The following is a 144,179-nucleotide window of genomic DNA, read 5'->3' on the forward strand; positions in this document are numbered from 1 at the left end:
GCTTAAAGAGGTGTGTAACATTGCTTTATTTAATTTTATACCACATCAGTGGTGACAAAAGGACACACACTCCTCTGTGCTTTTTTCGCTTTTCATTTATAGAGAATGCCCTTGGCTGAGGGCCATACATATGGCTTTCAATAAGGTGAAGATCCAAATCAAAATAGAAATGGTAGAAACACAAAATCTATATTTTTCAGTGATCATCTCTGTCCATACCTGTCCACATGCACAAAGCTAAGAATATAAAGGAGCTTATATTTGATGGAGGAGTGGACCAAGATCCCTGTACATGCTATAGCCATTGCAGTGAACACTGAAGTGTGTCTGGTGGCTTATTGTGGCCCAAGACCTTACTAATAAACTTGTTTTCATTTCTAAGTTAGTTAGAGAAGAAGCCAACATGTGGTTAGTCTATTTGGGACCTAAGAAAAGCCTCCTGGGTGACACTGCCTCATGAAATTGATTGATAATATACCAAGAGTATGCAAAGCTTTATCAGGAATATTGTTAAGAATGTAAAATCTAAAATTAGCTTTGATTTGTTTAATACTTTTTTGCACACTGCATGATTCCATGTGTGTTACTTCATAATATAAACATCTTAATTATTATTCTAAAAAATTGTGGAAATAAAAAATGAAGAAAACACTTCTATGATCAGATGTGTCCATATGTTTGGACTGATATTAGAAATTATTACTAGTGTCTATAAGTCATGTGTATTATCCCATAATTTTAATGTTATTGCCAGACTAGGCTTCTGGTAGTAAGATAAACAGACAAGATCTAACATCAGGGGAGAGAGAAGAGGAAAACAAGTCCTTTTATCTTTAAGGTTATTCCAAGTGGTCCTGACGCGCAGGTCAGCATTGTCGTCTCAAACTGTCCTCACACACTCCTGGGTCCTACATGTTACATGATTTACAGTAACAGTAGCCAGGAGGAAACAACCAGGTTGAATTAAATCCAGACTCAAAGACGCAAAGTGGGGACTATGTAGCTTGCCAGTGTCTTATTCTCCTGCTGATTCTGATTCTGCATGCTGATTCTGTATCTGGATGTGGGTGGCTCTTCTGCCTGTCTAAAAGGGCTGACCTTTGCTCCTCCCATACCCCCCAATCCTTTGCAGCTGTTGGTGAGGTCCCATCTGTCACTGACCTCATGGGGGCAGGGTTTTCAATTTCACATGATTAACCTGAAAGATACAAGCATTCTCTGTGTATCACAGGGCACAATTTCATTTTTCATTTTACACACACACACACACACACACACGGGATGAACATACAAAACTACATTGAGAGACCCTGACTAAAGGGTTGTGTTTGTAAAAAACATACAAACTAAATAAAACCACAGATGACTGTATCTTTCAGATGAGCAAAATAACGTTTTCTGGTTTTGCATGTTTGCCTGTTTTAATTTGGGGCATCACCTGAAAGTCACTTCAGGAATGGTTATTGGGTATGTCCAAAAAAATGTGCATTACATTTGTTTATGCCAGTTGAAGACAAAATTATACCATCAGCTAGATTTTAATACTGAGAATGCTGGCAATTGATGGTTGCACTATGCCCCCAGGATGCAGTGGATTAAGTCAAGTCATTTAAAAATCACAAATCACAATGATCACAAATTTTCTTGAAATAATAACTTGGTAACACAATGGGTACCTTCCTAAAACATTCAAAGCTTTGCATAAATATTTTCTAAAACAATACTGGAGGATTTATGTAAGGCTTATGTCAAAACCCAAATCAAATGAGATCATATGAGATGACAAAGGTTATTATGAAGTACATGAACTTTTCTTTACATGAAAGAGAGAAGAAAGAAGAAAGCTTAAGTGCCATTCTGGTTCAGCTGCTTGAGGCTGTTGCATCTGTATTTTTTTCTTTATCTTATCTCAAAAGTTATTATTTTGTCTTTACTAACAACACATTCATGAAGTACCAGGTTTCCATAGGAGGGATTTAATGCGCTTCTGCTGAAGTGCTGATGGTTTAAAACTATTATGAAGCATGTTTCCAAAACAGCTGCATTTATTTATGGTCACTGGCGTCACTACCTGTTTTCAAATTGTTTTGCCAGGAGTTTCTTGCCTGCGTCGGTGTCTTAACTATACTGTTTCTTTCTTTTTTAAATCAATAATTTTGTGCTATCGTTTTCATCTGTTGTATTTTTCACATTCTCTTCTACCATATTTTAATTTTTCTTTCTCTCGAAGAGCACTTTTGTATTTTGTCAAGACAGCGAGCGAAGGCCATCCACACCAGATCCAAGACGTCTAAAATAATATCAACAAATCTTCGACTAAGGTGCGTTAAACAACATGTCTAACATTCAGCTTGTTCAGCTTGTTCAGTGTGTTGAGTGTCGTTAGTAATAGCTTTATTTGTGATAAATGCATTTTAGTTAGCTCTCTGACGGAGAAGATTGCAGCATTAGAGGTGCGCATCCAGTCTCTAGAGAGAGCTAGCGAGAGTGAGAGCAGCGTAGTTTCTGTAGGGGAAAATCTGGATGCCTTAGGTGGAGTTAGTAATCCCCCAACTCCGCCATTAGAGCCCTCACAGAGGGGCGAATGGGTGACGACTCTGCGGCATAATCGCAAAGCCAAAGCTAACACTAAGGCTCACCAATAGGAGCACCACTCCTCTCCGCTTCACATGTCCAACAGGTTTGCTCTCCTCAGTGAGGCACCCACTGAGAAACCTGAAAGACATCTGGTTATAGGTGACTCTATCTTACGGCACGTGAAATTAGCCAGGCCTTTAGTGGCACCAGCAGCTTTAGTTAGGTGTATACCGGGAGCCAGGGCGCCGGACATAGCAGGTAATCTTAGGCAAGCACAGGATTTCAAAGATAGTTATTCATGTAGGAGCTAATGATATACGCCTTCGTCAGTCTGAGGTTACTAAGAGTAACATGGTAGAGGTGTGTAAATTAGCGAAGGCGATGTCCAATGCTGTAATATGCTCTGGCCCCGTTCCAACGCAGCGTGGCGATGTAGCTTACAGCAGGTTATGGTTGCTGAACTGCTGGATGTCCAGGTGGTGCTCTGAAAACAATGTGGGCTTTATAGATAATTGGACTATCTTTGAGGGCAAGGCTGGCCTGTTAGGGCGGGACGGTGTCCATCCCACTCGGGAAGGTGCTGTACTCATTTCTTGCAGCATAGCACATAGTCTCAGAACAGGCCTAGTTAATCGGTGATAATCCAGAGCCATGGCCAGGGAGCAGACAAGCAGGCTAAACCGACCGTCTGCTAGCTGCACTGCACTTAGGTTCCACCGTATTGAGACTGTGTCTGTTCCCTGAGCTAAACAAAATTATAGACATACTCAGACAGTTTTTTTAGTAACCTAATTAACATAAAAATAAATCAAACCGAATGCATAGCCAGCACCGTTGATCTGAAGCTAGGACTGTTGAATATTAGATCTCTTACGTCTAAAGCGATTATTGTTATTGAAACCATTACTGATCCGGAGTTTGATGTGCTGTGTTTAACAGAAACGTGAATTAAACCAAACGACTTTGTAGCATTAAATGAAGCTAGTCCTCCCGGGTACAGTTACATACATCAGCCCCGTCTAACTGGCAAAGGACGAGGCGTCGCAGTCATCTATAATGATAATCTAGGCATCACACAAAAATCTAGTCATAAGTTCAACACATTTGAAGTTCTTTATACTAACATAACATACGTAGCCACTAAAAATAAGTCTACCCAGGTGATTCCAGTAATTATTATTTACAGACCCCCAGGGCCATATTCAGAATTCCTATGTGAATTTGTGGATTTCATCTCTAACCTGGTTGTTTCTTTAGACAAAGCATTAATTGTTGGATACTTTAATATTCATTTTGATAATCCAGAAGACCCTCTAAGAACAGCAGTTGTGTCCATTCTTGATTCAGTAGGGGTTTATCAGAATGTAATAGGACCCACTCATAGTGGTGGTCACACTCTTGATTTAATACTAACATTCTGATTAAATATAGAAAATATAGTCTCATTTCCACAGTCTGAAGCTATGTCAGATCATTACCTCATCTCATTTAAAATGTGTCTTAATCATAATATATGCACCTTGCCACGTCACCATGTCAAACGTACTTTCACATCAACAACTGCACAGAGTTTTATCAGTAATCTCCCAGATTTATCAACTATGATTGGATCACCGTCTGATCCCAAAGAACTTGACCAGGCAACTGAATGCTAAGAATCAACATTCTGCAACTTGCTAGATAAGGTAGCTCCACTTAAAAGAAAAATAATTAGGGAGAAAAAGCTAGCACCCTGGTATAGCGATCACACAAACTTTAAAACAGACCACTCGAAAACTAGAACGTAAATGGCGTCAAACTGAATCGGTAGTATTTCAAATAGCATGGAAGGAGAGCCTTTTGAGCTATAAGAAAGCTCTTAGTGCTGCTAGATCAATGTATCTCTCCACCCTAATTGAAGATAACAGAAATAATCCTAGATTCTTATTTAATACTGTAGCAAAATTAACTAGGAATAAGACCACAATAGAAACACGCACACAATCATTATATAGCAGCAATGACTTCATGAATTTTTTCAATGGTAAAATTGAAAATATCAGACAAGAAATTCAGACTATTAATTTAAAACCGGACAGTTTTATAACTAACCTTGTAGATGATAATATAATAATATCAGATCAACAATTACAATGTTTTACTCCCCTTGAAGAGACTGAACTAATTTCACTAATTTCATCATCAAAATCATCAACCTGTATACTAGATCCTTTACCTACTTGTTTCCTCAAACAGATAATTCCTGAAACAATCAAACCTCTTTTAAAGATAATCAATTCTTCCCTTAGCATTGGCTATGTACTTAAATCTTTTAAATTAGCAGTTATCAAGCCCTTGATTAAAAAACCTGACCTTGCCCCTGTCAGCTGTCCAACTATAGGCCAATATCAAACCTCCCCTTTATCTCCAAGGTCCTAGAAAAGGTTGTAGCACAGCAGCTGTGCTCATACTTACATAGGAATAACATTCATGAAATGTATCAGTCAGGATTTAGGCCTCATCATAGCACAGAGACAGCACTGGTAAAAGTTGTAAATGACTTACTACTGGCCTCTGATCAGGGTTGTGTCTCCTTGCTGGTGCTGCTTGACCTTGGTGGAGCTTTTGATACCATTGATCATGCTATTCTCCTCGATAGACTGGAAAATGTAGTAGGCATTAAGGGAACGGCCCTTTCCTGGCTCAGGTCTTATTTGACTGATCGTTATCAGTTTGTAAACGTAAATGGTGACTTCTCTTCTGATACTAAGGTAAAGTTTGGTGTTCCACCAGGTTCTGTTTTAGGCCCATTGCTCTTTTCTCTATATATGCTACCTCTGGGCAAAATTATCCGTAAACATGGTATTAGCTTCCACTGTTACGCTGATGACACACAGTTGTATGTTTCAACAAAGCCAGATGACAGACACCAGCTTAATAAAGTTGAGGAATGTGTAAAAGACATTAGAAACTGGTAGCTTATTAACTTTCTCTTACTTAATTCTGACAAGACAGAAGTACTTGTACTAGGACCACATGCAGCTAGAACTAAGCTTTCTGATTACATAATAACTCTGAATGGCCTTTCTTTTTCATCATGTGCAGCAGTAAAAGACCTTGGTGTGATTATCGACTCTAGTCTTTCTTTTGAAGCTCATTTAGATAATATCACTAGGTTTGCTTTCTTTCAACTCAGAAATATTGCTGAAATAAGAAATATATTGTCACTACACGATGCAGAAAAATGAGTTCATGCTTTTGTTCCCTCTAGGTTGGATTATTGTAATGCCTTACTGTCTGGATGCTCCAGTAGGTGCATAAACAAGCTCCAGTTAGTCCAGAATGCAGCAGCAAGAATCCTTACTAGAATCAGAAGATATGACCACATCACCCCTATCTTATCCACAATGCATTGGCTCCCAATCAAATTTTGTATTGATTATAAAATACTACTATTGACCTATAAAGCACTAAATGTCTCGCGCCACAGTACCTGAGTGAATTTTTGGTCTTTTATGATCCGCCACACCTACTCAGATCAAAAGGTCCAGGCTATTTGTTGGTACCTCGAATAGTGTGTGCTACAGCTGGGGGTATAGCTTTCTCTTACATTTCTCTTGAATTTATGAAGCCCATATGAAGGTCAAATGAATGATTTCAGTGCCCTCAAACTAAAGTGGTTAAAGTAGGTGCATAAGTATGCATAAAAGCATATGGACACCTGACCATAACTCCCATATGAGGGTCTTCCCCAAACTGTTGCTACAAAGCCCATGATTGTCTAGAATGTCTTTGTATGCTGTAACATTAAGATTTCCCTTCACTGGAACTAAGGGGATGAAACATGTTCCAGCATGACAATGCGCCTGTACACAAAGCGAGCTCCATGAAGACATGGTTTGCCAAGGCTGGTGTGGAAGAACAAGTGTCAGCGTCTTCTTCACCTCACATCAGTGCCTGACTAATGCTCTTGTGGATGAATGTGCACAAATCCCCACAGCCATGCTCCAAAATCTAGTGGAAAGCTTCTCAGAAGAGCAAAGGAGACTGACCATATTAATACATAGTTTTGGAATGGGATGTTCAACAGGCATATATGGGTGTGATGGTCAGGTGTCCGCACACTCTCGGCCATATAGTGCAGCTCTGTTATGACGCACTGTGTGTAATCTGTACAATCCTCTCGAAGGGTCATGATATTAGTAAAAACAAACTAATAGCAAGATAAGATTAATTTTAATGACAGTAAATCAATCAGTTGACCCATAGTGATAGCTGAGGGTTTCTCACTCGTCTCTCTCATGTAAAGACAACATGGCAACCACTAATTAGAACCACTAATGTCACCTCATGAGTTTGACATAAGCTCCAGCATTGCTCTAGAAATGATTTATGCAATAATCATGAATGAGTTAGGAAAATAAAGTTACTAGTAACTTCCTAGTAACTTTCACTGTGTATGTGTATGAAAGCCCAGCTCACTTCATGATTCTAGTAGTGAGGCAGCAATGAATGTGTGAGGTGTCAGAAAAAGCCAAGGAACCCAGAGGCCCGTGGGTGGTTGTGAAATGCCAGAAGAGATGCTGTGATGACGCACAGAGGCTCAAGACATGAGGAAACCCCACTCACAGATAAACTGCTGTATGTGGCATGATACTTGCTGTTGCTATGGATGCATGCACTGTCACACATTTCTTGGCTCGCTCAGACTTGCCATCACACAGAGTCACCTGGTTAATATGCTTTATCTCTAACACACCTCAAACTGGGTGTGTCTGCTTTTTGTTTCCTTAAAGGATATGAAGGTGGCAATATCTGTTAAACATTCTGTACACCTTACATTCAGGTCTATAAGGAGTGTCACAAGTTATCACAAACTTATTTTAGGGATGATGAAATTAGCTATTTTATTTACATTTACAGTTATTAATCTGGCAGACACTGAAGCAGAATTACAATCTAATCATAATCTGTTAAAGCAGCTGACAGTTTTAACAACAAAAATCAAATCAGTTGTAGAAAGAACAGCAGGGTTGGAGGAAGTGCCAGGACAAACACTACTCACACTGAAGTCAGACTATAAACATGTTCTTGTATGTTCCCTCTATCCCTCCCCCTTTACTAGGAACACCAATATTTCCCAAGACTATCAAGAAGTTTCAAAGGACTATCAAAAAACAGCTAGTATACCAATCATTTTATACATTTTATCCATAAGGTGCAATGGAATATAACTTGTTCCATGCATTTGAAATCAGAGCTATAAAGATTTCTATATTCAATAGTCTTTTCTACACTTCCACACTTTTCTTCTACACTTTTGTCATAATATTTCTCAATACTCTGTAGTTATAAAAGGTGATTTTGTAACTGTGAGGTACTGGATTACAGTACAGCTTTTACTTATTGAAAAATTTAGTCACAAAATTTCCTCAAAACCTGTTCAGAAACCCTTTCAACTGCTTCAAATGTAATCACCTAGCCAAGATCATATGATTGTGACAGCTAGATAAGCCTACTATGTAATTTACCTTAATTTACACAGTACATTTTATGTCAAAGAACACACAAAAAAACAAAAATTTGAAAAGCAAATGAATGCAGTTGTTAGAATAAGCTTCTTTCAGCTCAGAACAATCACAGAAATCAAACCATTTCTCTCTTCACATGACCCAGAGAAAGGCGTTCATGCTTTTATTTCATCCCAGCTGGACTATTATAATGCGTTGTATGTTGGTATCAGCTAGTCATTGGTTGCATGTATGCAACTAGTTCAAAATGCTGCAGCTTGCCTACTTTCTGGTATAAAGAAGAGAGATCATATTAGCACACTTTTAGCTTCACGTCACTGGCTTCCAGTTAAATTTTGGATTGAGTATACGTTTTTACTGTTTATTTTTAAAGCCCTGGACTGGCCCCACTCTTACACTGCAGACATGCTTTTTATACATACTGCATCTAGACCTTTAAGGTCCACCTCAGAGCTACTGCTGACTATTCCTCGATCTCAGCTAAAACAGAAAGATGACCATGCATTTGCTGCTTGTGCACGAGGCTCTAGAACAGTCTACCGGCAGAGATCACACATGCTTCTTCTGTGTCCATTTTAAATCAAAGCTCAAAACATATTTTTATTCCTTTTTTATAGCTTTGGAGAATAGTTGAATCCATATTATACACCGATTGCCATAACATTAAAACCACTGACAGGTGAAGTGAATAACATTGAATATCTCATTACAATGGCACCTGTCAAGGGGTGGGATATATTAGGCAGCAAGTGAACAGAGTGTTTTAATGTTATGGCTGATCGGTCTATTTGTGTTTATGATTAGAGTGTTATATGTGCTGTATGTATGTTTGCAAATTTTATTGTCTAATGCAGTCAAGAGCAGTAACTGGTGGAAAATTCTATATTGCACTTTGTGCAGCACTTTAGTCAGTGGACATTGTTTTGAATGTGCTTTATAAATAAAATTGACTGACTGACTGACTTACTTATTACTTGCTTACTTACCAAAATACACCAGCAACTACATGTAACCGTTATGATATTTATGAGCACTGACTTCCTGCATCAAAACCATCAAAAAAGCAAAACAGGTTTTGTTTTGTCTGAAGACTCTTGTGGTTGTGGTTCACTTTATAAAAAATGTTGACATTTGACACATACCTAAGTGGGTGTGACTGACACAACAAGCAGATCTAAACAATATCTGGCTCAACTGTTTGCGTCAGAAGGCTGTGGAGTTAACTCAGATGCAGCACTTCTCTGGAGTTTAAGTTACTTATGTCATCGCCCACTCTAGAGTGCATGTCAGCGTAATCAGTAACACACTATAATATAGACCACTGTCAGAGATGAAGTTTAAGTCACATTATTTTAAAAATGTATTAAAACTTGTACATTTTTTAATTGTTTACCAGTATTGTTGGCAGATTTTATTAAGATTAATTTATCAAAAACAAATACAAACCTGTAAAACATACTCCAGACAGAATTTACGACTGGCAAAAGACAGGCATAAGAGAAAAAACTAGCACCCTGGTATAAGGCATGCACATTCTAACAGACTACTGAAAAGTTTGAATGTATCAAACTAAATTAGTAGTATTCCAAATTGCATATAAGGAGAGCCTTCTTAACTATAGAAAAGCTCTTCAATATGCTAGATCAGCATATTTCTCCACCTTAATAGAAGATAACAAAAACTTTTTTTTTTTTTTTTTTTTGATTTCTTCCACGGTGGCGAATCTTTTTGTCTAATGCAAAAGTCTTATTCAGTCTTATTTTTAATTTCTTATTCAGTCTTATTTTTAATTTCGGGGAAAAAAAGAAGTCGCAAGGAGCGAGATCTGGCGAATACTGTGAAGCGATAACCACATTCTTTCTGGTTAAAAACGTCTCCAGGTTACGTATGTAACCATGGTTCCCCGAGGGAACGAGACGCTGCGTCACGAAACGCTATGGGAACTCCCCCGCGTGACCGCGCTCTGAATCACGTGTCTAATCCGTCCAATGGATGGGCGAGACGTCACGGGCGGGGTGACGTAGCGACCCGGAAGCATAAAAGCCCGAGCGGCGAGCCCCGCGTTAGCTTACTGGAAAATGAAGCAAGCGCCGCAGGGACGCCGGAAGTGTGGCACCGAGACGCAGCGTCTCGTTCCCTCGGGGAACCATGGTTACATACGTAACCTGGAGACGTTCCCCTTCAGGAACTCGAGCTGCGTCACGAAACGCTATGGGAACGAGTATACCCACGCCGCCAGACTTACAAGTCCCTGCCTCCAGGAGGAGGCAAGCCTAAGGCACAAGGACAGAGGAGCCGGGAGTGGCTCGGGTATCTAGGTCATAAAACCTGGCAAAGGTCAGGGGCATGGACCATCCCGCCGCGTTGCAGATGTCCTGTAAGGACACACCTGCCAGAAAGGCCTTAGAGGCCGCCACCGCTCGGGTAGAGTGAGCCTTGACCCCCAGGGGACTGGGGAGACCAGAGGACTCGAAAGCCAGAGAAATGGATTCTACAATCCACCGGCTGAGGGTCTGCTTAGAAGCAGGAAAACCCCTCTTAGGGGGACCAAAGCAAACAAGCAACTGGTCCGCCTTTCTCCACAGGGCAGTTCTGTGGATGTATGCGTCCAGTGCTCGCACTGGACACGTAGAATTGAGCTTCCGATGGTCGGGCTCCCTAAAGGGAGGAGGACAGAAAGCCTGCAGCACAACCGGCCGTGGTGCCGAGGAGGGGACTTTCGGTACGTACCCCGCTCGGGGGTACAAGAATGCTTTGGCCAAACCAGGCGCAAAGTCTAAAAAGGAAGGGGCCACCGAGAGGGCCTGAAGATCCCCCACTCTCCTAAGAGAGGAAATTGCCAAGAGAAAGGCAGTTTTCAACGTCAGAAGACGGTCCGAAATCTCCTCTATGGGCTCGAAGGGGGGTTTGCAGAGAGCCTCTAAAACCACGGCCAGGTCCCACGAGGGGACCCGAGATCGAGCTGGAGGTCTGATCCTCAGCGCACCGCGGAGGAAACGTGTCACCCAGGGGTGCCTGCCCACTGACTGGCCATCGAGAGGGGCGTGGCAGGCCGCAATAGCCGCCACGTACACCTTCAGGGTGGAGTGGGTCAGTCCCGCGGAGAGGTGGGCCTGCAAGAACTCCAGCACTGTACCAACTGGGCAGTGAACAGGGTCAAGCCGGCGGTCTCTGCACCAGGAAGTGAAAAGTTTCCACTTCAGGGCGTACAGTTTCCTCGTAGAGGGAGCTCTGTACTGGAGGATGGTCTCCACAACCTCGGTTGAGAGACCGGAAGCGTGGAGTTGTGCCCCCTCAGAGGCCACACCCACAGCTTCCACAGCTCCGGGCGGGGGTGAAGATGGCCCCCCGCCTGTGAGAGGAGATCCCTCCTGATCGGAATCTCCCATGGGGAGCCGTCTAGGAGGGAAATCAGGCCCAAGAACCATACTCGGCCCGGCCAGAACGGGGCTACTAACAGTAGATGAATTCCGTCCCGGCGCACTCTCTCCAGAACTCCCGGGAGCAGAGCAACCGGAGGAAAGGCGTACAGACGCAGCCTCGGCCACGGCTGTACCATGGCATCCAGTCCAAGAGGAGCTGGATGAATCAGAGAGAACCAAAGGGGACAGTGCGACGTCTCCTCTCCGAACCGCCATCTGCTCCAATCAACCATCAACCAAGCTAATATCAACCAGTTGTCGATATAATTCAGTATGCGGATGCCCCGGAGTCGCATAGGAGCCAGAGCAGCAAAAGCGAAACTCAGGAACTTCCTGTGTTGAGGAAGGATGGAAATATGGAAATATGCATCTCTTAGGTCGATCGTGACAAACCAGTCCTCGGAGCTGATCTGAGACACGAGCTGTGCTACCGTGAGCATCCTGAACTTGGTGCCCTGGAGCGGCAAACCGACAGGGAACAACCGAACTAGCTGCTCCCAAGGCCTCAAAAGAGGCCTTGAGCCTCCCAGACCCGCTATGTTCCCGGGCGAGAACTGGGAGAAACGCTCGCCGGCGACCGCTGCGCCCTGAAGCACCATAGGTGGCAGGGTTGGCAGATCGACCTCCCGAGGGCACTGAGGCGAGACAGGCACCGTATAATGAGGTGTACACTGTCCCGCCCCAGAGGGGCCCGCCCTTGGAAGCCCTGGGCCCAAGGCGTCAGGGCTTCTTAGCCACGGCCCTCCTCGACAAAAGAACGGTCCTCAGATCCGTCTTCGTGCCAGAAGGACCGGGCCCAGAGCGCCGTCGAGACTCCCGGTCCCGCCACGGGGGAGCACTGTTTCTGTGCCTCCCCCGCCCAGCAGCCCCACGAGCCAGAGAGCAGCGAGGGAGAAACCGCTGGAACACCGCCGCCTGCGTACGAGCCTGATGGTACCTGTCAACGACAGAGCTAACAGCGTCACCGAACAGACCAGAGGGCGTCCATAAGAACGACCCTGTCCCTCTCCTTCATGTCGGACAGGGTCAGCCAGAGGTGTCTCTCCGCCGCGGCCGATAGCACGGGCGGTCTCCTTGGTGGCGCGGAGAGAAAGATCAGCGGCCCGCCTGAGCTCTGTCACGTGCTCAGACGGCATCTCCCCGAGCTCATCCAGCTCTTTGAGCAGGTCGGCCTGGTACACCTGTAACACCGCCATGGTGTGCAGACACGCACCAGCCTGACCCGCTGCCGTGTACGCCTTGCCCACCAGCGCTGAGGTGGTCCGCAGCGGCTTGGTGGGCAGCGCCGGAGCCTTCAGGAACGATGCCGCACCAGGGGACAGATAGCTAGCTAGCGTCTGTTCAACCCTGGCCACCCTGTAGCCAGTATGGTCCAGCCCCGCCAAGTTAGCATAGTAAGAGGAGGCGGGACTGAATAAACGGGCTGAAAAAGGCCTCCTCCATGACCTTGACACCTCAGTGTGGAGGTCGGGGAAAAAAGGCAGGCTCTGGCGTGGAGGTGGCGGTGGCGGTTTACTGCACAGGAAGCGCTCACCTAGCTTTGACCCCTGCGGTTCAACCCGTGTTTCAGCGGGCCAGTCAATGCTAAGTTTAGCAACGGCCCGCGAAACCACCTCCAGCAGCTCCTCATATTGAGGAGACTGCGGCAAATCAGAGTCGGCGCCCTCCACGTCAACCTCCTCGGAAGAAGACAGGCGGAGCGCCGGGCCCGCTCCCCAGGGGGAAGAAACCGCAGAGCGGGCTTCCGAACCCAGAGAGCGGACAGTGGATCTGGTGGGTGAGGAAGGAGAAAGGGACTCGCCCGTCTCCATTCCCTCCACCAAATCCATCTGCGAGCCCCACGAGCGCAACCGCCACTCTGCCTCGGCAGAAGTGGGGCTGGCACCGCGAGGCACGTGAGTGAAGGCTCCCTCCTCAAAGAGAGCCTTCCAGGAGCGAAGCGCGCGCAGCGGCAAACGCTCGCAATGCGAGCAGCCGGCTCCCTCGAGAGCCGACTCTGCGTGCTCCGCCCCCAAGCAGACAACGCAAAGACTGTGTGTATCCCCGCCTGTAATATAACGCGGGCAGGGAGGAACACATAGCCTAAAATGCTGTCCGCTCTCGCCCTTATGCTTGGTTTTGTCCTTGGCCTTAGGCATGCCTTAGACAACACAAAAAGACAAACAATGGACAAACAATATAACACAGAGCGCTTGCTGAATGACAGAAAGCTAGCGTGGCGCTTGCCACTCGGGCTTTTATGCTTCCGGGTCGCTACGTCACCCCGCTGAAGGCGTTCCCATAGCGTTTTGGCGCAGCTCGAGTTCCTGAAGGGGAACCTCCCCTTTATCTCCAAGATCCTAGAAACAATTGTAGCACAGCAGTTAGGCTCATACTTGCATAGGAACAACATTCATAAAATCTTTTAGTCAGGATTTAGGCCTCATCACAGCACTGAGACAGCGATGGTTAAAGTGGTAAATGACCTACTACTGGCCTCTGATCAGAGTAGTGTCTCCTTAGTGCAGCTTTTGATACCATAAATCATAATATTCTTCTAAATAGACTAGAAAATTTTGTTGGACACAAGGGAATGGCTCTCTCCTTCTTATTTGATTTTTGTGAAGTCACAGAGATCACAGTTTTTCCCAGTTTTGATGTTTAATGTGAACATTAACCAAAGCTCTTGACCTGTATCTGTATGTTTTTATGCAATGTGCTGCTGCTACATGATTTGCTAGTTAGATAACTGCATAAATTAGCAGGTGTACAGGTGTTCCTATTGGACAGGTATTCCTATTGTGGACAGTGCGGGTATGACAATATATTACCATATATTGGATTGAATAATATATAAACAGTATATTACAAATACATGCTACCATACACAGACTGTAGCCGCTTTTCATATATGGGAGAATTTATGGAGTATACTTTTTTCATAATTCACATAGTATGGTTTATACAGTTAAAATGTATAAATATAACATACAAAACATATACACATTTTTTTCCATTATTTCATAATTTGAGGAAAATTGACTAAGCCAAAGGAAAAAGCCATACATTTGACCACATTTATTTTTAAATTATTAAATAACTTCAATATAAATGAACATCATACTTCAACATAAACAAACCTCATACTGTAGCAGTTCTCAGTATTTGTATACCTAATGAATGCTGTAAGTGTTACCCCTTGCTCTGCCTAGGAAGGGTACAATATTTAAAGCATTGAAAGTTTGAACTTTCTCTTGGCTAGCATTTACATCTCTTCAAGATAAGAGTACTAGGCTACAGTATTTCAATGCATGCAGCATTAAGCCCGTGCATCACACTGACTGATCTGGGAACAGAAGCCTTTAACTTTGCTTGCAAAACTCGTATTGTTGATGACTTTTTGATGGAAGAGGTAAGAGGAGAATGGGCCAGCCACAGAAGTGGAACCCACTGTGGTCTTCTGCCGTTGTAGTCCATTCACTGTGTTATGGGTTCTACAGTCACAGTATTGTTAGAGTCACTGAATGAGATTTTTCCACATTATGATGTGCAGTGTGAATATTAACTAAGTCTTTTGGCCTGGATCTGCCTGAATTTATGCATTGCCCTGCTGCCATCTGATTGGATATTTGCATGAATATGGGTGTTCCTAATAAAGTGGTCAATGAGTGTATATTTCTGTTCTGTATAGGATGACATAGTACATTGTGGCTTCTGGTTATCTGACAATGTAGTGAATTAGCCTCACAGATTTGACACTTTGGACTCTCTGTTAGTACATTCAACCCCTGTACCCATCCATCCTTGATTGACAGAAATCCATCAAATGGTGTACTAAGCAACTGAAGCAGTCACTATAGTGGCACTTATTATTGTCATTAGGTTAGCAAGCAGGACTGTCCACTCATACACTTTGTTTGGCTCAGTCTCTGTTCAAGAGGATGTTGCTTATTTAGATAAAGGTTCTACTTCTATTAACTTCATCACTGAGCTTGGCTTTTTTGTTCTCATCACTAGAAGTATTCCCTGATACTTCTGATATATTTGTAATATTTATCACAACTTTTAACTGTTCCTGTTTTTTGTAGATTGATAAAATGTCACTACTTAACCTTACAGAGAAATTCTTAACCTGAAAATAAAATTAATTTGCCTGCCTGACTATTAAGTGTGAGCAGAATGTTACTTGTCACATTTTCCTCCAACTGATACTCATCTGTTCCTGAATGTAAGGTATTTGAAATATGTGCCTTAACCACACGCTAGCATTTCACTCTATCAACTGGAAACACCATTGGTAATATCTAGAGCTAGAAATTAATTTCCTTGGCACAGATCTTACTAGAAGAATAAAAAAGTAATTAAATACTGTTTCTAATTATCTAGTATTGATTACATCATGAAATCCCCCTAGAAAAACACACACAAGTCCTATTATTAAGCACCTATTTGTTGTTCTTCCCTCTATAATAAAACATACTACACAGCATGAGAGAGGGCATTAACTTTACTTATAGCTAGCCCAGTTGCAGAACCTCTCTTGCCCACACACCACAAGAAAGTATTCAGACTCCTTCGTGTTTTTAACATTTTATGTTGCAGCCTTATGCTGAAATGCTTTAAATTATTATTTTTTTCACATCAATCTACACTCCATACCCCATAATGACAAAGCAAAAACCAGATTTCTGATAACTTTGCAAATTTATTAACAAGAAAAAAATTGAAATATCACATTATTCAGTATTCAGACCACTTTGGCATACTCTTGTAGTAAATTCAACTGATTGGGCAGGATTTGGGAAGGCACACACCTGTCTATATAAGGTCTAACAGCTGAAAATGCACATCAGAGCAAAAGCCAAGCCATGAGGTCAAAGGAAGGGCCTGCAGAGCTCAGAGACAGGATCGTGTTGAGGCACAGATCTGGAACTAAGGGTCCTAAACATGTTTCAGCATGACAATACCCCTGTGCACAAAGCAAGGAACATAAAGACATGGTTTGCCAAGGTTGGAGTGGAAGAACTCAAGTGGCCTGCACATAACCCTGACCTCAACCCCATGCAACACCTTTGGGATGAACTGGAATGCTGACTGTAATACAGACCTCCTCGCCCAACATCAGTGCCTGACTTCACTAATGCTCTTGTGGCTGAATGAGCAAATCCCCAAAGCCACACACCAAAATCTGGAGGAAAGCCTTCCCAGAAGAGTGGAGGATATTATAATAGCAAAGGGAGGAAAACATCTGGAATGGGCTGTTTAAAAAGCACAAGTCAGTGTGATGGTCAGGTGTCCACAAAATTTTGGCCATAATAGTGTACCTATATGCATGTAATCACACACCACATTGTACATCTGCAGAGCAACATGTTAAATACAGTCATCAAAGTGCAGCCAATATACATCAAACTTTATGTGACTATAAATAAAACTTGTGTGTTCAGTTGTGTGTACAGAGCATGCATTGGAGTAGGTCATGTATTGGGGTTACACTGCAAGCCAGTGAGGTTAATTTGTGTAAGCTTTATGAGTGGTAGTTGCAACTTGACCTCATTTCTAAAGCATTCCACTGGAAACTGAATATAAACATCCATGTGCAGGTTTATTTACAGCCTGTCTGATACAATAGTTGTTTGTGTACCATTTCCCGCCCACATAAGAGTTTTTACCAGTGCACTTTCTTCTGGGTAGTCAGCTTCCTGTTGACTTCTGTGGTTGTGCAGTATGATCAGCATTGAAGCAGCATTCTTAAAATAGCAGTGTTATATTTTTCCAACCACTATCATTTCCATCAATACTAATCAACTTAGAGTGTTAGGTGATATGAGGTTGACAACTTGACATTTGGCTGTTAGGATCCATTTTAATGAGCATTATTGATCACAAGATATATATATATATATATATATATGTGTGTGTGTGTATGTGCGTGTGTGTGTGTGTGTGTGTGTGTGTGTGTGTGTGTGTGTGTGTATCTGTTAAAGATAACCTGAAGAGAATGATGGATGTGATTCTTTTGACATCAACACCTATGAGTCTATTTTAGCTACAACACCAAAGATTCGAAAGTGTGTGCTGTCAGCTTACAGGAACACACGGCAAATGAATATAACAGTGTCATTCCCTAAGTAGGACTTCAAAGGTCTCTACAGGAACAAGGAGGCTGAGAAGCAATCTACAATGAGTGGTTTAACATCACCCGAATGAGACATGAGACAAATCAAAAGCTTGCATACATTAGAATTTCCTACCCTTTGATAAGCATCTCGTTCCATGACTCTGAATGACTGTTTCATGATACATGATATGAAAGCTATCACTCGGTTCCATAACCACCTATTATTTTTTCAATCTGTGTTGCTATGGACATTATATATGCCAAAGTCTGACTATGAATGACTGGCAGTATGTACAGGCAATATTGCAACATGTTCTCACAGGAGTGAGTGAGGTTTTGCTTTATTTGTTTTATTGCACAACAAGGTAGAATTTAAGGGTTCACAGCTTCCTAAAAGGTCCCTAATTCGAGCCCTTTCTGATAGGGAAAATTTGTTATTGCATTCTACATACAACCTATAATAGTTTCCACACAGCAACAAATGAAAGACCATTAAGGGTTCTAGATGTTTTTTCTAAGAATGTAAGAAAAGGCTGATAGCTATGAATTGTTTATCGTGAAACTGTGTTGTATTTTGTTGTTGTATAACTTGGATGATCTACTGATGACAGAAGATTTGAATGATATGTGATAGCAGACACCAAAACAAACCAAGTACTGGGCTCAGCGATGTAAAGTCAACTGTCATTGAACAGCATATGTCGCTGTAACCTTCAATTAAGTACATGAATGTGTGAATTGTTGTGTGAATATTTTTTTTCTGAAAAGAGGAAATGCTGAAATAACATCATTATCATTATTACAAGTGCATTTGTATGGCTTGGATGGAAAGCTGTAAACGGTTGAACACTGGCAAGTAGGAGGTATTGCGCAATACACCCATTGTAGTTCAGCCCCCTACTGAGAGCACACCAAAGTGTTTATAGACTTTCATGAAATACATAACGGTATTTGCCTTTTTATGCTCATTTTTGAGGTTATGCAACCTTTTATCTGTATAGGCAAGTGATACACTGTTGTCAATAAAAATTGGCCTGAAGTTACCTGATGGGACCTATAGTGTGCAGGCTAATAAACAGCATGTTGCACTGAAAACTTCCCCATGTTTTAATACCATTTTAATGCAAGTAAATAATAAATAGTATATTTTAGCTGCCATGTTAATGGTCTAGCATGCTAATTTGCTACCAGTAGAAAGTATGGAGTGACATCAGTGGTATATAGGTGAAGCAATTGTCTAAGTAAAATTTAAATGGTCTTCTGAAGTATTTAATAGTTTATTGCTCTTGTATACATTTCTAGCAGTTTCTTGCTGTCTTTTGAGTAAGTGCAGCTATTTTTCTATAGTTATGTGGAGTCAATATCTCAGACCTCCTAGTAGTCAAACACGTCTAATTAATACTAAACTAGTAAAGTATTGGAATGGCTCCCTAAGGACAAATAGTAAAACAAAAACAATAAGGATGTGTTAAAACTGTATTGGAATGCAGCCATTGATACAAATATTATCTTAACATGTTCATATGGACAGTGAGTCTTATACTGGTGCTTTTTATTCACTTAATTCTCACCAGGCTTTTCATTCTCAAATAACCTGTCTGATGTCTATTCAAGGTGTGGGGCTTTTTAACTCGTATCAGGTATGGCCAAAATTTCATCTGATCAACAAAGGCTAAAGTCCCAAATGAACAAAAATAAATATGAAACACAATATGTCACTGACAATAAACAGGATCTAATATTAGCACTAGCCCTGTAGACTGAGACAGACTATCATTATGTTTCATAGAATTTCACACAAGCTAGACATTCCAGGCTCTAATTTACAGTTTGATGTCTCACTTTAAATTACATGAATGTGGGGGTGTCATGCTTTAATCACATGGTTCTGATCATCCTTCTCACAAAGATATTTGGAATGTTGTGTAATTCAGCTTGAAGCCTGGCTCAGAACAGCATTCAGTGGAATGAAGCCAGTAATTACAAAAGAGGAAGAAAAAGGGAAGCAGAGGGAGTGTATGACATCAGCCCTGGATTCTAGTGTAATTAAAAGGCAGGAGGTCGCCTGAGAGCTCTGGGAAACACTGTTTGTGTTGAAATGGGGGCTTTTCTATTTCCTGACTGCTCAAGTCTTCCCATCAGAGACCCTTGTTCTAGCTTTTCTTCTATGTTTTTGGGCCAAAAATGTTTACAAGGGTTGTGTTTAATGCTAGGGCCTCAGTGAATATAACAGTTCCACAGCTTTCTATAGACAGAATACAGTACAATGAGTCAGGGATTTGAGAGACTAAAATAATCTCAAAATAAGTAAAAACATTTAACACTTTACTCTAGTGATTAGGGTCTTAAATCTAGTGAAGCTGCAGAATCAAGACATACAACACATAACATATGACTGGGATCCTCCTGCATCCACCAATAAACCAAGGAGGGGCAGGATCAAGGAGAACTGAAAGATAAAACACAGTGTTTTACCATACATTCTTTACTTAAGCCTGCTGCTCTGTGTTTGTCTGTATTAATTCAAGTCTTAGGTCTTGGTAAGCCCAGGGATATTAGTTGTCCTTGGCTAAGCACAGATGTTGTGGAACCACTCCAGCGAGATGAAACATGGCTTTAACGGGTGGCACCCGCAGCAAGATGGTCGCTCGGCACTTAGCTCCTGATTAAAACCTCCATTTGTGTAGGTATATTTTCATATTAAGGAAAGACAAACTGTGTTCCGCAGCAGAACAATTCTCCTAGTAAGAATGGCAACTGGCAAAAAAAATTGATGTCTCCTCAAAAATCTACAGCTGGCTGCACACATCTCAAAACTCTGGACAATGTTACCTAACCATGAAAATGTTACCTAAATGGATCCCCGACCTTTCAGCGCACTCACACCCGATTGAGATTGATAGAGCCCATCAAATTTATTCAAACTCCAACTCATCCAAACCACGAATGTTGGTATTTCTGCTTCTCCGCTATCCAGAAAGGCAAGCCATCCTTCAAGGAGCACGAAAAGCAAAGCCCACTCTGCCCGAAGGAGTGAGTCTAGAATTCTATGCGGATTACAGTCATGAGATGAAGGCGTTTTCGTCCGTTAGGTCAAAGCTTCACCAGAAAGGCACTGAAACATTCCTGATCTACGCAGCATCATTGAGAGTTACTTACAAGGGTCAGAAATATTTGTTTGAATCACTGGAGTATGCTGAAAAATAGACGGAGGGACTGGATGGCTCAGCGGTACAGGCCGCCCATAGATAATTAGAGCTCCACTTTCAGGAGGCCATGGAGGACACCAAATAAAGGAACTTATTAGTGTCTTTGTTAGCAAGCTTGATATATACATGGTCAAAAGGTGTTTTCAGTGCGCTCTCATGCTTCAATCCACCAAAGTGATGTGGTAACTATATTTTATTTTTATGTAACTACCTTCTAATTTCAATTCTCTTTTGACGAATTTTTTTTTGGCTTGCTTGTTTTATACGGTTATGCGAAGGGTTCTTGGTTAACTTCTGTTTTTCTTTGTCTGCTTGCCTGTGTAAGATGAGCAATAGTTCTGAAAGTCTAAATTTTGTTGCCGTAAAATATTCTATGTATGGAAGCCTATGTACTTTAGATGGCTCTTCTGTGTTTGATTATATTAATTTCAAGTTTTCGCTTTTCTTGGCTGACAATTTCATAGGGGGCTAATGGGGTGAGTAGTGTTTAGACATTGCATTGCAATCGCTACAGACATTTGCTAAAGGGGGGGAGGTGGGGGAGGGTGGGGGCGCTTAGGCGCATAAAATACTCAGGACCATTACATTCCCTGGTTTTGTTTACAACTTTGAAAAAGTCAATGGCAAGCTCATTAACATGCATAAAAACACTGTATGTTAACCTGCATGTGCTCTGCAGCCAAAGATTATGGTTAGACTAAAAACACTTACTCTTAATGTAAGGTGATTAAACTCTCCTCTCAAACGTGCACAGGTTCTAGACCTGCTGCATAGGAAAAAGATTGATGTAGTGTTTCCACAAGGACATCCAAAGATTGCAAAAAAGGTATTACTTTCCCATAGTATCATCATGTTGTAATTCAAAGAAGAAAGGGGTGGTAATTTTATTTAAGCGTGACTCTAACTTCATTACTGAGGATACAGGATATTATTGGATCCTGATATGGATGCAGTGCTCGACACTGTTTTGGATCGCTCTAACCTGTCAGTGTCAGTGGTCAGTCATCTAAAGCACTGAGACTGTTTACTAATGATTTAGATGTGTGGGATGCATGGCGGATACAGAATCCAACAGCTAAGGAATATACCTATTTTTCCCCATGCCACAAATCATTCTCAAGAATTGATTATATCTTACTTTCATCAACGCTACTTTCAGGATTAATCAATGCTGAGTTTCTACCACAAAGTGTTTCCTATCATAATGCTATACGGATGCATCTTCGGGTTAATATATTTCGTAAACTGTTTAATTTAATACTCTTTTGCTACAAAATGAGGATTTCGTATCTCAACTGAGAGTAGAATTGATATATTTTGGGCTTCTATCAAGGGGTTTTTAAGGAACAGCACCATCTCCTTTTCTGCTAGATTAAAAAAGACTTATCTTGAACAAGTGTCAGTCTTAGAGAGAAGGTGTGAGGAACTAGAAAGGGAACTTGGTTATAAATTTTCCAAAGAAACAGAACAGAAATTAAATGTTGAAAGGGCTGCACTTAACGATTTATTACGACAAAGAGCAGAGTACTTAATGCATATTACTAAACATAGATACTACATAGATGGAAGCAGGCCAAGCCGACTTCTGGCACTTACACTGAAACATCACGAGAGACGATTTAACATTCAGGCAATTAAAAATCCTAAAAATGGTATCATTGGACACCCCACAGACATCAGTGAAACATTCATGGTATTTTTTGAAAAACTATATACTTCAGAAACACAACCCTGCACAAACCAGTTAAAAAGGATTTTTAACCAACTGAACCAAATTTTCAAGGGAAGAAGCTGATCAGTTCGACTCTGAAATCACTTTGGAAGAACTGCACAATGCATGTGCAAATAAAGGAAAGTCCCTGGGAATTTATGGCCTCCTGGTCGATCTATATTTAGCACTATGGGATATACTAGGCCCCATTTGGCTATGCACTATAAATGTGGCCATAGCTAAAGGCCATTTTTACAAAGATCTTAATATTGTTCTAATTACGGTCCTCCCTAAACCTAGCAAAGATCATTCAGATTGCTTTAACTATAGGCCAATTTCCTTGATCAATGAGGATATAAAACTCTACGCTAAAGTCATTGCAAGACATCTACAATCGGTGATTACAAAGTTTAATCAACCTGGATCAAACAGGATTTGTTACAGGTCATTTGGCTTCAGACAATGTTCACCAAGTGTTGCATGTCACTGCAGAATCCGGAAAAATGAAAATACCCAGTGGCCTTTTATTTGTTGATGCCAAAAAAGCTTCTGACTGGTTGGAATGGAGCTATTTATGGTACACTTTGAAAGAGTTAATTTTGGTGAACAGTTCATTAGAATGATACAAGTTCTTTACACTAATCCCATGGCCAGAGTGTCCACCGGTGGACTGATTTCGGATACTTTGAATATTTATAGAGGTACTAGACAAGGATGCCCACTTTCCCCTCTCATGTTTAATTTATCAATAGAACCCCTGGCACAGTTCAGTAGACAGAGTAAGCTTATCATCCTAATCCATTTCGGTTCACTCCATATCTTTATATGCAGATGATACTCCGTTATTTTTATCTGACTTGCAACGTTCCCTACCTAATGCCCTCAACATTATGTCAACATTTAAAATTAATATCTTGCCCCAAATTAACTTTATTTGTTCTATGCTCCCTCTCCCCCCACCAGCAAATTATTGGAAAAGGTTAGATTCTTTACCGATAAAATATATATGGAATGGAAAACGTCCCCGCATCAAGTGGTCTATACTTCAACAAAGTAAAATGAAAGGTGGATGGGGTGCCCTAATTTTAAATGGTACCATTGGTCCTTCATTCTGCTCTCAGTTGTGAAATGGTTTGATCCTTGTGCACAACCTTCATGGAAACAAATAGAAAAAGAGCTAATTTCTCCAATTCGTTTACAAGATTTTTTTTATTTTCTGGCCTCTCCTATAGGAAGTGCTCATTACATTATGGGCCTATACTATTGTACATACTCCAGATATTTAAAAAGATAGAAGCTTCTTTCACAACTAAAACTACATGTCATACTCTCACACCTATTTGGTACATTTTAAATTTACTTTCCGGTGGACAACCTTTTGTGCAGCCATCTTGGGCAATAAAGGGTATTATGATGCTAAATGATATAAAATGAGCGGAATCAATCCTAGATTTTCAAGAATTAATTAAAAGATTTAATATTTCCCACAATACTTTATTTCTTTATTTCAAACTACACGCAGCTTTAAAAGCCCATAAGGTACCTTGGGGCACAAACATTCAGACTCATGCGGTAGTGAAATGGAATCTCAATGCACCAACCAAAGGAACTGTTTCTTATCTTTATGTTTATCTCACAGATCATAACACAGATGTTTTCCCTAAGGCAAAGGTATGGTTATTGGATCTGGGTCCTCCAAATAGAAATATTAACGGGGAAACAGTGTGAGACAATACATTCCATACATCTAAGAATCCTAACCATTAGTTCATCCATTTTAAAATTATCCACAGAGCATATTTAACCACACAAATATGACACGTTATGGGCTTATCACCCCACCCTTACTGTAATTTTTGTGGGCCAGGGAACCTGGGCACATTGATGCATATGCTTTGGGAATGTCCAGATATACAAAAATTTTGGGATAGGGTGCTAGATGTTCTGTATAATGTCATAAGGATACGTCTTCCTAAAGATCCTGCTCTTTTATTGCTGAATGATAATTCAGGGAGTACTAATTTGTTGAATAATCCTTTTCTTATGTCTTTTGTATGCTTTTTTTTTTTTTTTTACAAAATAAAACACTGAATTCCAAAAAAAAGAAGAAACTTGGCTTTAAAAGCTTGGAGGAAGGACACTGACAGTTTCATGTCATGTTTCCTCTTCTTTTTTTTTTTTTTTTTTGGAAAGCTGCTACTAACTGACAGTGAAGCACAAAGGATGTGTCTTATCTTCTCTGAAATTAATGACTGGATGAATCTTATTAAAGGACTTGGTTGGTTTAAGGGAACATCTTTAGAGACATTCTTTCTTTGGTTATTTAAAATGTATTTGGAGGATTTGTAGAATTTAAAGTGAGATATATGTGTGCATCTGAAATATGGTACTCAGACCCAACTGGTTGTCACATATTTTCCCTGCATTTCTCCCTTCCTCTCTCTCTTTGTCTCCACCTGCACATTAGTTTACAATAATTATGGCCCTGCAACTTCAGATCCTCTGCTATGTTCCTATCAAAGATTCTGCAATTGGAAACTCAATTACATCTAACATTTCACTCTGATGCTACAAAAAGGATTCAATTACAGTGGTAGCTATGGGGAAATGGCTATGAGTTGGCAGTTATAGGTGGAGGGACTACAAGATTCTGCATCCCAGGTATACATTAATATTTTCATTATAAACCACTCAGTGGGTAACATTTATATTCAACTGTTCAACCTCATTTCCATCTGCTTGAATAAAGGCAGGATGTGATCTTCCATCCATAGAAAGGTGTTTGTAGACAAGGAGGGAAAGCATTTTTTTTTGTTTTGTTTTGTTTTGTTTTGTTTTGCTCAGTGGGTATTCCGGGTAGAGAAATTTATATTACATACACAACCTACATGTTACGTACATTCATATTCTAACCTTTTAAATGAGAATTTTGGTAGGCGAATCTGGTCCTATGTCACCAATGAAGATCAACTCCTGTGCAAAGTCACTCATCTCATTACAATGTTTTTCTACCTTTTAGTTCCCTCTTTGTAGCATATTAAAAGACACCCTTATCATCAGTTTAGTAGTATGTACACTTCAATTCAATTCAATTATTTATTTGTATAGCACTTTTGACAATATTGATTGTCACAGAGCAGCTTTATAGAAATCCAGATGTAGATTTAGATTCTCAACAGTGACAAGAAAAAACTCCCTGAGATGACAGGAGGAAAAAATCTTGTGAGGAACCAGAATCAAAAGGGAATCCATCCTTTTCTGGTACATCCTTATCAGGATGACAGAAACATATAGCTAGGAGCCTTTTGTTACTGTTTATAAAGCACTTGTTCAAAAGCATGACTCATCTGTCCATGGATACTTTTTGGTTTTACAACACAATGTTGCCCCCAGCTGGAGAAGCCAAGCTTTTCCGTAAGCACTGTGGCAAAATTTACTGTAAATGATTATATAGAAGTGTCACAGTAAAAATGCAACATGATAATGTGAGTATCACATGATAAAACCTGGAATTAAGGTCTCTGTTGTCAGTCAATCATCACAGTGAATAAACTGGTATCTAAATAAAAGACTGCTGGAGTGTGCGTGTTACAGAAGTGTAAAATGTCTGAGCTTGTGTGGGGATTTCTGTGTGGTAAGGTGATGCAATAGCACCTGGTCATAATAGATGCACAATATATTGGTATCAATGACAGAGGCATTTAAGACATAAATGCAGCAACATCTAACTTCTCTCACCAATTTTACCACAAATATTCTCTATTGCATATCATCCAAATAAGCTTTTTATCTAAAGAAGAACAAAGACCAGAAATATTCCTGATATTTGACATCAGGATTCATACACACAACTTTTTATAAGATAACTGTTTTGTGGACATTCTCAGTGGTTTTCTGTAGCCATTTTGACACAGATGATATCATAGAATCATGGCATATTGCAAAAATCTCACATGACCCATCACTGGAGGTCAATGATGACAAAACCCTAGTCTGAATGGCTTTAAGGACGCAGCTGGAGGGAATGTGTCATTATTTCACAATACACTGATACAGTCATTAAGGAAATCACTGCACCGACTCAGTTCCCTGTTCCATTACACACACTTTCCTTTCTCTCTGATCAGCTGAGGTTTGCTTTGTCACACACACACACACACACATTTTATTTTGAGAGAGCACACAAGGAGTCAACTGATGGTTTGATGGGCAAAACATGGTCTGATAAAAGAGAGGTGGCAACAACAACGCACTGTGCTGACTTTATAAATATCGCCTAATAACAAGAACAACAAAAAATACACACTGATGACTGTTATATCTGTAGAGACGACTCGTACTCAAGCTTATGTTTCTTTTATTCAACCTTCGCACCACACTGAACAGACAGAGTCAAAAAACATTCTAGTTCCCTGTTATCCAAAACCTTTAAAGGAACAGTCATTCATCCTATCTTTCATCAATGTATTGAACACACTGCCTTAACTAGAACATTAGATTATAAGTGTTTCTAGGTATATAACATTTCCCCTCCCCTCCCCGTGAGTGTGAAAAGATAAGATGTTATCCTGAAAGTGTACAGGCTGGCAGTGCTGCAGCTGGTGGCAGGGATGTTGACTGTGGAGTCACAGGAAGCTGTGGTGGAGGCAGAGGGCATGGAGAACTGAGCAGAGAGCAAGGGAGCACAGCATACTGGATGTGATCCACACCAGAAGGGCACAGTACTTTCCTAAGCCAATTCCTGTTGGCATACCAAAGGGAACCATCAGACAGCTGGAATGTAACTGGACCTAACTGCCTTTGTAACTGCTGTGGCTGTGACCAGAAAGTGTGGAGTTTGTTTTTTCAGTGTGGTTGATGAACCCGCACCCAGTCCAGTGGAAAGATTCTGGGACTCTGGGCCTTTTTCTTTGCAATATATCTGTACTGTGCTTTGAGTTGTTGTCTGCACACCCTGGTTTTTATCACAGGGCTTCCACAGCGAGAAGTAGGAGGGCAAATTCTGTGCAGGGGTAACTCCAGCTCTTGCCCCAGCATCAGTTTTCCTGGTGATACCCCAGTGGTAGCATGCTGAGCTGCCCTGCAGTGTACCAGAGTTTGAGACAAGGCCTCATTGAAAGAGCCACCTTGAGCCAGGTGGGCTCTCAGACTATTTTTAGCAACTGATTAAATCTCTCAACACCCCCACTTGACTGTGGATGATAGTAGGCTGTTCATATGAGTTTTAGCCCTTTGCTTTGGATGAAGCTGGTAAACTCAGCAGACACTAATTGAGGGCTGTTGTTGGCCATCAAGGGTACTTGGCAGGCCCCAGCAGGCAAAGAGCAATTCCAAAAAGTCAATGATGGAACTGGACGTAACAGAGCCCACAGGAGCAACCTCTGGCCACATTATGGAGTTCACTGCAGATATCCAGTTGAACATGGTCCCAAGGTTGAGTAGGCCAAGGCACAGACTGCAGTGGTGATGGGGGCAATGGGCCAGTTTTCCTGCTTATAAGACATGGAGTACAGTTCCGAACAAGCTGCTTAATGTCTTTGTCCAGCCCTGGCCACCATACGAGATCCCTACAACACTGCTTCGATTTAACTATGCCGAGATGGCCCTCCTGTGCCATGGCCAGCACCAGTTCATGTTTCACTCTGGCGTATGGCTGGACATCTGGTGGGACTTGAACTGGCCAGCCATTGAGGATGATCGCGGACAGCAGAGAGAGTGGCATCAGCAGCTGACTCTTCTGTGAGTTCCTCCAAGGACACAGAGGCCATAAGGTGTGCATGCACAAGATGGATGAGGTCCTCATCCTCAACCACATGACATTGTGAACTTTATTGTTAGGTTATACTGCTGGAGGCGGTAAGTCCAGCAATACATGCGTAGGGGGTTGTGGCCGGACCCAGATGTGGACATAAGTGCGGGGAGGGCTTGGTGGTTGTTTTAAGGGTGAATTTTTGGCCATAAAGGTAGGCATGCCAAAGCTCACAGGCCCATACACAAGCCAGAGCCTCCCTCTCTCCAGCTGAATACTTCTGTTCTGTCAGTCTGAATGCACGAGAAGCAAAAACCACAGGCCATTCAATGCCATTCTGGAGTTGTGAAAAAACAGCTCCAGCAGCCATAGCTGAAGCATCACAAGTGACCAGTGTTGAGCAGTCAAGACTAAAGTGGGCCAGGACAGGGGGACTCATCAACAGCTACATGAGTGTGTGCACGGCTTCAGGAAAGGCTGAAGACCATGTCCAGGGGGCATCCTTTTTAGTAGCTGTCAGAGAGAGCATGTAATAGCAGGATACTGAGGCAGGAAACGTATGTAGTATGTTGTCATCCCCAGAAACGAGGCAGCTTACGCCGCAGATGAAGGCTCTGGCACCTGATGGATAGACATCATTGGAATGCAAGGGCGAAAGACCCTTGGCTGAAACATGAAAGCCAAGAAAATCAACCTCTGTCACTGCAAATAAGCATTTCTCTACATTAAGTGTCAGATTATGTTGACTGAGAGGAGCAAAAGTGGCCCTTAAGCTCTGTTCATGAGTCACTGCATTGGACAATGACATCAGCAACGTAGACAGCAATGCCAAGGATGCCAGCCAAGATGGTGGACGTGATTTTTTGGAAACAGCTAGTGGCAGAGCTGAGTCCAAAGGGCATCCTGGTCCAACATGCAGGACAAATGCAGTAAGGTTTCTGCTGTCTGGATGGAGGGGAACCTGAAGATAACCGTGGCTTAGGTCAAATTTAGATGAGCCATGAAAGTGTGTGGTCAGATCTTTGATTGTTGGCAGAAGGTAGCGATCAGGAATTACTGCTTTGTTGACAACCCCGTAAGTCCACACAGACTCTCAGACTGCCAAATTTTTTCTTAGCTGCAGTCAAATAAGACACCCATGGGGAGGCATTTACAGGTTCAAAGTTCTGCAGTGACTTGTTAACGCAATGCCAGCGGAATGTGGCAAAGTGGCTGAATTATTGGTTTCACTGTGGGGTCCAAGAGAGGTTGGTGTGTGAATGCTACTAAGCACCCAAGGCCATCAGTGTCAGCCATTCTCGACAGCAGGAAGAACTGACTGTAATGCGGCGCTTAACAGGAAATGGGAATTGGGGAAGAGCCTTGTTCTCATACCGGACAGGCGCATGTATGAGACCAATAATGTCAATTGCCAAACTTCCATATCCAAAGAAATTCAGAGTGGGCAGTTGGAGGGGCAAATGTGGCAGGAAGCATTCCTATGTGGTGATGTGTAGTGAGACTTTAGCCCCTGTGTCCAGTAAGAGGGGAATACAAGTGCTGTTAACAGCACACGTAGAAAAAAGCTGTTGAATTAGCGATGATTGAATGAATGATAGCAGGGGTTGCAGCATTAGCACATGGGTTTCGTTGTGTAGGAGATTCAACTGGAGCAGACCGACACCATTTTGCAAAGTGGTTAACAATGTTGGCATGTTTGCCCCCGTGCCGGACAGTCAGGGGCATGTGACGAGAGTCTAGTGGAGCCACAATTTTCACATCGGCGCTGAACTTGAGGGTGTATATTGTATGTCAGCACTTGAAGATGTGTCTGCCTCAGAGTCAAAAAAAATAAATAAATTCTAGTGTCAGCGTCACTCCCTGTTATCCAAAACCTTTAAAGGAAGAGTCATTCATCCTATCTTTTATCAATGTAATGAAAACATTGCCTTAACTAGAATATTAGATTCTAAGTGTTTAAGTATGCAACAGACTGGCCACTTACTAAAAACAATAATGTATTATAGTAAAGTACTCATCCACTCCTTTAGCTAGCCAGCATTACATGTATGCCATCATGGCCGTTAAAATGGTTGACAGTGACATCGACAAACTGTTGAACGTCCAGGCAGAGACCCACTGATTTGTTCCACTCAGTAGGATGCGTAACATTTTTTGAAATACTGGTATCTAGTCTTACTAACTTTCACCATCTACTGTTAGGAATGCATAGGAAATGCATTTATTTAATTCAGTCTGTTGAAGCAGGGAGATGCTTATTAAGATGTTTCATTAAAAAAAAAAAAACACCATTAATGCACATAAATCCATCAATGCATCATTTAACCATAGTTGTAGAGTGTTTCATGTGTTTCATCCATTCATGCACCCACTAAATCCTCTCATTGTTCCTTTCTCCACTTATTGTATTTTAGAACTGTCCCAATCATCCTAAACCTAGCCATCCCAGATCACCAAACCATATAGGAAAATAATTCTTGAAAATAATTCCATTATAAACATACATATATGACTGGAACTAACTTTTATGCTTATTTTGCAGTAGTTCAGTTTTGCAACTTTCAGCTTCCCCATCCGTCAATAACACGCATGACAAAGTTTCCAAAAGTAGAAAAACTGTTAGAATTAGCACAAGATGGCGACAAATTGCGTTCACTCAGGTGAGCTTTAACGCTTAGTCAGCTGTTCTGTGAGAAATCTGTTTTATTTTGTATCTAAACTGAAAAGCAAATCCCCCCACACGTTATTCATATAAACCTCGCTATCATTTTGATTACAACGACAAACTGTAACCCAAAGAAAAGGCTACCTGTAAACTTTATATATTGTTTTTAGCCAGCAGGTGTCTCAGGAGTTCACCAACACACAGCTGTGTGTTTTTACCAGCGGTAAGTCTAAAAATACTACAAGTCAAAATAATCAGATTTGCCCACAGGTTTAGCAAATGCCCATACTTTTAATAACAAAAGTATCAAGAAGGCTCAGATGAAACGCTCCGTACATTGCCCTAAAACATGCCCGTGTTGATCGACTGTTTCGGATATCCTCTAATCGTCCCTGAATCCTGAGCAGTGCCATGTGATCGAGCTGGGAAAGCGGACTGGCTTTTTAAACCGGAGAAGAGCTGAGGTCTAATCTGAGAGTCACGGGCGTCAATAAGCAAGAGCAAATTCAAACAAAGTCGCGACTTGAAAAATGCAAGCGTACAGCTCGACGGTTTCAAAATAGCCACATGGACAGAAAAAAGTCGTGTCGTCGAAGGCGAGGAAGGAAAACTGCTGTGTATTCGTGGTGCAGAGGAAAGCGCTGATTTATGAATAGCAGTAGGGGAGCTTTAAGCTCTTCACTATCCGACAAACGGAGCGGAAAACTTTGGTAGAAAAACTTTTGATGCTTCGCTTCGATTGTGAATTGGGGACATTGCATCTGTGTTAATCTGAGATAGAATTAAAACGTTTGAAAACAATATTATTTTCAGACGAAATTAATAATTATTGATTTGGTTCGGTACCAATTCAGATGTAGCCTCTGAAACTGTAGACTGTACAAAGCGTGTCTTTTCTTCTTTCATTCTGATTGGGTCGATAAAAAAACTAAGAAGACGAAAAGGATGGGAAACTTCTAGTTAACGTTCGGACATGGTGAAAGCTACCTCCTGGTTTGGTTTGTAAATTACACACATCAACAAAATCGCGTTTTTGATGTTACATATCCGTGCTGCGTTATCAACCGGATGGTCACACGTAGCCTAGCTAACTGCTAGCTACATTACTTCTCCATGGTAAATAAACTCCAGCCGGTGTTGACGTCAGTTAAGTCGGCGTTGGTTCATTTCTGTAGAAAACGCTTTTAAAACCAGCTTGTCCCGTGGATGGAGTCTCTGTCGGGAATTTACCGTGGGGGTGTATCCGGCATGGAGACGGACTCGATGACCGGAGACGTGGACTCCGTGCAGGGAGTCTCTTTTCCTGTAGATCCGGTGCTCGACGGCATTTTGATGGACTCCCTTTGCCAGCAACAAGGATGGATGCGCGTATATGGTAAGTTTTATATATGCTTACCTCAGCGTTACAAACCCAGTCAGTGTTTTCTAACAATCCCCTGATTTATTTTTGACCTCTTCACCTCACGGCCCGTGAAGCTTGAATACGAGGCATGACGTATGCCCCAAAGAGCTGAAAATAAATAAGGCAACAAAAATGTTAAGTCTTAATTATGACAAATCGAATTTATATAAATGCTAGCTGGCTAGTCACCATATTGCTGAAAGTGAAGTACACAGTAGAGTAAACAAAGCAACATGTTAGCGTAACGCCTTTCCTCGCTGTGAAGATTATCAAAAGACCTCTGTTATGGCTTTTTTTTTAAGATTTCTAGTTTAATACTTTAATGTTTAATACATATTAATATATATTATGCCCTGTTAGAATTCAGTCGGTTTATTACGTTTTAAAAGGATCTCTTCATGTCATATGGGTTCATGTGAAGAGATCTTGTAATATAACATGGCCTGTGGCTTCATTGTAACTGTTCACATCTGTGCTAAGTCTGTAGTGTCATAATCTGATCTCTTGTCTGCTTCCAGATCATATGCCATTAATGTTCTTGGCTGGCCTATGATGTGTGTAATGTGATTAAGAAAGACATGTGCTGGAGGGGCTGACCATCAGTGGGCTTTGACAGCGTTCAAATCTGGGGATTATTGATTCATTTTTATTGACGTGACACCTAGAGGGTTGGATCTGTCAGTCTCTTTACACGGGATTTATCTTCTCACATGTTTGATAATCCTGAAAAAAAAAGAGCCAGGCCTCATGTTATTATGCAACAATCCCACTTTTTTTCCACAATTTCCAATTTGTTCCTGATATCAGAGCTCTTAATATCAGCTGATACCTGGCACTGATCCAATACTGACATCCTCACACTAAACAAGCCTGTTGTTTGCAAGCATTTGTTGCCAAATATTGTGAAACATCAGAAGCAGGTTCTGTCCTATGCTAAACGTAAGATCTGTGTTGTCAATCAACACCAGGCGCATTCACAGCTTAAAATACTGGGCATGTTAAATCTGCTCTGATGCTGATCCAGGATTTAAAGCTGGTATCACCCCCAATGTCTATACATTGTACTAAGTGTACAATGTTTTGAATAATATTCCGTGACTATAGTGTGTAATGTGGTGCAAGTGTGGGTCAGTGTTGGTTGTGTGTCAGGTATTTGTAGTCCCATTGTCACTGAAGTTGTATTATGAAAGTCGTATTACTTAAAAATCATCTAGTTCTGTCTACCTGTAGACACCCTCAGTCCTCAGTGTTTCATTTCATCTCCTAAACCTATATATTGGAGGAAAGAAGGCAGGGTTCAAGGTATCATCTGGAAAATAATGGTCTTAATATTATTTTTATGTTTTGGAGACATTTTCAGTAAGTCCAGATGTGTTTTGCCTTCCCTTTTTTTTGAAGACTGGCTTTATGTTAACTTGCTTCCTAATATCACATAATACTTCTGTCTGTCTTTTCAGATCCATTGTGTTATGACAATGGTCTTATCCCTCTCTTTTGCAGTTTTACCAGTGCTGATTGAAACTGGTGCAGCACTGAGACAAGGATGAGTCATAGCCAGATGATACCAGTGATTACAACCTCTTCCATGTTTGCTTGGTTTTAGTTGCTATGAATTCTACTCAGTGAGAGGACCCAGGAAAAGTTGTGTTTTGTTGGGAAAAAATGTTCATAAAGGAATCCAGATAAATGAAAGATGATTATATAGAATGTATTGTTCTTGGGGGATATGTGAATGTCATGGAATGTCTGCTTCTATTTATTCTTATTTTGTGTTCCTGAGAAACTGAGAGAACAGCTTCATTTGAGTAGACAGCAAAAGAATCCTTTCGTAGGATTCTGTGTTTTTCTTATTCAAAAATGTTTGGTTTTAGGCATAGGCTAGGTCTTTGTTTCTGTGGGCGTCTGATTGCAAATGGAGAGATGCGTTGAAATGCTTCCTCCCACAAAGCTCTTTACAGACCTGGTAAATCAGTGTACCTGATTTGTCAATGGAAAACAAAAGGTGATAAGTTCAAAAGCGTGCTCAAAAGCCTACTGTCCAACTTAGGATGTTTTCTATTTCTTGGCACATTCCCAGTCCTAGTTGTTTTATAAAGATGGGCCAGTTGTCTTCTAATGAATGAAGGTGAATGCCTCTCTCTGTCCAAAGCTAGAGGAGTCTTATTGCTGTAATTACAACATCATTGCTCGGATGTGTTTGGTCTTACTGAGGGGGGGGTTTGGGGTTGGGATCGGGATCTGATGTAAACAGCCCATTCTGTGAATAACCTCAGTGGGCAGGCACCAATGGGCTCGTCACTGCGTTCCAGAACTGAAATAACTCAATATGGCCCGTACTGCTGTTCTCTCTCTCTTCTTTTCCTCTTTTGTATATCTCCTTCCTCATGTAGGAAAAGCATGGCCCACCTCTTGGCTCATCTTGTCAACATGACTCATGTGAAGTTATATGGACATTCAAGAGGAATGTCTTTTTTCCATGCTTGGGATTGTCTTGTTGATCTTAACTTGATTCATTATTTGCCACTGTTGCTAAAAAAATGTTGCGTGCTTCTACATGAAAATGCTATTAAAACACTGTTAGGATTGAAAGTAAAGATTCTGTGGGAAATTCTGTTAGAAAGTACATTTTTATTTGGAAAACATGATGCTTATTCACCAGTATCATATCTTTTTTCAGGCTATTAAAAACCATATGGATTAGGTTCCTTAGCCAACACGAAGTTTCGTACTACATGCTATTGAATGGCACATTATTCTGGCAAAGCTTATTAAAGGTGAATAAGAAAAGAGAGGCATTTTTAGGATGTTTTCTAGTTCTTGGCACATTCCCAGTCCTAGTTGTTTTATAAGGATAGGCCAGTTGTCTTCTAGTGGGTGAAGGTGAATGCCTCTCTCTGTCCAAAGCTACAACAGTCTACTGTATTTACGTCATTGCTCAGATGTGTTTAGTCTTATTGAGGAAGCTAAGAGAGCAATGAGGAAGGAAAGTTGGTTTCAGTACTACAGTGAATAGTGGGCTTATGTAAAACTCCTGCCCTGTCCACTCTCAAGATGTGTGTGTCCCTGCTGTTCCCCCACCTTCTTCCCATCATCCTGTATTGCAGCTCTCTCGCTCTTCCTGTGCTCTTTTGTATATCTCCTTCCTCACTTACGAAAAGCATGGCCCACCCCTTGGCTCATCTTATCAACATGACTCATGTGAAGTCATATGGACATTCAAGAGGAGTGTCTTTTTTCCATGCTTGAAATTGTTATGTTGCTCTTAACTTGATTCATTAGTTTCCACTATTGCTAGAAATTTGTTGAGTGCTTCCACATGAAAATGCCATGTTAGGGTTGAACATAAAGATTCTGTGGTAAATTATGTTAGAAAGTGCATATTTATTTGGAAAACATGATCCTTATTCACCAGTATCATATCTTTTTTTTTCAGGCTATTGAAAATCAAATAGATTAGGTTCCTTAGCCAGAAGTTTTGCACTACATGCTATTGAATGGCATACTATTCTGGCAAAGCTTATTAAAAGTTAATAAGAAAAGAATAAGGGTGGCATGGCAGTAGGTGGATTGGCTACACTAAATTGCCCACAGATGTAAATAAGTGTGTGAATGTGTTTGGGATTGGCACCCGATCCACGATGACTCTAACCAGGATTAAGCATTAAGCAGTTACTAAAGATGAATGATGAATGAATGAAAAAAAGGATGAGGCAAGGGTTTATCTTTTTGTGTTTCTCTGCTTTGTAGTAGACAGTTATTGATGCAGATTATCTGTGATCTCTGCTCCACTGACCACTGAATTCAATTTATCAAGGAACTGCAAGGCTTATATTCATTTTGGTCTTGGACGATTTGAAGTCAGCTGATGTTCTACAAAGGCTTATTGGTGAAAAGGCTTCGAGCACCAGTCATTTGCCTGGAGTTTGCCTCATTGTAGTCACAAGAACTTCACATGGTCTCAAACAAAGTTTAGACCTGCTTCTTCTCCCAAGTCCAGTCTCAAAAGTGTCTTTGTTTACTTTTATAATGTTCAACAGAGTGTGGTAGGATGTAGGCTAGATTACTTTTAAGATACCTACAGTAGCCTACTGAGCACTTTATTCAATTTATCAAGGAAACGTGAGGCCTTTGCTGAGTTGTGTTGAAGAGAGAGTCATCTGCAGTGAAAAACACACATTTGTCCACTATCCACATGCATTGTCTATACTTTTTGCTTTGACACAAGCAGCTTCATAGGATTAAAAAGAGTGGCCCAGTTTTTCAGGCGATACCTGGGTACACAAGAAATCATCCTCTATTTTCCTCTTTTCAATCCCAATTCCTGATCTTTTATGATGCTTTGTCTGTCTGGTGTACTTACAGTAAAGAAATGATTAAGGTCAAGGGTTAGATTAAGAGTCATATTAATATTTTAGTGTATGCATCTCTGCAGAATTTTTCTACCCATAATTACAATGGATATAGACCTTGCATTTATTATTTCCAACTGCCTGGACACCAGTTTCTTGGCTTTCAGATTAGATTCAGAAAACATTCATGTTGTTCTGCTTGAGGATGTTTGCATGAGGCAGCTCTCTGGAAGCTCATATAGCCCCATAAGGCCACCATTGCTGCCATCTTTGTCACTTGGACATTAATTCCTAATGGGGCATGTCTCAGAGCAAACATCATACTTCTGTTTGCTATTGATTAGCTTATTTCACCAGCACAACTAGCACATTGCATGCTTCCTGCCTGCTTTCAACAAGCAAGCCACCAGCTTTATCCCGCAAGCCCCTAAAGACCAATACTTACACACTGAATAATTCTAGATTGATTGGCTTAATTGGTTTATCTGTAAAAACACCCCTAAAGCTCAATGACTTCTTGTTACTCATTTCACCTAAAGTACAGCTGTGCCTGGGGATTTGCATTTATGAATCTCTGTAATGTGATCACACCAATTAAATTACAATGTTTCTCAGCTTGTGGCATATGCAGCTTGCACTCTGAAATGTGGTTATAGTTTATTATAAGTTATTCAAGCTTAGTATTCTCTGCATAGTCTTCAGCGTTAAATATTTGCGTGCCCCAAGTTAAAGTAAAATTTGTGGCTGATTACAGATCATAGAAAGTGGAATATTTTGTAGGTGGGCACTGCATGCAAAGATGCCGTCCACAATCATCAAGTCTTCACATGGCCCGAATCTGAGTGTCTTATTAGCAGTTCTTTCAGAGTGATGATCAAATGCTGCACTCGACTTGGCTCGAAAATGGGAACTTGGATTTGCATCCTTTTTACCTCTGTGCATACAAGCTACAAAGTGGGGAAAAACATAAATGCTTCCTTGTTCATCTATATGTTAGTAACTACCTAGTCAACTAACTGTAACGAGTGATGTAAACTGTATAGTCAGTGATTTAGCAAGCCTGTATACAGTCAGGTCCATAAATATTTGGACAATGACGCAATTTTTGTAATTTTGCTTCTGTACACCACACCAATAGATTTGAAATGAAACGATCAAGATGTGCTTGATGTTTAGACTTTCAGCTTTAATTCAAGGGGTTTAACAAAAATGTTGCATTAACCGTTTGGAATTACAGCCATTTCTTTCCAGAGGCCTTCCATTTTCACAGGTTCAAAAGTAATTGCATGTTTGACTGATAAGCACTTCCATGGCCAGGTGTGGCCTGTTTCCTCCTTATTTCATGACAAATTAAGGAGATAAAAGGTCTGGAGTTGATTCCAAACGATAAATTTGCATTTGGTAGCTGTTTGTGGGAACTCTCAATACATACTCTCAGCAATAACATTAAAACCACCTGCCTAACATTGTATAGGTCCCCCTTGTGCTGCCAAAACAGCTCTGACCCATCGAGGCATGGATTCTACAAGACCTCTGAAGGTGTGCTGTTGCTGTGGCACCAAGACGTTAGCAGCAGATCCTTTAAGTCCTGTAAGTTGCGAGGTGGGGCCTCCATGGATCGGACTGGTTTGTCTGTCGCCCTGTCGCTGGTTCACCAGTTGTCCTTCCTTGGACCACTTTTGGTATGTACTAACCACTGCATACCAGGAACACCCCACAAGACCTGCCATTTTGGAGATGCTCTGACCCAGTCATTCCTAACCCTTGTCAAATTCGCTCAGATCCTTACACTTGCCCATTTTTCCTGCTTCCAACACATCAACTTCGAGAACTGACTGTTCACCTGCTGCTAAATCTATCTCACCACTTGACAGGTGCCATTGTAACGAAATAATCAATGTTACGCACATCGTCTGTCATTGGTTTTAATGTTATGGCTGATCTAAAGCTAATGCTTATATAAAGTACAAATCATTTAAAGATAAGAAGTGCTACTTTGTTTACTGCTGACGCTTTGCGCAGCCATGTTGATTCGAAGTAACTTGCTGAACTTGCTGATACCAGTACTGCTGGCAGTTGATTATATCACAATATATAGGTTTGCTATACCATACGTAGAAATGGTATGTAGTCGTGTATTGTGATATGGTATGTTACTGCTCTACATTACTAAAACACCCCTTTAACATCTGCAGCTGCACTTCTAGGTGCCTCCTGCCACCTCTCCTTTGTTCTACGTCCTTCCTTCTTTTAATGTAGGAGAATATAATGCTACAAGTGTAAAGCCTGATTGTCAGCATTGTTTATGAGCTGAATTCACACATTTTATTTTAAAATGTGACACAAAGTGTGTTTTTCGTGTTCCCATGTGCTATTTGCTTTATGCATGTAGTTAAATACACAAAGTAGTGCAAAGTGTCAGTAGGTTGCACTTGCAGATGTAGACCGCTGCCAAATTACAGCAAAATGGAAGGATAGAGACGGTACTACTTATAGAAAGGGGATCACATATGGGGAGCTGTACTGTAATGGCTTGGGACTGCGATTGCTGTAGTGGCTTTGGGGCTGCAGTTGCCACGAGCAGCTTCGTACTCAGGACTCCATCAGTGGACAGTGGATAGATTTTAACCAGCCGGACTGTGATGAATTTATTGGTTGCACAATTGCACTATTTGTCCATATAGTACACAATAATAGAAGGGATTTATTTATAATCGCACTATCCTTTGCACCCAGTTGAGGATGGGTTCCCTTTTGAACCTGAGGTTTCTTCCTCATATCATCTCGGGGAGTTTTTCCTTGCCACCGTCGCCACTGGCTTGCTCATTAGGGATAAATTCACAGTGATAAATTCAAATATTTACAATATATTTTTGTGAATCCATTTATTTCTGTAAAGCTGCTTTGTGACAATGTCCATTGTTAAAAGTGCTATACAAATAAAATTGAATTGAATTGAATTGAATTATAGGTCAGTGTATGTGTGCGTGTGCATGTGTGAGTGTGTGCATTTGTGTGTGGCTTGTCTCCACTTGTCTAATGCTATAAAGCAGTAGGCAGCATTGTGCAAAGGAGATCTGGTTTGATTACTTGATTGAGTGCCTTGTGGGGTCAAGTGATTGCTTTCTTTTTGGAGCTTTCATTTTGATTGGTTGTAGGTACATCTTACTAAGAAATCTTTCTTAGAGGTGATCACTGGCACCAGTACAATATGCTTACTGTTGTGGTGCCTTTGTATAAACAGAATGAAAAGAAGAAAAAGACAGGCCATCTAGAGGCTGTGTACAGGTTCACTAGGTAACCATGTGGTGAAATTATTTCACTGTTTAATTTTCTAATTGTGAGAGTCACGCCATGTGCTCAAACAGGAAACATCTCACTGTTGTGGTGAAGTGAAGGTCACATACCTCGCTGAACCTCTGGTGCCCTCTTGTCTGTTATCAGGGGCGTGCAGTTAACAGATTTAGAACAGAAGTCTGAAGGAGCATTCATACACAGACACACTCTTGTCCCACACATCCTTTTCCCATCGCATTCTGACGCCGTGACAGGAGAGGCAATACAAAACACAAAGGCTCATCAGCCGCTTTCAGGAAAAATGAAGGCCCTTCCTTCAATTCCCCTCAGAATGTCTGTCTCTTATAATGATGAAGCTATTTTATATGATCTAGTGCTGTTTTGCACTCCATCGGACTCCTCTTCATTAGGAAATGTGGAACCCGCTAGTATTTTTAAGCAGATATTTTGTATAAAACCTGTTTGCTTTGCTCTGGCTGTGATAGGAAATGGAGAGTTTAGTGTGTCCCTCTTTTTGCCTCTGTGTAGGCCTGATGGCCTCTGCATTGGTGGGGGTGGCAGGATTTCCCTTGGTGGAGCTACGAATCAAGAGTTTTAATCTCTTGAGTTGGTTAAAAATACACTCCCACATAATTTTGGGGAGGAGATTTGCCCTTATTAATGGGAAAAACACATGGTGCAATTGGGTCACGTTTTAGTTTTTGTTCCGTGTCCAGACATGTAATTGGTAACAGGTCATCTTAGTTACAGTGGTGACTGCATGTGGGTTTTGGTTATTGCATGTGGGTTTGGATCAGAAAACCCTCAGAAAATCTCTCACCTAAGAGATGAATTTCTTAACCTGATTAGATACACAAATTTTAATTCTCTTCTATTGCTGATTTGGCCAGCCTTAGCATAGCTTTTGTCCTCCTAATGCAGTCTTTAGATTTTTCTACTTCACCTGACTTCCAGGACCTGTTTATAGTGAGGAGTCATTTACAACTTGCCTGTTGTTAGAGCTCAACTAAGAGGGTTTTATTTCTCAACTGGAACTAATACAGTGTGGAAATTTAATTCTGTTAGTGCTGGATTGGCCAGCCTTAGCCTAGCTTTTAGCCTTTTAAATGCAACTTTTAACTCTGCCTCATGTGTTCTCTCTCTCTGTCTGTGTCTGTCTCTGTTCTCACTGTCTCTCTCTCTCGCCAGGCTGACAGGACCTGTTTATAGTGAGGTGCTGTTTATGCCCTTACTCCCCTTGGCTTCCTGCACAGAGCATAGCAATGCTGAAAGCAGATGCTGGCACAGTGGCCTCAGTGCAAGCACAGTCAATGTGTCGTTTTTCTTCTGCTTCAAAGTAGCAGCAATGCATCCTCATCCATCAGGAGTATGAGGACACATTGAGAAATTGGAAATAATAATTGTTTCTTTCTTGAACAATTCTGAATAAATGCATGAAATGTCATTATTAGACATTTACATAGATTTAGGCATAAATGCTTTATGTCAGCTGTATTAACTATCTCTGAAGCAAGATAAACACTAGACTAGAGCTGTCAGCTTCCATAAGACTTATTGTTCAAGTGCATATTAATAAACCTGATATCTGATTTTACCCTCAGAACAAATAGCGTAGTTTAAGCCAAGAGAAGAAAAAGAACATATCAAACTCTTATCATAAACCTTTGTATGAGTAAATAAATAAAAGTGAAATTTTTTATTGAATCTTTGACATTTATATTTTTAATGTTAAATAAATAATTACATCATGATCCTCAGAATCAAAATTCAGTTGAATTTTGTGTGAGGTCTTAAACGATTCCACTATTCAGGAGAGGTTAGAGTACAGAGATATAATATTGCTGGAATGCTGGGAAATGAAATGGTGAAAAACTAGACAGTCTATGATAACTAATCCAAAACCGCATAATGTCATACTAAATGGTGGCGCTGCATGATGACCTACTGTTTAGTTGTGTATTGTAACCTGATTATTTAAATAGTTGTGGTGTATTCTTTTGGTGTATTATTCAGTACAGTAGTATAAAGTTTGTGACTAAGCCTATTTTTCAGGCTCTGTTTGCTTTTTAGATTAATCATACTGAAAAACTAAAAAGAAAAATGACCTTTAGCTTGTCATGCTTTAGATCCTGTGGGTAGATGTTCTTATTGTCCCTGAGCACTGGGGCTGGAACTATTTCAGTCCTGCAGCAGTGCTCAGGAGGTGCTGGTGTTTAATGACCACTTTCACACCCAGCTTCTGGGCACCTGGTTCTTGCTGCAGCTATAATAAGGTGTTAATTGCTACAGTCCAGACACATCTCCTCCCGAGGGCTCTCAGAGCACCGGAAACACTCAGTATGACAAGAATTCAAACCTTTAGCAAATATCTTGTTGAGTAAGATTATGTTCATGTTCTAAACAATTGGTATACCTGCAATTCACACTTAGAAGAAAGCAACAGATAAACTTTTGTGTGGAGTTAATGAAATAATAAAATATTCTTTTTTTTTTTTTTTTAGTCCAAGTTCAAATATGTGACGTTTTTCATTCTCAGACAAAATCAACTACTTGCATTTGTACTTCTTCAAGGATATCACATTCCCTACGGCAGATTTGTGTTGGTGTCTTTAAGAGGTGTAAAGTGCAATGTTAACAGGAAACAGGAGTAAGGAAATAGCTGTGTGTCCCTCGCTGGGGGTCCTACATTTGCAAGTAACAGCTTTCATTCTGACTGCTCTCAAGACTAACAAAAACAGATTGGGGTCAACTATGTTTCAGTTTTTTCAAGAAATAAGGGCTGTGTTGTGGCAGGTGGTAAATGCGTCTTGCTGTTAATCAAGATCGAGTTAGCATGCCCCCATGATGGTGAAACTGGTAAAAAAAAAAAAAAAAATGTTCTTCCTCCACATTGTTGTTTCATAAATAATCCTGGATGAGCACATCAGCAAAATGACTAAATGTAAAATTAATTGCCATGGGATTAATTTACAGAAGTAATAGGACATTAAAAGGACATACACATTTATACAACTGAGCAGTTTAGGGTTAAGAGCCTTGTTTAAGGGGCCAGCAGGGCAGCTTGGTGGTGCTGGGATTTGAACTCATGACCTTCAGAGCAGTAGGCCAAGGCCTTAACGGTGTGTGCTTGTTTTATTATTATTATTATTATTATTATACTACAAAGGTTGCTGTTGAATGGTATTGTGTTCATTGTAATCTAGATATATTGTAATATATAAATGTTGAATTATTTTCATCCACTCAACTCCCTTCACATGCTCTTTTGTAACCTCTTCGTCTAATGTAACCCCTGCCATGTGGATTCATTTTGGGTTCAGATCCAGTGATCATAGAGAGAATATACTAGAAAATATGGATGATGTGAGGACAATGTTTAAAAAAAATGATACAGCTGTATCACAAACTGTAGCATCTACATAGGCCTCAAGAGGAAATAATCACAGTTCCCCATAAGCTCTTGGCTTAGTCATAGGCCAGGCCTGTTTGAAATGAACAGCAGGAAGATGCAGATAGTGGTGGTCAGTTTGTGAGATCAGTGGAATGACATGAACACAAGAGTGCTTTGTCCTGTTTGTGTACTCATTTATTTAGCTCTTTAAAGTGGACATGTGGCTGATATGAAGCTTAAATTATTTAAAACCTATTGTATAACTAAGCACTGTTTAGAAATCCTGTGGCATTATTACTACTGAAATGATGAAATGACCATTATGTTGATTTGCATTTCTCATTTTTCTCACACCTGCCTAATATTGGGTAGGCCCCACATGTGCCGCTAAAACCTGTCAAGGCATGGACTCCACAAGGCCTCTGAAGGTGTGCTGTGGTATCTAGCACCAAGACGTTAGCAGCAGATTTTTTAAGTCCTCTAAGTTGCAAGGTGGCTCCTCCATGGATCAGACTTGTTTGTCCAGCACATCTCACCGATGCTCAGTCGGATTGGAGGCCAAGTCAATGCCTTGAACTCTGTCATGTTCCTCAAACCATTCCTGAACAATTTTTGCAGTGTGACAGGGCGTATTATTTTGCTGAAAGAGGCCATTGCCATTAGAGAATACCGTTGCCATGAAGGGTATTCTTGGTCTGCAACAAAATTTAGGTAGGTGATACATGTCAAAGTAACGTCCACATGAAGGCCAGGACCCAAGGTTTCCCAGCAGAACATTGCCCAGAGCATCACACTGCCTCCACCGGCTTTCCTTCTTCCTATAGTGCATCCTGGTGCTATCTCTTCCCCAGGTAAGCGGTGCACACGCCTATCCACATGATGTAAAAGAAAACGTGATTCATCAGACCAGGCCACCTTCTTCCATTGCTCCATGGGCCAGTACCGATGTTCATGTGCCCATTGTAGGTGCTTTCGGTGGTGGACAGGGGTCAGCATGGGCGCTCTGACTGGTCTGTGGCTATGCAGCCCCATATGCAGCAAGCCGTGATGCACTGTGTGTTCTGACACCTTTCTGTCATAGGCAGCATTAACTTTTTCAGCAATTTGTGCTACAGTAGCTCTTCTGTGGGATTGGACTAGACAGGCTATCCTTCTCTCCCAGCGCGCATCAGTGCACCTTGGGTGCCCATATCCCTGTCGCCAGTTCAACAGTTGTCATTTCTTGGACATCTTTTGGTAGGTCTACATTTAAGTTTCATTATCATTCTGTTGTAAACATGTTGAAAATCCTCCTTTGGACATACTGTGAAATTAATAATCACAAGTGCATCGTTGAATGTGATATGAATTGTAGAAGGCCATGCTTAGAGTTCCTCTTACTTAACCAATAGGAATATTATAGTCAAGATTACTGATTTCTAGTTTTTTTTTTTTTTTTTTTTTTATAGTCTTTATTGACATTTGCAGTTATACAGAAAGTTGCTCAGTAAACTGTTCACGTCATTCAAATATATATAGTGAATAAATTGTTTTTTTTTATTATTATAACAGGATTATTTATGAAACAACAATGTGGAGGAAGAACATATATGCCAGCTGCAGACTAAATCTGTGCTGTCTGTGCTGTCCAGTGTTTTTTGACATTGGTTTATTTAGACAATCACTTCTTTTTACTCTTTCTTGGCATCATTTTTCTTAACCTAAAATACAGCAGAATTTCATCAGCGAAAGATAAACATAACCTCAACCAGTGGCACTGTTGTTGGGTTATGCTATCTGATTGGATAGTGTGAGCAAGCGGCAATGTGTGTACTTACCTCATTTCCTCCCAGGAAGCAGAGAAGCAGCGCATAAAGCAGGAAGTGACAGCGGAAGCGACATGTAGTGGACGTGTTCTTAGACAAAGTGGAGTCTAAACCTTTTATTGCGTACATCCTTCTCTAACATTTTGTCATATAAATAGGCCACACTAATGACAACATTGTTTCAACATTGATTGAAACAAAGGTGATCAAAGATTTCTTCATTTGAAGACGTCGTTGACTTTCTTGGGTATTGTGAGTGGGAACTCTCTGCCTCGTGCATTTATCTGACTGACTTCACTCTCATCCAAATGAGTCTAGAACGGAAAGCTACCCTTGTGGAGCGTCTGCGGTCTAGCAGAAACCCATCTCACTGCCTGACTGACGGAGAAAGTCCTCATCGATGGGCCATCCTCAGCAGGCCCTGGCTGAAACACCGCTCCAACTCTGCCCCCATGGAGTCCTTGGACACTCTTGAGAGCAGAATCCGGTACAAGCAGCCTGTGCTCATCCAGGATCTGACCTGTTCTAACAGGAGCAGCTACACGTTACCTGCCAATGTCCCTGATGTCAGTAAAGTCACCAGCTCAGGCATGCTACTGGAACACGTTCCACCTGACTTGCCCTGCTCAGCCTACAAAAGAGACTATTTACGCTCAACCTCTGAGCCAGGTACCAGCCTTATAACAGAACCCCAACCTCTACAGGGGAAACAGAGTAGCCACCCATTTTCTGGGATACTCTTGTCCATGTCACGGCGCATAAGTAGGATCCTGACAGCCAGAGAGGAGCCAGTATCTGTGGAGATGGCAGAAGCTGGTAGGAAGTTCTTATCATTCAAAACTTCAGCATGTACCAGTGCCACTGTCTGTTAGAACCATATTGGCTTCAGTGGAATTCAGAGGTTTATTCTGGTTATGTTTTAGGTCATGAATTACATTAGCACTGGCAGATCTGTTAATTACCCATGTGAGACATAGAAGGAAACAATCAACCCATTTGTCCAAGCGACAGTACCATAAGCTAGATTCTTTTATACAGAGACTTTTTTTTTTTTAATTTGGGCATGTTATTACATGCAGTGATCACAGTGAAAGCTGTCCATATTAAATGGCACAATCTTGGATTACATTGTTAGATTGTCTTGCTGAAACTAGCTTTTTAAATGCCCAACGTGCATTCTGTCCCTTCACCACTCATATCTGCATGTGTAGTTTATGAGCATTTTGAGACAGGAAATGAATATTTCTTATACAGCTAGTTGGATGCACTGGAATTCACCACAAAATCCACCACGTCAGTGCCTTGTCATCAGAAAATCAAGGGCTTTTTCTGATGTTCCACATAGACATCTCTAAGGTTTAAAGTTTTACACGTCTAGCTTTTGTCATTAGTATGGTTATGGTGTTATTGTTCGAGTTTCACTTCACTGTGAGTGAGCTCTCTTCCTTATTTGATGTCAGTGTTTTCCCCACAGCAACTAACTGGATTTTCCCTTTAGAATTACCAGAAATAAGATATTCCTAAAACCAAAAAAGCACATGTCAAACTCACTAAACTGAAAGGACTCCTAGTGTCATGTTGGATGCAATAAATTTAATTAGGAGTACCCTGGGTTCCTGAGTGTCCCTAGCAATATCACTGAGCTTCAGAGGGTGAAAACTTGTCCTGGAGTTGGCCATCAGTTTGTTGGTTGAAACATGTCCTTTTCCTTCTATCCCCCAAATCTGCTCATTGCTCCATTTTTTTTTGTCCTCTTTTTTCGTTGCAGAGGGAGGAGGGAAGCTGCTTTGCTCTTTTTGTATGCAAATAACGGTTTCAGCAGGCAGACAAAGAATGAAGCCACACCACCTGAAGCATTATTATCTTTACAAAGACTTGTCAGCAGGAGTCATGAGAAAATTCACAAAGCTCTCTGCTTTTCAAACGGGAGGCATCTCATTGACACCAGGATGCATGGAGTTGATTTCAGGGAAAGAATGGATGTGAAAGTGTTACTTATGGATTTTTTTTTTACAGTCTTACAGATAGTAGTCTGTGCCATCTGTAAGGGCAGTCATGACCTAATGGTTAGAGAGTCTGACTTGTAACACGAAGGTCGTGGGTTTGAGTCTAAGGTCCAGAGGGATTGTAGGTGGGGGGAGTGAATGACCAGCGCTCTCCTCCACCCTCAACCCCCCAAACACCGCCCGCCCCCCAAACACACACACACACAACTGCTCCCCGGGCGCAGGAGCAAAAAAAGGCTGACCACTGCTCCGGGTGTGTGTGTGTGTGTGTGTTCACTACTGTGTGTGCACTTGGATGGGTTAAATGCAGAGCACAAATTCCGAGTATGAGTCACCATACTTGGCCACACGTCACTTCACTTTCATACATTTAACAAACATATTTTTCTCTTCTCTGAGTGTTGAATAGCTCAAGGAATGTCCCTCAGAGTAGGTAGGACGAGCACAATATGAAAACTCAACTGCTGCTGGAAAGAGCCAGTATTATCTCACTGAGCCTGCCCTCATACCACTTGCCTAGTTTCAAGCTGTATAATGGAGCCACAACACACACAAAAACCTACCACTGTTGACTCAATGCTGGAATTCACTGTACAATTCCTGATTGTAGAAACCGGAGATGATGACATAGGCGTTCCTACTCTGGGGAAAAGAAAATCCAGAGAGATGCAAATGTGCCGGGCGTGCACAGCAGCGTATTTAAATATTAAACCAGGTTGTGGGTGAAGTGTTTACTTGTGGGTGAAACAACATAGCGCTTTCCCTGTCCCTGGCCTCAGCCACCCAATCAGAAACATAATGAAGAAGGTGCATACCAAAAGTGCAATTTATTTAGCATAACAGATATTTGTCTCTTTAGGAAATGCATTACTAACTCGTGGGATCACAGGTTGATACATCCAGTGAGTGGCAGTTCTGTGAGCAGAAACACCTTGTTTATGAGAGAAGTCAGAGGAGAATGGCCAGACAGGCTTGAGATAACAGGAAGGGTAGAGTAACTCAAACAACTATTCTTTACAACCATGGTGACTAGAATACACATGTTGAACCATGAGGTGGATGGGCTACAACAGCAGAACACCACATAAGTTTCGCTCCTGTCAGGCAAAAACCAAACTCTTTTACAACTAAATAATGATAAAGCCTATGCACTGCCAGTCTTGAAGAGATGCTTAAAGAAATAAATATCATTGCTTGTCCTGTACAGCATAATGTGTGTAAAAACAAATACCACCTTTATTAAATGATTGATATAGCAGTTATAAATTTGTTCAAAGAGCCTGCAGTAATAACTTGGTTTGGTCATCAGAAGCTCCATGTCTGTATCAAAAGTTTTCTATAGTTTACTCCAGTATATGTACAAAACACCTAATATTCACAAGCTGTACAGTAAGCTTGTTCTGTTATGAAGAAATTTGAGCTGGCTGCCCCCCACCCTGAGTCTTCTCACATCACAACCTCTCTTCTACAGCAGCCTGTGACACCAAACTCAATTATAAATGAAGCTGTTCTCTCCTGTAATTCAGATGGCACAGACTCGGAGCATTCCAGATCCACACTCACTTGCACTCTGCTGAGATACTGTGCCACCATCTGAGCTGAGACAGGCATGACAATGTCCACCTTCTTTGATGATTTATTTAGTAAAGAAGCCAGTGTAAAACCACTGTGTTATTTTTAGGTGGTCCTTCATGCTAATACTAATTCAGCTAAGATTAAATAGATTAGCTTATTTCATGGCAATTATTTGAGGCCTTATACCAGTTGATTACTGTGCCATCTTCTTGAGATTTTATCTCTGGCTCTGAGTTGGCTCAGACTCGTCACCTGTTGTCACTGAACTATGCCACAATGTCCACCACATGAGCAAAAGCACCCATTTTAAAATCCAACCAATTTAAATGTTTTGCTCCACATTTGTGGTCTAGTTGTGTTCTTACTCTGTGCGTCAGCTTTTTAGTGAAATGTTACTTCTGTTACCAAGAGCAGGTTGCAGCAGATTAGTGTCCAATGGTCTAAACTATTTTTCAGTGTTCTTAGTACATTATATCTTAGTTCACTATATCTCTGTGAGTTTCCGAGTATGAACACACTATTTATCCTAAAAGCATGTAAAGTGCACTGTTTGAGAAATAGGTGTTGACTATCCAAACATATTTTGACAGCTTTTATTTAGCAACAGTAAGGCTTGTTAGATAGCTTGCCAGGCTGCTGTTGTGCGCCATCTGTTCTGCATTTTTAAGGTACACCTCTAATATTATTTAATCTGGTCAAGACACAACCATAAGTGAGCATAGTTACTAGTTTGCATAAAATTAAGACTGTCTCAATTCAGTTTGTAGCATGTTGCTGTCTCCAGATCCTGTTTTTTTTACCTACAGTAATCATAAAGACATTCTGTGTTTATTCCAGGAGTATTCTTAACCATATTCTCATAATAAACATTTTTTTTAACACACTTAGTACTGTTCACCTTTATAGTAGTTGTAGAAGAGTTATCCAGAAGAGGATTCAATTTCTTGTGAGTCTTGTTGCTCTGAAGGTTTCTTCATCATGTCATCTCAGGGAGTTTTCCTTGCCACTAAATCGTCATTCAGATTTCTGTAAAGCTGCTTTGTGGCAATGTCTATTGTTAAAATTGTTAAATAAAATGTAATTTAATTCATTTGCATAGTTACATATATGATGAATGGTTGTCTGTTGCTTTGTTCACTTGCTAGTGTGGTGTGTAGCACCCTTTCTCTATATCTCCTTCCCTGCATTAGTTTACTGATTAACCAGTCTGCCCACTGCAACCAGCCATGTCAAAACAAAGCCCAGCATCCCTAAGCATCCCCTGTGTTCATCCTTCAGCTAGAGGCAACACACATTTTCACAGAGCTGCAACGATCTGCCGATTTGTTAATTGCAGCCATTTCCTTACTGTATAGACAGTGACTGTTCCCCTCTCCCCAGATAGCAATTAAAGCTGCTAACATACAGCACTGATAAATAGCCGCCTCAAAGTGGGATCATGATGTGCAATTCTGTAGTCAGCATCTGTGTAATGAAGAGGTACTCCAGCAATGTTTAATCAGATCCTTCACCACTTATAATGAGAATATAGAAAAGTCTCTACAACTGATTTAATTGACTCATTCATGTATTTTGCTAGTATTTGAAGCCAAATGGAATTCATTTTATAAAGAAGAAGCTGTGTGTTTCTGTCCCTTCAGAATTTCCCAAAAGTTTCTAAGCAGATGCTTTAATTGTTTTCCTTTCCCATGAAAGTTATACATATACAACATAGATTACAAACAAATTGATAGATGTATGCACTACATTCCTGTCAGTCATGTTGCCTGTCATTTCAGAGCATTTAGATGTTCTAGCCAAGGCAACAGCATGCATTTGTCCACTTACTATCCCTTTAATGACATTGTCATTTAATGAAATGATAATAATAGAAATGTGTCAGAGATGTTTATGTGAAATTATCACTGTTGGCACAATGAGTTGCTTTTTATTAATCTTATCTTATTAGTCTTTATAGTCAATAAATGAAATGGCCAGTAAATTGGGTATGGATTTCAGAGATCATAAGATGTCACCACCATACTAGCTTTTTAAAAAAAAAAGAAAAAGAAAAAAAGAATTGTTGAACAACTGTGTGTAGCTAATATTTTTGTATGGGATAAGCAATCTGTGTTAAGTTTATTGATAGCAGCAGGCAGTGACGGGCTTTAAGGAAGTACCAGTACCACATCTTATCTCACACACACACACACACACACACACACACACTATTCAATGAGCCAACCCATTCACTATATTATTTACCTTCTGATACCCCCCTTAACAGTCTGATGATGTAAGAGCTTTGTTTGAGCTGTTTGTGTTTATAGGTTGTCGTGACGACCAGCCTTTTGCATGCAGGACAAAGCATCTTCTGTTCTCCTCTAAGGTTGTTTGTGTGTGCACGCACGTGTGAATGTGTGTATTTGTGTGTGTTTGTACATGTCTGTGCACGCATGTTTCTGTGTGTGTGTGTGTGTGTGTGCAGGTGCGCGTGCACCTGGCAAATGCTGTGGGAATTTGGCATATCAAGGTGGTGAAACCAAAACGGGTTGAACGCAGTAGGCCAAATATAGAGACTAATTATGAGTTTGTATTACTATTTTTATACTTGTCTAGAAATATGAATACAAAGGATGTTTTTCAGTGGAAAACCACTTATTTGCACATCTGTGAAATCCAGGTCTTAGGATGAAATAATGGTTATATAATTTTTATTTTGTGAAAAAAGCAGAAGAGAATGTTGGTGCCATATAGAATCCTGCCTTGTGGCTCTCAGGTTGTAAATAGGTCCTTTGACCAGCAACAACATCCATATTTTAAGTTCCCCAACAGCTGCTTCTTCCCTGTTGTCTAGTTGCGTGATACTTCTTCTTTTACTGGCTCTCACGCAACCTTTGCTAACAAGCTTTCTTATTCCTTTTTCTACAGAAAATGAGTGAAATCTTTTTTGCATGTACCTTAAAACTGACTACTATGTAAAAACCACTGTTTGTGGTGCAGTGCTCTGGTGTTTAGTTTATTGTTTGCTGATTAGCATAGGCACAGGGAGTTTTGGAAAGGATTCCTTTAGTATAAATAAGATGAACGTTTTTATAGCAATAAAAGCTTGACTGCTTTGCTGTGAAGCTGTGTGTGTGAGGGGATATTGTTGAGCTCTTGCTGTTTTGATGGTAATTAGGCCAACGCTTTCTGCCCTGTGAAACCTCATCCTGGACAGGTGGCACCGCCTCTCCCTAAGTAAGAGACATTCCAGGCAAGACAAGATACATACACACATACTCTTACACTTACATGGACCAGTCTGGGCCTCATCATGAGCCTGGGAAAGTACTGAGATGCACCAGGGTGTCTTTCAGGGTCATACACATGTATTCTCTACATTCGTACGCAGGCGCTCACACATTCAGGTGGATGCGTGTCTTGTTGCTTGTGCAAATCACTCGAATATGCAGCTTTCTCTATAAGGGGAAGTTGGTCAGCAGATGAGATTTTGCAGTGGAAGTTGTGAGATTGAATGCAGAGAGCAATGACTGAGGTTTTTAATTCCTCAGCTATACAGTTATTATCTCATTTGTAAGTCACTTTGGATAAATAAATGTAAAAATATAACAAAAAACATGTTAATAACATGTTAATTCTTATCGATGCCTATCATTCACATCAGTGCCATTTTACTTTTTTGTAGGGGCTTCTGTTGCTATATTCTATTGCTTCCTGATGATAAATAGACAGTATTAGAGGAAGCAAATGTTAATTACTCTTATTGCATGTGCTTGGTTATGCATCATGACAGACTAGTCACTGTGGATCAGTTAATCAGCTCAGTTCCTAATAAGTCCACCTTTAACCACATCCATATTGCTGATTAGTCTAACATACTAAGATATTAAGTATTGTCTACCCCCTCTCACACACAGTCCTTTGCATTTCTAACAAACTCTCTCCTACCCTCCCTGGTGCAAGCTGTTTGTGGATATCAGCCCCCTCCTGGGTCACAGACTGGTGGCTCTTGTGTTGAGCTGGCACACACCCCCTTCCAAAATTGTTTTCAGGCGGCACAGCCATACAGATACCCACAGCAGGATATGCAGCAGTGTCCAGGACATCAATGTAATTGATTCAAACTTCAGCAGAGCCAAACAACCACAGAGCATGCCATGACTCAGCACACTGTCGTTACACCATCACCTTCAGCACTTAAGTATTACACACTGCGGTGGCACAACCTCAGGAAAGCAAGGAAAATGAATACAGGTCGAACAAATTCTTTACAATTGGGCTATGACTCTTGGGCTGCTTTCTTAGTCTACTTTCTTACTAGGTGTTTCAAATGCCAAAGCACGTTTTACATGTAGTCCTATGTAAAACAGTTACAAGGTGGGCAAAATACAACCACATTTGCACCAAGTTTTAATTTCAAAAGTTCCTCTTTTCAGAAAAGCATTGAATGACATCAAGCACTTTATCATCTGACACAATGAAGGTAGAAAAATTTGACTTTGTACTGAGTGAATATAAGGAAACTTAGAACAATTTCAACACAGAGCACAAATTCTATTCCATGCCATCTAGCTAATTAGCTGGTACAATCGGAAAGTAGCAGTGTTGTTATTACACTGCATGCATCTTGTGAGCCTTGTTTTTTTTCAGGCTCTCTCACACCTGCTGTTAATATGTCTTTTGGACCTGTATTTTAATGTGTGTTTTCCTGATTGTGATTTTCCATTGTAAAATATTGTGATCCAGAGCTGCTAGCCTAAAAAAGAGAGGAAAACAAGCATTTCCACCATTTCAGTTTAAGGAGTATACAGCAATGTGTAATAATATTATCAGCTGTGCAGTTGTGAACTGTGGCCATCGTGAAAACTCTGCTCAGTGGTAGAGTTTTAAGTGATTCTGCAGTATAGCAAAGTTTTTTTTTTGTTTGTTTTTTTTTTTGTTTTTTTAAAGTGTTTGTATAACATTCATTTTTGATGCTGTCAGGAAAGCACATGAGAGGGCACCAGTCAAAAACACAAAACAAAATAGCATATTTAAGCACTTTCTAATATTTGTACAGTGTTAGATTTGACTTTTTATGTAGGCCTATTTAATCTTTTGGGTCAAAATCTTCATCCTTTTTTTTCTTTTGTTTGAAAGAGCTGCTTTGACTATTTTCGGCTAAAATTTTTTGGTGGCATCCCTAATAAATCCTTACGCAAATAATCCCAGACTCACATGACTGTTAGATCATTTGCCATTTTACTGGGGAGAAAAAGACTGCTTTTTTGGCATATGTTTGAGTGATAACTTGTGCTAGTGTTTCCTTTCATGAGTTTTGCCTCCAATCCATGGTCAGGGGAGTCTCCCTTCACAGAGAGCTCCAGCATGCTAAACTTTCTGCCATTCTGGGGTAATTTCCACATATTCACGTCTTTTTTTCTTTATGTCTTTTCCTTTCATGAATCTGAATAGAGTGAAGTTGAATGGGGAGTATTTATTCCAGTTGGTTTACTTCCAAAGACAAAAACAAAAGAAAAATATGCAGCTAGCAGACCTTTTTTTTTTTTTTTTTTTAAATTAAAAAGGGCTAGACTCTCTCTGGGGCTCTCACACACCTGCTCAGTTTTAACCCCAAACTACAATACCCATAATGCAGTGCACCTAAACCCTTTACTCTCTAACACTAGCATACTTGATGTTTTTGCAGAAGACCTATGCAAAATGGTTTGCAGGTGTGTTGACATGGTCAGTGATAAATGTCACTGGATATCATGGCAATGTAACATCGTGTAGGGGCAATGATATTGTTATAAAGGGCAAGCCTCCTTCCAAGTAAATTATGTTTTGAGACACATGAGGCCAGTTATTTGTAGCTTTTGTGTAACATTTTATGCTTTCTTTCTATCCATTCTGCTTTTTATTCTGCTTATCAAAAGAAGTACCAAAGGGAAAAAGTAGGAAAAAGGTTATGTAGCACTCAAAAGCAACCTCTTTAGAAATGTTTTTCCCAAGAGTATATAACATTCTGCCTGATGTTCAGTATTTTTTACTGACAAAAAGTTTGTGCACACATGAACATCACACCCACATGTTGTTCTTCCCAAACAGTTACCATAGAGTTGGAAGCACACAATTGTCTAGAATGTCTTTGTATGCTGTAGCATTACAATTTCCCTTCACTGGAACACTAAGGGACCAGACCTGTTGCAGAATGACAATGCCCCTGTGCACAAAGCGAAAGAACATGAAGGCAAGAACTCAAGTGTACTGCACAGAGCCCTGACCTCAACCCCACTGAACACCTTTGGGATGGACTGGAATGCCAACTGTACTCCAGGCCTCATTGCCCAAAATCAGTGCCTGATTTCGCTAATGCTCTTGTGGCTGAATGAGCACACATCCATACAGCTATGCTCCAAAATCCTAGTGGAAAGCCTTCCCATAAGAGTGGAGGTTATTAGAACAGCAAAAGGGGGCTACATCTGGAATGGGCTGTCCAAAAAGCACATATGGGTGTGATGGTCAGGTATCCACAAAGTTTTGGCCATATAATGTGTCTAGAAAATCTGAGCATCATGGATATTAAATTGGGCCTCTTTGTACTGAAAACATTTCTGAGTGGGAGAAGGGCCTTTGATCTGTTCGATCTGCTGGTTGTGGAACATAGTGATCAGTATTCACTGGCCTTGAAAGAGTCCTGTGAGAGAACCCACAAGTTGTACATTACCTTTTGAAAGAATGTGAAGAACGCTCTATCCTCTTGAGGGCGTGAAGGTAGCAAACCTTTCTTTGGAACACCATTAAAAAAATAATATATCCTGAAATAACTCTGGTCTGCTCTGCTGAAATAACACTTAAGATTTCTTGCAATCTGAAACAGTAGCTTGTCTATTGGAAGTATGACAATCTCATTTATCATGCACAAAATCTCTTTTAACCTTGCCTTACATATCCTAGGTTTATTAGCATTCAAAAGGAAAGTTGCAGTGCTACCACCTGTTGGACTCTCTGAGAGCAATATTTCAGGAGCTCACTGTCTTGTTTCCACTCTGATTAAGGACAAACTTGTGACATCACTCTGGGAGAGTGTCTATAAAAACATGTATGTTTACTTGGCCATTATTTCCACGTTTGCATAGTTTTCTAGTGCACTTTTCATGTCTACTGAGCCTTTCCGCTTCCCTGTGTGTCTGAGTTCTGGGACTTCTCACTTTATCCTTCTTTTTCTCTCCTTCCATACATCTCTGACTCATGCCAGTCTTTCTATCGTAGTTTATTCACTCATTGTTTAAAAGGCACTGAGCCTCAGTAGCTTTAGCCTTGCATTGCAATAGGCTGGTAACTAAGAACTGGAAAAGAGCAGTGGACCTAAAATGCACTATGTTATTTGATTTTGCCATGAATTTAGTTGTACCATTCATGAATAGGCATTCCTGATCAGGAGTGACACAGGGCAGCTCACCTCTGAGCTCAGCCTCCTGAGCTGTGTATTTATAAAATAAGGCAGGAATTTTCAGGAGTACACCCAAGTTTACCGATTCAGTCAGTGGGTGTGATTTACTCACGCACCATTACCCGTCTACCTACTAGCTGATTGTGTTGGGCATTTGCAGAAAATGTCTGACATCTTCCTCTGTTTGTGCCTTTTTCCTCCCTTTGTGGTCCATGGATTGTAGGTGTTAAGTAGAAAAGCTTATTTGCAGTTAATTGTCCAATACTGCCCCCTGCAGATCGTATTGTGTACACTCCCCCCACATTGCATTAGAATGAATTCATCCATCTATCCATTCATTCATTTTCTGTACCACTTATCCTACACAGGGTCACAGGGAGCCTGGAGCCTATTCCAGGGGATTCTGGGCACAAGGCAGGGGACACTCACACACCCATTCACACACTATGGACAATTTAGAGATGCCAGTCAGCTTACAATGCATGTCTTTGGACTGGGAGAAGAAACCGGAGTACCTGGAGAAAACCCCGAAGCATGGGGAGAACATGCATACTCTGTGCACACAGGGCGGAGGCGAGAATCGAATCCCCAACCCTGGAGGTGCGAGGCAAAACGTGCTAACCGCTAGGCCACCGTGCCCCCCAGAATTAATTCAATATGACTTCATTTTAGTATAACAGAACACTCTGGTCACAATTCGATTCACTTCATGATAGATGATCCAAATATTCTGAGAATTGAATTGAAACAAAATTTTGAAGAAAAATGACTGAAAAGACTCCTTTTTTTTATTTGTGTTTAATAAACAATGTAAAATAAAATAAAATAAATAAAAAATTGCTACAAACAGAGATTTAATATCGTAAACAAAAAGTAGTACAGGTTCACCATATCTAAAAAATAAACACATTGATATTATTAATGTTAACTTCTAAGAATATAAATTCTTAGACAGGTATATGTCTAAGGTGTGTGTGTGTGTGTGTATGTATGTATTTATGTATATACATTTATAAAAATATATTTGGTGTTGTTTGAAGGATCGTGAAGAGCTCTTTTTAACTGTTAAGATGCTCCGTATTACCCATAATGTGTGTTGGTCGTTGCAATCCAGTGCTATCGCTCTGCGTGCTCTCTATATATATTATGGATTGTGCAGATTGGGACCTCTGGTGTTCAAACAGTGCAATTGCATTAGATTTCATTAATAAAATGCTAGTATAATCGATGTGAATCACATTTTCACGTTTTGCAGATCGTCAGTTTTTTTGCATAGCGATGCGTCGCGTCATGATGTATCGTTACACATTCCTACCTAATTTTCTTCCATGATGAAAGTATTGCATGTTTTTGAGATGAGATGAATTTTGTTTCAGATTAAACCCTGTCACTAAAATACTTTTTTAAACAAACCTAAGCTATGTTGCACATTCTGAGAGCAATATTTTCCATTGCGGTTTCCCGCAATGTTTAGTGCTGTGTTTCTGCTTATCAAGGAGTCTTTTCTTTTCCCTGTGTGCAGATGTGAAAGGGCCGCCAAGCCACCGCTTCTCCTGTGGCCAGTCACCATTCTCCGAGTGCAGTGTCTGGGAGAAGAAGTACTGCATCCTGACTGACAACCAGCTCATCCTGCTCAACCGTGAGGAAGAAGTGAGAGCGTTTTCTGCACTCCTTTGTTTATAACTCCTTTCTTCTCCCACTCAGAGGATAAGGGATTTGGAGAGGAAGGGGGTACTGGGGCACTGAGTTTTTATTGCATGTTTCCCTTTGATTGGGGCCATTTCCTTTAAGGTAGTGCTTTGGTTTGTCCTGTTCTGATTTGTCCTGTTCTGACTTAATTTCCCAGTCCGGAGTTGGGGGAAGCAGTGGCATTAAGCTGTAAGACTGCTACATATTAGTGTTAGTAGTAGTATTTGTAGTATAGAATGTTGTAGTATTCAGTTACAAAAAAAAAAAAAAAAACATTTTTGTTTATGTAGCATTATTTCATGAAAACTGATGGAAAGGAATATGATTATGCTGAGACAACAGGAATGTGAAAGAGGACAAATTTGCCAGCCTATGATTGATATTTTATTTTAATTTGTGGTGATATGCAGCATAGGTACATTTACTCAGGCTAAGTGATTAATTCATATTGACTTATAATGGGCTGAATTTAAATGCTATCATGGTAACTGGCAGTTTGTTTTCTAATGGACCTGAATAGTTAGTTCATTAGTAGCTGTCGTTGTACTGACCTTTTCTGCTATGCTGTGAAAGCACACACCCCTTGTGACCTCTTTTAAAAGACCTCTGACCTTTTCCCAGATGCCTGCAGAGATGCATGAAAGCCCCTCAGTTTTATTGTCCAAGGGCCGCAGCCTGAGGAGAACAGTCAGCGTGCCCTCTGAAGGACAGTTCCAAGAGTATCCAGCAGAGGGTGCATCCATGCTGGGTGAGACACTTTATGAAATTTACAATTTCTTGGGAATCTATGCAGAAAAATTTGGGCAGCATGTTAAATGTCATTGCTATGGGACCACAGAGATCATGAGGTGTATATAACTTTAGCTTTTAGTTGCAGACTTTTGGTTTTGCCTTTTTTCTTTTGGCCTAACTATTGAATTATAGCAATGGTCCATATAATTTTAATTCAATTCAATTTTATTTGTATAGTGCTTTTAACAATGGACATTGTCACAAAGCAGCTTTATCGAATTATATAAATTATATATTGATACGTTTTTACACTGTGCGATTTCAGCAGTCTTTTATGAATATTACTTGTCACACTGTACAATATGATCCCAATAAGAATTCTGTAACAGCCCGTGCGACAATGTGTTCTAGTCAGATTAAATGATAGTTCCTATGTTCTGCCATACTGGGTGCACAGAGATGCAGCACAGGTTTGTAGCTCTTCAGCTGGAAAGCATAAAAATAGTTTCATGTTGTCTTAATTGAAAATATACTTTATGAGCCGAGCATTTGTGTGATAATTAGTTAGCTACACAACTGGAAGCTGTAATTCTTCCTCTTTTTCTGTCCATGTCTGGTCCCTTTTTGTCCTGTCATGACTGATTAGCCGTAACAGAGACATTCTGCTGCGGTAGTTCAACAAACTGCTCTTCTTTTAAATCCCATATCTTTTGTTTATGCTTGGTCATTGCCACTACTGTGTTTGTAGCTTTCCCGTGAATTTTGTGTAATCCTATTGGTGGATTTTACACAAGTGTTGTAGCAGCCGTCACACTCTGAGATTTTGAGCTAAATTTTCGGACACTGCCAGAACTTTGTCATCAACTGTTTTTGGTCGAGGCTGCACTAAATCGGCCACCAGTGAGCATGTCACATTATGTGTTCTGAGACCACTGATCTCAAAGCTTATCCATTACGATACACGATTAAGCCTGCAAAAGTAAAATCGGGCCGAATATCATACAGTGTAAACCCAGCTTAAGACTTTGAATTATGAGAAGACAGTAGTTTTAAAGTCAAGTTTAAAGTAGAAGCCTCCCAGCTCTACTATAGATTACATAACCACCAAGAATTTATGAAAACAAGACAGCTGCACAATAAATTCAGGTGGTGCAACACTAATGTTTTTTCCTAAATGCTTCTCAGGCACTTCCTTTCTTCTGTTACTTTGATAGTAGCTGATGAACTAAATCTGTACACATAGTAAATTTGGCTAAACATTGTCCTCTAAACTGGATAAAGTCCTACACTTTCTCAGTAACATCCAGCTGCTGGATACTTGCAAGTAGGGGTGGGTTTTGGAATTTGAAAAGAAAATTGAAGCCTGTATTAGACACTATATCAGTCTCTGTCCCTCTCTCTCCTTTTCCCTCCTTCTTTCTCTGCCACTATCAAGTGTGCATGCCTCACTAAGACCCCGTGGGTGCAAAACAGGGTACTGGGCATTGTGGATGAGGGCAACGGCTGCCAAAATGCCTTAAACTCCTGCATGTGAGAGTGCCATTCATTTCCCCTGATATTTCAGGTCAGAACAGAGGGATTTTAATTTTATTTAGAATTTAGATTTTAATGTATGTGCTGTTTAACAATGAGTCACCCAAGGACTGAAAGAAAGGAATGGATTTCAGTGGCAATTCACACAAGTAGTGTGGTGAGCCTCCTGATAAAAGGAGGAAAAACTAATATGTTGGAATTTTCTGATCAGCTAGTGTGTTTTGAAGTTCTGATTCACACATGTGGTAATGGAACAGGGGAATGCAGGTTTGTTTGGAATACTGCTTTTTATTATGTACCTGAACTCAATATTTGATTCTAATAATCTATTCTTATTGATTATTTTACTTTGGAAGCGATCTTAGTGATCTTTAATGAGCACATATTTAGTGTGCATTATTTGGTAATGAAACAGTTGATTCAGCTGAGTCTCTTCTCAGGTGTTGGGGCATTTCCCTAAATTCCCATTTGATTTCCCCAGTTTTTGCTTTAAATATATAATCAAAAGACAGAATGAAAATAGTAGGGTGATACAGTGGGTAGCGTTACCACGTCAAAGCTCCAAAGTCCTGGGTTCAATCCTGAGCTTAGGTTACTGTCTGTGTGGAGTTTTGCATGTTCTCTCCCGCTATGCTAAATTGCCCCAGGTGAGTGAGTGAGCGAATGAATGAATGCATGCATGCATGCATGCTACCCTGAAATGGACTGGTGTCCTTTCTAAGGTGCCCAGTGTTAACAGAATTAACCAGGCTAAGGTGGTTACTAAAGATGAATGAATGAAAACAGTTTACTCAGCTGTAATAAGATCAATTTAACTCGTTAGGAACTTAACAGCAGCTTCAGCATGTGCTATTATAGCTTGCTTTTTTTGTCTTTAATAATTTGTATTAGTTTTGCTTTTGTAATTATTGTAGTATCACATCGGAGTTCAACTCCTTGACCTCAGCTAATTGATTTCAGGCATAAATCCTTGGGATGGGAGGTAAAACATTTCTCTTACTCCTATTCGAAATTACTCCCAAGTTTCCCCACATCGAGTAGGAAATAATAGCGTCTGCACTATTGGAGCCTGAGACTGCAGCACTGCTTTACTGAGCTGCAGCTTGCGCGCGCATGTTTAGCTGCGTTTTGCCGGTTCGTGCGTTAACACAGTTTTTGTTTGGCTCGTTTCAGTAGTCTGACAGAAAGCCCGTGGGTTTGACTGATCTGGCATGCCGGCTTTTCTGCATTCCAGCGTAGGGTGAAAGACGGAACAGCGCAGAAAAACACAGTGGCTCTGTTAGTTACCCAGTTACTTGGTTTCGTTTGGTCTGAGGGATGTAAGTGAACTATCGAGGCCAATATGGAGTATATGGGTAAGTTTTCAAATTGCCCACTTAGGACAACTTTCAGCTGTAAACTGCTGTTCTAGCAGTATAGCCGAAATCTGACTTCTTGACCACTGTAAGGTTGTATCTAAACTGCTTTTTAGATATTTTTTAAGATATTTTTTCCTAAAAACAAATATTTTAGCAAGGCACTAAATGTGCAGCACCGTACATTCTATAAATCTGTCTACAATCTATTTACAATTTTCAGAATGATATGAATACCTTAAGACCTTTGAGCATGTTGGCGTGTACCCTGACATGAGACTGATTCAATTCCCCAGTAAATGTTTCTTTCATGTGCTGCCAAAAACAGAATTATTTAATCATTTATTCATTTATCATTTAATTTATTTGTCCAGGTGTCTGAGTAGCCCTTGGCACTCATTAGATTGGTGATATTTCTTTGTGTACATGAAGTGCCATGTTTGTAAATTTTGACTGTGCGTGATGCAGAAACAAGGCAGCAGAGTTGTACTTTCCCATTGCTCTCTGTCTGGTCACTCCGCAGATGCAGAGATTTTAGTGTAGAAATTCCCTCAGTCCTCAAAAATAAACACATGCAATCCAGAGGGTAAACACTGAAAAGATAAGCGATACCTTGTGAGTGGAGTGGGGCATCACTTTGTGCTTGTCCTGAGATCTGTTTATAGACAATTTCACTACAATTATTAGATTAAATAAGTAACAAGAGAAAAGATTCTACTGAGCAAAATTCTATGAGAGCTGCAATATAAAGCTTTCCTGTAAGTCATTCACTCTGTGGTTGCATAGAGAGAAATGGAGTCTGTGCCGGGCAGAAACCTCAGTATGGGTGGAGGTTCAAAATCACCTTGGCTGATGTCCCAGTGAATATAAATAATTAATTCCTGCTGTGGTACATTTAATATCATGTATTATCTCATCATAATGAATGCAGAAAGCTGGCCTTAGGAAACATGTCTTTTCAGACGTCACATTGAGAGTTGAACCTTGCTGAGATAGTGAAGATCTTACTGAGCCCCTCTTTCCCTCATGGCTGATGTAAATTAATTAAACCTATGTACTTGGATGGTTTCTGAGATTGTTTGGAATGCCAACCACCTTAAATATTAGTTTTTCATAGAAATCTGTAGAATGAGGTAACTTTGGTAAAATTGTTTTAGGGAGAAAAATAAGCCTTATCTTCAAAGGGAATTAGTAATGGTAATGAAAGCAAGTGATGATGCAAAAATCCTAGAATATTTTCCCCCATATCCCCAAGCCAAACATTTAAGAGCCAGCTATGCAGGGGAGAGTGAAATGAGAGAGTTAAGATGAAGAAGCCACATGCATGCATTTTAAAACTAAGGTGGCTACAAATGCAGCTACAATAGAGCTCTATACAGATGGCTAGCAGCTTGAATGCAGCATAGCTTCTATAATTGTCACTGTACATGTACCTATGATCCTCTGATGTTCTTTTTTTTTTCCAGTGCTACACAACTCGCTGTTCAGTTAAAGGTCCATATCACTGAAAACCTAATTGTGACTTAATTGCATAGTATGCTCAGTTATGCACTCTTAGAGGAGGACCTAAGGGCTTAAGGCTTAATAAAAACTGTTTTAATACAAGCCAAGTCTATCAATACAAGGCTCGCAAAATTTCAAAATCCCTGGTAGCCCTTCAGACAGGCACTCTTCAGATTTTGGTAGCCCGAAATGAATTTAAGTAGCCCAAATAAAAAAAGAAGACATTATTTTTAATGTAGAATATTGTAAAGGAGACAAAACATCAATCAAAAACATTTTCAAAACACAAATAACAACAATCGTATAAAATAATCAAATTACAATCATCAATACAAATATTTGGTTCTAACTGAACTGAAATTTCTATGAACTTGTAAAAACAATATAGAACATAATTCAGTCTGTGTCAGATTCTGAATCTGAAATATCAACACACATAACTATCGGCGATTTTCTCCACTGCGCATGCAATCTCTATCATATGTTTAAGCTTGCTGTGGGAGATTTCACTTGCCATGTGAGGATAGTATTGACTGACAGGACGAGCGTCACTGATACACAGTTCGCGCGATCGCGAATTGAAATTGAAAGTTGATAGCGAGTGTGCATTCAAACGCGATTTCAATACCCCACATACTGATAGTGGCTCCCCGATGCCCAAAAATTACATACAACATAACTACCTGTCCAAATTTGTGAGAATGCAAAAGCATTGCAATATATTTTTCCTCCCTATAAGATAGCCTGACGGGCAGGGTGGAAATACATTTTGGTAGCCCGACTGGATGACACAATAGCCCCGGGACATCGGGCTAGCGATTTTGCGAGCCCTGCAATAATGTCAATTTTAACCTAGTGAAAAGTTTTAATAAAAATGTATTCTGTAAGTAGAGTCCAGAATTTAAAAACTATATGGTTTCAGCAAATATGCAAAATATTATTTTACACATTATAATGCAAAGTTATAATGCAAATTTGTTATGTATGTTTGGAATTATGCTCGTAAAATCAATCTGAACTGAGGGAGTCGGTGGAATTTGATAGTTAAAGTCTCTGGCTGCAAAGTTTGTGAACCCTTGCTGTAGAACAAGAAAATTTGTGTTGGCTGCTATTGTTGCTTTAGGTTGCTCGAGGTTCTTTTCCAAGTGTCCACTCTTAGGAAGTTGTTAAAGTGCCAAACTAAGGCAAGACTTTGAGTTCTTGAAGGTGCACAGGTTTACTGAGCATCTGAGCAATTAAGTCACAGTTGGGGTTTCAGTGATGTACATCTCAATTTAATTCTTGCAAACACTTTAAAAATAGGTTGCAAAATGCTTATAACATCTATGTTCTGACATCTGAGCTTATAGAGCTACGTTCTGGAACTAATCAGATGTAAGTGAGGACGACTTCTTTCGGCTTTTCCCTTCAGGGGTCGCCACAGCGAATCATCACTCTCCACCTATCCCTATCTTCTGCATCCTCAACACTTGCACCCACTAGCTTCATATCCTCATTTATTACCTCCATATACCTCCTCTTTGGCCTTCCTCTTTGCCTCCTGCCTAGCAGCGCCATGTCCAACATTCTCCTACCAATATATTCAATCTCCCTCCTCTGAACATGTCCAAACCATCTTAATCTGGCCTCCCTAACTTTGTCCCCCAAACGTCCAACATGAGCTGTCCCTCTGATGTACTCGTTCCTAATCCTGTCCAACCTTGTCACTCCCAAAGAGAATCTTCAGCTCTGCTACCTCTAGCTCTGACTCCTGTCTCTTCCTCAGTGACACCGTCACTAAACCATACAGCATAGCCGGTCTCACCACTGTCTTGTACACCTTCCCCTTGAAGTCTCGCTGATATTTTTCTATCACACAGAACTCCTGACACCTTTCTCCACCCATTCCAACCTGCCTGCACTCGCTTCTTTACCTCTTTCCCACACCCTCCATTACTCTGGACTGTTGACCCCATGTACTTAAACTCCTGAACCTTCTTCACCTCTTCACCCTGTAATCTTACTGTTCCACTTCCCTCCCTTTCATTCACACACATGTACTCAGTCTTACTATGACTGACTTTCATTCTTCTTCTCTCCAGCGCAAACCTCTACCTCTCCATGTTTTCCTCCACCTGCTCCCTGCTCTCACTACAGATCACAATGTCATCCGCAAACATCATTGTGTAAGGAGACTCCTGTCTGACCTTCTCTGACAACTGGTCCATCACCATAGCAAACAGGAAGGGGCTCAGAGCCGATCCCTAATGCAGTCCCACGTCCACTTTGAACTCCTCTGTCTGACCTACAGCACACCTCACCACTGTCCTGCTCCTCTCATACATGTCCTGCACCACTCTGACATACTTCTCTGCTACTCCTGACGTTCTCATACAGTACCACAGCTCTCCTCTTGGCACCCTGTCATACGCTTTCTCCAAGTCTACAAACACACAGTGCAACTCCCTCTGACCATCCCTATACTTCTCCATCAGTATTCTCAGAGCAAAAATTGCATCTGTTGTGCTCTTTCTGGGCATGAAGCCATACTGCTGCTCACAAATTTCCACTACCTTCCTTAACCTAGCTTCCACTACTCTTTCCCATAGCTTCATTGTATGGCTCATCAACTTTATCCCCCTACAGTTGCTGCAACTCTGCACGTCACCCTTATTCTTAAAGACCGGCACTAATACACTACTTCTCCATTCCTCAGGCATCTTCTCTCTCTCTAAAACCCTGTTAAACAAACTAGTTAAAAATTCCAATGCTGCCTCTCCTAGACACTTCCAGACCTCCACCGGGATGTCGTCAGGACCAACTGCCTTACCACTTTTCATCCTCTTCAAAGCCTTCCTGACTTCATCCTTTCTAATCTTATCTACTTTCTGTTCCACAGAGGTTACCCCTTCTACTCTTTTTTCCCTCTCATTTTCCTCATTCATCAGCTCTTCAAAGTACTCCTTCCATCTCCTCTGTACACTCTCTTCACTTGTGAGCACCCTTCCATCTCTATCCTTAATAACTCTAACTTGCTGCACACCCTTCCCATCTCGATCCCTCCGCCTAGCTAACCTGTATAAGTCCTTCTGTCCTTCTCTAGTGTCCAACCTAGTGTACAACTCGTCGTATGCCTCCTGCTTGGCCTTAGACACCTCCCTCTTCACTCTGCGCTGTAGCTCCTTGTATTCCTGTCTATTCTCTTCAGTCCTGTCCATGTCCCACTTCTTCTTGGGTAACGTCTTCCTCTGGATATTATCCTGAACTCCCTCATTCCACCACCAAGTCTCCTTATCTTCTTTCCTCCTTCCAGATGACACACCCAGCACCTTTCTTCATGTCACCGTGATCACTTCTGCTGTACTTTCCCAGTCATCTGGCAGCACTACCTGACCACCCAGAGCCTGCCTTAACTTCTGTCTAAAGTCCTCACAACATTCCTCCTTTTTCAGCTTCCACCACTTGTTTTTTTTCTCTATCTCTATCTTTGACATTTTCTTCTTACAGACCATCAAGGTCATCCTACACACCACCATCCTATGCTGTCTGGCTACACTCTCTCCCACTACCACTTTACAGTCACTAATCTCTTTCAGATTGCCTCTTCTACACAGGATGTAGTCTACCTGTGTGCTCCTACCTCCACTCTTGTAAGTCACTCTATGCCCCTCCCTCTTCTGAAAATAAGTGTTAACCACAGCCATGTCCATCCTCTTAGCAAAGTCCACTACCATCTGTCCTTCAAGGTTCCTTTCCTTAACTCCAAACTTGCCCATCACCTCCTCATCACCTGTGTTCCCCTCACCAACATGTCCATTAAAATCTGCTCCTATCACCACTCTCTCACCCGTGGAAATACTCTCTATCACCTCATCTAATTCACTCCAGAATCTCTCTTTCTCCTCTAACTCACAACCTACCAGTGGGGCATAACCACTAACAACATTCAACATCACCCCTTCAATCTCTAACTTCAGACTCATCACCCTGTCTGACACTCTCTTCACCTCCAGAACATTCCTCTTATTTCTCTTACTATCCACACCATAATAAAACAGCTTGAATCCTGCTCCTATACTACGAGCCTTGCTACCCTTCCACCTGGTCTCCTGTACACACAGTATATCCACCTTCCTTCTCTCCATCATATCAACCAGCTCTCTACCTTTCCCTGTCATAGTACAAACATTCTGGAATTCAGAGTACTAGATGTAAGTGAGGACACTTTCTTTAAAAACAGGTGCATGTGCTTTGGTGCCAAAGAACAGTTTACCTGTTTGTAGCTGTTATGGCTTCACTGTGCTGATTCCATCATAGTGCCTCATTGAAGTGCTGCCAGTCTTGCCAGGTTTGTTTCTAAAAGCTTGTCTTGTTTATGTTGTATAGAGAATTAAGGATCCAACTTAATTCCATTACAGGCGCATATTGTAATGAGAGCACATTGTGACAAATGTTCTTTATTATTTGGTGAAATGTTTGTAGAATGTGGGAAATGTTTGTAGAACATTTCACATATTGCAAGATTTAGATTCTAATACTGAGCAATTCACAGAATGTACAATTGTGATGAATTAAGATGGTTAAGAGTTAACTGGTCTAGCAGTAATTTTTGTCCTCATTAACTCTTCTGTATCTTCCAACACGTAGAGCCACAGAGTTGTGTCCTGTGGCTTTTTTTTTTTTTTTTTTTTTTTTTTTGATGCCGTTGGAAGTGTGCATTTCTTAATTTGTCCTGCTGCTTATTCTTCTGAAGTGTGTGTGTGTGTGTGTGTGTGTGTGTGTGTGTGTGTGTGTGTGGCTTCTGCAACAAGAGCCTGATGCATAAGGAGAAAGAGAGGGTGGGCAAAAGCCTGTGTGAGGTAGGCTGATCGAGGAGCAGAGAGAAAGGAAGTGCTCCTAGTTCTGCTGAAAGGAACTGGGGGGAGTGAGGTTACAACAATTGATTAAATAAATGCGGTAAAATCTCTTCTGCTGGTGGACCAAAAAACAAAACAAGGAGAGGCCAATGGACTGAATGCTGGAACTCCAGCTGAGAGAGATGCAGGAGGCTCTTTCCAAGAGTGAGTAAGACTTAATTTGGGAGGAAGGAGAGATATGGAGATCTAGAGAGAGCAGGAGAGGAGATAGAACATGCCAGAAAGGAGAGGCAAAAGGCAGAGGCTCTGTGAAGAGGCTGCTCATAAAGAGTCTAATGGAATAATGGACAATTAGGAAGAAAGCACTACAGTTCATTGGATGAGGGGCGATGGTCTCACATTCTGGCTAGTGCGATGCCGACCTGGTACATTTACTGAGCAGGTGATGGGCAACAGCTGCGATAGAGGTATCTCTCTCTCTCTCTCTCTCTCTCTCTCTCTCTCACTCCCTTGCTCTCTCATCCTCTCTCTCCTTTTTCTCCTCTACTGTTTCTAATTAGATTGTTGTGCTCCATTAGATAAAGGTTATTTATCCTTCTTTTCTGTCAGTGCTAGTTGCTTATTAAGTTGTGTGGGTCATGCTGTGGAAGTTGAACTTTGCATCTGCATCACTGACTCTTGGCTTCAGTGATGTCCTTTTTATTCATAAACGCTGCAAGTATAAGGTATGTTTATTGCTGAGTCATATTGCTCTTCTCTTTTGTCAGGTCATGCTAGCTAAGAGTGTAGAGACACAGACACATACACACACACACACACACACACACACACACACACACACACACACGCACTGTCTACAGAGTGGGAGTTCTCTCTGCAGAGTGTGGAGATGCTGTGAATGATAAAGCAGCCACTCTCTGAAGTAAGACTGAGAAAGAGGGAGAATTTAGACAGTTCACTTTTTGCAAATTAGCCTTTCAATAGTGCTGACTGCTGCATACCACTATGTCTCCCCTCATCGTTCCGAATTTAAATGTGAGCCATGAATTTCTCCAAGAAAGGAAGAAAGAAGAGAGTCAGCTTGGCCAAGTTTCGGTTCTTGGGCAGAAGTCATAATATCATCCCAAGTCAATGTCATCCCTTAAGACGTGTAAGTGACATAAAATGACAGGCTACCAGGTGTGGAAGGATGACTGATGTCCCTCTTTAGTGGGCGTTGAGAAACAATGCAAGGACTTGTACAGTAAGCTGCCCATACTTGCGCAGTAGGCTGCACAAACATGCTTTGCAACTGTGCATGTGTGTATATATTATAGGACATATTAATTGGAAGTCAAAAAGCTATGGCAGTGAATGAAAAGAGCACCACTGGGCTGAGCTCCAAAACAACATGCATTGTGTAGGACCACTGGGTCACAGGGACTGAAACTCCAGCTGACCCATGGGCACAAGGCACCAAGCCACTGGCAGCATTCTGAGCACACATGGTCCATTACAGCTTATGATCACTAAAGACAAAATGGGCCACATTGCCTGGTTGTGAAATTTGCCCCCAAATTTAAGAAACTGTATTCAAGCATAGTGGATATAAGGAAATTTATTGTGATCCTCATAGGGGCTTTAAACCTGCACTTGCTCCAGGTTTTATAAACTGAGCTAGATGTGGTGCTATGGAGCCACTGCAGGGAAAATAGTGCAGATGTAGGTTGTGTCCCTGTGCATCCTTGACACACATACAGTGGATATCTGTTTCCAAAAAAAGATTTGCTGCCACTAACTGCTTTAAAGATGTGGCTGAATTTCCCATATTAAGAAGTACAGACAGTTTCAGGACAGTTTGGCATCAGTGTTAAGCCACTATCCCAGGTGTCCAGCCCATTGTCTAGCTTGTCTGTCATGTTTTTATCAAGTATTTATCTCAGACTTCTTTAGTTATATTAGTAGTCAGTGCCGCAAGTAGCTGTTGGTAGTCTATCTACTGTATAGCTATAGCATGTGGGTGTGTGGTCTGTGTACTTTGCCATTCTTTCGTTATTCTGTTTTTAAACTGAAATGAAAAAAATAAAAACAAATGGTTTTATGATTTTTTAAAAAAGCTGTTAAAGAATAATTATTTCCCTTTCAAAATATTTGGAAATGTAAATTCAGTATGATCTCATTTCTTCTTGTTTTTTATTAATGTGCTGAAATCATAACATACAAATGTAATGATGAAAAAAAATCAGTTCTACTAATTTTCAAGGCTATGTCTCTGGGCTTCACTGGCACCCTGAAAGTAATTTAGGCCCCTAGCCTCAGCTAGATATGCAGGTGAAAATATGAGTAACTCGTGATCATGTGTTCACCTGAGTCATATGCTAGTGTCACCGAAGATATGTTGACGAGACATGCGACCAGATACGTGGGAAGGCTTTTTACACTGGGGTGCTGGAATTTTAAGCAGCATACATGTGGCACGTGCTGTGACATCACACCAAAAGGTATACAAATCATTTCTCTTTTAACAGAGAAGATGTGTTGATGACAGTGATATAAATGCAGTTAAATTCTTGAATCAGATGGTGTGGATTAATTTTCTTACAGAAGCTCTTACGGTAGTGCAGCTGAAAATCGCAGGTTTATATCACAGGTTTCTATAGTAACAGCTCCTTCACATGGACATGTATGATGGACGCTCCACAGAAACAAATTAAAAACATGTGTAATCATTGATATGGTGAAGTCTTCTGTTAGGAAACGTTAATTTAACATTTATGGAAAGAGTGTAGGTGCTTTGTAAAAGTCAGTAGATTTTCCTACCAGGAAGTTAGTTTTTGGTACATTTTACGCTCTATGCAGTCGTTCTCTTACCAGCCTCTATTTTTTTTCATATTACTGAGAAACAGGAATGCATAAACTCCTTTAGACTTGGATCTTGTGTACGATCCGCAACTTTAAACAGCTACAAACCCTGATGTGTCGTTCATTAATAAATAAAAAATTTTAATCATTTTAATCGCAAAACACTGTGGTGGAACAGGAATACTATCTCCGACATACAAACAGATAAACTACTAAAATATTCAATTTTACTCAGTTAGTTGCATATTCATGCCTGTCACTACTCTATGGAGGGGGAAAGTGCTAAGAAGCACCGCTGACGTTGGCCTCTCTAGAGTGTATTTTTTCCTAGCTGAAGATTTCTAAACTTAAGGATTTGTCAATGGTCCATAAAAAGAGAATATGGATTGTCACAGTATTAAAGTAGAGACTGGAGATTCTGAGTTAATAAAGGCTTTGGGGTTCTGTAGACCAGAGAAAGACCTTGTTGAGTGATTATCATAAACTGCTAGACTAGACTGATATGTCAAAGTTTAGCCAAGATACTTGTTTTTTAAGCATTACAAATTTAATCCAGTTTAAAGGTAAAATGAAAAGTGCCAAAAACAACAAAACTATACTTGCTTTGCAAATTGCACAGATGCAGGTACGGCGCAAGACCCACTTTTTTAGTGGCAGCCTGTGAAAGGAACAGTGGCACACTCCTTCCCTCCGTAGTGCTACGGCCATTTCCGTAGGCAAGAGAGAATAACCCTTGAGCCTGCCATCCTAGAGTTACAGTAATCTGTAGTGTAATGCACACCTAGAAATCCCTGCTGTGTGCAAGGTGACTCGTTTGACCTGAGTTGCGACCCGTGTTGATGGAGGAAGAGATCCTGGTCCCTGAGAAATGTGGTTTGCTGCGGCTTCCATCACTTTGGCTTCAACACTTTGGCTTATACTTTATCTAGATGGGAGGTTGGAAAGGCCAATACTTCCTACTTAATTATGGACTCTACCGTCATCCAGTGGAACTATCATGGCTTCAGAGCTAATTTTACTGAATTGCAGCAGCTAGCTGCAACTTTTAATCCTCTCGCATTATGTCTGCAAGAAACCCAGTTGTCATTTGACACTGTTGTGAACAGACTTGTTTCTGGTGGCACAGCTATTTTAATACGGAATAATGTGATACATAGTCGGATCACTTTGAACAGTAATTTACATGAGAGTGTGCTCAATATACATTCCACCAGACATGACCCTAACACACCAAGACTTGGACAGCCTTGTCCAGCAGCTCCCCCCACCCTTCATACTTATGGGGGTTTTTAATAGCCACAGTACATTATGGGGTGGTAATCAGATTAACACAAGAGACAAGAGAATTGAGGAGTTCATTGACAATCATTCTCTATGCCTCCTAAATAACGTCTTTCCAACCTATCTAGACCCAGAACATGGTACCTACTCACCGATCAACTTGACTGTCTGTCAGCCTGAGCTATTACTGGATCTCTCATGGAAAATATGGCAAGACCTCTGTAGAAGTTACCATCTTCCACTTATTCTAGTTCTTAAAGGGAGAAGAGAAGGGCTATTGTACAGAGATGGCACCTCTTTCAGTCTCTATATTATGTGAGGTTTAATGCTTTTTCTGAAGATGACCCAGGGTCCTATTAAAACATTTACTAGTATTCTAACCTCCATAGCACATGATACTATTCCAAAAACTTCACCAAATATGAAGCATAATCGTCTGCCATGGTTCAACAAGAACTGCAAAAATGCTATAAAAGAGTGGAACAAAGAAGAAAGATCATTCTTCAGAGGTCCAACAACTGAAAACCTCATCAAATTAAAAATAAGCAGAGCAAAAGCAAGGAGACTAATTAATGAAGCTAAGAGGCAAAGTCGGAGACAATTTGTATCCAGCATTTCATCAAAGACTTATACGAAAGAGGTTTAGAATCTGATTGGCGGTATGATGGGCAACAACTGCAGATCTTTGCAGAAACTTTTGGGGGAAAAAACTCATCTACTGAAAACTGCCTTCATGCTTTTCAAGCAATTCAGGCTACAGAAGAAAAGAAAGGTGTTAATTTTTTTCTGTGATAATTTGGAATCATACATCCAACCTTTTACCATGGAAGAATTAATGCGGGCTTTAAACAGATCACATGATACGGCTGTGGTCCCGATAACATTCACTATCGGTTTTTAAAGAATTTGCCTCATACTACTTTGTTCTTGCTTTTAAATTTTTTAACTCCATTTGGATATCAGGACATATTCCATCGTCTTGGAAAGAAGCAGTAATCATTCCCATTCCAGAAGCAGGGAAAGATCTCAGTGAACCTTCCCGTTATCGTCCCCATAGCCCTGACAAGTTATGTGAACGCCTTGTATGGATGCTGGACTTTAACCATCTTGTAAGTAATGCTCAGTGTGGGTTTAGAAAGGAAGAAGCACTATAGATCACCTCATCAGCCTTGAGTGCTCCATACTTAATGCTTTCATAAGAAAGGAACACGCAATTGCTGTTTTCTTTGACTTAGAAAAAGCATATGATATGACCTGGAAATACAGTATTTTAAAGGCTTTACCTCAACTTGGTTTCATATCACGCTGCCTACTTTTATTGACAACTTTTTATCTAACAGACTTTTCAAAGTCATAATACCCTCTCTGACTTGCACAGACAAGAGCTAGGAGTGCCTTAAGGTAGTATTTTCTCAGTTACTCTTTTTAGTATCAAAATAAACAACATTGCAGAAGTAATTGGACCAGCGATCCACTGCAGCCTTTATGTGGATGACATCTGTAGATGTTACAGAGGTAAACTGTATTTGTTAAAGAGGTAAACAAATCCAAATGATCATCAATAAAATGCAGTCTTGGTCCATATCAAACGACTTCAGGTTCTCAAAGACCAAAACTTTCTGTGTGCCCTTTTGCCAGTTACACTTTCTCCATCTTGACTCAGAGTTATTCTTGGAAAGAGACCTTATCAAAGTTGTCAAAGAGACAAAATTCCTTGGTATAATCTTGGATAATAAATTGTTTTTTATCCCCTACTTCAAGAATTTAAAAGACAGTTGTTTTAAAGCTATGAATATCAGAAAGGTTGTAGCCAAAACTAAGTGGGGAGCAGAAAGCTCAGTTCTGCTAAGACTCTATAGAACACTGATTCAGTGACGTCTGGACTATGGGAGCATGGTTTATGGCCCAGCCAGGAAATCATACATTCGGCTGTTGGACACCACTCATCATTAAGGCATACGTGTGTCCCTGGGGGCCTTCAGAACATCACCAGTTCAAAGCTGGATGTTCTGGCTATTGAACTCTCTCTGGAGAAAAGACGTCTCAAATTAGCCCTGCAATGCACAACAAAGCTATCAACCAATAAAAAAATAATCCATCTTGTCATGAAGTATTCTCACCTCAGTCTTCATTGTTGCATGAGAGAAGGCCAAGGCATATATGTCCCTTTGAACTACGGATTAAGCCCCATCTAGAAAATATAAAAGTTGATCTAAGTATACTAGGTCCTTCCAAACACTATGACCATCGCTGCTAAATTTGTTACTTCATGTGAAAGCCTGAGAGATCCTTAGCAACCACACAGTGTCAGCACGTTTTAGATTAAATTGTAAATATTATACCTTACTTATTATGCATTATATACATGGTATAATCCCAAATGTTATTTATCTGTTTCATATCACATCATTATATGCCACCATATTTGTGACTGAAATATTGATACCGCATATCGACCAGTATTAATATAGCTCATATATAGCTAATATATCTCACATCACAGCACACTGATGTGCTGACATTGATGTGCTGTGATGTGAGATACGACAACAGCCATCTAAAAATATTCAGTTTTACTCTATTGCAAATGACCCTGATCACCAAAAACAATTTTCAGCAGAATGAAGTTAGAAAACTTCATACCCAAAAAATACTCCATTCTATGTTAATGAGCATTTTAAAATTGGCTAAGTTGGCTGGCTAGTTACACTGGCTATGCATGTTAATGGTAGCTAGGTGGCTATACATATGCTAAGATAAACAAATTGTCTGTGACAGATGTGGCATTTGTCTGTGACAGATATGGCAAGGCATTATGTTTAACAATGTTTGTTGCTTTACCACTAGAGGAATAATAAATGAGCAAATCATTTCTTGTACATGTCTGCTGGCTATATCTGCAGATGTGCCTAGGCTACACCCTGGCTACTTTTAGCTCACAAGTAACGTCACCACAGAATTTTGTCTGTTTTTAAAGCTTGATTAAGACACCAGACCAGAGATAATATTAATTTTTGTTATCTTTCAAGTGCCACAGTTTTGTTTTGCCAACCCAGACAGCCCCTCTCTTGTGTACAGAGATGAATTGTGGATTAAATATATGTAAATGTCTGCAAATGTTAGATCTTGCAATGTCTGTGCTGACTTGATATCTGTATACATTTTTCCTGGGACTTCAGTATGACCAAAACCAATGATCAGCGTATTTGTAGGTGTCGTTTCTTAAATGTTTTTCAATTCTCTGCCATTGCTTTCCTGCCGATGGTCATGAATATGGCAGTTACGAGAGAAAGGTCACGTGACTGAAACGGGTCTATTTGCTTTTAATTACAATTGTTACATCTTCATGTCTGTTGAAACAAAGACACTACTTTTCTCTGTATATAATTTCTGTTTCCTTCTAATTTTTCACTAGTCTAATCATTCTTTTTCTCCATTCTCTCTACAGAAGTATCCTCAGATCGCTCCCCCAGACGGAGGAGCATCTCTGGCCTTGGCAGCTCTGAGAAGAACATCTCAGTGGATGGGCCCAACTCCTCACCCTTCAAAGTGCCAGTGAGTAACACTGTATCCCACTTCAATCAGCAAAGCACTAGACCAGAAGGGTTTGCAATTTTATGAGATGGAAAATTTTAATAAAGATTATCTTTATGTGGTGATTTGCTGCAGTTTCTTCATTGCAGAATTCAAAATTGAATTCTGCTGTACTAAATATTATGTTACATCAGTATGCCACCAACTGTGATAATCTATGGTGGAGTAACACTTGCTAAATTGGAGGCACTACATTTTGGGAAAAGATTTTATAATTTAAATATGAACTCTTCCAGTATGCCAGACAGGTATAAATACCAGCACTGTCAGCATGGTTTGCGAATTCTGGCTCTGATAGTTACTCAGCCTCAGCTACATCACTCAAATTCATAACGATCTCAACTAGACTGTTTTTTAAACTCCCTTGCACAGTTATCATTTTTGATTGTCCCTGCCTGTGATATTTTTTTAGCAATTTTGTTAGTAAACAGAAAATTGTGATAGAGAGCTAAGTGAGAGAGTGTTTGGTGATTTTTTTTTTAAAAATCCAAGCCATTGTGGTAAAGTTAAGTGATTAATCAAGATTGTGCTGTATGATGAGTCTGTTCTACTAGTAAGAAAAGGCTATAATTCTGTCTGGCAGTATTCACGTAGCAAATTTAGTTCTAGATTTATATTGTTATTTAAACCATTTTGACCCATTGTCCTGCCTGCTTGGTTGAACTCAATTTAATCAGAATGGCAAGACTATGGTGTTTAAAGTGTATCATTAATGAGAGCATGGTAATGTCCAACCTGGGCATGCTGAACATTGTCTGAGAGCAAGGCTGTTAAGAGCGCACAGTGTTGTGAATTGCATGCACACATGCACATGACATTTCTAATAGTTTTTAATGGAATGTTGAAATATGCCACTATTTAAAATGAATTTAAAGATGAATGAACAGGAATAAACTATTCTCACCTCTTAAGACTCAGAATTTGACTTGACTTGAGGGAAAGCGAAGCTCCTGCCTCAGTGCTCTGCACTTATATGCAGAAGCTCCACACTTGCAAATAGCTTTGTGCACTCAATTCACAGCACTTTGCACGCTCTGTTAATGAGCACAGTCACTGACACTGCTCTGTGTGCTCAGGTTGACCATCCTCACACTACCTATTAACGATCCTGTTTAAACACCATACATTGTATTTATGGAAGGCATGTTGGGCAAACATGTTCATCATAAATAATTTCATCATCTATTATCAAGCAGACTTTCAAGACACAGAAGCACTAGAAGCTTAAGATGGAAGTCATTAGGAAATAATGTACATAGGAAGCAAGAACTCTAATACAGTAATGCAAAATATAGTGCAAGACATCAGAGAAAAACAAACTCTACAAGGACTATAGAGTGACATCATAAGGTAAAGAAAACCAGACACTGGTGAAACTGTTAATCAGGGGTGTAGCTGAAGTTGGAATTTACCAGGAAGTTCAGTGAGAGGCCGATCTGAATGAACCATGCATGAGGTTATACCCTGGCTACAGTCGACCCATGGCAAGTCAGCAGAAGAGATTTAATGAGAAGAGATTTGATGTTGCGAAATGGAATTTGTTCTTAGTGTTTGCGATTGTTCTGCTCAGCACTCAGCAACAGCACAAACTGTTACAGAAGCAATTCAGTCAAGCCCTGACTAAGATATTTCTTTTGTTTTCTTTTTTCCTTCACTCTGTTCTTTCTACTTACTATTTTTGTCCTTCTGATTATCTGTGTTTTCCTCCTCTATGTGCCCTTATAATTATGTCACTATGCCTATCTTTTTGACTATGTTATGCTCATGGCTGCCATGCATATCCTGCAGTCGTTTGGAGTGAAACTGCTACTGAAAAACTACTGAAAGATCTGTCTTGTAGACCAGTCTTCTGGATTTTCTAGATTACTAAAGATTTTTAAATGTAAGGTCATAGTTTTTGATTTGATTTTGACTTGACTAGTTTTGATTTGATTTTGACTTGTCACCCTTTACATCTCTCTCTCTCTCTCTCTCTCTCTCTCTCTCTCGCTCTCTCAGGGGTTTTTTAGTAAGCGACTGAAAGGGTCAATCAAGAGGACAAAGAGCCAGACTAAACTGGATCGGAACCCAAGCTTCAGGCTACCGTCACTGCGGCCTACTGAGAACGACAGGTGCAACATTTGCTTTGTCCAGTGTTCAAAGTGATGATTTGTTTGTGATCTCTCCTGTTCTATGTCACGCTCTGCATTTAAGGAAAACATACTTTAAAACAGCATGTCAAAGATGAAAAAAACATGTCAAAGCTGTTTCTGACATTAGACCTGAAAAGTGATTGGTCTTTTAAAAAATTGTTTATTATATTTATCATATCTTTTAAAAAATTGTTTATTATATTCCCTTTGTGAAGGGAATATAATTGCAAAGCTAATGTCACTTTTTGTGAGATAAAATCATATTTTTGAGTTCCTGTATGAAAACTGGTCTGCTTTACTGGTTTGGTTAGTTGGTACTCAGAACAATACAATCTTTTTTTAATTCTTCAGACTGGATGATCCTGGAGATACAGTAACTGAAAAACTACTTCAGAAATCTATGACTACTATAGAGAGTTGATCTTGAAAGCTTGACCCTTGTAGTTTTTGAACTTGAGTCTGATCACCACATTTCTTTACTGCTACCTTATGGATCGATAATCAGCATCACTTTAAGCTGTCAGAATATGGAGTTAATATTCTAATTCTGTTTTATTTTATCACAGTGTGAACCATTGAAAAATTCTGATAGTAGAAATATCAATTAAAAAACTCACCACACAGGTGGGTTTCCAGAATTAGTATTAAATAAGTTCTAATAACTATCAGTTTTATGGTGTTATGGTTTCTGTGATGGCCTTAATCATGACATTACTAGCTGTCATAGATGAGGCAAATTATTATTTGTCCATACTGGACAAAATTCTAATCAGCTCTATACAAAATTCTAATTCATTTAATGGCCCAGTATTCATAATTTTTACATGGAAGTCTATATACGCTATATGCCCAAAAGTATGTGGACACCTGACTATCACACCTTGTTGGACATCCCATTCCAAAACCATTGGCATTCATATGGACTCCCCTGAACTAAGTGGCCCAAATCTGTTCTAGCATGAGTCCCCTGTGCACAAATGAGTTCCATGAAGCCATGGTTTGCCAACGTTGGTGTGGAAGAACTCAAGTGGCCTGCAACGAGCTCTTATCTTAACCCCACTGAACACCTTTGGGATGAATTGGTACGCAGACTGCGCCCAGGCCTCTTCACCCAAAATCAGTGCCTGACCTCTCTAATACTCTTATGGCTGAATGAGCACAAATTCCCACAGCCATGCTCCATAATCTAACCTATAGCAGCAGCGGAGACCAACTTTGGAATGGGATGTTCAACAAATGCATATGGGTATGTGATAGTCAGTTGTCCACATACTTTTGGCCATATTGTGTATCTTTTGTATACAGAGTTCAGTGTTCTCAGATATTTCTCTGAGCTTTGCATATTTTGATTTTGGACTTTTTTCCATTCCTCCGAATTTTCTCCAACTCCAAATTAGATGGAGATCATTGGTGAACAGGAATTTTCAGGTCATGACACAGATTTTCAATTGGATTTCAGTCTGCACTTTGATTCAGCAGTTCAAAAACAAAGTCCTTCTTTTCTTCAAGCCCTTCCTTTGTAGTTTTTGCCCTGTGCTTTGGCTCATTGTCCTGTTGGGATGTAATTTTCGCCCTGGACACAAATTTCTTGCTGACTGCAACAGGTTCTCAAGAATTTTCTTATATTTGGCTCCCTTCATGTTCCCCTTGATGGCAGCAAGATTTCCAGTTCCTTCTGCTAAAAAGCAACCCGGATCATAATGCTACCACCACCATGCTTGATAGTAGGAATAGTGTTACCTGGGTGTTGGGCTGTATTTAGTCTGCTCCAAACATAATGCTTTGCTTTTAGACCAAATGGTTCAAAACCCTTTTCCAAAAGATCTCAGATTTTGTCACATCTTCTAGCAAACGCCCAGCATGCTTTTTTGTTAGCCTTTCTCAGAAGTGGCTTCCTTCTGGCCACTCTCCCACAGAGGCCAGATCTATGAAGAGCTGATGATATTGGTGATGTCTGCACAGGTTTCCCTATTTCATCCAGTGAGCTCTGTAACTTCTTCAGCAGTGTAGCTGACCTCTTGGACACTTCTCTCACAATCCCCCTTCTTCCCTGGGTGCTCGGTGTGGAAGGTTTGCATGAACTTGGTAGTGTCTGGGTTGTACCATGTTTTTTCCACTTTGTAATAGCAGATTTCACAGGGCTTCTAGGATGGTTCAAAGCTTTGCTGATCTTTTTATAACCTTCTCCAGCTTTCCCCACCTTTTCTCCTCATGACAGCAGAACTAAACTGATCTGCTGTTTTAGCTGTGAGAACTCTCAAAGACTGTGGTATTTTTTTTTGTGCAACCGTACAATTAGACACAGATGGATTTAAAATTAACATATTTATAGTGAGTGCTAATTTAGTCTGTGAAAAGAAAGGGGGATCAATTCTTATACATTAAGCAGTTTTTTTTAGATTTCTTTATATTTAAAGAATTCTGAGGACATCAAAATAATTTATTTAATTTTATTTAGAGACTTCAGGTGAACAGTGTAGGAATTACAGCACTTTTTATATGTGGTCCAAAAGGTGTGTGTTATGCTGCTGAAACTATTTTAGCACCTTTCATGAGATTATCTTTCCTTGAAATAACAATTACTAGATCATAATGCCACTTGTATTCATAAACAGAAAGAAACTGCAGTTCTGTTGAAATATGGTGTCTTAAGGACATCTGTTGAGCTGTTTAGATTTGTTACAGCAATAGCAAATGAGGCAACCATAACTAATGACACAGGAAATCTCTTGGCACTTTGTTTGCAAACATCATAAAGTTCATTCAAGTCTTTACTGCAGGAAATACCAGAGTGGTGATTCAGGCCGAGACATTTTTTAAAGAGACTGAGTGGAAACAGAATCTGTTGCACCTCTGTGTATTCATGAACATCATGTTGCTTAGCACTGAGATCCCTAATAGGTCATTCAGGTCATTCCTGTTGACATTCACTAATGTTATTATTGTATGACGTGTCTTCATGTTGAGACACTTCTTTAATAAATTGTGAGGTTTGAATGTGCTGTGTAACAGCAGCTGGTACCAGTGTAGATATGGTTGTGTGGTTATGCCTGTTTGTGTGTTGCTGTAGGTGACAGCATTGTTTGAGATGTTTATGCACTCATTTCAGGCTCCTTGGCCACCGCTCCTCTTAGGGGCATCCCCATAGCGACACTCTCCTGGGCTTCAGGAGCGATTCCCTTGTTTATCAGCTGCTGTTCAGCAGAATGATGAAGCCTAGTCACCTACTGCCACACCTTTATTGCACTGTAGGTTCCAACTTATATGGAGCGGCCAGCTGACAGGCATTTATTTCTGTAAAGAAGATTGTGGATTCCACAGATGATATGAGCCACTGATATGCTCTGGGGAGACTCCCTCCAGTGGATCTTTAGTTGCTTTTCGTAGGTATTAGCTTTCTTTTCCTGTAAAACAGCAAGGTCCAGCTATGTTACTGAATTTCCAGCTGTGTGACTGATATTTGTTGAAATAAGGAGAATGCTTGAGCATTTGAGAACGTTTAAAGATTAGGTATGTCGGGAATATTTGCATTCCTCTCTGAGGACTCTCTCCTTCTTCCTCCTACAGTCATGTAGTTTGCTCCCGTCAAGTATTTTATTTATTGTTTAGTAACTGAAGTAGAAGCTAAACGTTTGAACAAAATTGCTTACAGCTAATTGTTTAATTAACCATGTTTTCCTTTTCACTCTGAATGTCTCATGACTATTTACAAGGACAGGAAGCAGGATCAGATATGAGAATTGAAGGAAAGGATTCAATTAATAATGCACAATACCATTGTTCTAGTTAGTTCACTAATGTCTGAATATGGTTCATTTTAAACAAATCAGTTCAACATGTTTGTAATGGCTATAGGTCACGAGGCCTGCCCAAGCTGAAAGAGTCCTGTTCACATGAGTCTTTGCTCAGTCCTAGCAGTGCTGTGGAGGCACTAGACCTCAGCATGGAGGAGGATGTGTACATTAAACCGCTTCACAGCAGCGTGCTGGGACAGGAGTTCTGTTTCGAGGTACAGTCTCAGGGATTTCCTGCCAATATTTCTATATTATCGTACATAATATTCATATTATCATATATACTATTCAGGTTTTTATTTGTTATTGGGTTTCATATAAGCTATGAAAATCTAACTTAATATACTCTTATTTTATTGAAGTTGTTTTAACAGTATATTGCAGTGATGTTAGTTATCTCTAGCCTATGCCATCTTGCGTAACTCATTTTCAGACATGTGGATTACACTTCAACTTGATTCTTATCTGAATGCTATGAGGTCTATGAAGTCTCTTTTTTTTTTTTTTTTTTTTTTTTTTTTTTTTTTTTTTTTTTTTTTTTTTTTTTTCCTTTTTCTTTTTCTTTCTGTAGGTGACGTACTCAGGGGGCACTAAGTGCTTCAGCTGTTCCTCAGCTTCTGAGAGAGACAAATGGATGGAAAACATCAGGAGGACTGTGCAACCAAATAAGGTACCTGTTGCTTTTAGGTCCTATCTTCTTTGCTTTTTAATTACATTTTCTTTCTAGCAAATAAAACTCAGTGTAGTTTCCTATCTCTGGATTTTGTTTAGTTGGCATTATCCCTTTGTGTTGCTGTTTGCTTCATGGGTTTCTGTTGCTTACTGTTAAAGTCAAATGAACTTTGTGCTAGTTTCTCCTGATGTTGGCAAAACAAAGGCAAACAGAAGCAGGTCAAGTTAGCTTGTGTTTTAAAAGCTTCCTGAAAGATAAATTGTGCATCAATTATCCTTAGGACAACTGCCGGCGTGCAGAGAATGTGCTGCGCCTGTGGATCATCGAGGCCAAAGACTTACCGCCCAAGAAGAGATACTTCTGTGAGCTGTGCTTAGATGATGTACTGTATGCACGCACCACCAGCAAGGTGCGCTCAGATTGCCTATTCTGGGGTGAGCACTTTGAGTTCGGTGGTCTACCTGCCATCAACAGCGTCACTGTGCATGTGTATCGTGATGCTGACAAGAAGAAGAAAAAAGACAAGAGCAACTATGTTGGACTGGTGAACATCCCAGTGCAGGCCGTGAGTGGACGCCAGTTTGTGGAGAAGTGGTACCCAGTGAGCACACCCACCAGCAGCAAGGCGAAAGGCGGGGGCCCATCCATCCGTATCAAGTGCCGCTTTCAGAGTGTCGCAATCCTGCCCATGGAGCTGTACAAGGAATTTGCAGAGTTTGTCACCAACAACTACACTATGCTGTGTTCAGTGCTTGAGCCTGTAATCAGTGTCAGGAATAAGGAGGAGATGGCCAGTGCACTCGTGCATATACTGCAGAGTACTGGCCGAGCAAAGGTACATGCCCTTCATTCTCAACTCTTGTTTTGCACTGGGTTTCCTTTTAATTGTTTATCAGTTGTTGTTCAAGTGACAAGGTTAGTCACTTGAACATTCCTTTTATCTTGTTTGTTTGTCTTCAATTTATGATGCCTTGTCACTTTGCCTCAGGACTTTCTGACAGACCTGGTCATGTCTGAGGTGGATCGGTGTGCAGATCATGACGTGTTGATCTTCCGGGAGAACACTCTAGCCACCAAAGCCATAGAAGAGTACCTCAAACTTGTGGGTCAGAAGTATTTGCATGATGCCCTAGGTAAGAAACATGTGAGCATATTACGATTTGTATTTGCTGTTTAAATTAATTTCTTGTGTTGACCCTGTACAAAGCACAAATGTTGCCAATATTTGCTGAAAAGCTGTCAGAGGTTAATTTCATTATAAGACTTTTAGTCTTAACACAAATTGAGCATGTGGAGCTCAAATAAACTGAGAAAATTTTCCTTCTAGACAGATTCTCAGTACTACTCTTTGACCAACCTGAGTGGAGACCAGTATGTAGAGTGCAATTAGGTTAAAGGCAGATAAAATTGCAATATTGGATTGTAATTAAATCCTTTATAAGCATGACATTAAAATTACGGATCATGATACGGATCATGTTGTTAAAAACTTTTAATAAACTATAAACAAATGCTCGGGTTTTCAGGTTGTCCTTTCATCCATCCAAGATTCTCATTAGTGTGATATCTCAAGAATGAGTAGTTGAATGATTATAGGACTTATATGGAGATCACTGTAGCCAGCTGATTAGCTTTTGAAATTTATCCAAACAGGGTCAAGGTCACAGCAAGGTCAAATGTCTGAAACAGTTTTTTCATTTGCTTTCTTCCTGTTTGAAGTATTTTTAAGGGTATTTCTGGTATATAAATAAATGACAAGAAGGACTAGACTTCTGGCATAAACATGCCCATTGACACCATTGGCCAAATGTAATACAAAATGTAATGTAAGACAAGAACAACATGGGGAAACGGAAAACACTGTACAGTATTTAAATGATCATTTATTGAAGGAAAAAGATTATGCAACATCTTTATATCACTCCTGTGAATAAGTAATTGCCCCCTAAATTTAATAAGTGTTGTGCCACCTTTAGCAGCAACAACTGCAACCAAATGTTTCCGATAAGTGCTGATATTCTTATCTCTGGAAAGCTGTGTTAGCGTTACGTGAGATGTAACCTGGCTTCCAAAAAGCTCCAGTTTTAACTCCTCAGTCCACAGAACATAATCCCAAAAAGCTTGGGGGGTTATCAAGGTGTTTGTTTAGCAAATGTTTTTTGGCATGTTGGTGGTAGTCTTGCCAATATTCCCCTCCAGTGTTCCTTTTCGTTAGCAGTAGTCTTCGCCTTTCAATTATCCCATGGAGACCATTTTTTGCCCTGTTTCTAATGGTCAAATTATGAATTCCGACCTTACTTTAGTCAAGTGAGTCCTGCTGTTCTTTAGCTGTTCATCTGGGTCTTCCTGCATGAGTGGTCGATGTACTCTTGGAGGACGTTTGTTAGGGCAGCCACTTCTGGGAAGATTTAACCCTGTTCCAAATTTTCTCCCTTTGGAGATAATGGCTCTCACTGTGGTTTGCTGGAGTCCCAGAGCCTTAGAAATAGCTTTGTAACCCTTTCCAGACTGATCATTTTCAAGAACTTTATTTTTTATCTTTTCCGGAATTTCTTTTGATGGCAGCATAGTGTGCTGCTTGTTGAGAATTTTTAACCTACTTCACATTGGAAAGTTTTATTTAAGTGATGTTTAGACTCAACAGAGCTGGCGCTAATCAAGCCTGAGTGTGTCTAGTCTAACTGAACCCAATTATCAATTAAATTTGGTTAATTGTTTGAGTAACTGTGAAAAATTAAATTTAAAAACTGTATTTTTTGTTTGCTCAAGATGTCTTTGTCTTAAATTAGATTTACTTTGAAGATCTGAAACAATTATTTGTGACAAATATGCGAAAATAGAAGAAATCAGGAAGGAGGCAAATACTTTTTCACAGCTCTGTATGTATATAGGGAAAATGTAAGTAGGCTACCATTTATTGAACCATCCCAAACCACTAAAAAGCTTGCACTCTGCTTTATTTACTCAGGCATGGGCATTTCACCTGAACGTTACTTTACTGATTTGAACAGTAAGATCTATAACCAACACAAAATGTGATGTGCTTCTGCAGTTATGTGTTTTTGCAGTAATCATTTTGCATTACTGATTGAATTTGCTGAATTGGCAATAGTTACATGTTTATTGAGAAGTTTATTATGAATTCAGTATCTTCTTATGCATTAACTATCCACATACAAACCATTACCCAAAGTTATTTTCTTAATTTTGCACACACGTACATGCTCCTTCACAATAAACTCATAACCTTACATCCCTCACAACTGACTGTGAATGTTCCAGTCCATGTTGTATTCCTGCATGTTGGACCATACTCAGAGTTGGCTTACACGGGTGCTTATGTTGATTTTTTTTTTTTTTTGAACAGCACATTCAGACTATTGGAGTTAACTACATGTAGTTCACACCTCTAATGTTGACAGATTTTTTTCTTGAGTAGTGGTGTCTGGAATGTATCTAGTCCACCACTTTTATGCAGGGGAAAGAAAATGCAGACTGAAACATCAGATTTTTTTGCTGTGTTGTGAACTGCAATATGATGTAACAAAAGAGGCAATTTAAAAGTAAACAAATAAAGACTAATATGATGATTTGTAAACAAGAAGATGACAAGCAAGCAAATATACATCTACCAGGAGTCAATATTGTCAATATATTACTGTTTGAATAAACCTAATTGTAATTATTGTATTAATGACTGCAATTTTGTCAATCTTCATCTTAATTTAACATTTAAGCTTGGTGATCTAGAAATACAGCGGCAGAAAGCATGAAGTGAGTTGCAAATGGTTTAATAATTTTTTATATATATAATGCACACATGACTATGAGATGCTAATTTTAGTTTCTTAAATTGTCATGTTTGCACAGGGTGTAGGGTAGAATGTAGTTGTTGAATTATGTATTTGTGGTGTGTATTGTTCTGTTGTATTGTATTACTTACACTTCAGCTTTTTAACGTGATGTTATCACTACTGTGCTCAACCAGTCCAGACCTCTGAGTGAGACACATCACTCGGTCAGCCAAAATTTGTTGTCTAAGATGACGCATCGTGCATGCTATCGTATACCTCTCCAAGACACAGAAGATGGTTGTGGATACAGGCAATTAGGAGAAGGATAAGGAGGAATAATTTTGGTCCAAGGAGCTCCATCTTTGCAGTGTCCATTTCATCTCAGCTAAGTAACAAGCAAGTTGGCGTGCTACTAAGAATTTAAGAGCCTTAGCTTGCTAGTTAGCTAACGTCTAATTTAACAAAACTAACTCTCCTAAACTCTACATCAAGAAACTACCTAGCCAACCCTAGATATCTAGGTCAAGTTCTTACGGAGGAGTTTCTTATAATGGAGACATTTAACTAGCTAACATTGTTCGGCCTAAAAATCAGTCCGCAATGTTGACGTCCTCGATGTTGTAATCATAAAACAGTACGTCTTGAACATGCTCACAAACAACAGAGGTATAAGACTAAAGAGAATTGCATTTCTTCGGTTTCTCTCTAGTATAAATGAAGTTTCTATGTTTACAGTCACAGGAAAAAGAAAGTACACCTTCCTTCAGTTCTGCATTTTTATTAATCAGGGCCTAAATAACAATTATGTGGTCCTCAACAACTTCTGTAAACAAACAATTAGACTCAGCCTCTTCTCTCCAAAAAGAATATGGCAGCACAATTCAGGTTTGCAAAGTTGTACCTGAACAAACCACAAAAGATCTGGAACAATATCCTTTGACTGATGAGACCAAGGTGGAGATGTTTGGTCATCATGCACAGTGCCGTGTTTGGTGAAAACTAAACACGGGGTATCACCCCAAACACTTCATATCAACTGTCAAGCATGGTGGTGTAGGGGTCATGAATTGGACTTGTTCTGCAGCCACAGGACCTGGGAAACGTGCAGTCATTGAGACAACAATGAGCTCCACTTTATACCAGAATATTCTTGAGACAAATGTGAAGCCTGTGATGTGGGCCCAAAAATTTGGTCATGCAATGTGGGCCCAAAATTTGGTCATGCAACAGGACAATGATCCCAAGTACACCAGCAAATCAACATCTGAATGGCTAAAGAAGAAAAAATCAAGGTGTTGAAAGTCCAGACCTCAATCCCGCAGCAGTTCCTGCACTTTTCCCCACTCTGACGGCAGGGGCAGCACCACAAATCACTCCCCAAAGATTAGGGCATAAAGCAGGAATTTGGTAGATAAGGGATAAACCATGATGTTTTTCAGATAGAAGAGACCTTAAAGAATAGGAATATCGTATTTAATATCAAAAATTTTTTAAATCCATTGTGCCAGAATTTTACAAAAATATGCACAACCGTGTGGATGATATGTCGGTAAAATGTATAAATGACCAGGAGGCAGGGCAAACAAATACAATGGAATTTATTTTGTATTACTAAAACACAATATTATCTTATTACATTATATGTCAGCATTTGCCTTATTATGCACATATACACTACATTGCCAAAGGTATTGGGACACCCCTCCAAATCATTGAATTCAGGTGTTCCAATCACTTCCATGGCCACAGGTGTATAAAATCAAGTTACTGATATGTTCCTTATGAAATATGTAATCAAAAATGAACTCAGTGATACCTGGAATTAAAGGTGTTTTTTGTTCACAGAATCAAAATAGTTTAAACATATAAAATGACAAACAATGCCTGATTTTAAAGCAGAAATGCCATATGAAGAAGTATATGTCAATATATACAGATTTGTGTACCTAGCCATTGTAACTGATGGGATATTTACATACCAAAAACATGTTGATGGAGTGTAAAAAAAAGCAATAAACTGTTTTAAGGTTTTAAAGAGAGATTAAAATGAGATTACCATAAACTGACCATATGGTAGAGGTCTATAATTTCTAGTAAAAAAAAATGTAAAAATTAAAAAAAAAAAAAAGTCAAGTTATGAAAAAAACTGTTAGAAATTATTTGGTGCTCTAGTAATAGGTATTTATGGTTAAATATTTTTTTCATCACCTATTTTAATGAGTGACAGTTAAAGGGTTAAAGCTGAAAGTCTACACTTCAGTTAAACCTTGATGGCTTCATTCCAAATCCATTGTGGTCGTGTACAGAGGCAAAATTACTAAAGTTGTGTCGCTGTCCAAATACTTATGAACCTGACTGTATATGTCTGGTCATTGCAGACTAGGCCACCACTTATGATCATTTAGCCACTGACAGGACAGCAAACTGTAAGGATCTTCTAGAATTACACCATTTGAAATTGTTAGTTTAGCCAAATAGCACACTCTGTCTTTTAGTTCTAATCCATAATAATTGAATAAGATTTTGGCTTATATCAATCCAATCTTTAGTCATATTACAGCCAAGTAGCATCAGATTGCTAGGCTACTCATGTTAGGTTGGTCGCATCTCTTTTTATTTACAAATTATAAAGGGGTCTTTACACCTTTGAGTGTGCAGCCACTACTTTCAATTCCAATTCATTTTTATTTGTATAGTGCTTTTAACAATGGACATTGTTACAAAGCAGCTTTACAGAAATCCAGATATAAAATTTTAATTTAAATTTAAAACCACTTAATCACGTAACATTGCTAGCTAATATTATGGTAGCTACTTGTGTTGTTGCTAACTTTAGTTATATGGCTCAGTGTAATTTTAAAAGACCTACAGCTGCACTCTGCTCACTTCATGGTGGTCTCCTCACTTGCGTGAGACTGGTTCATACGGATAAGAATCTTATATCACGAAATGGATCGTTTCATATCTTGAAATGATGTATATAATGATATATTACTTTTTCTCTGAAATTGATGAAATTGTCTATACAAATAACTGCATGCATTCATGACTGGTCTGTGGCAAACCTTATAAATGACAGTTTTTCTGGTCAGTGTCTGATTTGTTACACCCAAACCTCTTCCAAATGACAGAAGTATCTACCTTTTTATGAACAAGTACCTCATCTTTTAGTTGGGCTGGTGTCTGTTCTGTGTCAGAGTGCTGTGGGGAATTTCGCTCTCCATGCTTGTTTTTGTTACAGCACACCACTAGTAGCTCATAGTTCTTACCTTGGTGATGTAAATCCGCTGCAGAAAAGTGGCTTTTGTGGCATTGGGGATATAAACAATATAGGAAAATAGACATTTTTCTGTCATTCTGCAATATATGTATGTATATGAAATGAGATCTTCAACAAGCACATATGGGTATGATGGTCAGGTAATTGTGAGGTAAGTGGAACGTACATTAATCCAACATCTCGTAAGCGACTGAAGAACTTTGAGACGAACACCATCTTTGGAGAGCAGGCTCACTCGTAGCTCCAACCGTAGGCCCAAGCAGACAGTCTGAGAAATGCCTAACGTGCATGAAGGTGAGAAGAAGTGAAGGGAATGTGTGCACTTGCACACAAGAAGGTATCTATGTGTTGAAACACCACCCCAGTGGTTAGGAGTGGTATAATCATACTGCGTGATGCACTGTAAGTGAATGCCACTTCTATCTCCTAGGTTTCCTTAAGCTGTGGATTAATTTAATCATTAAAAGCTAGAAAATTTAGCTTTAGATTCTTGGGCAAACACTAAGCTCACATCTTACTATAGCTATCATATAGTTCATATAGATCACCATTCACACAGGGACATGAAAATCATGCCAATTATCTCTGTATTTAAAAAAATTCTATATGGGGGGTCCTGTGATTGGCAATGTTTGTCTTTTAACATGCATCAAACCAAAATAATGGTATTGGTTGACTACTGATTTACCGAAAATAAATATCTGATTGTTCAGTAGATGTGTGCCATTTGATAGATAACCAATACCTATCGAGACATAACCCATTCCATTTCTCTGCTTTTAAGGAGAGTTTATCAAAGCTCTGTATGAGTCGGACGAGAACTGTGAGGTGGATCCATCAAAGTGCCCCAGCAGTGAGCTGCCTGAACACCAAAGCAACTTAAAAATGTGCTGTGAGCTAGCCTTCTGCAAGATCATCAACTCCTACTGGTAAACTGAACTCAACAATCCAGTCTCTGTACATGTTGTAGAATTTTGGTCTTATATCCTGAAATTTTGATATACATGCCAACAGTTCATCAGTTTTGACCTGGAAGAGAGGACAAGTAGATGACAACTTCATAGAAATGGCAGTGGCCTGGCCAATAAATTAGGTAATTTGTTGAGCCCATAATATCATTGTGGTGAATATGTATATGCAGTGTTGACCTGAATTGCCAAATTTACAAATGTACCTCAGTGACTTGGCTACTGCTGTTCCTAGGAGGTTGTGATCCACTTTCATCATACTTGTCATTTCCTTCTCAAGTTGTGGTCTTGGCAAAACTGCATACACTCATAGCCAAACATTTCTCTACACTGACTTGAACCAGATTGGCAAAGATATCTGTGTATGTAATTCCACTGTCAAACATTTGTACATTGACAATGGTATGAGTATATATGAGCTCCAATGATGCCATCTTTCCAGCATCTTTTAGCTATTTTCCCTATGTCTTCCCTGTTCAGATCCTCAAACCTGCTGGTGACTTGTGTGTGTAGGAATTGAGTTTTTTCCCCATAGTTCCCATTTCCAACGGGAAATGGAATATGAGAAAATTCAGGATTTGAATGCTTGTTAAGTATGAAATAGTTTGTTTTGCGGAAATAAAATAAAAAAATAATTATAATTAAAAGAAAAGACTTCTTTTTTGTTTTCCTTTTTTATTTCAAAACTAATGTGGATTGAACAGATGATGCATGGATTTACATGGATTATGAAAACTCCTTACCCTGCTTTTCATTGACCTATTTCTCTTTTATATATTGTGTGTTCTCTCTCACTTAGTGTCTTTCCACGTGAGCTGAAGGAGGTGTTTTTCTCATGGAAGCAACAGTGCCATGCTCGGGGGAAGCAGGACATCAGCCAGCGACTAATCAGTGCCTCGCTGTTTCTGCGCTTTCTCTGTCCAGCCATCATGTCGCCGTCCCTCTTCAACCTCATGCAGGAATATCCTGATGACCGTACCTCACGTACTCTCACCCTCATCGCTAAAGTCATCCAGAACCTTGCCAACTTCACCAAGTATGCAACACCCCTTGACATGGAGTATACATGCTTTAATTAATTATATTTCTAGAATTTCAGATGTTCACATATCAGACTGTTCTAGAAATAAATATCATGGTGTTCTGAATTAGTGATTAATACATTCTAGAAATACATTCTTTCTTCAGACCTTTCAGAAATTGTGAAAAGGTGTAAAAAAAAAAATATATGTTTATAAATTCCATAAATCATGTATTGTCTATCTCATCATGTTGTCTTCAGGTTTGGCAACAAAGAGGAGTACATGGCCTTCATGAATGATTTCCTGGAGCATGAGTGGGCAGGCATGACCCGCTTCCTGCTGGAGATCTCCAACCTCGAAACCATCTCCAACACACCGGGCTTTGAGGGATATATTGACTTAGGCCGTGAGCTCTCGCTGCTGCATGCCCTGCTGTGGGAGGTGGTGTCTCAGCTAGACAAGGTACAGAACTGTCAGTTAAGGCACTGCAGCACCACCTCTGGAAACGTGCATTTTATGTGAGGTCTTTCTATTTATTCAATTTATTTTATTTTTTCAAATCCATAACTCACCATGGTCAAGAAGAGGGAATTTCTTCTGTGGGAGAGATCTCAATTATTCTAATTATTTTACTTTTTTTATTTATTGAACTTATCAAGTAGTTATTGCAGCCCTACTCATGTTTGGGCTCTGTGCCAAATGATAGAGCATGGGGATGTGTTTGTATGGGTTTTCTTCCCCATTGAACTCATTGAAATGCACTGACACTTCCCTCCACTTGCTAACTTTCATATTAGACATGATTTGTGAATTCCATGTTTTCGTGTTTACATTTGCATACTATTGCATACAACACAGGTTACAATATGTTGTTGGTTAAAGTGCTCATGTAAACAGGATCAAAATGAGTGGTACACTCCTGGTTCCCACTTCTCTAACCCAACTCTAAAACCTCCTGGTCCTCACCCTTGTAGCCTGATTATTTTTTGACTTCATTAATCCCTCCCTGTGATATGTTTACCTTTGGTCATTAGCCCTTCCTGCATCACAGACATTCAGACTTGATATTTGGCCTTGATGCATGCACTGCATTTTACCTTTCAATCCCACTATTTAATTGGTTTATTTTGGAATGGCTCATAATTTTTGCAAGCATGTATTATTTTTTCTATTTATTCTTAATTTTAAATCTTTTTTCTCTGTGTCCCCATTCCCATCTTCTGTTCTCTCTCTTTTCCACCTTCCTCTCATTTGCTCTCTCCATTTTTCCACCCGACACAATGTGTCTTCATGGTTCTGCTGTGCCACCACCACCAATGCATTATGGTGTCTCTTGGCCATCTCCTTCCTTAAACCGTTTGGGCTGAAAAAACACATCAACCCCAGGGTGACAATTCCTTCCTGCAGGCGACGGTGGCCAAACTGGGGCCTCTGCCACGCATCCTGGGTGACATCACATGCTCACTGTCCAGCCCCACACCAATCCAGCAGCAGCTAAGACGTTTCCAAGACCATGGCTCCACCCACAATATCAGTGGCAGCATCTCTTCGGGACTGCAGGGGATATTTGAGGACCCAAATGACAGGTAAATAGCCTTTGCTGTAAGCACATCACTGCTTCTGCTATTGGGACTTGCCAGCGTGAGAGGATTTAGAATTGATTTAATAGCTCACATATGCAGTGGCAGCTGAGCAGTTGGGGTTCTGTGAGTCTTATGGGATTTTCCTTATGTTTTTATTTTTCACAGTGAAATTCGGAATGCCAAATCTCCAGTGCAAGAACATACAGAAGTTTTGTCATGTGGAAAGCCCCCCTTACTGTGCCAGCAGCCATCCCTGCACAGCATGAGCTTCTCTGACAAGGAGCGAGAGAGCCACCTGCCTAACGGGCGCAGCATCTCCCTGATGGACCTGCAGGACTCCCACCTTCTTCATGAAGCCCCACCGAGAATAGGCCGCATAGGTTCTCAAGCGTCCATCGACCCACTGCCTCCCCCTCTTCCTCACCTCCATCACCACCATCCACAGCAGCAGCAGGCCAAAGTGGTCACGCTAAAGGAAAACGTACCTCAGAGTGCACCACAGGTCTGCCGGCCTCTGCAACCATCTTTAAGCCAGCAGCGCAGCCTACAGCCACTCTGCTTTCAGAACCCTGTATACCAGCTAAGCAACATGCATGCACTGCGCTCATCTCAGGCGCCACTTCAGGCCCACTCCAGCTCAGAGAACCTGAGCACAGCAAGCTTGCACAGTGCCAGCCCCAGCACTACACCCAGGAAAAAGTTGCCCTCCACCACCAGTCTCGAGGAGGAGGAAGCACCCTCTCCGTGCTGGCATACAGCCCTAGTCGACACCCAGTCAGGGCCACAAGTAATGGCTGTAGCCAGACAGAGTGGTGCGGGGACAGCACATATTGTAAAGGTGGAACAGCAAAGTAGAACAAATGGAGGGGTGTCACGCTCACTACCATATAGCATCTCACTACGCAGCAGTAGCAGTGTCAATATGGACCGACAACAGCAAAGTGAAGCTAGCTCCAGACAGCAGTCCATCTGCTCACGAGACAGCCCCATCCCAAGCAACAGAACTAACAGACAGGTATGCACATTCATTTGGATCTACACTATATGGCTACTGTGTTTTTCCAACTTTGTGGCCACAGCTTGGGGAAACCCCTCATATGGGTGTTATGGTCAGCTGTCCACATACTTTTGGCCATATAGTATATATGCATTCAGTTATACAAACACACAGCAGTGTGTGCAGCAGTGCAAACACACATACACAGTATACTTTCATGTATGGGATTGTGGCATGAACAGAGACCAAAGGTATCAGAATAAATCTGGAAGATGTGGTTAATAGTTAAACAGCAAAATTAAACAGTTTAGACATACATAGTACTTATGCTGGTATGCAGTTGTGTCCCAGTGGCAGCAGAACAGAAGTGAAGGTGTCTGCCAGATCCTAAATTCAGGCTACAAATTTTAAATTTATGAATTTATCCCTAATAAGCAAGCCAGAGGCGACGGTGGCAAGGAAAAAAGGTCCCTATGATGATATGAGGAAACCTTGAGAGGAACCAGACTCAAAAGGGAACCTATACTCGTCTGTGTGAGACCGGGTAGTGCGATTATAAATAATTGTATACTATATGGTCAAAAAATACAATTGTGTAACCACAAAAGTTCATTATAGTTTGTAGTTGAAGTTTATTTTGTTGACGTTATCAACTGTTCACTGGTGGAGACTTGAGTGCAAAACTGTTCGTGGGAATTGCAGTCCTAAAGCTGTCACGGCAATTGTAGTCCTAAGCCATTGTAGCAAAACTGTTCATATCAATTGAACTCCACAGCCATCTTCATGGTTTCTAAGTGGTACCATCCACAGTAATCTCATGTAACTTTAGGCTGTCCATTTGGGGCCATCCTTAGCAGCAGCGAATAGTTTCCAAGTTATGAGAAATTCAACCAGAAGTAGGGCACCAGGCTGACCTTTTTTTAATGAAGGCTGCTGGGTTCTGCATGCAGAAAAAAGAAGCAAGTGGGACAGTCAAAGTCGGGATACACACACACACACACACACACACACACACACACGTACACACGTACACACGTACCCGGCTGTCCACATGATGTAAAAGAATATGTGATTCATCAGACCCAGCCACCTTCTTCCTTTGCTCCATGGTCCAGTTCTGATGCTCACATGCCCATTGTAGGTGCTTTCAGCGCTGGACATGAGTCAGTATGGGCACTCTGACCGGTCTGTGGCTATGCAGCAAGCTGCGATGCACTGTGTTCTGTCAGCTTTTTGTCATAGCCAGCATGAACATTTTCAGCAATTTGTGCTACAGTAGCTCTTCTGTGGGATCAGACCAGACTGGCTAGCCTTCGCTCCCCACGTCCATCAGTGAGCCTTGGGCACGCACATACACATATGTGAATGTCCAGCATACCAGGAACACCCCACAAGACTTGTCGTTTTGGAGATGCTCTGACTCAGTCGTCTATCCATCATAATTTGGCCCTTGTCAAAGTCGCTCTCTCCCTACGCTTGCCCATTTTTCCTGCTTCCAACACATCAACTTTGAGAACTGACTGTTAAATTGCTGCCTAATATATCCCACTCCTTGCCATTGTAGATGGCAGATGCCATTGTAACAAGATAATCAATGTTATTCACTTCATCTGTCAATGGTTTTAATGTTATGGCTGATCGATGTGTATATATATACATGCATGCATGCAGGTGCACTCTCCTGTCGAGTCAGTCACCATGTCTCCTGTTGAGCGGACGGCAGCATGGGTGCTGAATAATGGCCAGTATGAGGAGGATGAGGAGGAAACCCAGAGCAAGAAGGAAAGCAAACATGTGGAGAAGGTACCTGTCAAAGCATCAAGAGACAAAACTGCTCCAATAAAAGACCAAAACTTATGCCAACTTATAAAACTTATGAAAGATATGCTATCTAGGCATGACTTTCACAAAAGAATATTTACTTATTATTATGACACTAAACATACTGTACAGTATATCATCAATCACTACCATTTCCACCCCTATATGAATGAAAATGTATATTTAATATTTTCCTTTTCTTCTTTTCTATTCTTAAAACGATCACTCATGTAGTATGAGCAAGAGATCACAAAGCTGAAAGACCGGCTGTGTGTGTCTGGCCGCCGCTTAGAAGAGTATGAACGCCGACTTGTGGCACAAGAGCAACAAATGCAGAGGCTGCTGCTGGAGTACAAGACTCGCCTGGAAGACAGTGAGGAGCGCCTGCGGCGGCAACAGGAGGAGAAGGACAGCCAAATAAAGAGCATTATCTGCAGGTATGTGTGTAAACTAAAAGCAGTACAAAGTGGATGTCAAACTCAATTTCTACCTGGGCCACTCTGGCATATTTATGTAGCCTCAAAGGGCCACAGGTATTTAACTTGGTATAAGTGCATGTATTATGTATGTATATTATGTATCTATTATGAGTAACTGAAGTAACTCTGTTTGCATTGAATGCTTACATGTGTATTACTGATTAACACAATTTCTCAATTTTTCAAATATCCAAATATACGACATTAAAAATATCTATTTTGCAAAGATTCTGTCACACCTGGGGTCCCATTTATCAAAGTGTGCATAGAACAAGTTGTAAATTTGTGCAGAGGTACTGCCAGTATACATAAGAAAATTGGTATTTATGAAATGTGCATACACAAAGCAGTATGCAGTGGCCATTGATAAATCCCACACATTCCTAGTTGATGTGCTTGTGCACCCTTTAAAAATCCAAGCAGTTGGCTCGTGGCCCTGCTTGTTACAGACGACATGACTAAGCATGCCTATGAAGATGGACTTCAGCAACGATGAAGTAGAACTTTTGGCTATGATGTAACATTTGTTCTCTGAGTGAAGAGACTATCTCTCCACTCTGTTACATTTTCTGTATGTATGGGGATTGACCCCCTGGGTCTGGTGACGTGGATACTCTTTAAGACACCTCGGCTGTGCCGGTCACGACCTAATTAGTGCCCTTTAAAACATTTGAATTCAGTGCATGAATTCAGTGCTATCTTTTGATCGGAACATGTCCCAGAGCGGCCTCAAAGTGGAGAGATAGTCTGTCCACTCAGAGAACAAAGGTTGCATCATAACCAAACATTCTCTTTCGTATTGAGACTATCTCTCCACTCTGTTACATATTCTGTGTGTACGGGGGAGCTCTATAAGACACACCACGAAGGGAAGGTGCAATAAACAGACAAACTATGTCCATTATTTACATAATTACATTCTCAAGCCAGGTGCCAAATGCTGCCAACAGCTCCCCTCCCTTGCAATATGCCAGAATGGAGGAAAAAAGACCTTACCTATCACCCTGGCTGATGCAGGGATGACACCATGGCTGGACCTGAAGCCCAGCCTAGATGACATATTTATTCCTGGTTGCTCCCACAAATCTCCTTCAGATAGGCACCTCGCCACAAGGCCCATGAGGTTGCAATCCGCATATTGGCCCGTCCGTTTCCTTATAGGCCAGGTGGATTGTCTCCACAGCCCAGTCCAATAGCCTCGCCTTAGATAGTGGCTTGCTTTGACATTCTAATTTAAAGCATACAAACAGCATATCAGTTTGTCTGAAAATGCCTTTGGGTGATGTAGATACACACTGATAGTGTTCTCACCATGCAAATTAGTGACTGTTTTCATTCCATCCCCTCACTCTCTTGAAGCTCAACTGACGGATTTAGGTGTAGAGCAGATAATACTTTTGGCAGAAAAGCTGGGTTAGGGTGCAGTACAACCCCTAAACCCCCTGGCATGAACCTACAGCAGTTTTGATGGACAGAGTTCCCTAATTCTCTTGGCAGAGGTTACTGATGGAAGGAAGGCTGTCTTTAGAGGTCCACATATTCAAGAAGCTTGAAAGGGGGGTGCTATAGTGCCGTCAGGACTCAATTTAAATCCCACTGGGGCACAGTAGGTCTTATTTTGCATGCTCCACACCTTAAGGAATTGAGAAATCAGGCCACAGCAATGCTCTGATAGTTCGTGATCCCCCACTTCAGCAGCCTTAACTGCTGCCACTATGACCTTGAGGGTGGATGCAGATTTCCCTGCATCCAGTTGTTCCTGCAGGAACTGTAGGGTATCATGGACTGTAGATGTGAAGGGATTCACCTTGTCCCCCTCACACCAAGACTGAAAAGCCCTCCACCTCAAAGAATAGGCTGCCCTTGTTGAGGGTGCTCGAGTTCATTCCAGTGTCCTGACCACTCTATCTGGTAGTCCCATAGCTGTTAGTCCAGCCCTTTCAGGGGCCAAGCCCAGAGTTTGAGACCCTGAGGGAATTGTTGGAACAGCATGCTCTGTGCCTGAGACAGTAGATCCCTCCTGACTAGGAGTTCCCACGGTGTCCCATGAAGGAGGGGTGGGAAGTCTGCGAACCACATCATGTGGGGCCAGTTTGGGGCCATCAAAATTAGTCTCACATTCTCCACCTTCATTCTCTGAAGAAGAGGTTGGAGAAGGCTGAATGGGGGAAATGCATAAAGCTGGCCCTGAGGCCACTGATGTGCCAAGGCATCTAAGGCAAACAGGTCTGCTATTGCAGGCCCAAATCTGTGCCAGATCTTCTCAACCACCCTTGGTGTAAGAGGCATCACCGCACAGGTCACATGTGAAGAAGGGCAAGTGGCACAACTGGTACTGTAGCTGCCATAAGGCCCATTAGGTGGAGACACAACCCAAAATTGACTTGAGAGAGAGGCAAGCTTTGATTGCTTCCTGTCTCTCTGAGGTCAGAGTCACAATTGCATTTCTGGAGTCCAAAATCAGACCCAGAACCTGAGTGACTTGAGATGGCTCCAGCCTGCCCTTCTTCATATTGAAACAAAGACCCATGTATTGGATATGATCCAAAAGCACAGACACGTGCTGCTGGCACTTTTTTTTTTTTTTTTTTAGCCTGGGCACAGACCAACCAATCTTCTAGATAATTCAGGACCCTGATACCTAGATGATGAAGAGGTGCATGGATTGCGTCGGTCACCTTTTCCCACCTCTCTGATGGCTCCTTTTTTGAGGAGTCCAATAATCTCTGCTTGCAACATTTCTCTGTATTGAATCGGAGGTACCCAACCAATACACTTGAGTCATAGTTGCAAGGACCCAGGGGCTTGGCCTCAGCGATGCCCAAGCTACAGCCCTTGCTGATGGGGAGCCAAGGCAGCCTGAGTCCAGTACACTGTCAGGAGTGAGGTGGCGGGTGTACTTTGCCCCTCCCACCCTCCCTCTTCCTGCGCTGTCACTGAGCCTTTCACCTCCGAGCTGACTCAAGCTGAGATCTCAGGTCTCCAGAACCCAACTGGACTGGCAAATCCCGAGGCTAGGTCTGTTTAGGCCTATAGCTGCTTCTACCCTGACCAAGGGTGCTTGAGGGTGCTTGCCCTGGCATAGCGACTGGCCTCTTGGGCCTGCTGAAATAGATGGAGAGCGTCTGGCCCAAACATGGTAGAAGGCTCAACAGGCAGTCTAGAGAAACAGTCCTGGTCATCCTGCTGGAGCCAAGACTGTGACAGCCACAAGTGACGCCTCGCCACTGAAAGAGCTGCCATGGCTTTTCCTGCTGCCTCCGCCTGCTCTTTCGTAACTGCTATCAGAAGGGAGAAAACCTGCCTCAGCTTGTCCAACAAACTGAAAGGCCCTTGCTCTCCCTGAGCCTTACAACCCAACTCCCACAGGTATAATGAGATAATGGAGAGCAACCCATCCATCACTCTGCAGTTTTTACTAGGGCAGCCAGCCCTGCCCAAGACAGACTTGGGGAGGGTGATACAAAGACAGTCATGGGTTTGTCTACTGAGGGCAGCAGCCCGAATCCAATTTTTTCTCCCCAAGCCATATTGACCAGATGTCTGCTGGTTTCATACCACCTATAAGAGGCTGTGGGCTTGACAAATTGTTTCTGCACATCAGCAGTAAGTCTGGAAGAAGGGGAACCCTAACAGGGCCAGGCCGAGCCTCTCTCCCCTTCAAATCTCAAGGGCGGGTCAGAAAGACTCTCTGGCATAGGAATATCCAACGGTTTGGCTGGTCTACCAATAACCTCTTTTAATTGAACAGCCATAGACATTTCCTCTACTGCTGAATCATCTTCATCATGACATTGCTCAACAAAATCCCCATCCCCATCTGAGAGGAACAGAGTTAACTCATTTATGTTCCGGAGGAGAAAGGATCTCTAACCTGAGAACAGGGGAAGATCCTGCATAAGAGGAGCCTTCACTGACAGTCTCTTCTCATATGTTTAGCTTGTTCCCCCTGAGGAGGAGACTTTGGGCGTTTCCCTCCAAAAAAATGGAAACGGCCCTCCCTTCTATGTAAGGGCATAATGAAACAGTACATGCATGATGAGGGATCCTAACAAGTCTTTAATGCATGATCGTAACCAAAACATGCAACACATCTATCATGCCAATCTTCAATTGGCAAAGCACAAGTCTCACAAACATGACCACCAGTGCTCATCATTTTTATTTATTTATTTTATTTATTTACTTATTTTTTATTTTTTTACAAGTGGGATTCGAACTTGTGTCTTTCTGAAGGCACTCGGATGCTGATGCTGCCCAGAAGTAACTTACGAATGTTTATACTTGCACTCCGTTAAAGTCTACTAGTTATTTGCATTGTACAACCACCATATCTGAAGTTTGCTTGGTTCTCAATAAGAACGCAAGGCTGCTCCGAGGCACGTTAGCTTACGCCACCATGTGCAATACACCTTACAGAGAACTTCAATCACCCACAAAGTGAAAATAATGAAAAAACTTCGCAGCAGCAATCCTGGGAGGCTGCCCAGAGACAGACGCCCATCCTTCAGTGTAAGTGGATCACACGCTGAATGAAGTCTGTATTTAGTATATAGCTTCAACATCTTGCACCCAAAGTGGAGATTAAAGAAGCACTGAATTCACGCCACTATGGGTGTTTTATAAGGGCACTAATTAGGGTGTGACCGGCACAGCCAGAGTATCCACATCACCAGACTCAGGGGGTCAATCCCTTTACATATAGAATATGTAACGGAGTGGAGAGATAGTCCCAATACGATAGAGAACTACTTTTGTACAAAGTAGAGCAAAACAAAAATGGTTTATTTGGCACTTATACCAGTGTTTTGTCTAATAAGTAAATAAGATTTTTTTAAATAATCTATGAGTATATGTGTATTCTATTGTTCCAGTTACATTTAGGCACTCTGCAGTGGCATGAAAATTCATAATTTTTTCTGTCTTTTCTGCTGCCGCTTTTGGAAATGCAATATACTGTATTGCGGCATGAGCGATAAGAATGAAGGTAAGACATGTAATTATTCAACTCATAGTTGGTTGGGAAATGCCAGACCTGTCTCCAATTTCTCTTTGAAATATGCCTGTGCCTAAAACCTCTAAAACTGAGATCAGGTGAAATCGACTGATGATCCAATCCTCACTCTCAGCATAGAGTTTACAGGGGTCCCTAAAAACTCTTCAAACAAGGCATAATCCCAGTCAATCTTTAGATGTGCCTTTTCGAATTGTTTGCCCGAAGTTTCTTCCCTGCATCGGTGTTTAAGCTATACTGTTTCTTTCATTTTATCACTAATTCTGCACTATCATTTTCATCTGTATTTTTCATTTTCCTATCTGCCGTATTTTAATTTTTTCGAAGGAGTTTTTTGTCTTTTGTCTAAAGACAGCGAGCAGAGGCCATCCACGCCGGATCCATGCCTTCTAAAAAATATAAACAAATCTTCGACTAAGGTACGTTAAACATGTCAAACATTGTTTGTTAAGTGTGTTGAGTGCAGGATGTTTAGTCATTCTTCCTCTGTTGTTAGTAATAGCTTTATTTGTGCTAAGTGTATATTAGTTAGCTCTCTGATGGAGAAGATTGCGGCATTAGAGGTGCGCATCCAGACTCTAGAGAGGATTAGTGAGAGTGAGAGCAGTGTATTTTCTGTAGGAGAAAGTCTGGATGCCTTAGGCAGAGTTAGCAGTCCCCCAACTCCGGCATTACGGCCCTCACAGCAGGGCGAATGGGTGAAGACTTGGTGGCATAATTTCAAAGCCAAAGCTAATGCTAATGCTCGCGCATGGGAGCACCACTCCTCTCCGCTTCACATGTCTAATAGGTTTGCTCTCCTCATTGAAGCACCTGCTGAGAAACCTGAAAGAGCTCTGGTTATAGGAGACTCTATCTTAGGGCACATCAAATTAGCTAGGCCTTGAGGGGCACCAGCAGCACTAGTTAGGTGTATCCCAGGAGGAGTAATATGCTCTGGCCACATCCCAATGCGCCAGCAGCACTAGTTAGGGCAAGGTTGGCCTGTTAGGGTGGGACGGTATTCATCCCACTCGGTGCTGCTCTCATTTCTTGTAGCATAGCTTATAGTCTCAGAACAGGCCTAGTTAATCAGTGACTCCAGAGCCAAGGGAGCAGACAAGCAGGCTAATCTGACCATCTGCTAGCTGCACTGAGTCGTCACTCAGGTTTCAACATATTGAGACTGTGTCTGTTCCCCGACCTAAAAAAAATTTAGAAATACTCTACAAATACAAATAAGTTTGTTTTAGTAGCCTAATTATCATAAAATTAAATCATACTGAATGTGCAGGCAGCATCTTTGATCTGAAGCTAGGACTGTTAAATATTGGATCTCTTATGTCTAAAATGCTTAGTGTTAATGAAACTATTACTGATCAGGAGTTTAATGTACTGTGTTTAACAGAAATGTGGATTAAACCAAATGAGTATGTAGCATTAAATGAAGCTAGTCCGCCCGGATACAGTTATATACATCAGCCCTGTCTAACTGGCAGAGGAGGAGGTGTTGCAGTTATTTATAATGATAATCTAGGCATCACACAAAAACCTAGTCATAAATTGAACACATTTGAAGTTCTTTATACCAACATAATATACATAGCCACAAAAAATAAGTCTACCCAGTCGATTCCGCTAATTATTATTTACAGACCCCTAGGGCCATATTCTGAATTCTTTGCAGATTTCCTCTCTAACCTGGTTGTTTCTTTAAACAAAGCATTAATTGTTGGAGACTTTAATATTCATTTTGATAACCAAGAAGACCCTCTGAGAACAGCAGCTGTGTCCATTCTAGATTCAGTAGGGGTTAATCAGAACATAATAGGACCCACTCATAGTGGTGGTCACCTTCTTGATTTAATACTAACATTCGGATTAACTATAGAAAATACAGTCACATTTCCACAGTCTGAAGCTATCTCAGATCATTTTCTCATCTCATTTAAAATGTCTTAATCATAATATATGCACCTTGCTACGCTACCACATCAAACGTACATTCACGTCAGCAACTGCAGAGTTTTATCAGTAATCTCCCAGAGTTACCAGCCATGATTGGATCATGATGCTTAGAATCAAGGTTCTGCTACACACTAGAGAGGTAGCTCCAAAATCATTAGAGAGAAAAAGCCAGCATCCTGGTATAACGATTGCGAGTGTGCACCTTAAAACAGACCACTCAAAAATTAGAATGTAAATGGCGTCAAACTAAATTGTTAGTATTTCAGACAGCATAGAAGGAGAGCCTTCTGAGCTATAGAAATGCTCTTAGTGCTGCTAGATCAATGCATCTCTCCACTCTAATTGAAGATAACTAAAATAATCCTACATTCTTATTTTATACTGTAGCAAAATTAACTAGGAATAAGACTACAATAGCAACATGCACACAATCAGTATATAGCAGTGATGACTTCATGAATTTTTTTCAGTGGTAAAATTGAAAATATCAGGCAAAAAATTCAGACTATTAATTTAAAACCAGACAGTTTTATAACTAACCTTGTAGATAATAATAAAATGATATCAGAGCAATGATTAGAATGTTTTACTCAAGAGACCGAACTAATTTCACTAATTTCCTCATCAAAATAATCAACCTGTATGCTGGATCCCTTACCTACATGTTTCCTCAAACAGATAATTTCAGAAGCAATCAAACCCCCGATAAAAAAATCTGACCACAACCCCTGTCAATTGTCCAACTATAGGCCAATATCAAATTTTCCCTTTATCTCCAAGATCCTAGAAAATGTTGTAGCACAGCACTTACGCTCATACCTACATAGGAATAACATTCATGAAATGTATCAGTCAGGATTTAGTCCTCATCATAGCACAGAGACAGCACTGGTTAAAGTGGTAAATGACCTACTACTGGCCTCTGATCAGGGTTGTGTCTCCTTGCTTGTTGCTTGACCTTAGTTCAGCTTTTGATACCATTGACCATGCTATTCTCCTTGATAGACTAGAAAATGTTGTAGGCATTAAAGGAACAGCCCTTTCCTGGCTCCGGTCTTATTTGACTGATTGTTATCAGTTTGTAGATGTCAATGGTGACTTTTCTATGCATACTAAGGTAAAGTTTGGTGTTCTGCAAGGCTCTGTTTTCCACTGCTCTTTTCTTTATGCAGTATATACTACCTCTGGGCAAAATTATTCGTAAACATGGCACTAGCTTCTACTGTAATGCTGATGACACACAGTTGTATGTTTCAGCAAAGCCAGATGACAGACACCAGTTTAATAAAGTTCAAGACAGAAGTACTTGTACTAGGACCACATGCAGCTAGAAGTAACCTTTCTGATTACATAACTCTGGCTGGCCTTTCTGTTTCATTACATACAGCAGTAAAAGACCTTGGTGTCATTATTGACTTCAGACTTTCGTTTGAAGCTCATGTAGATAACATTACTAGGATAGCTTTCTTTCATCTCAGAAATATTGCTAAAATAAATATAATGTCACTACACAATGCAGAAAAATTAGTTGATGTTTTTGTTACCTCCAGGTTAGATTATTGTAATGCCTTGCTTTCTGGATGTTCCTGTAGATGCCTAAACAAGCTCCACTTAGTCCAGAATGCAGCAGCGAGAGTCCTTACTAGAACCAGAAGATATGACCGCATCACCCCTATCTTATCCATACTGCATTGGCTCCCAATCAAATTTTGTATTGATTATAAAATACTACTATTGACCTGTAAAGCACTGAATGGTCTCGCGCTGCAGTACCTGAGTGAACTTTTGGTCTTTTATGATGCGCCACGATCAGAAGGTGCAGGCTATTTGTTGGTACCTAAAATAGTGAAGGTTACAGCAGGCGGTAGAGCTTTCTCTAACAAAGCCCCACAGTTATGGAACAGCCTTCCAATTAGTGTTCAGGGCTCAGACACAGTCTCAGTGTTTAAGTCTAGGCTAAAAACATTTGTTTAGTCAAGCCTTTTCTGAATAGTTTTTTCTTAGGTAAAGGAGCAGGTCTGGAGGGTTCACAAGCATAGAGTGTTGTGGTGAACTGGGATTTTTGGATGGCCGCTTTATGTCCCAGGGCACCCTCATGTCTGTGTTACCTTCTGGCTCTCCCTTTTAATTATGCTGTCACAGCTAGTCTTGCCGGAGACCCTGCTTACACTCTGCACATAAAGTACATTGTCTTTAACCATTACTGGACAAAAGCTTGCCTAACAATCTCCCCCTCTTTCCCTCTCTTTCCCTCTTTCTCTCTCTCTCTCTCTCTCTCTCTCTCTCTCTCTCTCTCTCTCTGTCTGTCAAGCTACACATGCTACTCCTGAGATACCGGTGATCTGGACCCCTTCTGCTATCTGGTCCTGCCTGATCCATCCTGATGCCCTAATTCTGGTTGGAGTTCTCATCGGTTGAGATCACTCACTGCTGCTGGGGTGGCCCCACATGGACGGCCTAGAAGATCATTGGGAAGCAAGTGATGGTGCCACTTGGGGGCCGTGGAGATGGCTTGGGGATCTCATATGGGGAGTTGTACTGTGATGGCTTGGGACTGCGATTGCTGTGGTGGCTTTGGGGCTGCGGTTGCCTCGAGCAGTTTTACACTCAGGTCACTGTCAGGTGGACAGTGGATGGGTTCAACAAACAGGACTTCATGTGAAAACTGTAATGAATTTGCTTGTTGCACAATTGCAATATATGTCCATGTAGTACACGGTTATAGAAGGGATTTATTAATAATTGCACTATCCGTTATCACCCAGATGAGGATGAGTTCCCTTTTGAGTCTGGCTCCTCTCAAGGTTTCTTCCTCATATCATCTCAGGGAGTTTTTCCTTGCCACCATCGCCTCTGGCTTGCTTATTAGGGATAAATTCACATATTTACAATTTAGTTTGATTTAATTTAATTTGAATGTCTTTATTTCTGTAAAGCTGCTTTGTGCCAATGTCAGTTGTTAAAAGCACTATACAAATAAAATTGAATTGAATTGAATGGAATGGAATATGATTTTACTTTACAATTCATCTTGTGTGACCTGTCTGCACCGTTTTGTGAGCACCGAAATCAGTAATTACTCTCACGTATGCTGATATAACTGACAGTAAGTGGGCTGGAAGTTTACCTGCTATTATACTTTCGTACCACTATGGGTTCCTGCATACATATGCATATGTGAAACGTGTATGCATGGTTTATGCACAAAACTATGGTTATGCACAGTAGATAAATGAGACCGCAGGTGAGCGTGATGAACTCTCTTTAATCCTCCAGGTTTTAATCAGTTCAGGTTACCATTTGTGTCATAATGCTGATGTAAATTGCATTCTTTATGGATGTAGCACATTTTTTCACAGTCTGTCTCCCATCCCTGTTGAAACTATCTTCACTTTCCATTTCATTGTTTTGTGCAAGTTTGTGTGGGTTAAATTAGTCTGACACCTGTGCTTTATACAATATACACTGAACACCCATAACATTAAAAAAAACCTTCCTAATATTGTGTAGGTCCCCCTTGTGCCACCAGCTCTGGCCTGTCGAGGCATGGACTCCATAAGACCTCTGAAGGTATGCTGTGGTATCTGGCACCAAGATATTAGCAGCAGATCCTTTAAGTCCTGTAAGTTGTGAGATGGGGCTTCCATGGATCTGACTTTCTTGTCCAGCACATCCCACAGATGCTCAATCGGATTGAGATCTGGGGAAATTGGAGGCCAGGTCAACAAGAATACTTTGCCATGTTCCTCAAACTATTCCTGAACAATTTTTGCAGTGTGGCAGGGTGCATTATCCTGCTGAAAGAGGCCACTGTCATTAGGGAATACCATTGCCATGAAGCACTATACTTGGTCTGCAACAATGTTTAGGTAGGTGGTATGTGTCAAATTTACATCCACATGAATGCCAGGACCCAGGGTTTCCCAGCAGAACATTGGCCAGAGCATTACACTGCCTCGACCAGCTTGCCTTCTTCCCATATAGCATCCTGGTGCCATCCCGGGTAGGTGACACACATGCACCCAGCCATCCACATGATATAAAAGAAATCATGAATCATCACACCAGGCCACATTCTTCCATTGCTCTATGGTCCAGTTCTGATGCTCACGTCCCCTTTCTAGGCGCTTTCGGTGGTGGACAGGGCGCTGCATGGGCATTCTGACTGGTCTGCAGCTGTGCAGCCCCATACACAGCAAGCTGCAATGCACTGTGTGTACTGACACCTTTCTATCATAGCCAGCATTAATTTTTTCAGCAGTTTGTGCTACAGTAGCTCTTCAGTGGGATCAGACCAGACAGACTAGCCTTCGCTCCCCACGCTCATCAATGAGCCTTGAGTGCCCATGACCCTGTCTCCGGTTCACCAGTTGTCCTTCCTTGGACCACTTTTGGTAGGTACTAACCTCTGCATACTGGGAACACCCCACAAGACCTGCCATTTTAGAGATGTTCTGACCCAGTTGTCTAGCCATCACAATTTGGCCCTCGTCAAAGTCACTCAGATCCTTACGCTTGCCCATTTTTCCTGCTTCCAGCACATCAACTTGAATAAATGAGTGTTCACTTGCTGCCTAATGTATCCCACCCTTTGATATGTGCCATTGTAATGAGATAAAGTTATTCACTTCACCTGTCAGTGGTTTTAATGTTATGGCTATGGTATGACTATATTTTGTTTTTGTTCTCATATTGATATTAATTTTCTTGTGATCTTGTGACATTTACCAGAATTCTCATTTTAAGAATTTATTAGCATCCAACAAACACATCCACACATCTGCTTATTGCCTATGGTGTACTGTATTCCTTTGGCACAACAGGTTAATGGCAGTGGAGGAGGAGCTGAAGAGAGACCATGCGGAGATGCAGGCGGTTATAGACGCAAAGCAGAAGATCATAGATGCACAGGTACAACAAGGCCAGATCACAACTCATGGACACTTGTCACCAGTTTCTGCAGCTTCTGTGTTCTTAAGTATTAATGTTATAATTCTAAATCTTGGCTGTGTGAATAAAAGCTGTGTAACCTGTGGATTAGTGTGGTAAAGGCAGGAGCAGTGTGTTCATCTGTGGCCTGAGAGAGGCTGCTGACTGGTTTGTTGTAACTGTGTCCCACTGAACTGCAGGTCTCTAAAGGAGCTGAGGTTATACAAGCAGGCAAGTATGAACAGAGCATCACACTCTGGAGCTGCTGCAGGCAGCTATGCTTGTGTGAGCACCACCTAAAACCCAACACCCATGCTTGGCTACAACTTCACGTTTTTGTTTTCAGGTTTTAACCCCTGAGTGCAAAAGTAAGAATATACAGTACAGTTTTTCTGCATCGCGAAAAAATAGGGAAGCAGTATGATGACAGATTTAAAAAGACTTCAGTTGTCAGTTCAGTAATAATTCAGTTCAGTTTAATTTGTATAGTGCTTTTAACGATGGATATTGTCACAAAGCAGCTTTACAGAAAGATATAAATTCCGGATATAAATTTTAAATTAATAAATTTATCCCTTTTGAGAAAGCCAGAGGCGACGGTGACAAGGAAAACTCCCTTAGATGATATGAGGAAGAAACCTTGAGAGGAACCAGACTCACAAGGGAACCCATCCTCATCTGGTGGCACCACATAGTGCATTTGTCAATAATTTCCCTTAACTATACAGTCAGAAAGTGCAATTGTGTAACTGGGAACTTATGAGCTTATGAGAAACTTATGAATATGAGCATCAGAGTCATTTCTCAATTCATTATAGTTTTAACTTCAGGTCTATTTTGTTGAAGTTATCAACTGTTGATAATTTCTGATGGCGACTTGAGAGCAAAACTGTTCGTAGCAATTGCAGTCCTAAGGCTGTCCAAGGAAGAACATCCACAGAACATGCTTATGCTTTCTATGTGGTACCATCCACAGTAATATAATGTAATCAGTATTACATCAGTAATCTGGTCTTTAGGCTGTCCATTTGTGGCCATCCTCAGCAGAAGTGAATGATTTTCAGGTGATGAGAACTCCAACCGGAAGTAGGGCATCAGGATAGATTAGGCAGGTACACAGAGTAGAAGGTTTCAGGATCACTGGTATGTCAGGAGTAGTATGTGTAGCAAGAGACAGAGAGAAAAAATACAGAATTGTCTGAATTAAGTTGAAGGAAGTTACTAAGAATCCAATATCTAATGTCCTTTACACATTCTTCAACTTTATTAAGCTGGTGTCTCTCACCTGGCTCTGCTGAAACATACAACTGTGTGTCATCAGCATAACACTGGAGCCTATATGAATATATGAATAATTTTACCCAGAGGTAGCATATATAGAGAAAAAGGCAGTGGGCCTAAAACAGAACCTTGTGGAACAGCAAACTTTACTTTAATATGAGAAGTATGAGAGAAGTCACTATTTATGTCTACAAACTGATAACAATCAGTCAAATAAGACCGGAGCTAGGAGAGGGCCATTCCCTTAACTCCAACAACATTTTCTAGTCTCTCAAGTGGAATAGTATGATCAATGGTGTCAAAAGCTGCACTAAGGTCAAGCAGCACAAGCAAGGAGACACAACCCTGATCAGAGAAGGGGAGTAAAACATTCTAATCACTGATCTGATATGGTTATACTGTTATCTAAATTGTTAGTTCTTTATCTTGCTTTAAATTAATAGTCTGAACTGTTGCCTGATATTTTCAGTTTTGTCATTGAAAAAGTTCATGACGTCATCGCTACTACATATTGATGGTGTGCATGCTTCTGTAGTAGTCTTATTCCTAGTTAATTTCGCTGCAGTATTAAGTATCTAGGATTATTTTGTTATCTTCTATTTGGGTGGAGAGATATGTTGATCTAGCAGCACTAAAAGCTTTTCTATAGCTCAGGAGATCACTCTGGTGAAATGGACTTAGTAATGAAGGCTCAAGAGCAAACAAGTGTGGCCACTCCTTGCCAATAATGTGAGATCTTAACGTTCTTTTGGGGTTTTGGGTGCTTTACCATCCAGTTCATTGTATTAGTGCTCATTTTATGACAGTCTGACAATGTTTAAGTAGTAAATGTAAGAGTTCGCTTAGCATAGCTGAGAGGGGGCATGGTTTTCAGGGATTATTTTCTTGAACTAAGCTATTAATTATTCTTACTCTGTCTGAGTGTTGATGCATACTTAGTTGTAACTATTTGATTGTGAATCATATATCCTAATAAAATGCTGATATTGAGGAATGTGTTGAATGAAGTGCTCTTATTAGCTGATTTGTGTGAGCTTGAGCTTTGGCTGCTTTCCCAGAGTACCCCCATCCTGCCTCTCCCACCCCCTTCAGCCCAGTTGTCTGTAATTTGCAATGAATCCTTGATCTTGTTCTTCATGTTTATTTCTTTTTTCTGTTTAATTTTTGTTTTTGTATATTTACACATTATGTTTAGATATCTTGCACTGAGTTCAATACAGGTGGTATTCACACTTTGCCTTTGTGGCATTCTCACAAAGCACCTCTTGCTGTGTGCTGGACTGAGAGATTTTCTTTCAGTTGTTTTTCTGTCATTAAAATACATTTGTTTTAGAATACATTTCTTTTAATAAATGCAGCAAGGCTGTGGCCAAAAACTACTCCTTGCCATTCCAGTCATTATTTAGCTTATTGATTTTGTGATTAAAAGAAATGTGTACAAAACATTTACTTTCCCAGTCTTATGTCTGTAGGGACTGACATGTCTGTGTCTCTGCCTGTGTGTTTTGCAGGAAAAGCGGATCAGCTCCCTTGATGCAGCTAACTCACGCCTCATGAGCGCCCTCACTCAGGTCAAAGAGCGCTACAGCATGCACAACCTTCGCAATGGCCTCTCGCCCACTAACCCCACCAAGCTCTCCATCACTGAGAATGGAGAGTTCAAGAACAGCAGCTGCTGATCAGGTCACTCGCACCTGTCGAATTGTGCTAGTCAATGCCCAGACACAGGATCACTGGCACCAGTTAGACTTTGGACTAAGTGTCTGTGCCAGTGTCAGTGGCGATGTTCTCTGACTACTACATAACATCTTATGCAAGGAATGTTTGGTTACAATGTATATAGATTGTATCTTGCATTGCGCTTGTACAGAAAGGAGTAAATGAGTTTAGAGATATACTGCGTCAGTGATTTTATGTTTTAAATACTGATAACTGATACTGATACATGAGGCTTTAGATTGCAGTCTAAAATATTTTTAAATATTGTTAAACTAAGATATGAAATATTGAGGATATGTACATATCAGATAATGGAACTGTTTTGAAAGAAGATGCCATGAAAGCACATAGAAGAGGTTTGTAGCTCTTACTAATGTGGGCAAACAAACAGAAGGCAGTTTTATGCACTCAGTTTTATAACTCAAGTTTTCTATGTTTTTGATCTTCAATTTCAACCGTTTTATTTGATCTCAGTTTTTTGTTTTCTTTTGTTGTTGTTTTGCTTTAATATTACCTGATTTAAGGTCAAGTTCAGCAGACAAACTGGCTGGCTGCTTTGAAATCGTATCAGCTTTACACCATTGAAACAAAAAAGTCACCAATAATTTGTAACTGAAAATAAGAAGTAAATTTATCAATTATTTTTTCCTGCGACACTACATGGCTAAAAGTTTGGATACCTGACCCATATGTGCATTTTGAACATCCCATTCCAGATGTAGTCCCCCCTTTGCTGTTATAAAAACTTCCACTCTTCTGTGAAAGCTTTCCACTAGATTTTGGACTGTGGCTGTGTAGATTTGCTCATTCAGCCAAAAGCAATAGTGAGATCAGGCATTGATGTCAGATGAAGAGGACTGGGGCACAGTCAGTGTTCCAATGGTGTTCTGTGAGGTTGAGGTCAAGCCTTTGTGTAGGCCACTCGAGTTCTTCTCCTCCAACCGTGTTAAACAATGTCTTCATGGACCTTGCTTTGTGCACCACGGCATTGTCATGCTGAAACATGATTGGGCCCCTTAGTTCCAATGGGAAATTGTAATGCTACAGTATACAAAGACATTCTATACAATTGTGCGCTTCCAGCTTTGTGGCAACAGATTGGGGGAGACCTGCATATGGGTGTGATGGTCAGGTGTGCACATACTTTTGACCATATAGTGTATTAAGTATGTTTTCAGCTTTACCCCTCTGATGTAAATGTACAGAGTGTTGATCTAGCACCTGTGTCTCCCATTCATAACCTAATAAATGCATTGTCAGGCCTAACTAATCCAAATCCAGTGCTGGTTAGCATACTTCATGCTGCTTTATGCAGTGGCTCAGACAAAAATCCTTTTCAAATCCCTGATCTTTTACAATCTTGTTTGCCAATGACTACTGTTAAACCACACTGTTTTGCCATATTGGCCTCACTCCAATGTAAACAATATTTTGTAGCACAGAGGTGCTGAATGCATTTTTGACATTGTCACTGTTCTGTAACATTATGACAAGATTGTGAGGAATAAAGATGGTTGAGACTCCATTTTAGCCTTCCTATTTTAAATTGAGTTTGAATTCTAAATGTGTTTAAAAAAAAAAAAAAAAAAAAACCTGTTGCAGATGCCCTGTGGACCACTGAATTCCCTCCTTATTTCAAGTTGGTCAGGTCAAAATTATCTGTGGAAACACAGAAGAACATAATTCTTTGTTAAAATAGCATACTGTTAGATGGGTCAGTTCTGATCACAAATTGAGTATACATGCATTCCAGCAACCCTGCTATGTAATTATCATTGCCTGTTTTCTGAGGTTATTACATAATTTCATATCAACACTAAAACATGCCATACCTTTTTTTAGTTTGTTTTTCAGTGCTGGTTAAATTCTTTCCGATTTGTTTATTTTAGTTATCTTCCGTTGTATCCTGAACATGCTCAGTCAGAACTGTGTGGTACAGTTTATCTCCAAGGTCCTAGAAAAGGTTGTAGCACAGCAGCTATGCTCATACTTACACAGGAATAACATTCATGAAATGTATCAGTCAGGATTTAGGCCTCATCATAGCACAGAGACAGCACTGGTAAAAGTTGTAAATGACTTACTACTGGCCTCTGATCAGGGTTGACCTTAGTGCAGCTTTTGATACCATTGATCATGCTATTCTCCTCGATAGACTAGAAAATGTAGTAGGCATTAAGGGAACAGCCCTTTCCTGGCTCAGGTCTTATTTGACTGATCGTTATCAGTTTGTAAACGTAAATGGTGACTTCTCTTCTCATACTAAGTTAAAGTTTGGTGTCCCGCAAGGCTCTGGTTTAGGCCCACTGCTCTTTTCTCTATATGTGCTACCTCTGGGCAAAATTATCCATAATCATGGTATTAGCTTCCATTGTTACGCTGATGACACACAGTTGTATGTTTCAGCAAAGCCAGATGACAGACACCAGCTTAATAAAGTTGAGGAATGTGTAAAAGACATTAGAAACTGGATGCTTATTAATTTTCTCTTACTTAATTCTGACAAGACAGAAGTACTTGTACTAGGACCACATGCAACTGCATGAAGAAAGCTTTCTGATTACATAATAACTCTGGATGGCCTTTCTGTTTCATCATGTGCAGCAGTAAAAGACCTTGGTGTGATTATCGACTCTAGTCTTTCTTTTGAAGCTCATGTAGATAATATAACTAGGATTGCTTTCTTTCATCTCAGAAATATTGCTAAAATAAGAAATATATTGTCACTACACGATGCAGAAAAATTAGTTCATGCTTTTGTTACCTCTAGGTTGGATTACTGTAATGCCTTACTGTCTGGATGTTCCAGTAGATGCATAAACAAGCTCCAGTTAGTCCAGAATGCAGCAGCAAGAGTCCTTACTAGAACCAGAAGATATGACCACATCACCCCTATCTTATCCACGCTGCATTGGCTCCCAATCAAATTTCGTATTGATTATAAAATACTACTATTGACCTATAAAGTCACGCGCCACAGTACCTGAGCGAACTTTTGGTCTTTTATGATCCGTCACGCCTACTTAGATCAAAAGGTGCAGGCTATTTGTTGGTACCTCGAATAATGCGGGCTACAGCTGGGGGTAGAGCTTTCTCTTACAAAGCCCCACAGTTATGGAACAGCATTCCACTTAGTGTTCGGGGCTCAGACACAGTCTCAGTGTTTAAGTCTAGGCTGAAAACATATTTGTTTAGTCAAGCCTTTTGTGAATAGTTTTCTTAGGTACAGGGGCAGGTCTGGAGGGTTTCACAGGCATAGAGTGTTGTGGTGAACTGGGATGTTTGGATGCTGTCGCCCCCCCACTCTCACACGTTCACTCAGGTTTGTTGACGGTGGAGTGGCTGGCTGCCTTATGTCCCAGGGTGCCCTCATGTCTGTGTTAGCTTCTGGCTCTCCCTTTTAGTTATGCTGTCATAGCTAGTCTTGCCGGAGTCCCTGCTTGCACTCTGCATGCAAAGTACATTGTGCTTAACCATTAGAGGACAAAAGCTCACCTAACAATCTCTTCCTTTCTCTCCATCTCTCTCTCTCCCTCACTCTCTGTCGAGCTACACATGCTACTTCTGAGATGCCTGAGATGCCAGTGATCCTGACCCCTTCTGCTCCTCCTCGCTGCCTGACCCATCCTGATGCTCTACTTCTGGTTGGAGTTCTCATGGGTTGAGTTCGCTCGCTGCAGCTGGGGGTGGCCCCATATGGACTGCCTGAAGAACTGTTTGGATTGCTGGGGATGGCGCCACCTGGGGGCTGTGGAGATAGCATGGGGATCACATATGGGGAGCTGTACTGTAATGGCTTGGGACTGCGATTGCTGTAGTGGCTTTGGGGCTGCAGTTGCCATGAGCAGCTTCGTACTCAGGACTCCATCAGTGGACAGTGGATAGATTTTAACCAGCTGGACTTCTTGCAAAAACTGTGATGAATTTATTGGTTGCACAATTGCACTATTTGTCCATACAGTACACAATAATAGAAAGGATTTATTTATAATCGCACTATCTGTTGCACCCAGATGAGGATTGGTTCCCTTTTGAGCCTGATTCCTCTCAAGGTTTCTTCCTCATATCATCTCGGGGAGTTTTTCCTTGCCACTGTCGCCACTGCTTACATGATACCATTTATTTCAGTAAAAATAAATGATTGTAAAAGACAAACCTGTTGGACCAATTTTTTTATCTCCACAGATCTTTTGTATGATTCTGGGTTACTTCTTTACTGGGATTTCTGATAACCATAGGCTACTGGATGACTTCATTTATAGGTTTGAAACACATAATTTGTGTCTAATTAGGATAAATGCATGGTGTTGTTTTTTTTTTCTTTTACTTCCATTAGGTAATTCTTACTATATTTCAGTAAAATATTAATATTAATTAATATTTCAGTAAAATTCATTATCACATTGCACAGGCTGTTTTAATACTAGCAGGGTCTCTCCCTTCCCACAGTTGTCAGCAACATGAAACAATATAAAGCTGTGAACAAAATGTAAATGTATTAGATCTTCCCCCAGGGGGCAAATAATAAGTGTGGTATCCAAGGGTCATAAGTGGTAAAAAGGCTCTGCCAGAAGGTTGGGTTTATTTGTTTGTTTGTTTCTAGGGCATACCACCACCAAAATGGGGCTGCTGGAAAAAGAAGTAATTCATTCACAAATTATAACAAATTGCAATTTGTAGAACATAAGGTTATTCAAGTCCTGAACCGGGTGCCCTGTGGACCTTTCTGGAAATCATTCTATTCTATTCTTATCTAATGTGTCTTAGGAGGAGTGTCCCAATTCATTACAAAGGTGTTCAGTGGGGTTGAAGTTGAGTTCTTTCACTCCAAACTTGTCAAACCGTGTCTTTATGGACCTCGCTTTGTGCACAGTGGCATTGTCATGCTGAAATAGGTTTGGGCCCCTTAGTTCCAGCGAAGGGAAATCTTAAAGCTACAGCATACAGAGACTTTCTAGACAATTGTGTGCTTTCAACTTTGTGGCAAAAGTTTGGGGAAATCTCACATATAGGTGTGATGGTTCAAAACAACAATGTCTTTTCCCAAATCACAAAATTTATTTGGCTAGTTGACAACAATAGCCATCTAATCATCATCATCATCATCATCATATCTGAGTATTGCACCTATATACTGTAAATCAGAAATGTGCACCAGTGTTAACTTTTTTCCCCAAAAAGACTGAAAAAAGGAAAGAAAAATATGTTCACCATTTCTGTCATACCCTAGTTAGTGTCAAGTCTTTTTGTGAGGCTTTTGAATTGTAGTAGGGGTGGGAATTTTGCTGACACCAGCCAACCTTCTTCAGAAGCTTCAGTGACCTGTTCTTAAAGTTAAACATTAAAGCAAAAAGCATACTATCACTGAATTTTTTGTTTTGTTTTGTCTGGTGGGATCCCAGTCCCTAAAGCTGGTAAGGTTTTTTTTTTTAAATACAGATACAAAAAATATGCTAATTATTCCTATTTGTTTAGAATACAGTGTATGTTCCTTTTAAGATAATAATCTGACATTCTCTGCTATTGATACTGCTATTGGTTTCATCAAACATTCAATTGTCCAGTATAGCTGTATAATCCTCAACTTTCTTCAAATAAGTTTTGTATCTCAGTGAGAAATGTAACGGAAGGGGCTTTTAACAAAATCCAGTTCTCACTCACTAGGAACTGCCACTTTAAGAAGCTGAACAAGTAACATTGCTCAGCAACCAGCGTAAATTTTTCTGTGCAATGTGTAGATGCGTAGCAGGCTAGTTTAATAAAGAGTTTACCTTCTCTGAAGGTAAGGTGCCTGAAAAGGATGCCATGCTGTGCTTTTCCCCCCATCACTGGTACACTGTACACTGTAATGACATGAAATATCTTTCCATTTTCTTAACATTGGAACACACTGTCAGATTTGTAGATTGGTCTCATCCAAGAGTTGAAGAACAGAACTGCAGTTTGTTGAGGAATGCGTGGTGCCACTCTGAAACAAGATCATTTTTAACTGTAATAAAAATGCTTAACAGAATTATAGCTGTGTACTGTTGTTCCCATTATGTGTCCCTGGTGGTGTAGAGGTTAAGAACACCATTCTCTCACTGCTGCAGCCTGGGTTTTAGTTCTGGGCAGGGAACCAACCCAGCCACTGGGAGTGTATTCTTAGTGCTCGTCCTAAGCCTGGATATAATGGGAGGGTTGTGTCAGGAAGGGCACCTGGTGTAAAGCCTGTGCCAACAACTGTTGTTCACATTATCTTTAATCATAATAATTAGCATAGGTGTGGTTTCCTTTTATCAGTCAAAATATGAAGGATTTTGCTGTAGTTTTGTGTGTGAATGAAATTATTTAATAAAAATCTGATTAGGAGCCAGCCATTATGGCTATTTCTTCTTAAATAATTTTAAATATCACCACTGCCAAAGATTAATCTGACAGACTGTAATAATTGTTATACTAATAGATGTAAAATAAATATTCCCTACTGAAAAAACAGCTAAGATGGTTTGCTGGTTTAGCTGGTCTACCAGCCTGGTCTAGCTAGTGTTAGGGTGGTCTAGTTCGTTGGCCAGTTTGTCTCCCAGCTTGATCAGCCTGGTCCTGTCTAGGAGCATTTGTATCATGTTCCAATGGTATGTTCAGGAAAGTGATGGGATAGCAAAAATAATAATTTTAAAAATTACATTATAAAGTAGAATGTGCGCATGGCATGAGTAGCATTTATTTTTTCCTCAGAGCATGTAGTGTAGTACTTGACAGTGGAAAGACACCAGCATTGCTGGAGAGCTTTCCAACTCCCGGTCCATGTACCCAACTATCAAAAGCAAGGCTGTCAAAATCATGATTATTGTTTATATCATATACATATTTAGTTAGATATTTATTTAATTTTGGCTGAAACAACATTCCATAAAAAGCCTACATGACCACTACGTAAAAGGCAATGCAGAATCAACATTATTGTTAAAAAAAAAAAAGAGTGTGTGAGAACTTATCTATCTACACTTTCACCGCATCAAGTCTGACAGGCTTCAGAAATATAGTACACTCAGTCATGTCAGCAAGTAATTTAAACCTTCTGTATGCTATATTTCAGGCTTTTTAGAGTCAAGTAGTTTTCCCTTTATCTCTCCACCTCCTCTTTTGAGTATAATTGCATTGGGGTATGGAAAATAAATTTTCAAATAATACGGTATACAGTAAGTTCCGGAAGTATTTGGACGATGACAGAGTTTTTGTGATTCATGACGTTCGGCAATAAAGATCAGCTTGTAAAAAAATGAGTAAAAATATGTCAAATTTTATAGAAAAAATATATTCATATTATCATATATTGTAGAAAGAAAATGCTAAAATGGACTGCTTTTACTGTAGCATATTGAAGTAATCCTTAGCCTAGCATATTTTACCTATATTGGGTTGAATTTACTAATTTAATTCTAATTTACTTGATATGTGAAACTTGAATTATACATATATAAAAGATATAGGGCAAGTTACAATGTGGTGGTGGCGTGGACTTGGCACAAAAAGATAATGTTACAAAATTGATAACTGACTGTCTGACACACAGTTATAATGAACTGTTTTTTTTCCCTTTATCTCTCCACCTCCTCTTTTGAGTATAATTGTAATTGTAATTGTAGGAAAATAAATTTTCAAATAATACGGTATACAGTAAGTTCTGGAAGTATTTGAACAATGACAGAGTTTTTGTGATTTTGCCTTCATACACCACCACAATGGATTTGAAATAAAATAATCAAGATGGGATCGAAGTGTAGACTTTCAGCTTTATTTTAAGAGTTTCCACAAAAATATGGTATTTACCGTTTAGGAATTACAGCCATTTTAAGCAAACTACTTCCATTTTCAGGGGCTCAAAGGTATTTGGTCAATTGACTGACAAGAAGTTAATTGACCAGGTGCGGTCCATTCCCTCATTACTTCAAGACAAATGAACCAGATAAAAGGTCTGGAGTTGATATCAGGTATTGAGTTGGCATTTGGCAGCTGTTTGGCTGGAGCTACCAATATGAAGTCCAAGGAGATCTCAATGCAAGTGAAGGAGGCCATCATTAGGATGAAAAAACAGATAAGACCTATCAGAGAGATAGAAAAAACTTTAAGAGTGGCCAAATCAACAATCTGGTACATTCTTAAAAAGAGGGAATGCACTGGAGAGCACAGCAACACCAAAAGGCCTGGAAGAACACGGAAGACAACTGAAGTGGATGATCGCAAAATCCTTTCCTTGGTGAAGAAAAACCCCTACACAACATCAACAGAAGTCAAGAATACTCTGGAGAAGGTAGGTGTATCATTGTCAAAATCTACAATCAAGAGATGCCTTCATGAATGCAAATACAGAGGGTTTACAACAAGGTGCAAACCACTGGTAACATTCAAGAACAGGAAAGCCAAATTAGACTGAAAACATCTAAAAAAAAAAAAGCCTCCCATTTTCTGGAATAAGATTCTTAGGACTGATGAAACCAAGATTAACTTGTACCAGAATGATGGGAAGAGAAAAGTATGGCGAAAGAAAGGAACAGCTCGTGATCCAAAGTATACCACATCATGTGTCAAACATGGTGGAGGAAGTGTTATAGCATGGGTATGTATGGCTGCCAATGGAACGGGCTCGCTGGTGTTTATTGATGATATGACTGCTGAGAGAAGTAGCACGATGAATTCTGAGGTGTATAGGGCTATACTCTCTGCTCACATTCAGCCAAATGCTACAAAACCGATAGGACACCGCTTCACAGTGCAGGTGGATAATGACCCTAAACATACTGCGAAAGCTGCTCAAAACTTTTTGAAGGCAAAGAAATGGAATATTCTTCAATGGCCAAATCAGTCGCCTGATCTCAACCCAATAGAGCATGCTTTTCACTTACTGAAGACAAGACTGAAGGCAGAAAGACCCACAAACAAGCAGCAACTGAAGGTGGCTGCAGTGAAAGCCTGGCAAAGCATCTCCAGGGAGGAAACTCAGTGGCAACTTGGTGATGTCCATGGGCCCCAGACTTCAGGCATAATTGACTGCAAAGGATTTTCATCCAAGGAATAAAAATTATGGTTATATTTACAATTATGTCACTTTGTCCAAATACCTTTGAGCCCCTGAAAATGGAAGTAGTTTGCTTAAAATGGCTGTAATTCCTAAATGGTAAATGCCATATTTTTGTGGAACCTCTTAAAATAAAGCTGAAAGTCTACGCTTCGATCAAATCTTGAATGTTTTATTTCAAATCCATTGTGGTGGTGTATAAAGGCAAAATCACAAAAACTCTGTCATTGTCCAAATACTTCTGGACATGACTATACTTACTGCTGTCTGTGTAATTGCTGGGGCTCTGAACAACCCAAACAGAAGGATCACAAATTGGTTTAAACCAAACGGAGTGGAAAAGGCAGTTTTCTCAGGAGATATGGAAGTCAATCTGCCAATTTGCCAATATCCCTTTTTCAAATCCAGTGTTAAATAAAAGTGAGCATTGGATACATGTCAAATTTAGACACTGTTGATTTTTCTAATGTCCACACAGAACCGGAGTGAACTGTCTGAGCTACCCATTTTAGATTCACCTCCTGTCCTGCTGCACCCTACCTCTATTTGTTTGCTTCACCTCATAGTTGATATCCCCAAAGTAACCTCAAAGGGCCCTTGGAGCAATTCGGAGTTCAATGTGGGTAATAATACGAGCATTTTATCTCCCTCTGAAAACTCATGTAGCCAAGTGTCCCTATTATACAGCCAGAATTGACATACTTGTGACTGTAGCAAATTCTCCTGTGTTAATTGCCCCAGAGTGTGGAGTTTTGTTCTCAGGTCAAGAACGTACTGAATTTTATCTCACTCTTGCTCTCTGAAGCTCCCTCCTCCCAATTTTCTCTGACAACATCTAAGATGCCATGGGGCTTGCTCCCATATAGTAATTCAAACAGGGAGAAATCTGTGGAGGCTTGTGGGACCTTATCCCAATTCCAAGCGTCCTCATGTACGAACTTCTGAATCAGAGTTTTAAGAGTTTCATTAAACCACTCAGCCAGTCTGAGAATGGTAAACGCTCGTACAAATAAATTTAATCCCCAAGAGTTATAGTTCGTGAAGGGTGCGTGACATAAACATGGTGCCTTGATCAGTCAAGATCTCTTTCAGGATCCCAACCCAGGAGATAATTTTGAAGAATACCTCCACAAAACTGCGTGCTGAGATGTTGCGAAGAGGCATGGCTTCAGGGTATCGTTTTGCGTAATCCACTTGGACTACCACAAAGCAATGCCCTCGTGCAGTCCATTTCAATAGCTTGACAAGGTCCATTCCACCTGTTTTTAAGGGGACCTCAATTAATTAAAAGGGGCGCAATGGTGCTTTTGTGGTGGCCAGCGTATTTCACCAGCTGATATTTGCAACATGCCACACACTACCTATGAACATTTCCATGAATGCCCGCCCAATAGAAGCAGGCCATGAGACGGTTCAGTGTTTTGTCCTGACCTAAATGCCCCGCCATAGGATTATGATGAGCCATCTGGAATAACATTTCTTGGATGGCTCTTTGGAACCAAAAACTTGGGTTGTTTCTTCTTTTGACTGAGTGTCCTGATAGTATAACCTTTAAAAATCTTTAATAACCACAAAAGAGAGGAAGAAGAGTGCAACGTTGGGCTGAAGCCGCTGACCATCATTTACTTTCACTTGGTGTCTGCTCCAAGTGGAAATCCCTGAGGGGTATTCCCCCCGAAGGGTGAGGGGGTCTTCCTCACATGAAGCTGACATTGACGGCCCAGGCAACGCTTCCCCATCCAGCACTGCACACGTCCCATACTGTGCTACACTGTTGTAGGGCAACTTCCACGAGTTTGATCAAAGTCAGAGCTACGCACATTCCCCTCAACAAAATCTGAAATGCCAGCCAGTTTGTTCCCAAAATCAATGGATTAGTGAGGCCGCTATTTTATGGTTTGGTTGCCTGTTTGGCCACGAGCTGGGCTTCCCCCGACAGTAGCTGGCAGCAAGCTGTTCTGGGTCATCCTACAGTCCCATCTTGAAAAGAACGATAGAGCTTCCATGGCCGCAGCAGCCGCCAGGGTTACTGCTGGAGTACCCTCTGGCTGGACCAGTTTCTGTAGCACCTGTCCTCTGTCCAGGCTTGGAAAAGGGCCTGGAGAAGGGCCTATGCGTCAGAGAAACACTGATTGGTTGGCGGGGAGGTGTGTTTTTGTACCCAGAAACATGAGACACTGTGACATTTCTTCCACGAATTTGATCAAAGCCAGATTAATATTGTTTAAATTAGAGTAATACTGGTTTGTGTAGTCCCTTACAAACCTTAAAACTGCTTGTGAAAGAAATGGATGAAAAATGGTCTGTAAAAACCTCACTTCAAACACTTGTTAGTTTCTCAGACCTGTGACTTTAATAACAATTCTCTTCTGTGATAACATTCTGGCACTGAACAGCAAGTATAAATGGACACAAGTGAGTTTTAACCTGCGTTTCAAGTTTGCTTCATGCACAGGGATATGATCTCATTATTGTATAATGGATATATTTATGGAAAACTAGAATCATGATGTTGTGTTAATATAAATATATTATGTAATGTGTGAGGTGATATAACAACTGTAGTTCATTGTAATGGCCAGTTTAATCCTGCAAGATTGCACATTTTACTTTCTCTTTCTTCTAACAGACTCCCATAAAGACATAGTGGAGGTAATGTAAACCACAGCAACTTGATAAAAATAAAAATGAAAGGATCTGTCATTCAGTTATTGATAGAATTGTGGATTTAAACACTAAATTAAATGCTTCAATACAAAAGCAACTTATACTGATGAATACAGATGAGTTAAAACACTTCTGAAACGCTTCTGTGATAATTCACTTGGTTTATAATTAATAATGTGAGGTTTCTTTTTTCTCCAGCACTTTCAAAACAAAATTATGTCCATATTATTTTCTTTTTATTATTCCTACAGTGAAACATCAAACATGCAGTAAATCCTGGTTTGGTTCATGGGACAGCACCTCCTTAGAAGACTCACTCACATTATGCGTAAGTATAAATACTTCAAGCTGCGTGATGATTCGCACATGACCTCCTGACGTGCTCACAGAGGCATGACCTTTCTCAGAAGAGGTTTCCTTCTGGACAGTCTCCTACAGAGGTCAGATCTGTGTTTTCGATGGTCAAAAGCCAAAGCATAATGTTTGGCACAAACCAAATATAGCCCAATACCCACGTAACTTTGATCAAGCACACTGGTGGTAGCATCATGCTCTAAGGTTGCCTTTCAGCAGGAGGAAAGCATGTTGCCATCACAAGCTACATGGATGGAGCCAAACTGTTGAGGAGAACCTGTTCCAGCCAGCCAGACATCTGCATTTAGAGAGAAATTATATGTTCCAACAGGCCAATGAGCACAGGGGAAAAGTTACAGAAGAACGGCTTGAAAAAAGAAGGTTTGGTTTGGAAGGGCCAAGTAAAAGCCCTGAGTTAAATACAATTGAAAATCTGTGGCAGTATCTGACTGGCTTGTCAGCCTCTCTGAAACGAGGAGAAGACATCAAAAGACAGACATATAGTATTTGTCAATGTTGTACATGTTTTTTATAGAATAGGTTGTAAAAGTCTGGGTCAATTAGCAAGAACAGCATATCATTGGTTACAGAAGTCAAAACAAAAATGCAAAAATACACTCACCATCCACTTTATTAGGAACAGCTGTACAAATGCATATTCATGCAGTTTTCTGATCATTTGTGTCATTTGTAATGATGTATCTGAGCACAAAGAGTTTCTGGTCATAGGGAAATTTCATACATCAGATCATTGCATATTTCATTCCCCTTCAGCAAACCTGAAATGTTAATCTAAATGTTTGAGTAATAAAGAAAGTGAGTTATTAGACAAGTGCCTACAATGATTTTATACAGTTGGTTGCTTATTGTAAAACACTCCATTTTTTCCAGTCAAGTTTTCTGTTCTCAATCACTGTAGCCTGTGCAACATTATTATCCTGCCCCAAAAGCCATTCCTACTGTACCTCCAAAGATCAATTCTATTTGGAACACTTTCAATATCTCTTTAACTGAAGTGCAAACATCACACTGACAATTTTGGTGAGCCACTATAGTGTGTCTGTTGCAAGTAAAAACAATACACGCTGTAACCTGCTTAATGACAACAGGAAAAGCCTGTTCAACTGCAAGGAATATTTTCCAGAAAGACACTCACATGAAGAACATTTCTCATGTTTGGCAAAAGAATATTTGTGGTACCTTTATTTAGCACATTATATTAATACTTTTTAAATCATCATCTAATTTAATAAACCCATTTCTGTTAGCCTTCACCCTCACTCAATCACTTTCACTAACTGCTTTATCCTAATCAGTGTCGTGGTGGAATCAGAGCTTATCACAGGCGTTGTCAGGAATATACCCTGGATGGGATGCCAATTCATTGCAGAACACCATGCACACACACCTAGAAGCAATTTGTCATAGGTAAAAGTAAATCAGGGAACATGGAGGAAACCCACATGGACACAGAGAGAACATGGAAAGAAACTTTGTATGGACAGTAACCAGAGCTTGGAATCAAACCAGAGACCTTAGAGCTGTGAGGCAGCATCACCAGCTGCCACCATGTTGCCCTATCCTTAACACTTCAGATAAAATCACTACCAGTGGTGATATCACACGTTGCAGTAAGCTTGACAGCTGGCTTTTTTTTGTTGTTGTTTCATTGCTAAAAGAGCTGATGGGTAGTGTAGTTCTGTGCCCTTCAGTGCTACCATGCACTAGTTAGATTTCAGAAAACAGTCTTGGAGAGTTTTTGCAGTATGGTAGGATGTCATGGGTTAAAAAAAAAACAAGAGCTACACATCAAAAATGTGACCTATGGTGACCTGGAGACAAGAATGAAGTTTCAAGTCTAATCACGCAGGTTCATCTGTAAGGAATGTCTAAGGAGATTATGCATTCACTCAGCCTATCCTGGCATTTTCTTGTAATGAGAGGTGTGACAGGACACAAAGAAACTAAGTGCTACTGGTACAAATATGCAGAAACAAACCTAATTACACCAAAAATAAAAATACCCACTCTGTCATGAGTGGTAATTCTCCACTGTGATAGTCAAAGTGTATATACTTGACAATATGTCTCTAGGAAAGATTGTTACCAGCTATCATTATGCTAGTTTCCACAAAACACACTCTCAGGTGAAATATAGCATGAGTTTTCTTCGATGGCATGGACAAATATGAGTGGACAGCATTTTTAAGAGAAATGAGAAATGTATGAGAAAATAATTTGTAACATGAATCTTTTCATCAAAAATCACCAGCTTTTATCTTGTCCTCAGTGGAGCAAGGAGCTCCACTTATGTTGGAAAAGGCAAAGTTGGTTTTTCAATTGGAAAAAGTCAAATGGCTCTTTGAGCCAGTTAATTTAGGATAACATCGGCTATATTGACAAGAATCTTCTTCTTCAGATACAGCAGTACAATAAAATTAATGCCAGAAAGAATACTGTATTGTCTAGTCATTTATCTATTTAGTCTTGCCCTGTGTATGACACACATACTTCATCAATGCAGCAACTCCTTGCAGGTTTTACATTTATTAAAAAAATTTTTTTTAAAACAAACACAATGCATAATATAATTTTAATACAATGGAGAAAGAAAACAAGTTAGCTGATAGCTACACTTCATGAATTGCAGACATGTTGTAAGTACAAGTTTATGTTTTATTAAAATATACCTACGGAAACAAACCAGGAGGATAAGGCAACACTAGAAAATGCAAGTTCCAAATTGCAACCAGCCTTTGGTTGTGGCACACCTTGCATCTCTATAGGTACACCTAAATTCATGTTTCCTACCACATTCTTGGTTAAAAGGGGGCATTACAGGTAATAGATAATTATGAATTAGGCTAATGGCTGTGCCTACCAGAATGTAGACTTATCCCAGTCTCTGTCACTGATTTCTTTAGGTTGCATGTCTGCTTAACACACACACACTTCAGGTCAAAAGTTTTTACTGGTTTAACAGCCCCGAGAGAACCCAGTCACATGATCTAAATCAGGATGCAGTTTTTCAGAAGCTTGTAGGGAAAATTAAGGCCCTAGTACAAGAGTTTAGGGCACTATGCAGGTCAAGCCAAAGCGAGGGGGCTCTCAAGGGTAAGGATTGGGTAGTCAGAGGTAAATGGGTAACGCTCACTTGAACGTCGGGGAAGGAGTATAAGATTTAAGGAGTTAGGGAAACATGACTCACTTGGAGATATAAAAAAACAGCCCGCTGACAAATCTAAAACAATTCCATTAATGCAGAATAAAATTTTAGAAATTTATAAGACTATAAATTTTCTCACCATGCAAGTAAAATTTTAGCATAGCCACTCCAAAATAAGTTAAGATAATCCCTACAAATATGTAGATAATCCCCCTAAACTTGATGCATTTTCAGTGACTAAATCCAGACACATGCTATGGGTGCTTTTTTAAGGTTGTATAGTAAGGCAGTTTGCACATGATGGAGACATTCATCTTAGGCTAATACAAAAACGTTCACAGTCACACCCATGCAAAGAATATTTTGTGTGCGTAACCATTAAAAATGCTCCATATGTTTATTCATGGATGATTAACATGACACATGCAGAGTAGCTCATAATATATCCCTTATGTGAACATAATTATAGCGCAGTTCCTGTACAAAAATTTTGTTCATTTTATTCACAAGATGAAATGTTATTTTCCCCTGTTACAAGCTTCTTCTTTTAATCCTTTTCAGTGGAACTGTCATTAAGGTATTTTAAGGCCATATTAATATGGCAACATGGTAGATGCCTTAAATGTTTTTTAAATAACAAGTTCATACTGATCCGCCAATCCTTAATTTTATTTATCATACTTCCTAAATGTCTCTGCTAATATAATGGGTTTTTTTTCTGAAATCCAGGTAAATGAAGGTATCAGTGACAGATGAATTTCTCAGTACAAGTGTCATATATTAATACTACAATTTTAATCTACAATTTTTTTCTCAGTACAAGTGCCATACACTAATACTACAATTTTAATGTCTAATCACTTGACACATCACCAGGTTGACCACTTACAATCCACTTTTATAACAGTGGAGATGAAAATATAACAGGATGGATGCAATGTGGATTCTGCAACAAACTATTATAACAATAATAATAATAATAATAATAATAATAATAATTACAATATAATTCACATCATACAGTATGTAGCTAGATTAAAACACAATTAGGCAGATTCTAAACAGCCTAACTGAGACAGTGAGGACCATGTTGAGGTCACTGAGATATATGATACTGGTCCAGCTGCAAAGAAGCAGAAATTTTGGACATTTAAGAATATGTCATGCTTATTTACATATATTTCAAGCTAGTTAAAACAAAGATCTAAAAAAAAATTTTTTTTAAAAAGTTATTAGCAGCAATGTCATAAAAGTAATATTTTTCATTAGCAGAAAGTTTACTTGTTCTCAGCCACTTGTTGCGTTCATAGGCCTGTTTATTATTTTATTTATCTTTATTTAAATATTGACTGTATGCAAAAAATGTTAGTTAAACATTCATTTTACTTGATGGTGTCATTCTTGTATATCCCAAAATTTCAGTGTTTACTGTGTTTCAGTGTTCAGAGCAGGAGCAGTAGAAATTAATGTTAGGTGGCAGATATGGGCACAAATGCAGGTACACAACAGCTTTATTCAGAAAGCTTCCAATAAAATCCAAGACGTGAGGCAGAGACAAAATTATAGAATAGAATGGTTAGGCACTGTACAAACAACATAGACAGGGCAAGGCAAGAATCAGAATTGAGAAAACAATAGCTATGATCAAAAAAACAGAGAAACTATGACTAGTTAACAAGGCTTGGTAACAACTAGTATAGTAAAAGAGAGCATATACTTCACAGTAGGCTTAGGGCACTGAGAGTCCTTATGTACGGTGTGTGAGAGTGCAGGTGTGCTTGATCAGTAATCAGGTGAGAGGGACCATGTGTGATGGGAATTGGAGTCCTTGGCAGCCATATTTTTAGGCCGTGTGGTGTTATGGGTAGAGTAGGATGCTGGGCAGGACGCTGATTCCTGCATGGACATGACAAGTAACATATGACCAGATAATACTTATTTGTCTAGAGAAGTGCATTGTTCCAGATACACACTACATATATACACTAAAAAAAAAAAAGAAGCTTACTTGAACCGATTGCATACTAATGTGGGGGCGTGGTTATTGATTCGAGTTTCATATGCATTTGAAGAACTGATTTAATTCTGAGTGTTATGGATGAGATTTTTCAATACTTCTTGTTTTGTGCTGTCCTAATGTGAAATGTTTTGAAAGCTCAAGTGTTTTGGTAAAATTTTCTTGGTTTGCTCTCTCTGTGTTTCTCAGTCTGGTGTATGGTTTCAGTGTGCGTGCACGTGTAAGTTTAGTAGTTCTCTTGGATTCTACTGGACGCGTACTTCCAGTAGTGTACTATTTCTTGTGGGTGGGTCTTACTAGCTATATAGCTAATTAGCTAGTAATACTGAGAACTTTGACGTGTACTATGGTGTTGAGATTTATGTAGTTTATTTGAGAAGTAGATAAGCAAGTAAAATTTGAAAGAAGAAACACAAGTTTTATTTGTGCCATTTAACTGAACCTTGAGTAAAATTATATATATGTGTAAAAAGAAATCTTTACTTATATTTTAAAATGAGAATAATTCTTTGCGCCATGTGAACTTTACTTAAAATTATACTTGCTTGTTTAAATTTACAAAGACCTTATGCGTGGAAATTGTTACCAAGCTTTTCTTGAGTAAATCTCACTACAATTTTTTTTCAGTCACACACACACACACACACACACACAAACACACACACATTACAGATATTAGAAACAGAAGGAGATATGGGTACGCTCGTGAAGAAGGCCTTCACCGGTATTGATTTCCTTCCACAGGCTGCTGTTGCTGAAAGCAGTGTCACTACTGAGCATTTTAGCTCGGGCTGATATCTCCAGAACGACCGAGTATTCTGCTCACACAACCACGACGCACCCCTTTTGTGAAAAGAAACCCGCTGAAGGCAGCTGTAAAGACTCGCCTTGGTTGCGCCGGGACCCAACCCAGGCTGACTTCTCACACGTCACATACTGGAGCATAGGCATGCCTTTAGAGCATGCCTTTAGCGTCACTGCACGCAAGCAGAAGGGCGCCTTTAATCCTGTGGTTATCTGTGAAAGCCCATTTGCTTCAACTCTCTAATAACAAAGGTAAACGCATTTACAAGCTTTGTGGATGAACCGTTTGCTTCAAAAGTCTGACGCAAAAGGGTTAATGAATGAACAAAGCACAGTCCACAATAAAGGATAACACTTTAGTGTTAGAGCTACATAGGATTATAATCTTAATTATAATATTTATCAGTAGGCAATGGTGTTGTGGGTTAGGCTACAGCACTGTCGCCGCTGCCGCCCGGCTTCGTTTCCCAGCCAGGGAACCAACCCCAGCCACTGGGATTGCATGCAACAGTGCGCTCTCAGTGCTGGTTCCAAGCCCGGATAACATGGGGGAGGGTTGCGTCAGGAAGGGCATTCAGCGTAAAAGCTGTGCCAAATCAAATACGCAGACCGATGATCCGCGCTGTGGCGACCCCTAACGGGAGCAGCCGAAAGAGGAACAGCAATCAGTAGGTAATGGTGTTCGCAATCATGTTGGCCGATCAAAACACTTCCCTGACTTATGGGTCTCCAATAGCTAAATGACCTTCCTACATTTTCAAATGTGTATATTTTTCGTGCTTATTTCTAAGTAATAAGATACTGATAAAATACTCTTTTTTCCATCAAAAATGTGATTGTACCAGAAGTCACAAATGAAGTTTTTCAGTTTATCATGGGCACAGACTGACCCAAACTGGACAGTTGAAGACTGAAAAAAAGACCAGTAGATTTTTTTCCCCCGAATCTTCAAGTGTCCAGTTTTGATGAGCCTGTACCCATGATAGCCTCAGAGTCCTGTTCTGGAGGAGTGGAACCCAGTGTGGTCTTCTGCTGTTGTAGCTGACCCACTTCAAGGTTTGATGTTTTGTGCTGAGATGCTTCTCTGCTCACCATGGTTGTAAAGAGTGATTGAGTTACTATAACCTTCCTGGTGCCTTACCCAATCTGCCCATTTTCCTCTGACCTTTTTTTTTTAATCAACAAGGTGATTCTCCCCACAGAACTGTTGCTCACTCACTGGTTTTTGTTTTTAACACCATTCTGTGTAAACTCTAGGGATTGTTGTGTGTCTGTGAAAGTGATTGAGTCCTAGGAGATCAGCAGTTTCTGAAATACTCAAACCAGCCCTTCTGGTACCAACATCCATGGTACCAACATCCATGTCACAAAGTCACAGAGCTCACACTTCATACTCTTCATTCTGATGTTTGATGTAAACGTTACCTGAAGCTCTTGACCTGTATTTGGGTTTTTGCATTGTGCTGCTGCCACATGATTGGCGGATTTGCAGGTGTACAGGTGTTCCTAATAAAGTGGTGAGTATATAGGAAGGTCATGCAATATAAAATAGGAGACACAATAAATTTCCTCAAAAATTTCTCAACCATTTGAATACCATTTCACTCCCTTTGCAATTTTTGTACATTTCAGTATTGACTACCTGCATTTTTGCTGCTGCTGTAGTTATAAAATCATTGTATTTAATTTCTTGACAAGAAATAATATTTAAACATAATAACAATAATAATAAACAAGAATAATTGAACAAGAAATAACATATATGGACATAATATATTCAGCTTATCTGCTGAATACTGTGTCATAGTATGTTATGTTTACATTCACAGCATTTTTATTATACTGTTATATTATTCTTTTTCACTACCTGTTATATCTGGCACTTCCACACTACAACTACGTACTGGTCGGCGCTGCACTACTGCACGGCGCTGCACTGTACCTATTGTCCTGTTTTAGTAGTTATTGTACTGTCTTGTGCTGTTTGTACACGTCTGCACGTGCACTTTATGCAGTAATGTGTAGTCTCATGTAGGTCTGTGTTGTTTTATGTAGCACCATGATCCTGGATGAACTTTATTTGGTTTCACTGTGTACCGTACTAGCTGTATATGGTTGAAATCACAATAAAGCCACTTGACTTGAAAACACAGGGAAGTGTTTTGATTGGGCAACAGTGCGCACCAAAAATATTGAAGAGAAAAGTAACAAATAAGTAGCTAACCTCGGTCTAATTAAAATATGAACAAATGCAGATAGGTTTAGCAGTAAAGAACAACACGAATAGAAAAATCACAAAAATGTTCTTTATTATGGACTGTGTTTTGTTAATTCATTCACCAAGCACGAGGTTCATCCGCAAAGTATGCGTCAGTATAGTGAATCCAAAGGCGACCCTGCTAAAGGCTGCTGCCAATGCTTTATCTGCCGAAAAGATTTCTGTTATTGTTATGATTATGCAATCGTAGGGGGGGATGCCGTGCAGTGTGAAAAGAATACAAACTGCAATTTACGTTGCAGTTACAAGAATACAAACGGCAATTTAAATTAGGTAACTAGTGTAACTAGTACCAGAACATCACGAAAAAGCAGCGATCATGAAGCTATCTGGAGTGGAAATACGCAAAAAAAAGAAAAAAGTAGAAGAGGCGAGACCAGGGGCGTTGCTAGGGTTGGAAGAGATAAGAGGTTTGTTTAGCCCCGTGAGAACAAGACCACTCCCCCTCGCCCCCCTAGCTCCCCGACCCAGGGATTAATTTTCAAAACAGTAAAATTATTTTATGAATGATTAGCGGATACCACACCAATACCTATGATATTCTGCATTTATTGCATTTTGAACACAATAAACAAACACACAATTTTTTCCAAGTACTCTAGTTCTCTGTACTGGTTATTACTCTCTCTCTCTTCTTGTTATCGCTCTAATCTGTCTGCCCTCTTACATATTATTATTATTATTATTATTATTATTATTATTAATATTAATATTAATATTAATATTAATATTAATATTAATATTAATATTAATATTATAATATTCTTCTTGTTTTCGTTTTTTTCACTTTTGTACTTCTCTTCTTCTTGTTGATCTTCCCTTAGGCCTACTTTGGGGCTGTTCTCTTGTCTTGCCTTACTACTGTATCTCTCTTTTCTCTCCTTTCATGTAGCTTTATATATTCTTTGTCTCTCTTCTTGTCTGGCTTTTTGTCTCAGTTTCATTTCTCGCTGTCTGTGTTTTGTTTGTCTATCTTCTTCTTGTTTGTCTTTTTTAAGTCCTGAAATGTGATTTATATTATGCTGTTAGCTTATATGACGTATTTCAGCACCCAAAGCGCACAGTTGTGGTAACACATAGAGATTTGTTAAGAAAACAGTGTTTTAATGCATATTTGATGAATAATGACTTTCTAGGCATAATTTTTTCAAAACTTAGACTTTTTCACTCTTTATTATCAAATTGTGCATTTTAATGTAAACAATCATATCATTCGTATCATTTTACATCATAAACTTGAAAAATGTCATTGAAAAGTAGGGTAGAGCGGGGCACAACCTAACGTGGGGGACGTTCTAACTGTCTTTCCATGTACACTTCCTGTTTTTTTACTGGTTGCCATACCAACACAGTGTGTAAAAAAATTGCACCAAAATTCAAACGACTTTGGAAAATAAAATTTCACACAGACGTTGCTGTTTGTCAGCATTGTGTTTAGCCTTAATTTAAAACGAGGCAAATTTAGTATCATTTTAATCTTTAATCTCTCAGTTATAATCCTTCATAGTCTCTAAATGCTTATATAGCCTGCAGAACTGCGTAGTCAAGACTTGCACCAGTTGCGCAATCTCAGTTGCGCACAGGGCGCAAGTTATAACGCTGTGTTAAAACTTGTCCCGCTATTACAAGAGCACTATGCTATTCCGTGCAGTTAGCCAATGTAAATTCACACAACTCCCTTTTATGATTTTATTTACTGCAGCATGAGAAACAGGCCAAGGAAGACCGACAGGGGTGTACCTGCTGCTGTTTTTTAAATGACAGGACAAGAAGTAAGGAGGGACAAGTCAATAAGAGGTGTGGCTAGGAGACAAGGAATCTGTCATATGACGCTCCATAGAGTTATCACACTGAAGAAAAAAAAATGAGGAGGCAGGAGTGATGGAGAACCCCTCTACTGGTTACTCCCGTCATTAGCAGGTTTTCAGAGCAAATCAGGAGAGGATACTTAGCCACTACCTTGAGCATCTGCTATGTGCTAAGGAGGTGGGTAATACAGCTATTTCATTCATATTTGTGTGCATATTAGAATTTGTAAATAGACAGAGATTTAAAAAAAAAAAAAAAAAAAAGGTCATAAATAAACTCAGCAACTATATATAACTTTAAACCTATCAACACAAGCAACTACACACAACTTTAAAAAGAGCATGGCTTACATTTCTGTCTCCTCAGGTCTGCAGGCTTGCATATCAACTTGCAAAGAAATTCAGTTGCAAATATCCTGTGTCCTGGGATGGTGCTGAGATGGCAGGTCCGGAAGTATTTGGACAGTGACAGAGTTTTTGTGATTTTAGCCTTTATACACCATCACAATGGATTTGAAATAAAGCAATCAAGATGTGAAAATATGGCATTTACCATTTAGGAATTACAGCCATTTTCAACAAAGTACGTCAATTTTCAGGGGCTCAAAAGTATTTGGACAAAGTGACATAATTGTAAATATAATTTTAATTTTAATACTTGGATGAAAATCCTTTGCAGTCAATGACCGCCTGAAGTCTGGAGCCCATGTTCTCAAAACTCAAATTCTGAGTTTCCTCCCTGGAGATGCTTTGCCAGGCCTTCACTGCAGCCACCTTCAGTTGCTGCTTGTTTGTGGGTCTTTCTACCTTCAGTCTTGTCTTCAGTAAGTGAAAAGTAAGTTGTAAACCCTCTGTATTTACATTAATGAAGGCGTCTCTTGATTGTAGATTTTGACAATGATACGCCTACCTTCTCCAGAGTATTCTTGACTTCTGTTGATGTTGTGTAGGGGTTTTTTTTCACCAAGGAAAGGATTCTGCGATCATCCACTTTAGTTGTCTTCCATGTTTTTCCAGGCCTTTCGATGTTGTTGAGCTCGCCAGTGCTTTCTTTCTTTTTTAAGAATGTACCCAACTGTTGATTTGGCCACACCTAAAAAAACCACACCAGGTTTTTGCTATCTCTCTTATAGATTTATGTTGTTTTTTCAGCCTAATGATGGCCTCCTTCACTTGCACCTCCTACCTGATCTCAACTCCAGACCTTTTATCTTCTTGAAGTAACGAGGGAATGGACCGCGCCTGGTCAATTAACTTCTTTTCAGTCAATTGTCCAAATACTTTTGAGCCCCTGAAAATGGAAGTGCTTTGCTTAAAATGGCTATAATTCCTAAATGGTAAATGTCATATTTTTGTGGAACCTTTTGTGGAACTCAGTACCACTGCATGTCGCACTTTACAAAACTGCATCAGACACTTTTATATTATGGAGCTCGTTTTTGCTGTTACAATTGTGCTGCCACATCACACAGTAGTTTACAGCCCATGTTCTGTGTACATATTGTTCTGTGTATTTATTGTCCTGTGTATTTCTTGTCCTGTTCTGGTTTTTTTGTCTATTTATTGTCTATTGTCTATTTATTGTCTTGTATTCATCTGACACTGTTGTGTATTTGCACTTTATGTAGTCTTGTATACTGTTCTGAGTTGCACCATGGTCCTGAAAAATGAAATTTTGTTCCAATGTATACAAGCTATATAGAGGAATGACAATAAAACTCAATTGACTTGACTTGACTTGAGCTAATGGGTGTGGCTGGATGCAGGAGGAAGATTTTTCAGTGTTCCTGCAACATTTTATACAACATACAAAACCATCAACGGAGTGTAAAGTCCTGCTCCTGCTTGATAACGCAAGTGGCAGAGCTGGACACTTCCTTCCAGTGGCTGAAGCTTGTGGGAACAGTGAGGGGAAAATGTTTACATGATCAATCCATTCTGTTTGTAGAGGTCAATTGCTTTGATTGTCACATGGAAGGCAGCTGCCACACCCTGTAACATCCAGTATGGTTTCTGGTGCACAGGTATTTGGCCCCACAATAGCAGTATTTTTGGTGATGCTGACTTTGCTCCCTGCTATGTTTTCAATTCAATTCAATTCATTTTTATTTGTATAGCGCTTTTTTACAAAGGCCATTGTCTCAAAGCAGCTTTACACAAACAAAAGTAAAGTGAAGTGTGTGTGTGTGACGTCTCTGATGAGCAAGCAGGGCGACGGTGGCAAGGAAAAACTCCCTGAGATGGTGATAGGAAGAAACCTTGAGAGGAACCAGGCTCAACAGAGAACCCATCCTCATATGGGTTTACACTGTATGTCACTGACTGGGGAGAGTCCCAGGCTTCAAACTTTCTATTTTCGCCTGGCTATTCATGTGATGTGATGATGGCCTCTACCTCCTCCTGGCTATCTGCTGACCCAAGACTCTGAACCCTCCACTGGATATCCCCCCTCCCAGGCCTCTGCCCCCTCCACTGTCCATGTGTCCACCCAGGCCTCTACAGCCTCTGCTGGCATATTACCCACCCACTTCAGTCTAGAAGCTGTTCGGCCTTCTCCCAAAGAAGGGCCAAAGTACAAGGACAGGGGCAGGGACAGACGAGACGAAAACCAGGAAACATCAAGCCACTGCCATACTTACAGACACCCTGTCAAAAGAGACCTGGATGAAGAACACAACAAGTTAAAAGTTCCAACCAACTCCAAAGTTAAATGCAGACTAGGCAACAAAGCCAGAGCAAAAATAAAGAGCACAAACAAAATCAAGCTGCACTGGAGAGCTGGCAGTGCCAGATATGTGGAGAGGATTTCACCATCTCACGACCAGAGCAATGGGTGAAATGTTACCATTGTGACCAATGGGCACATGAGATGTTCAGATGTGCACAGACAGTTCAGCTCACTTTGTCACGAATGTGAGAGTGACTATGAATAAATTGCTTAGTGTTGTGTAGTGAACTGTTCAAAATGAAAATCAGAAAAATATCATAATTATCAGAAATTATTGAACATGAATTTTTAAGTACTCTCAGCTGTTTTTCTCCTGATCTGTGACAGCTATGTTTGGAGGCATGGTTCTGTTGTGTTGAGATTTGTGTGTTTTGTTGAATGTGTGTATGTGTGTGTGTGTGTGTGTGTGTGTGTGTGTTATATCTCTTTGCTTTTTATAAGTTAATAATTGTTTTACTGCCATAATATCATAGTTCATCTTGCATGTTTTTTAATTAAATCAAATCAGATTGTTAGAGGGGTATTTTACACATGGTCATATTTATAATTTCATATGGTATATTTAAATATGGTCATGTTACTATGTACTGCTCACGTTACAGACGTCTAACATTTCACTTCTCTTCTTTCCCGTTAAATAATTTGTAAAAGACATTTGTAAAATGAACGTGAAAAAAGAAAAATGCTTTGAACCCTAAGTACTTCTCCACAAACTTGCGAAAACAAAAAGCGGTAGGTTGTCCCACTCTCTATTCTATTTAATGCATGTGCATGAATACGTTTCTTAGAAAAACCACTTTTCTAAGCTCCTGTCATCTTGAAACTCTCTAAACAGTGATTTCAGCACCCATACTTGTGTGTACATAGAGGTGTGTACTAATACACAAGTGTATTAGGGCGTATTTGATGAATAATCACTTTCTAAACATCATATTTCACGACTTAGACTTTTTCACATTTCATGCATGTAACCAGACATATATCATATAATTTTTCATCATAGACATGTGAAAAAGTAATTGAAAAGTTCATGACGTCTTGAGAAAGACCACTTTCCCAAGCTCCTATCACCTTAAAACTCTCTAAATAGCGTTTTCAGTGCCCAGAGTGCACACTTCTGATAGCACGTAGATGTTTGTAATCAAAACAGTGTGTTAGTGCCTATTTGACGAGTAATGACTTTCTAAACATTATATTTCAAAAAAAATATTGATTTAAAAAAAAATCATTTTCCGTATCAGTTGTTATCATAAACATGTGAAAAATGTAGTTGAAAATTAGGGGAGAGCGGGGCACAACCTAACGCGGATCACGTTCTAAGAGACTTTATATAGTAGTTTCCACATAAACTGGTATAACGAAACGTCCTTTCTTTACTGGTTGCCATACCAACATTGTGCGTAAAAAAAATCACACCAAAATTCAAACGACTTTTGAAGATATCATTTTACTATAGCATAAGTGTAATTTCACACAGACTGTAATTTTAAGCTCTGTGTTTAGCGTTAATTTAAAACAAATTTAGTATCATTTCAATTGTTAATCTCTCAGTTATAATCCTTCATAGTATCTAAATGCTTATATAGCTTGCAGATTTGAGTAGTCAGGTCAGAATCTAAGTTGCACACAGGAGTCACGTTGTAATGCTGTGTTAAAACTTGCCCCGCTATTACAAGAACACTATGCTACAATGTGCTTCTCATGTTGCAGTAAATAAAATCATAAAAGGGAGTTTTGTGAATTTACAAGGCTAACTGCATGGAAATGCAGTTAGCCTTGTAAATTCACACAACTCCCTTTTATGATTTTATTTACTGCAACATGAGAAGCACACCAAGGAACACCGACAGGAGTGTACCTGCTGCTGTTTTGTTAATGGCAGGACACGAAGTAACAAGAAGCAAGTCAATAAGAGGTGTGGCTAGGAGCCAAGAAATCTGTTGTTCGCCTCTCCATTTATCACATGGAAGAGAAAAAACATGAGGAAGCAGGAGTGAGAACCCCTCTGTTGTTTAATCCAGTCATCAGCAAGTTTTCAGATCAGGATACATAGTCAGTCCCTTATGACAGCATCTGCCATGCTTGTGCCCAAAGGAGGTGGGTAATACAGTGAAAGGAATGATCACTCCTTAGTTTATGCCTAAACTAATTTCAGTGTTTAAGTCTAGGCTGAAAACATATTTTTTTAGTCAAGCCTTTTGTGAATATTTTTTTCTTAGGTACAGGGGCAGGTCTGGAGGGTTTCACAGGCATAGAGTGTTGTAGTGAACTGGGATGTTTGGATGCTGTCGCCCCCCCCCACTCTCACATGTTCACTCAGGTTTGTCGACGGTGGAGTGGCTGGCTGCCTTATGTCCCGGGGTGCCCTCATGTGTAGGCTTGTGTTAGCTTCTGGCTCTCCCTTTTAGTTATGCTGTCATAGCTAGTCTTGCCGGAGTCCCTGCTTGCACTCTGCATGCAAAGTACATCGTGCTTAACCATTAGAGGACAAAGCTCACCTAACAATCTCTTCCTTTCTCTCCATCTCTCTCTTTCCCTCACTCTCTGTCGAGCTACACATGCTACTTCTGAGATGCCAGTGATGCCAGTGATCCTGACCCCTTCTGCTCCTCCTCGCTGCCTGACCCATCCTGATGCCCTACTTCTGGTTGGAGTTCTCATGGGTTGAGTTCGCTCGCTGCAGCTGGGGGTGGCCCCATATGGACTGCCTGAAGAACTGTTTGGATTGCTGGGGATGGTGCCACCTGGGGGCTGTGGAGATGGCATGAGGATCACATATGGAGAGCTGTACTGTAATGGCTTGGGGCTGCGTTTGCTGTAGTGGCTTTGGGGCTGCAGTTGCCACAAGCAGCTTCGTACTCAGGACTCCATCAGTGGACAGTGGATAGATTTTAACCAGCCGGACTTCTTGCAAAAACTGTGATGAATTTTATTAGTTGCACAATTGCACTATTTGTACATATAGTACACAATAATAGAAGGGATTTATTTATAATCACACTATCCGTTGCACCCAGATGAGAATGGGTTCCCTTTTGAGCCTGGTTCCTCTCAAGGTTTCTTCCTCATATCATCTCGGGGAGTTTTTCCTTGCCACCGTCGCCACTGGCTTGCTCATTAGGGATAAATTCACAGTGATAAATTCAAATATTTACAATATATTTTTCTGAATCCATTTATTTCTGTCAAGCTGCTTTGTGACAATGTCCATTGTTAAAAGTGCTATACAAATAAAATTGAATTGAATTGAATGTAGCCTACACAGTCAGATAATTATGCAATAATTAAGTAATTAAATAAATAAACAAATACATAAATAAATAAATACACAAGCAAACCATTTTTGCTTCATGTTCTTATTTCATTCATATTTGGGTGCATATTATAATTTGTAAATAGACAAACTGATTTTTAAAAAAGGTCATAAATAAATTCAGCAGCTATATATAACCTGTCAACACAAGCAACTACACACAATTTTAAAAAGAGCATGGCTTACATTTCTGTCTCCTCAATACACACTCCAGAAAAGGAGGTGTCAAACAAAGGCACCTTACCTCAGGTCAATGAAGCCATGGATTGGTGGCTAAAGAATAATCCAGGAAAAACCACTACTTATAACATCCCAGGAATTGTAGCACAAGCTCTGCCACTTGCTGCCACACCTTTAACATCCAGTACGGTTTCCGGTACACAGGTATTTGGGGCTACAATAAGAGTACTTTTGGTGATGCTGATTTTGCTCCCTGCTATGTCACTGACAGGGCATAGCCTCAGGCTTCAAGCTCCCTATTTTCACCTGGTTGTTCCTGTGATGTGATCACAGCCTTTGCCCCCTCCCAGGCTATCTGCCCACCCAAGCTTCTGAACCCTACAGGCCAAGGATAAAACTAAGGGCGAGAGCGGGCAGCCCTTCAGGCTGTGTGTTCCTCCCTGTCCGCGATATATTACGGGCTGGGATACACACAGTCTGTGCGTTGCCTGTTTGGGAGTGGCACACACTCAGTCGGCTCTCAAGGGAGCCGGCTGCACACATTGCGAGCGTTTACCGCTGCGCACTCTCCGCTCCCGCTGGGCTCTCTTTGAGGAGGGAGCCCTCACTAGCGTGCCTCGCGGTGCTGGCCCCACTTCTGCCGAGGCAGAGCGGCGGTTGCGCTCGTGGGACTCGCAGATGGACCTGGCAGAGGGAATGGAGACGGGCCCGTCCCTTTCTCCTTCCTCACCCTCCAGGTCCACTGTCCCCTCCCTGGGTTCGGAAGCATGCTCTGCAGTTTCTTCCCCCCGGGGAGCGGACTTGGCGCTCCACCTATCGTCCTCCGAGGAGGTCGATGTGGAGAGCGTCGACCCAGAGCCGCAGTCTCCTCAATACGGGGAGCTGCTCGAGGTGGTTACGCGGGCAGTCGCCAAGCTGAACATTGACTGGCCCGCTGAGACACGGCCTGAGCCTCAGTGCTCTAGGCTGGATGAGCGTTTTTTTAAGCAGTAGGCCGCCATCTCCGCCCCGGAGCCTGCCCTTTTTTCCAGACCTCCACACTGAGGTGTTGAGGTCCTGGAATAGGCCTTTTTCAGCCCGGTTGTTCAGGCCCACTTCCTCCCATTAGGCTAATGTGGCAGGGCTGCACTACTCCGGTTACAGGGCGCTCCACCAAGGAGACCGCCCGTGCTATCGGTCAGTCTATGGCAGTCCTGGTGGCGGCGGAGAGGCATCTCTGGCTGACCCTGTCCGATATGAAAGAGAAGGACAGGGTCGTGCTCATGGACGCCCCACTTACTCCCTCGGGCCTGTTTGGCGACGCGGGAGACTCCGTCGCTCTCTAGCTCGTGGGGCTGCTGGGCGGGGGCAGCCCCCTCCGTGTACGGCCCCCTCCTACAGGGAGGCCCAAAAACAGAGCGTCGCCTCCCGTGCTCCCCCGAGGCAGGAGCAGGAGTTGCGACAACGCTCTGGGCCCGGCCCTTCGGGCGCTAAGGCGGATCTGAGGACCGTCCTCATGTCCAGAAGGGCAGCAGCTAAGAAGCCCTGACGGTTTTGGCCCAGGGCTTCCGAGGGCGGGCCCCTCTGGGGCAACGCGGCGTACACCTCATCTCAAGGTGCCCGGGTCCCCCCAGTGCCCTCAGGAGGTCGATCTGCCAACCCTGCCACCTATGGTGCTTCAGGGCGCAGCGGTCTCCGGCGAGCGCCTCTCCCAGTTCTCGCCCGGGAACGTAGCGGGTCTGGGAGGCTTGCGGCCTCTTCTGAGGCCTTCACAGCGGTTAGCTCATTTACCCCCTGTCGGTTCGCCGCCTCAGGGCACCCAGCTAACTGCTTCTATTACACCAGAGGTCAGTCTCGAGAGACTGATTCCCTTAGTGAGCTTTCTGGCAGCATGGAAACTTCTGCCGAATGTGTCTCATTGGGTCCTGCGTACTGTAGAAAGAGGCTACCGAATTCAGTTCGGCTCGCCTCCGCCTCGTTTTTCTGGGGTTCTTCCCACTGTGGTGGGTCCCGAGCAGGCTCTGGTATTGGAGCAGGAAGTACACACTCTCCTGAGGAAGGAGGCCATCGAGGTGGTCCCTCCTCACGACAGAGAGTCCGGGTTCTACAGCCGGTACTTCATTGTTCACAAGAAGGGGGGAGGGCTGCGTCCCATTTTGGACTTGCGGCAATTGAACCTCTCAGTCTCACGACTGAAGTTCAGGATGCTTACGGTCACTCAGGTCGTGTCTCAGATCAGGTCCGAGGACTGGTTTGTCACAATCAACCTAAAAGATGCGTATTTCCACATCTCCATCCTTCCCCCACACAGAGGGCTTTCAGGGGCGAAGCTTTTGGGGGCGAAGCTTACCATTATCGGGTTCTTCCCTTCGGCCTAGCACTCTCACCCCGCACCTTCACGAAGTGCGTGGATGCTGCCCTGGCTCCTATGCGACTACAGGGCATCCGCATACTGAATTACATCGACGACTGGTTGATTTTAGCTCATTCAGAGCAGATGGCGGCTCGGCATCGAGATGTCGTTCTCGCCCATATGAAGGAACTGGGGTTAAGACTAAACGCCGAGAAAAGCGTGCTTTCTCCAGCTCAGAGAACCGCTTATCTAGGCGTCGTGTGGGATTCGACCACAATGCAGGCACGTTTGTCTACTGCTCGGATCGAGTCGGTCCTCACAGCGGTCGCGAGAGTGAAAGTAGGCCGGTCACTCACTGTAAAGCAGTTTCAGAGACTACTGGGCCTATTGGCAGCTGCGTCCAACGTGATACCTTTTGGCCTGCTGCACATGAGACCCCTACAGTGGTGGCTCAAGACCAGGGGGTTTTTCCGAAACAGAGGAAACCCGCTCCGCATGATCAAGGTCACGCGGCGATGCCGCCGTGCCTTAGCTGTGTGGAGAGAACCTGGGTTCTTGTCTCAGGGCCCGGTCCTGGGGGCTCCTGGTCGCCGCGTAGTGCTAGCGACGGATGCGTCCCTCACCAGATGTGGAGCGGCCGCCATCTCACTTGGCACATCAACTGCCTGGAGATACTGGCCATGTTTCTGGCTCTGAAACACTTTCTCCCAGACCTAAGAGGCCACCACATGTTGGTGTGCACCGACAACACGACGGTGGTCTCTTACATCAACCGCCAGGGAGGTCTGCGTTCGCGCCCCCCTTTACAGGCTGGCGCGCCAGATCCTTGTTTGGTCCCAAGGGAAGCTCCTCTCATTGAGAGCAGCCTACATCCCTGGTTATCTCAACGTGGGAGCGGACGCCCTGTCGGAGCTGTGGAAGCTGTGGGTGTGGCCTCTGAGGGGGCACAACTCCGCGCTTCCGGTCTCTCAACCGAGGTTGTGGAGACCATCCTCCAGTCCAGAGCTCCCTCTATGAGGAAACTGTACGCCCTGAAGTGGAAACTTTTCACTTCCTGGTGCGGAGACCGCCGGCTTGACCCTGTTCACTGCCTAGTTGGTACAGTGCTGGAGTTCTTGCAGGCCCGCCTCTCCGCGGGGCTGACCCACTCCACCCTGAAGGTGTACGTGGGGGCTATTGCGGCCTGCCACGCCCCTCTCGATGGCCAATCAGTGGGCAGACACCCCTGGGTGACACGTTTCCTTTGCGGTGCGCTGAGGATCAGACCTCCAGCTCGATCTCGGGTCCCCTCGTGGGACCTGGCCGTGGTTTTAGAGGCTCTCTGCAAACCCCCCTTCGAGCCCATAGAGGAGATTTCGGACCATCTTCTGACATTAAAAACTGCCTTTCTCTTGGCAATTTCCTCTCTTAGGAGAGTGGGGGATCTTCAGGCCCTCTCTGTGGCCCCTTCCTATTTAGACTTTGAGCCTGGGTTGGCCAAAGCGTTTTTGTACCCCCGAGCGGGGTACGTACCGAAAGTCCCCTCCTCGGCACCACGGCCGGTCGTGCTGCAGGCTTTCTGTCCTCCTCCCTTCAGGGAGCCCGACCATCGGCAGCTCAATTGTACGTGTCCAGTGGGAGCACTGGACGCGTATGTCCACAGAACTGACCTGTGGAGAAAGGCGGACCAGATGCTTGTGTGCTTTGGTCCCCCTAAGAGGGGTTTTCCTGCTTCTAAGCAGACCCTCAGCCGGTGGATTGTAGAATCCATTTCTCTGGCTTTTGAGTCCTCTGGTCTCCCCAGTCCCCTGGGGGTCAAGGCTCACTCTACCCGAGCAGTGGCGGCCTCTAAGGCCTTTCTGGCAGGTGTGTCCTTACAGGACATCTGCAACGCGGCGGGATGGTCCACGCCCCTGACCTTTGCCAGGTTTTATGACCTAGATACGCAAGCCACTCCCGGCTCCTCTGTCCTTGTGCCTTAGGCTTGCCTCCTCCTGGAGGCAGGGACTTGTAAGTCTGGCGGCGTGGGTATACTCGTTCCCATAGCGTTTCGTGACGCAGCTCGAGTTCCTGAAGGGGAACGTCTCCAGGTTACATATGTAACTCTTGCTTCATTTTCCAGTAAGCTAACGCGGGGCTCGCCGCTCGGGCTTTTATGCTTCCGGGTCGCTACGTCACCCCGCCCGTGACGTCTCGCCCATCCATTGGACGGATTAGACACGTGATTCAGAGCGCGGTCACGCGGGGGCGTTCCCATAGCGTTTCGTGACGCAGCGTCTCGTTCCCTCGGGGAACCATGGAGTAACCTGGAGACGTTGTTGTGTTGAGATTTGTGTGTTTTGAATGTGTGCGTGTGTGTGTGTGTGTTAGTTATATCTCTGCTTTCATTATGTTGGCTTTTGCTTTGACTTTGTTCTGGGTTCACTGTCAAGCGTTAAAATTTGTTGTATGTAATTTGACATTCTTTCAATTCAATTCAATTCAATTCAATTTTATTTGTATAGCGCTTTTAAC

The 144,179-nt window shown here is 40.9% G+C and overlaps 1 protein-coding gene across 9 annotated transcripts; it reads left to right on the forward strand.

Annotated features, from left to right (window-relative positions):
- Window positions 1-31,223: 31,223 nt before the first annotated feature.
- On the forward strand, window positions 31,224-112,506 carry rasal2 (RAS protein activator like 2). Of its 9 annotated transcripts, XM_034303952.2 has the most exons (19): window positions 44,906-46,003; window positions 57,708-57,835; window positions 58,496-58,622; window positions 75,403-75,509; window positions 77,547-77,659; window positions 81,536-81,689; window positions 82,046-82,144; window positions 82,428-82,982; window positions 83,136-83,280; window positions 90,006-90,150; window positions 90,989-91,225; window positions 91,472-91,673; window positions 92,598-92,797; window positions 92,960-93,809; window positions 95,463-95,594; window positions 95,847-96,049; window positions 107,876-107,963; window positions 108,182-108,212; window positions 110,774-110,940. In XM_034303952.2, the coding sequence occupies exons 1-19, from the start codon at window positions 45,496-45,498 to the stop codon at window positions 110,794-110,796; spliced, it is 4,047 nt and encodes a 1,348-aa protein (XP_034159843.2). In that variant the 5' UTR covers window positions 44,906-45,495; the 3' UTR covers window positions 110,797-110,940. The 9 variants fall into 9 exon arrangements, with proteins under 9 accessions (XP_034159846.2, XP_034159844.2, XP_034159845.2 ...); XM_034303955.2 differs by lacking the exons at window positions 44,906-46,003; window positions 108,182-108,212 and adding an exon at window positions 31,224-32,318 and having other exon boundaries at window positions 110,774-112,506; XM_034303953.2 differs by lacking the exons at window positions 107,876-107,963; window positions 108,182-108,212 and adding an exon at window positions 101,457-101,524 and having other exon boundaries at window positions 44,902-46,003; window positions 110,774-110,930.
- Window positions 112,507-144,179: the final 31,673 nt, after the last annotated feature.

The sequence above is a fragment of the Pangasianodon hypophthalmus genome, chromosome 4 (genome assembly GCF_027358585.1).
Source record: "Pangasianodon hypophthalmus isolate fPanHyp1 chromosome 4, fPanHyp1.pri, whole genome shotgun sequence".
Lineage (NCBI taxonomy): Eukaryota > Metazoa > Chordata > Actinopteri > Siluriformes > Pangasiidae > Pangasianodon > Pangasianodon hypophthalmus.

What these genes read in the sequence shown, in the direction of transcription:
- rasal2 (XM_034303950.2), top strand. Translation starts at nt 45,496, where the DNA reads ATGAGTCTAGAACGGAAAGCTACCCTTGTGGAGCGTCTGCGGTCTAGC. An exon ending in TGTGGAGATGGCAGAAGCTG is followed by an intron (nt 46,004 to 57,707) that starts GTAGGAAGTTCT and finishes CCCTGTGTGCAG; the next exon opens with ATGTGAAAGGGCCGCCAAGC. An exon ending in GTATTTGCATGATGCCCTAG is followed by an intron (nt 83,281 to 90,005) that starts GTAAGAAACATG and finishes TCTGCTTTTAAG; the next exon opens with GAGAGTTTATCAAAGCTCTG.